Source organism: Aplidium turbinatum, chromosome 3 (genome assembly GCF_918807975.1).
Source record: "Aplidium turbinatum chromosome 3, kaAplTurb1.1, whole genome shotgun sequence".
Taxonomy (NCBI): Eukaryota; Metazoa; Chordata; class Ascidiacea; order Aplousobranchia; family Polyclinidae; genus Aplidium; species Aplidium turbinatum.
Genome location: NC_137474.1, coordinates 47,094,711 through 47,211,890, shown reverse-complemented (window position 1 = coordinate 47,211,890; position 117,180 = coordinate 47,094,711). Strand labels below are relative to the sequence as shown.

The 117,180-nt window shown below is 40.1% G+C and overlaps 7 protein-coding genes, 1 long non-coding RNA gene and 1 other non-coding gene across 10 annotated transcripts; 4 read left to right on the top strand and 5 right to left on the bottom strand.

Moving 5' to 3' along the window:
* Window positions 1-7,650: 7,650 nt before the first annotated feature.
* Window positions 7,651-22,601, bottom strand: LOC145767189 (alpha-(1,3)-fucosyltransferase 7-like). 2 transcript variants are annotated; one of them, XM_082578966.1, is made up of 8 exons: window positions 22,492-22,601; window positions 21,487-21,642; window positions 20,992-21,063; window positions 20,797-20,868; window positions 20,534-20,716; window positions 19,550-19,781; window positions 16,036-16,326; window positions 7,651-7,781 (listed from the first exon to the last, which is right to left on the bottom strand). In XM_082578966.1, the coding sequence occupies exons 2-8, from the start codon at window positions 21,630-21,632 to the stop codon at window positions 7,668-7,670; spliced, it is 1,110 nt and encodes a 369-aa protein (XP_082435092.1). In that variant the 5' UTR covers window positions 21,633-21,642; window positions 22,492-22,601; the 3' UTR covers window positions 7,651-7,667. The 2 variants fall into 2 exon arrangements, with proteins under 2 accessions (XP_082435092.1, XP_082435091.1); XM_082578965.1 differs by lacking the exon at window positions 7,651-7,781 and having other exon boundaries at window positions 13,643-16,326.
* A 3,995-nt stretch (window positions 22,602-26,596) lies between these two features.
* LOC145767741 (U6 spliceosomal RNA) lies at window positions 26,597-26,702 on the bottom strand. The gene has a single exon (XR_014288890.1). It is a non-coding gene; the product is annotated as a U6 spliceosomal RNA (small nuclear RNA).
* Window positions 26,703-32,930: 6,228 nt separating this feature from the next.
* Window positions 32,931-36,364, top strand: LOC145766881 (uncharacterized). Its single transcript, XM_082578581.1, has 6 exons — window positions 32,931-33,093; window positions 33,178-33,358; window positions 33,891-34,007; window positions 34,592-34,718; window positions 34,997-35,188; window positions 35,284-36,364. Exons 1-6 carry the CDS (start codon window positions 32,931-32,933, stop codon window positions 36,223-36,225), a joined length of 1,722 nt encoding a protein of 573 aa, XP_082434707.1. The 3' UTR covers window positions 36,226-36,364.
* Window positions 36,365-36,471: 107 nt separating this feature from the next.
* LOC145766880 (follistatin-related protein 5-like) lies at window positions 36,472-47,214 on the bottom strand. Its single transcript, XM_082578580.1, has 17 exons — window positions 47,140-47,214; window positions 46,564-46,770; window positions 46,078-46,192; window positions 45,483-46,003; window positions 45,094-45,217; window positions 41,721-41,875; window positions 41,187-41,318; window positions 40,421-40,562; window positions 40,040-40,192; window positions 39,849-39,973; window positions 38,917-39,123; window positions 38,344-38,559; window positions 37,372-37,567; window positions 37,179-37,300; window positions 37,015-37,111; window positions 36,797-36,920; window positions 36,472-36,725 (listed from the first exon to the last, which is right to left on the bottom strand). Exons 1-17 carry the CDS (start codon window positions 47,212-47,214, stop codon window positions 36,593-36,595), a joined length of 2,844 nt encoding a protein of 947 aa, XP_082434706.1. The 3' UTR covers window positions 36,472-36,592.
* A 7,391-nt stretch (window positions 47,215-54,605) lies between these two features.
* LOC145767018 (enoyl-CoA delta isomerase 1, mitochondrial-like) lies at window positions 54,606-56,326 on the top strand. Its single transcript, XM_082578747.1, has 5 exons — window positions 54,606-54,751; window positions 54,880-55,063; window positions 55,215-55,358; window positions 55,424-55,587; window positions 55,861-56,326. The coding sequence occupies exons 1-5, from the start codon at window positions 54,646-54,648 to the stop codon at window positions 56,106-56,108; spliced, it is 846 nt and encodes a 281-aa protein (XP_082434873.1). The 5' UTR covers window positions 54,606-54,645; the 3' UTR covers window positions 56,109-56,326.
* Window positions 56,327-58,188: 1,862 nt separating this feature from the next.
* LOC145766199 (peroxiredoxin-2-like) lies at window positions 58,189-62,094 on the bottom strand. The gene is made up of 6 exons (XM_082577861.1): window positions 61,949-62,094; window positions 60,953-61,070; window positions 60,091-60,207; window positions 59,782-59,904; window positions 59,534-59,699; window positions 58,189-58,326 (listed from the first exon to the last, which is right to left on the bottom strand). The coding sequence occupies exons 1-6, from the start codon at window positions 62,073-62,075 to the stop codon at window positions 58,258-58,260; spliced, it is 720 nt and encodes a 239-aa protein (XP_082433987.1). The 5' UTR covers window positions 62,076-62,094; the 3' UTR covers window positions 58,189-58,257.
* Window positions 62,095-73,085: 10,991 nt separating this feature from the next.
* LOC145767501 (uncharacterized) lies at window positions 73,086-81,932 on the top strand. The gene is made up of 6 exons (XR_014288795.1): window positions 73,086-73,146; window positions 76,317-76,367; window positions 76,558-76,610; window positions 77,050-77,127; window positions 77,389-77,495; window positions 77,728-81,932. It is a non-coding gene; the product is annotated as an uncharacterized LOC145767501 (long non-coding RNA).
* Window positions 81,933-93,555: 11,623 nt separating this feature from the next.
* On the top strand, window positions 93,556-95,896 carry LOC145766302 (cytochrome c oxidase copper chaperone-like). The gene is made up of 2 exons (XM_082577982.1): window positions 93,556-93,727; window positions 95,597-95,896. Exons 1-2 carry the CDS (start codon window positions 93,594-93,596, stop codon window positions 95,679-95,681), a joined length of 219 nt encoding a protein of 72 aa, XP_082434108.1. The 5' UTR covers window positions 93,556-93,593; the 3' UTR covers window positions 95,682-95,896.
* Window positions 95,886-115,199, bottom strand: LOC145766301 (E3 UFM1-protein ligase 1-like). Its single transcript, XM_082577980.1, has 18 exons — window positions 115,040-115,199; window positions 104,024-104,169; window positions 103,554-103,680; window positions 103,283-103,397; window positions 102,794-102,889; window positions 102,614-102,707; window positions 101,936-102,082; window positions 101,673-101,857; window positions 101,373-101,549; window positions 101,176-101,278; window positions 100,988-101,110; window positions 100,738-100,894; window positions 100,480-100,643; window positions 97,212-97,342; window positions 96,564-96,736; window positions 96,361-96,460; window positions 96,210-96,290; window positions 95,886-96,141 (listed from the first exon to the last, which is right to left on the bottom strand). The coding sequence occupies exons 1-18, from the start codon at window positions 115,108-115,110 to the stop codon at window positions 95,986-95,988; spliced, it is 2,346 nt and encodes a 781-aa protein (XP_082434106.1). The 5' UTR covers window positions 115,111-115,199; the 3' UTR covers window positions 95,886-95,985.
* Window positions 115,200-117,180: the final 1,981 nt, after the last annotated feature.

Below are 117,180 nucleotides of genomic sequence, written 5' to 3'. Positions count from 1 at the left end.
AGAAGAGAAATGATTTGGTGGAAAGCAAACAATACTATGTTTCCTGAGCTGAGCAAAATTGCAAATAAATTGCTTTCGTCACCACCATCGTCGATCGAAAGCAAACGAATTTTTAGCACAGGTGGCAATATTTTTACGCCTCAACGGAACAGACTTACTACAGCAACTGGAGAAAAGTTGATGTTATTGCATTTCAATTTACGTGCCTTTAATTTTGAATATTAAAAAGCGGAAATGTTCTTTGAAATTATTGTTTAATCGTTGTAAAATTCGTAGTCACTGAAAGTTGCTTAATGTTAATTTACTAAGCAGAGAGAAGTAACTTCCAAGTATAGGCCTATTACGCTTAATGCGTTCAACAAACAATCGTGTGATTGCGCAAACGTAATCAAACCAGCTACGCGGTAATCTTCACGTGTTTGCTAAGCAACAAGATTGGCTGCAACTCTGCATTCGAAAACAATACTAATTTCTTCACAAGATGTTTTTCTTTTTTCGCCTATTAATGCACTTTGAATGCAAGGCTGGTGTGTTACTTTTTTAAAGGTTTTTGTATATTCAATACCGCTGCGTTCATTTTCTTTTACACTCTAGTCTTTTTCTCTTCTTGTTTCTGGCACCTTCTTGATTATTGAATTCTGCGAGAAAAATACTGCAAACCGCACAAGATAATATTTTGCACACTGCATTAAGCTACGTTTATTTTGCACTCTGTGAGCAATGGCAATTTTTCACTTTTCACTGATTTCCGCAACAAATAAAACGCGTGTCTATCACCACTTTGTAGCGCGCAAGAAGTGAAGAACTACCATAAAAAATCACGCTGTCTAGAGCAGGCGACAAAGTGAACGCTTTTAGACATTTTAAAGGCAGCAACTTGTAACAAAATTGCAACCACTTGTAGAGCGCCAACTAAAAGCAGCTTTAATCATTTAACCAAAGAATCGGCATCGGCAAAAATTCTGTAATCGGCACATCCCTACTAGATAGTGCAGTGGACAAACAGCTTAGACTACAAGTCGGCACAAAACAATTCTTGGTCCCGAAACACTGGTTTCAATCTTGTTACATACAATGGTTTGAAACTTTCTCTAGGTTTGTTTTCAGGTTGCACCTTGGTTTGAAACCAATGCAACTTATTTCGTACCCTGAACGTTTCGTCCCCTGAAATTGGGGTACGAAGTGTTCTGGGGACTTGGCTTAAACATTTCTAACCCTGACGTCATTGCATAGCACGAACAATTGACGGGAAAATATAATTTCCAGCGTATTCTAGCACGCATCTAGAAAATGTTAATACTATATCATACTGTGAAGAAAGGGGCGTTCTTCCCGGCTATCAGCACAAGGCTGAACACTCACTAGTACAGCGAGCAGTTGCGATTCGCTAACCATAACGGTGTAGCTTCCACGCTAGCCATTCAGACCATCCAATCAACAATATGTTTCTCGGCAGCCGATTTGTAGCAAGAATTGACAGCGATAGACACCGTGTTTCGCCCATGAGGCTGGGCTCGTCAGTATCGCACCACTATCTGCCCTGGCGCCTGCTGGTTTTGTTGGCTCTTTTCTTTCCACAAAGATAAGAGTTAAACTGACTGGTAAAGCGGTGGTCGAATACCTTTGTGGCAGAATTAGTAAGAATTAGATTGCAATTACCCATAAGTACCCATAAGCACCCATAAGCCCCATAAGTCGCGTCGAATTACCCATAAGTACCCATAAGTCGCGTCGAATTACCCATAAGCCCCATAAGTCACGTCGAATTACCCATAAGCCCCATAAGTCGCGTCGAATTACCCATAAGCCCCATAACTCGCGTCGAATTACCCATAGGCACCATAAGTAGCATTGAATTACCTAGAAGTAACGTCGAATTACCCATAAGCCTGTGTAGAGTGTAGTCTATAGCCGTCTAGAAGCCTAGTAGTCGGCTGCATAGCCGAGTGGTGAGGAGCACTGGCTGGGCGTTCCAAAATATAGTTCAACACCGCTCAAGAGCAGGACACTTGAAGGCATGCCTAAAGGTGGAAACAAAGATTGGCTTCGTTGCCTTCCCGTCCGCTTATGTGTAATCTGCAGTTTGCTGCAGCAGATGGAGTGTTTTGTCCGATAAAACACCTTAACATTGGACAATTTTCTCTATGAACCATGTGACTGCAGCATAGCAATCGTTCTCGCACTCAGCTAGAGACTTAATTCTTGCTTTAAACTTGATAGGTAGAAGCGACAAAACACGGACGTTATAACGTGCACGATACCAAAGCAGGACAATCAGTTTAACATGACACGGTCGCAAGTTGCAACAGCAACCTGCAGATTACATATACGCTGACATGAGGCGTAAGTAATTCCACGTTGCTTATAAGTAATTCGACGCGACTTATGGGGCATTTGGGTAATTCGACGCGACTTATGGAGCTTATGGGTAATTCGACACGACTTATGGGGCTTTTGGGTAATTCGACTCGCGTCGAATTACCCATAAGTCGCGTCGAATTACCCATAAGCAACGTGGAATTACTTACGCCTTCATGTCAGCGTATATGTAATCTGCAAGTCGCTGTTGCGACTTGCGATCGTGTCACTTAAACTGATTGTCCTGCTTTGGTATCATGCACGTTATAAAGTCCGCGTTTTGTCGCTCCTACCTTTTATAGACCTCTGCTAAGTTTGTCGTATATTGTTTTTTCGTTGTGATAGTCAGAAATAAAAACAAACTAAACTGATAATTTAAGTTATTACTGATAATAACTGATAATATTGTGAGTGTTCTCGAAACATTACCCATATAAACCAAATTAAGCTTAAATTTTACGAGCGCTTGCGTGGCGGAGTGGTTTAGCCAAAGGGCTATTGAATTTGGTGACATGGGTTTGATTCCCACCCTTGCCATTATTCTTTTTTTCTTTAATTATCAAGTTCAAAGCAAGAATTAAGTCTCTAGCTGAGTGCGAGAACGATTGCTATGCTGCAGTCACCTGGTTCATAGGGAAAATTGCCCAATGTTAAGGTGTTTTATCGGACAAAACACTCCATCTGCTGCAGCAAACTGCAGATTACATATAAGCGGACGGGAAGGCAACAAAGCCAATCTTCGTGTCCACCTTTAGGCATGCCTTCAAGTGTCCTGCTCTTGAGCGGTGTCGAACTATATTTTGGAACGCCCAGCCAGTGCTCCTCACCACTCGGCTATGCAGCCGACTACTAGGCTTCTAGACAGCTATAGACTACACTCTACACTATATATACAGGCTTATGGGTAACTCGACGTTACTTCTAGGTAATGTAATGCTACTTATGGTGCCTATGGGAAATTCGACGTGAGTTATGGGGCTTATGGGTAATTCGACGCGACTTACGGGGCTTGTGGGTAATTCGACGCGACTTATGGGGCTTATGGGTAATTCGACGCGACTTATGGGGCTTATGGGTAATTCGATGCGACTTATGGGTACTTATGGGGCTTATGGGTAATTTGTGGGACCCCAGTTTTTGTTTTTCCGCAATTTCCGCAAACATTTTAAAATTTCCAGTAATGATCCTAAGAGTTTGCCTTAATCACTGATCGCAGTTTCCGCAAACAAACAAAAACTCTTAGGATCATTACCAGAAATTTAAAAATGTTTCCGGAAACTCCGATCAACCCTAACCCTTTTAAAATATTTGCGGAAACTGCAATCAACCCAAACCCTTTTAAAATGTTTGCGGAAACTGTGATCAGCGACTTCGGCAAACTCTTAGGATCATTACCGGAAATTTTAAAATGTTTGCAGAAATTGCGGAAACTGCGATCAGCGACTTCGGCTTTGGTCAAGTTTTTTCTCTCGATCTTTTCAGTTTGTTTGTTTGCGGAAACTCCGATCAGCGACTTTGGCTTTTTTTAATTTTTTCTCTCAATCTTTTCAAGGTACAAACTGACAGTACAAATTGTTCAATGTTCATGGTACGAATTAGGTTGCACCCAAGAAAAGGCCCAGGGAAAACTGTATAAGTGAGAATGAATATGATGAACCTACTTGCTCTTCATCACTTTCGCTCACATGACACGATAAACAAACCAAAGAAAAAAAGCCCAGTGAAACGTTTGACTCTTCAAGCACAGGTCGTTGGTCTGATGAAAGCCTTTTAAACTGACCTTGAGCACTGAAATTTTAAAAAGTCTTATAAACCGTATCTATAGTTCAAAATAAAGTAATTATGCATGACGATGGACGTCAAAACTAGTGTGTCCTAGAGATGCAGCAAACCCCACATTTTTATCCGCACACCGCACCGTAACTGAATCATCTATCTGCACCGCACGCCACAACGCATATTACAAAATTTTCAAAAAATATTTTAAGGCGTTATTTTTTAGAAAGTCAATTGTGGCAAAAAGCACCCATGGCATATAACTGGTAACCTACGTACCAGTACAGTTGTGCGGGTGCAACCTAGTTCGTACAAGTAGTGCAACCTAGTTCGTACAATTAGTGCACAACTGGGATGCTACCTACCTAGTTCGTACCATGAACAGTTCGAACCGTCAGTTGACTAGGCTAACCAGATCATATTCTCTTATCAGCAATGCATCTAAGTTTTAAGACATCATGCTTCTTCAAACAGAATGTTCCTGGATCCAGTATCAGGACTTTTGAACACTTTTTGTAAGCAATAATGCAATTTTAATGTCAGCGGCTGTAGGTATGAACTACATACACACACAGTCACACAAGAGTAAAACTTATAGTCTAAACTCACTGGGCTAACTGTTATAGTACGGTAACTAATGCGGTAGTTGCGCTAGGCCTATAGCCTGGTAACTGAGCTAATCAGCTAGGCTATTAACCAAAAACACTCGTACAGCTTTCCTCACAAGCCAGCCTCAAAACCCTGTCAACTGCGGTAACAACCAGGGTTGCCAGATTCAAAATAGCTTTGCCTGCCAAATGTTTCATAAAAAACTGCCAAATTTTTCAGGGTTTCAAAAAAAAACTGCCAAAAAAACCTGCCAAACTGTTAGTGTTAGTACTTACTTGTCCTGTTAATCAGAAAGGTCATACACCATACTATTTAGTGCTACATATAGCTCTGTCTGATGGTATATTGTCTTAATTTAACTTGATAGACCACTTAGTATGAATTATGAAACACAAACTGCATGTATCAAGCTAAATTAAAACAAACTTTCAAACGTTGTACGCAGCCACATAGTTGGAGCTATCAAGCATCAACCAAGCGCAATCAGAAGAAGGTGATAAAGACCAATTGGCCTTGTAGTGCATGTTTTTACAAGTGGATGTGGAGCTATTCTGACATCCGATGGATTTTCACATGCATTCATAATATCAAGCAGCTGTCTGAAACTTTTTCATCGCAAATATTCTGTTTGAATAAGCTTAACTGAAGATGATCTACAGTGGCGTAGCTAGGGGGGGGGGGCGGACCGCCCCGGGCGGCACGTCTGTGGGCGGCACTTGCAGACTACAATTTTAGATTTTGATTATTATCTGATAAAAAAACGCATTTCATTTTCACATGCCATATATAATAGACTGTATGTACGGTACTGGTGAGGAACTTCCGGTACCAATTTAGCAGCTCAAGTCAACGAAATTTCTGGTAGGCTGCACACTGCACAGTGACCGTGTGCTCTTCGAGACAGTAGCTTCCCGTATAGGTTTATAGCCTACCTGTATGTCAACATGTTCAGCCAAGCCAGCCATTCATACACAGCTATGCTTTCAACTCAAACGGTGCGACTGCGCATCATTAACCATACCCTGTTAACACTTTATTGGCAAGAAAATAAATGTCAAAACCGCATCCCTCCAGCTGCCCAGTCCAACTCCAACTTTGGTTGGTGACTGGCCAGTGGCCTCTGGTCTGGAGCTTCCATTTCAATAAATTAGGAATTCGGAGTTTCCAGTCCATAAATTAAAGTTTTTTGATGGACTTTCATTAATAAATTTTTTTGAAAAGCTGTAATGGTGAGTTGTACCGGTACCGTAATAATTACAAAAAAATGCCAGACACAAAATTAAAAAATGCCAAAAAAATGCCAAACTGCCAAACGTAATTTTCTCTTGCTAAACGCTTTCAAAAAACGCAAATTTGTGGAATTTGGCAGGAAAAACGCTAATATGGCAACTCTGGTAACAACTAGAACATCACACAACTAAGGCGAAAGAGCCATGTCCATTGAGTCCTGTCTTTGTCATAAGTTACCAACATACGTGGGCAAAGTTACTTTCAAAAGTAACTGAGTTACAGTTACTTGGCAAAAATAGTAACTGAGTTACCGTTACAGTTACCAATTTTAAAAAGTAACTAGTTACCGTTACTAGCTACCGTTACTAGTTACAGTTACTAGTTACTTTCAGTTACTCACAAATCTGAACATAAAATTCTGCACCTGGCCAGCTCCGCATGCAAGTCCAGTTTAACCGCAATGTTTGATATATAGTGTTAGAGCCATCCATGCTAACATAGCAGCACAAGTACAAAACCAACAAGGTTTTATTTAAAAAAAATACTCAGTGGCTTATATGTTTATTTCCTTTGATAAATACGAACATTTCAAAGTGCTCGTTACTCAGGCCTGCCCTTTTGGGCTTTAAAATGTCTTTGCCCAATCGTCGTCGTCGTGTGAGCCTCTGGGGCCGAGAGTCTATCCTTTTACCGCCCCAAATTCACGATGTTCCTGGACTACACTGGAAGGCTACTAGAGAGCAACCAGTCTTTGGTTTCATCATTCATGACACGCAAACCTTCCACTCGTTAGGTGGCTTGATGATGTTACAGTCATTGATGATGTTCGTCCCAATAGTTCAATTGGTTAGCGCGTCACTTCTGGAACGAAGAAGCTTCAAGATCAAGCGGCACTGGTTCGACTCTCAGGGCATGCGCTTGAGCAACGCACGTTAAGGACTGCTCTCCATTTAGCGGCATCTAATAGATGGAATAATTTCCCGGCAACAAGACTTCAACAATCGGAAACTTCACTCTGTCAATCTCGGTGACTGGGCCTGCGTCAGTGATTTAAAGCCTTTAGTCTACAAGTATGCGAAACTGCCAGGATTTAGTTCTGCAAGAAGCTTTCCCAGTCCGAGGATAAAGATTTAATCAATCAATGATGTGGTCTGCGGTCTGTTCCTCGGCACCACGTTCACAGGAGGAGGAAGAGGCCATTTTCCATTGGTGCATGGTTAAGCGGAAAAGCCCGACGTCCTCACGGAGACGGTTGAGGCGCACCCATGCCTGTCTTGGTGGTGTCAGGTTGATGGAGCGTGTGTCGGCGTCGGGGATGAACGAATAAAGTCTGGTGATGAACAAGTGCTGCAATAAAAACAATATTTCTATTGCAGCACTTGACGGAATGGGAGTGTTATGTTTTTAAAACAGTTTTTTTATCGGTCCAATTGTGAATCTGGATCCGCTTAACTTGTCCTCAGGGTCCGCTTCCAAATACTCCTGTAACAGATTCAACGCGCATTGCTTTCTTTTCTTCGTTTTTGAGTAAAGTGGTGCAAAAAGTCCTCCGTGGCTCTACCTACCACGGTACCGTACCACTAGTGTCGCTGCTACTCCCCTCTTCAGCAGAGCAGTTTGCTTCTTCAATTGCTTGAAGCATGTTCTGTTTTATTTTGGTCTTCAATTCAGCAGTGTCGCTTAATTGTCAGGCATTAAACACAGATAAGTCTAAATTGTGGGTGGAATGCAGTCGCAAGCTGAAAGTCGCTGTCCTCGAACCAATGACCAAATCTGGTTTGTATTGCTTCCACAAGAACGTCCACCAACTGCAAGCAAACAGCAATGCTGTTGTTGGTTTTAATGTCAGACAATCTTTTTAGAGGCATTGCAAGCGTTACACTAAATGCAATAAATTTCAACTTCTTGAAGGTAACTAACTAACTGACTATATAAGCATCAAGAAATTGCTTTTAATCGCTGCATGTTTCTTGATGCTTGTAGTCAGTTAGATAGTTACCTTCAAGAAGTTGAAATTTACTGCATTTTTATAAATATTTTCAGGTTCCTGATGAGGGCTTAAGTTAAACCGAAAACGTTTGACTGTTAAATTCATTTGTAAATATGTAAAATATATCATTATAATGCTCAACCCTGTTGTATTGTTGTGTCTTGCCTGTCTTTGGTACATATTGATTAACCGCCAAAAACAATCAATTTAGCCAAATCAGTTATCAAAAATCGCCAAAAAAGAGCCAAATCATAAATATGAAGCTAAACGTCTTAAAAAATTGCCAGATTTCTGGACTTTGGCGATAAATTGGCCAATATGGCAACCCTTCTCCACCAGACCACAAAACAAAAGTAGAACCGCGCATCCGCAGTGCTGCGCCGATACATCTGCGAGAAAAATGCATTAGGCTATTGCGTAAAACGCAGCAAACAGGCACGAAGCAAGACACAAACACGTGCAGAGAAATAAACGGCAATTAAAAACTGAAATTTCAGTACAAAAGTAACTTGTAACTGTTGAAAAAGTGCTAAAATAGGAACTAGTTACCGCGTTTCGTTACTTTTGGAAAATAGTAACGAAGTTACCGTTACAGTTCCTCAAAAAGTAACTACAGTAGTTACTTTTGTAACTAGTTACTGCCCACCTCTTGTTACCAAGGGGGGTGGGGGGACTTATAAGTTATACCAGTCCCAGGTGTACAAGTCCCTCCCCACCCTCCTTGGTAACTCATGACAAAGACAGGACTCAAGCTGCGTGGCTCTTTCGCCTTAGTTGTGTGATGTTATAGTCGTTACCGTCAACTGCAAGCCATTTGCATAGCTTTCCAGTTTAAGAAAAAAAATTGATCCGTGTTTCCAATTTAAATTTGAAGTTTCATAACTGATTTTCTTGAAAAGTTGAAAGTTTAATTTCTTGAAAGTTTACGTGGCAAGCGGCGCGACTTTGTCTTTTTCGCCACGCGGCGCGGCGCGCGGCGAAAAATTCAAAAGCGGCCGCGTACGCGGCTTGCATCACTAGTGACTAGTGTGTCCGCCGTGAGACTTAATTTAGCCGTCGAGATAGCTGCTCAGACCGGACACGTTTGTCCGCCGTCACAAAATCGAATTTCGAAGCCTGCAACTTATTTCAACCCATGAAAAGATCGAGAGAAATTTTGAAGTAGTGTGCAGTGGCGTAACAACCTATTGGATCTAGTGGATAAATCCAGGGAAGGCAGGTTGCTGGAGGGCGGAAAAATGTGACAGCGTTTTAAACGAACAAAGACAGTCACACTAATTTTGTTCTCAGAGAGACTCAGACTTAAACGACCTAAGTTAACACGGATCTAAGAGAAGCCAAAAAATACACAAGTTATGCCTCTAAACCAGGGGTTTCCAACCTTTTTTACTGTTCGTACCCCTTTGTCAGGTCCGAGCATTCTTCACACCAAAAAAATCTGATTGAATTTTTCAGGCATATGTTGCTAAATTGAATTGCATTTTTAGCTCAACTAATCGTTAAACCGATATTTCACACAAAAATTACTAAAATAAATGTCAGTTATTTTGTTTGGCACTTCTCAATGAGATATTTGTTGCTGCTTTATTGATAAAATTCGCTCAAACAATGGTTCGATTTTACTCAAGGCAACACGTAGCCTAAATCATCTTCCAGTTGCAGACGATTTCTGTAATTATTCTTGATACGAATTACAATTTTGGTAGAGAGGTGACTTTCTTTAACCATAGACAGATAAATCCAAGCAACAACACGGCATTTAACATCATACATTAAACTGAACATAAACTATAAACTACGAAAGTTTTCAGCTATACTCAAGTTAGGCCTAAAAAGTAACGAAAATAACTGATTTTACAATAACGTCTAGGCCTACATTGAAAAACGAAATGCACATGAATGAAACTGCAAAGCAGAAAGGCACATCACAAGGCGGTTAATTGTTTTTTGTTTGTCGTATCCAGGCTTACACCAAGTGTTTGAAGATTTAGATTAAGTGGACGGGAAGGAAGCCAATTTTCGTGTCCACCTAAGAGGGGGGGGTGGGCGGTGTTTTGTGGAAAAATCCAAAGGCGGTATGTTGCGTTGCTACGCCACTGGCAGTGCTCAGCAATTGTTCTAAAAGATCCTTGGTATGACCGGATGTGGAATGACATCGACCGACATAGGCCTACAAACCTATTGTGCAGGCCATTGTGGGTTTAGAATCTTTATCCTTGGACTGACAAAGCCTTGATTGGTTATTCCTGGTAGTTTTGTATACGGTAGCCTACTTGTAGAGGCTTTTGACGCAAGGCCGGTTATCGAAATTGGCAAAGTTTTCCGATTGTTGCCGGGGAATTATTCCATTTACTAGGTGCCGCTGACTGGAGAGCAGTCCTAAAAGTGTGTTGCTCAAGCGCACACCCCGAGAGTCGAACCAGCGCCGCGTGATCTTGAGCAGGGCACTTAACTACTGAGCTAAAGGGGCGGACGTGGACTAAAAGATTGTTGAAATGTTGTTGCCGAAAAATTATTCCATCCATTAGGGGCCGCTGAATGGAGAGCAGTTCTAGGAATGCGTTATTTAAGCGTGCACCCCGAAAGTCGAACCAGCTTGATTTTGAAGCTTCTTCGTTCACGAAATCACGGGCTAACCAACTGCGTTGTCAGGTAGCCTATGTTATTTTAGCGTTAAATAAAATTTCTGGTAGGCACGTTTCTTAAACTGTAGTAGCCGACTAACTGAGAGCAGTAGCAAGTGAAGTAAATCAGAGTTGAATTCAGATCAATTTAACCATCTAAACCAGGGGTCGAGAACCTATGGCTCGCGAGCCATATGTAGCTCGTTTGAAGACGGCATCTGGCTCGCAAATATGTAGCTCGTTTGAAGACGGCATCTGGCTCGCAAATATGTAGCTCGTTTGAAGACGGCATCTGGCTCGCAAAAAAAAACAATCCTCTAAACTCTAAAGTACAAACCGCAAAAGTTTTATCTTAACTTTTCATTACAATTTAGAGCTGAAAATGCGCTCAGAATGCACCAAATTAATTGTAATTTTTCTTTTTTTTGGTGTGGGAGACCCCCCGCTGTTCTTCTCCTCTTGCTAAGACACGTTCTCACTTTCAAAACTTCACCAGTGCCACCAAGTGTTAATTGTATTAAGTGTTAAGGCTTTGCAGTATAATCTACGGCTCTCACGGAAATGTATTTCCAAAAATGTAGCTTTAATGGCTCTCTTACTCAAAAAGCTTCCCAACCACGTGACTGATCCAGACCATCAGCTTAGTTGCACGATTTCATTGCATAAACTGGACGACAAGTAGCTCCTCGTGCCCCATCCTGTGAGTAACATCTGCACCCAAGCAGATGCCAAATGAAACTTGTCAACCAAAAGCCTCCACCCGGACGGCACAGCTGCAAGGGGCAATTGACAAGTTCAGACGCCCCACCATTCTGCAGCTCAACATAAAAGGCTACACAACAAGCAAGATCAAAGTTGTGGAGCAGCTTGCCCATACCAACCGGGCACTCGTCATCCTCCTCCAAGAAACCCAATGCACCTCTGCAGATAAGCTAGCTATTCCCAACTACACGCTAGCCGGGTCTACCTTAAGCAGGAGGCACGGCATTGCCACGTTTGTGCATGAGAGCCTGAAGTGGACCTTTGTCGACCAATCTCCAACTGATGCTGAGATCGAGTTGGTGTGCATTTGCATCTCAGACTACAACATCGTCAACATCTACCAGCCCCCACCCTCGCGAATGTTGCCACTATCCCTTCCAACGTTCCCCTCCCCCAGTCTCTACGCTGGCGATTTCAACTGCCAGCACATCCACTGGGGCTACAGCAACACAAGCAGCGATGGAGAATTGCTGGCTGACTGGGCCTCTACAAACCATCTTGCCCTACTATTCAATTCAAAGGAACCAGCCAGTTTCCACTCCGGCCGCTGGGGAACAGGGACAAACCCTGACTTGGCCTTCGCGAGCATCGACAGCTCTCTTCCAGACAGACGTGTGCTTGAGAAGTTCCCGCGGTCCCAACACCGGCCGTCCCTCATCATCGCCCCAAAACTTGTGGCTCCTGTCCCGAGTTCACCGGTGAATGGAACTTCAAAAAAGCCGATTGGAATCAATACAGCCTCCTGACCAATGAGTCTGCTGCAAAGTTACCACCGACTGAAACATGCAACGCAGACGAGGCATACCAGGACTTCTGCAATGCCATAATAACTGCGGCAAAGGCCACGATACCACGTGGCCATCGAACCAGCTATACACCATGCTGGGACTCTGAGAGTGAAGCTCTCTATCGCTCATACCTAGCCGCCACAAGTGGTGCTGCTTCAAACACCGCCGCCACCAGACTACTTGAGCGGCTGGACACAAAGAAGCTTGAGCGATGGAACGAAGCTGTCCAAACCATCGACTTCTCACACTCAAGCCGCAAAGCATGGAGCATCATCAACAACCTCAGTGGGCGCTCAGCAAACTCCCCTCGTCAGTGCCCCGTTTCTGTCAATGCCATCGCTTCCCAGCTAGTGCAGAACGGGGTGTACAAGACAAATGACCGCAAGGCATCCCGCCTTGTTGCCAAAGAAGTATCTGCCCTGTGGCGAGTGAAAACACCACCAGAAGAAACAATCTCTGGAGACTTCACTCCAGAGGAATTCGCCACCGCCCTCCGCCTAGTGAAACCACACAAGTCTCCAGGGCCCGATAAGATCTGCCCTGAGCTTGTGCTCCATGCTGGCCATGCCCTAAAGTCCTGGTTACGTAGATTCCTCTCTTCCTGCTTGCACCACCTCACAATCCCAAAAATCTGGAGAAGAGCTTTAGTAGTTGCGATCCCTAAGCCTCACAAGCCACCAGAGGACCCAAGGAGTTATCGTCCGATATCCCTCCTCTGTGTTCCTTTTAAGATCTTCGAAAGACTGATCTATGCCCGCGTCAACCCAATCATCGACCCGCTCCTTCCAAAAGAGCAAGCTGGGTTTCGGCGCGGAAAATCCACCGTAGATCAGGTCACACTCTTAACCCAAGACATCGAGGATTTCTTTGAGGCAAAAAAGAAGGCCGGCGCTGTCATTCTAGATCTCACAGCTGCCTATGACACCGTATGGCATCACGGCCTTACTTGCAAGCTGCTTCGCCTGCTTCCTGACCGACATATGGTTCACATGATCATGGAACTTGTCAGGAATCGAAGCTTTACCCTCACCACCGGTAGCTCACGGCGAAGCAGACTGAGACGCCTGAAAAACGGCGTCCCACAGAGATCGGTCTTGGCTCCACTTCTTTTCAACATCTACACCCACGACCTGCCAACTACGGTCTCCGCAAAAATACGCTTATGCGGACGACCTGGCAATTCTCGACTCCACAAAGTCGTGGGAAAATCTAGAAGATACCTTGAGCCAGGACATGAAAACTCTCTCAGCGTATCTCCAGAACTGGCGACTGAAGTTCAGTGAAACCAAAGTGGTGGCAGCAGCTTTCCACCTCCACAATCGGGAAGCTGATCGTGAGCTACACGTCCAGAACAACGGAAAATCTCTGTCCTTCTGCCCGGAGCCAAGGTATCTTGGGGTGACACTAGACAGATCGCTCACATACCGCCACCATTTGGTGTCACTGCGCAAGAAACTCACATCCCGCGCTGCGCTACTCAAGCGCCTGGCAGGTTCTAGCTGGGGGGCGAGGGCTGACACTTTGCGTATAGCAGCCTTAGCCCTTGTCTACTCTTCAGCAGAGTACTGTGCACCTGTTTAGTGTCGCAGTGCTCACTGCCACAACATCGACACTGCCATAAACAGCGCCCTGCGCACAGTGACAGGATGCCTGCGTCCCACACCATTGGACAATCTCCCCATTCTCGCTGGCATCCAACCCGCTGAGCGTGGTGCCGAGGAACAGACCGCAGACCATATCATCAATGACTGTACCGTCTTCAAGCCACCTAACGGAGTGGAAGGTCTGCGTGTCATGGATAATGAAACCAAAGACTGGCTGCTCTCTAGTAGCCTTCCAGTGTAGTCCGGGAACAACGTGAATCTGGGGTGGTAAAAGGATAGAACCTCGGCCCCAGAGGCTCACACGACGACAACGACGATTGCATAAACTCTTGTCCCTTAATACATTGTTATTCCACAGAGAAGGAAAACAAAAGCTGCAAACTAACTATTTTTAGTTTGTGTGGATGAAATTTTTGCGAAACAAAAAACTGCGTAAGCCGTAGGCCAGTGCTTCTCAACACCTGGGTCGCGACCCAAAACTGGGTCGTCGCTTCATTTGGCTGGGTCGCTGTAAGATGTGGTGATAAAAGATAATGTCTTTTGAGCAAAGTTTAAACTGCCTACCACTATTTTGGTTTTCGTAATTTCCACTATTCAAACTACGCCGCAAGTTTCACCCGACGATTTTACCACACACATTTTGCGGTGAAGTGTACACACTAGACTAGGGAATTGTAACAATTAATTGCTTCAAAAACCACACCAAAACTTGATCTTTGCAAAAGAAGATCATAAAATCTTCGCAAAAATTATGCGAAGATTTTAATGCAGAATACAGACACCTGTTGTACTTTTCTAATGTGAGATGGTTATCTCGTGGCAAAGTATTGGAGAGATTTGTAACTCTGCACAAGGAGGTGAAGGAATTTTTGATAAACAAGAAGCATAGCTTGGCAGAAAAGTTTGCTGATCAAAAGTGGCTTTTGTTTGTGGCGTATCTTTCTGATATATTTTTGCAACTGAACATCTTGAATAAATTTTTGCAAGGACCAAACATACTGTAATGTTGGTCAATGTACCAGAAGAACTGATTGCTTTTACGGAAAAGCTGAAGTTGTGGAAGAGGAAGATCGCGTCCCAGAAACAGCATCATTTACTGTTTTGAAGTTACTGGAAGATACGGAGTTAGGCTTTGACGATGTCCAGCTTGTGGGTATTTGGGTTCATTGATACGAGAATTTGACTTGATTATCCCTAAAAATGCAATGGGTGCGCAATCCCTAAAATAGGTGCGCAATCCATTTGCTATTGATATTAATACCTTGCCTGAAAACTACTTTAGCATTTTTGGGTTTCAAGAGGAGTTTATTGACATTCAGTGCGACAGTGTATTGATGAACTGTTTTAAGAAAGAAACTCTTGTTTAATTTTGGACAAAAGTCATGAATGAAAAGACTGTTGTTGGCACGCACGCAGTAAAAGCTCTCCTGCCATCTTTACTACCTGCGTGTGTGAGAACGGGTTTTCTGCGCTCACATCAAAACAAAGGAGAGAAAGTGTCTTCAGCTTGAAGATGACATGAGATTGGCACTGAGCAAGAGAGCTCCAAATTTTGACAAAGTTGTTGAAACATTACAAAGTCAAGGATCGTATTAATTAAATTCGACATTTTGTTGTTATGTTTAATCGTGTTATATGTGAGTGTGGCTCATTTTTCATGCTTACAAAGCATTGTGCAAAATGTAGTTTTGGAAATAGGGTCGCCAAATCTTCGCTATTAAATTAACCTTAATATTTGGGTCGCCACAAATAAAGGTTGAGAAGCACTGCCGCAGGCTATCGCTGTTTTAAAGGTTAAAAAGCACTGGACTAACCCATCATCAGAAGGATCCACTAAGATTTCATCAAAGTGGCCTATTTATCAAAATCTATCTTCAGTCAAAACATCAACAACCAAACAAAAGCGATTATGAAGCTGCCACTTTGCCTCAAACGACAAACTCATGTGACGTCACGATCCTCCCAAACATCGACCAACCAAACTGCTCTCATCACCAACGATGACGTCAGTTACGTAAGCATTCCTCATTTTCTTTCCCGTAGATGAACTCGGTTATGTTTCCCGCGTTCCTGGGTGAGATGGGGTCTCGCGATGTTACCATATCACAGAGGAGGCTCATGCGATTGTTCCCGTACAATTTCAGCACTGCGGATGTGTGGGGATCCGGATGTTCCACCCAGGAGAAGTACTCGTGGTAGGCAGTAGCGTTACGGTCCAAATACAAGAGGTACTTGGTCAGTTCTTCTGGTGAATGGAAGTCATCCGCGTGAATGAAGGAGTTAAGAGGAGTTACCTTGGCAACGTTGTCCTTGGCCGCGCCGAACACGACCGGGACGCGCCACTGGAGGATTCCGTTTGTCCAAAACTTCTCTGTGACGTAATCCTTGCAATAGCGAGCGTTTTCGAAAGCGAGGTAGAACTTGAATGAAAAAAGCGTATCTACGTCAAGGCGCGCGAACTGGGCGCGATTGTTGAAGCAATTACCAAACCGAGTGACTGGAAGACCAGCAGCGATGAGTCGATTCACAAACTTCATTCGCAGTTGGCTCCCGAAGTTGGAGTTGCAGTTGCTGACAACCCAGAGCTGCGAGTGGAAGAAACAACCGAAATTAAACGAAATATCCGATACAAAGCGAATCATCACCGGAAGCATCTGATCATCATCGGAAGCATCCGATCATCACCGGAAGCATCCGATCATCACCGGAAGTATCCTATTATCACCAGAAGTATCCTATTATCACCAGATACATCCGATCATCACCAGAAGCATCCTATTATCACCAGAAGTATCCTATTATTACCGGAAACGAAACATCCGATCATCACCAGAAGCATCCGATCATCACCAGAAGCATCCGATCATCACCGGAAGCATCCGATTATCACCAAAAGCATCCGATTATCACCAGAAGCATCCGATCATCAACGGAAGCATCCGATCATAACCGGAAACATCCGATCATCAACAGAAGCATCCGATCATCACCGGAAGCATCCGATCATCACCAGAAGCATGCGATCATCACCGGAAGCATCTCATTATCAACGGAAGCATCCGATCGTCACCGGAAGCATCCGATCATCACCGGAAGCATCCTATTATCACCAGAAGTATCCTATTATCACCAGAAGTATCTTATTATCATCGGAAACGAAACATCCGATCAACACCAGAAGCATCCGATCATCATCGGAAGCATCCGATTATCACCGGAAGCATCCGATCATCACCAGAAGCATCCGGTCATCACCGGAAGCATCCTATTATCACCAGAAGCATCCAATCATCACCGGAATCATCCTATCATCACCGGAAGGATCCGATCATCACCGAAGCATCCGATCATCACCGAAGTACCTCATTATCAACGGAAGCATCCGATCATCAACGGAAGCATCCGATCATCAACGGAAACATCCGATCATCACCGGAAGCATCCGATCATCACCGGAAACATCCGATCATCACCATAAGCATCCGATCATCACCAGAAACATCCGATCATCACCAGACACATCCGATCATTACCGGAAGCATTCGATCATCACTGGAAACACCCAATCATCACCAGAAGCATCATGTCAACTTCAAGCCCTCCGAGATTAACAAAAACAAACCAGAACAGTAGACCTCCCACATCGATCATTCCAACCCATAGCCTATATACTATATAGGCCTACATGCTAAGTGTGATCATTTGAATGGGGCTGACCTGCTATGCTTTATCAGCACATTTTGGTGATTTACAGCACATTGGTGATTTACAAACTAGAGATTGCTAAATTAATGTTTAAATATAACCATAATTCTTTACCCTGTACTTTTTCGAATTACTTCAAAAAAACATCGAACATTAATAATCGCTCAACTAGATGTTCAATCAAAAATGATAATTACTTTGTTCCTCTGTATGCTACTACAAAACTTCAACGAAGCATCAAGTATAGTGGAGTAAAAATATGTATCTCAATCCCACTAGATATTAAAAAAAAATCTTTTGACTCATTTAAAAAACTTTACAAAAACTATCTAATCACAGAATATTAAAGTTGATTGCAGTGAAATTTACTAATGTGGACCGATACTCTTTAAGCTTTTAATCGTTGACTATCAACACCTAATATTGGAGCTTGAAATTTTTGACATATCATGGATGCAAGTTTGTTTCTGTCTTGACTCTTTGTTGCTAGTGTAGATATTTTAGTGTAATGTTTACTAAATGTTTATCACCGACTTGGCTGAGGGTGGCTGCTTGACTCGAAGACCGTCATGGTCACTTCGTAGCTTCCCGTTGTGATTTACTTACTTCAACGATGCAGTGTACATTTGTTATTTTTCTTTGTTTCAATTGTGTTCGTTAAGCGTACTGCATCATTTAATGATTTTGCTGTTATAATATTGCACAACAAAATAAACCAATCAATCAATGTAGTAAGTGCTACTATAAAGCTGCTGATAGACTATATCAACTTTAAGTTTTGTTGTCTTGTTTGTTTGTTTATCTTTATCCTGCATTGCGGGAAAGCGGACTTGAGCGCTATGCATCGGTGTACGCCTTCCGACATACACCTGACCCACGCTGCAGCCGACTGCAATGTCTGTTTCCTGTTGTCTACTCCACTTATGACTTAAATTTGGTGCTACCCATTACTCGAAATCGATCACTGGGTATAAAGGCAATTATCGCAAAGTTTCTTGCCCAGAGAAACAACAGCAAGTGCGGTGGCTGGAGTCGAACATGCAGGCTCTCGACTGCGAGCCCAACGCGCTAACCACTCGGCCACTGCTGCCGACTGCTGATTTGGATTGTTTTGTGTTTCTACCGCATCACTAGTAACGTTCAAAAGGGGTCCAGGTACTAATGTCCGGTATTTTGGTTACCCAAAAGAAATGATGCCTATATACAGTGCATTAGTTCGCCGTGGTTTTAAGGGGTCCTGATGTCACTGACACCGGAAGCAATGTAGCCTCTCAACGGGCTGGGCATCTTCTCCAGTTGCCTGAACAAGGCATCGACGACATCAGATGAATAAATAATTAATTAAATCAAGGCCGGTATTCTTATGATACGTTGTATGAATGATTGTTTCTGCCTTGTCGTTAAACTGTTTCAGATGAGTTTGTCTTTGTTTGCCAGATGCCCAGAAATTGTACCACATAAAGAGAGATATTCCAGTTTTTACTTTCTTATGCAAATGTTGAACTAGATTAGGGCATTTTTGCTGGAAGCCGAAGAGAATCTGGTAATCCTCGTAGAAGTGAAAGATTTTGATAAATATAGACTTTTTGTATGTCTTGTGTCATGTCAAGCTGATTTTGTCCTGCTGTTGGCCAGATTAATACAAAATAATTGGCCAGATTGCTGCTGGAAATCAGAAGTTTTCCGTGACGTGAAAAAGTGCGAAAAGAAGATGATACAAAGCAAATAAAGGGATGGATGCTGAGTCAGCTGGTTGGCTTAGGGGTTAGGGTTAGAAAGTAGTCATTTCCATGACATGGAATTTCTTGTTAAAGTGGCTACCATTAACTTACCTTGGACACCAGCAACCTCACTTTGCAATCAGATTTACATCCCAGTGATGGGCGAGGCATAACTTGTGGATAGGTAGCGATGGCGTTTCGGTTAACCAAGTATGCTCGGATATCAAATACTTTACCTCAGATAACCGGTTATTCGATAATCGGATGGTCAGACACTGATCAAAATAAGACACCTTCTGTTTATAAACCTAAAATTTATTACTCTTGAGATATTTTGGGAAAAATAATATTTTATAAAGAGTTGTATTAATCATCTTCTCACCGCTACTCTGCTCTTCAAGCTCATCATCTCTTTAAAGTTCCTCTTCCAATGAGAACGAAACTGCCGGATGCTGTGACCTTCAACATAGGAGAACAAGACATCAGAGTCGTGACGGTAGGACATTGTCCAGTTGATGAAGTTGTTGAACTTCTTGAAATTCTTTCTTTTCTCCATGTTGTACATGAAGGCAGGACTCTCCATGGAGAAGAAGACGAAAACTTGATTAGGATCCCTAAACACAACAACCATTGATGTCTGCCACCGCAACAACTTTCGACTTTTGTTTCATTATAACCCAAACAAAGCATCACGCGACACTGCAGGCCACATGAACCTTTGATTTCAACACATATATAGATACTTTTATGAGAAATATTCTTGTGAAGGAATGGCATGCTTTAAACCTACGTCATCATTAGGGGCACTGAGGACACGGAATGAGTAGGAATGGTGCATGCGGTGATGCTACAGGGAGACGAATGAGGTTGGAAATGCTGCAAGGAGGTGAGCTAGATCTGGAATACAGCAGGGAGGTGAGTTAAGTCGGGAATACAGCAGGGAGGTGAGTTAAGTCGGGAATACAGCAGGGAGGTGAGTTAAGTCGGGAATGCAGTAGGGAGGTGAGTTAGGTCTGGAATACAGCAAGGAGGTGAGCTAGGTCGGAAATACATCAAGATGGATTAGGTCGGGAATGCAGCAGGGAGGAGTATTAGGTCGGGAATACAGCAAGGAGGTGAGTTAGGTCGGGAATACAGCAAGGAGGTGAGTTAGGTCGGAAATACATCAAGATGGATTAGGTCGGGAATGCAGCAGGGAGGAGTATTAGGTCGGGAATACAGCAAGGAGGTGAGTTAGGTCGGGAATACAGCAAGGAGGTGAGTTAGGTTGGGAATACAGCAAGGAGGTGAGTTAGGTCGGGAATACAGCAAGGCGTATTAGGTCGGGAATACAGCAAAGCGTCGAGAATGCATGTTGTAACCCCACCTGTAGTGTTGCCATGGCATCCTCTCTTCGTCCAGCGCGCTGTAGTGGAAGATAACAGCTGCCGCATCTTTTATCAACTCCTTTCGGTGGGTCACCACACAATTCCCAAACATCGCTCCCTCTCTCCAGCCTTCTCGAAGGGCCCCCCAAGGCCTCCTCCAGTTCAATATGTAGGTGTGGTTGCTGGGAATCACAGCGTCAGCTTGCTTGCAACAAAATTTCTCAAAAAATGCCCCAAACAACCAAACTAGTCTTTAACTTACTTCCTATCTTTTGCTCTTCCGTGTCGGTCTCTGGCTGGTGCGGTTGCGTCCAAAGTGCTTTCGATGGTGTTTCTATTAATACAACCGGTTACAAACTCCCACCCAGCAGCGTACGCACGAAAGACATCTGAACATCGCTTCCCTTACAAACTTTTCAACAAACTCCCTTAGAGCAGTTTATGTAACCCTACTGACCTTGTGCTTTTCTGAAGTGACACTTCTGCTTCTGCCGATGACATGTTGGTGCGGCGGGCAGCTGCTGCCGATCTGGAGACAACAACTACAATATGACGTCACCACAATACTAAAATAGTACCACCTACGTATTAGAAACCTACTTATTAGAAAAGAAGAAACTGTGCTTCAACTGTAAAACATATTCTCTAAAAAACAATTCATATAAATATCTCAGTGAAAACACCAACCACAAATGCTAAATTACCCGAAGCCAGGCAAGATGACAATAATACTATTAAGTTAAGGAAAAGTTCAACCAGTGAACTTCCAATGAGATTGACAGCAAAATAAGAATACATAAGAAACGATGGTAGTTTGTTACTTCAAGAAGAAATATGACCATGGCGTGATTGAAGTCGTCCTAACAACATCTGCTTGAAGTATAAAATAACTTTATGTTTACAAAATATTATTTCTGCATTCAAACTCTAAAAGATTAACAACATACTGTACTTGTTTGTCAATGCATTACGAAATGCTGGATAGTCGATTTTCCATAAATGACCATGGAAGTTTGTCAGAACCAGAAATGTTGAGGTGGTCACCAAAAGAAGGAGAAACACTTTGTGGACAAAGGGCACACTGATGTGTGAATTCATAACAATGAAGCTTAAAAACAAAATCGAAATAAGTTGATATGAAATGCAATCGTGAAGCTATCAAGAACAGCATCTATTGACAAACGTGCCAACAAATCGACCAATGTTCAAACTCTTCAAGCGTTGAACTCAGCAACCTCTCTAGCACATGCAGCTCCACGTACAGCGAAATTACATGACTTTACAAACCTTGTTGATTTTAAGATAAAAATTAAGAGTTGCAAAGTTATGTAAGTTTCATTGTGTGTGAAGTCACATGTAGCCTACTTTGAGGTTGCTGACCTTTTTGTTTTCACGAGTTGAATGAATATAAATCAGTTTGCATCCTTCGTGGATCCTTCTCTTGCATCATGAGCTAATCCGACATGAAGACTGCATCCCCTCAATTAGATGTCTTTTTATTCATCCTAGCCTATTTGCATGCTTACATATTTTTCTTATTGCAAACTTCCCTTTCAAAGAGTTGAACACCGTGATAGGAAATCTTTTGTTTCAGTGGCTAAATAATTGCTATTCTCAAAGCCTTCGTATTACGGTTGCATTCTTACATTTTCTCTAACATGTTTATGCTAATTATAGTATGTTTGGACCATGACATGCTGATCTATGTTACATAGTTTAGTGGCAGGGTTTGCACCTGGAAATCTCAAGCTCAAATAACAGTCAAAACAGAAGAAAAGGCATTCATTGGTTAAACTTGGTTCATGCCTAAGCTGGAGACAAATCAGTCGAAGTAATTATCGCCACTGCATCACATGTCGACAGCCAATTCACAGGGATCAACCTATTGAAAAATCAGGCACATCGTAGACTCTGTAATCCCCGACAATCACAGCAAAAACATAAACTAGTAACTTACCGGCTCTCTCATAGATTGGGAGAGATGCAATTTAATTCTGCCGTCATTTTGCTTTTCAACAGCATCTTTAGATTGCAACCGAATAATCTTTTTCTCAACCTCAACATTACTCTAGTCTAGCTGGAGATCAAAACTTCGTTTCCATTTTGTATTCTACAATCACGCAATGTGACAAAACAATGGTCCTTAATTTTGTTGACATCTCACCTGGATGCTACATTGGACTGCAACCGTAGACGTCAGATCGATGTAAAAATAATGGACATTATTGTCACCTCAGGCGCAACAAGCAACAGCTGGGTGTCATCAATGAAGTTTGACCTGCGCTTTTCCGCGTTCGCTGTGGCCAGGAGTTTGCAAAGGCTGGATCATAACAATTTCAGCAATTTGTTTGAATCTATCAAGTGCTGATGGACATTCTGACAGAAGAGATATTCCTTTTTTCAAGAGTTTGTTGTTTTAATGCACTTTAACCGAAAGTTTGTCTGATTTGTTTGTTTTGTTTAGATAAGCCGATTACAATTTTATTACGAAAAGTATCGCATTCATTTTTGTCTGTGGATGATCAAAAGTCAACCCTACAATAATATGTACAGACGAAGTCACACTTGTGTGGCGAAAGCTCTGTGATAAACTTGAATTTGCCAATTTAGTGTGGTACTCTACTAAAGATTTTAGTGAAAAATGTACTGACGGCCAAATTTACTGAAGTCATTATGTTTCAAAATATGAAATACATCGTTTTACAAGCATCGTAAGAAATTGCAACTGAAAAAATGAAGCAGCTACGCAAGAAGCGTGTTTTCATTTCTGACCATCACAACGAATTATCATCACCACTAGTGGGGGAGAAAACTGAATGTGGATGATGATGACATATGCCAAACATAGCAAAAGTTAGCTTATGTCTATTTACTTGCATTGCAATGAAGCTTCATTCGTGAGTGCGAAATCGTTTCCAGAATTACCTAGCGTCCTAGACCAAGATAACAATTGACAAAAGAATTTGTGTATCCTTTTTGTAAATACATCTGACACTATCGGCGTCGATAAACGCTGAAGGATATTCGAACGCAAAATGTCGTAATCATCCGCGAGGCTTGTACTCAGTAGTCTGCAAATATTCTTCCACGTCAGCGGTTGTCGAACTTTCACTGCTTGCGCACACTTGCTACAAAACAAACTTGTTTTAAAAAACAATTGATCCAAATTTTAATGCAAACAATGCAATAAGCTTTATTACATCGGCTAGGCAATACACAAATAGATTGATATAATGTTAATATAATCCGTTATTGAATGGATAATGTGCATTTAAGTCTCAGTTTGTCTGCAAGCCTATTTGTCAAAAGAAAAAACTGTTTTTTAAAACTCCAAAAGGTTCCGTAGCGTAGGCTGCCTGAGAATCTTTCCCGGTACACTAGTGAGCTGCAGGCCGCGATAAAACGTGAACAAACGTCCGCTTTACATCGAAAAGACGTTCACTTCACTACCGCGGGCACAAGATGTCGGTTCGACCCCACTCCAGAGCACGCGGCTGTGTCGGCAAAGACACTTAATGGCAAGCCAAAATAAGGGGAGCAGCTGACTCGAAGACTATGTCACTTCGCTGCTTCCTGTCGTCTGTTGTATTGCATCTGTGATCGCAGTGTACTGTATGGGCGCAAATGTATCACAATGTGGCGCAAATAAAACAATTAATTTGCTTCCATTCCCAATTCAAATCTCTTTGACGAGCTCTAAATATTCCAAAGCCAAATACTTGCAAACAATGCAAACATGGATCTTTAACTATATAAAGATTTCCTTGGTGGAATTGAAATCGAACGACATCGGATTGGAAGTGATCCAAAGTTTAACTTTATTAAAAGTGTAATCCATCTACCCCAGAAGCCTGCGCCTTGGGTCTTTGGTGATGCAACAGTGAGGTAATAACTTTTCATTGTCGTCTACGTCAAGATTCGCTAAACTTGCGACAGAAAGTTGGTCATCCTTAATGAACGCTTCAATAGCAGGGTTGCCAGATTGGCCTTTTTACGGCCAAATGTCAGAAATTTGGCCTTTTTGAAAAGTGTTTGGCTGGACAATTTTTGTTTGGCCGCTTGGCCTTTTTTTGGCCTTTTTTAGTTTCCCGATTGGCATTTGTTTGGCCTTTTTTTCTTTTGGTTTACATAGTTCTTTTGGTTATCTCTAGCAACAGTGAAAAGTTTTGGTGTAGCGTTTTACATCATGCTCATTTCAAAGACCTTGCTAGCTATGCTTTAACATGTCTCTACATCCCTGTCAGTAATGCAGTAGTAGAGAAGATTTTTCATTACTTACTGCAGTGAAAAAAAACACGAAACAAAATGCAGACTGAGCTTTTGGAAACGATTTTGCGAATACAAATGGACATGCTGCTGAATGGAAAATGTTGCACAACTTTGCACAACTTTGATGCCAGTGCCATAATGATAAGGCGTTTCACATCTGATATTGTTTATGGTAAAACTAGCAGTAACGAAATGGCAGAGGCGCTAGCATTCCTAGAATAGTAAGGAGTGTTCATTGTGGAAGGATGTTGGACATAAATGCAATTGATTTCTCTGATTTTGCAATGTTGGGTGTTTAATGTAGCCTACAAGTAATTGTATTGGGTATAAATATTGTATATATATATATACTATTTCATATTGCATTAAGTGATATGCCAATATTAACTCCTTCTCACTAGTCACCAGGGTCTCACTGGTGGACGTTAATGGCTTTTTAGTCAACAGGATGATGCTTAGCCTAATGTTGTATGCATATTTCAGTTGTATTGTAATTGTTTCCATACCTATCTGTTTGTATTTTATGGATTGCATTTTTACAGGAATTTTACTAAGCGATTCTTCTTTAACAGATAACATGTAAAACAATAGAAACTGGGTAAATATTATATAATTTGTTGTTGAAAGTAAGTGCAAAAACACCACTGATTTCAACAAAGAGAATAAAACCTCAAATTTGGCCTTTTTTTTTATAATTTGGCCTTTTTTGGGGATGCATTTGGCCTTTTTTGTTTTATCAATCTGGCAACCCTGTTCAATAGCGAAGTGGTAATTACTTCCTCCAAAGACAATTATCAGCAATTACTTTTGGACATACGATATTCGGTTGAATTGCCTTCAATAGGTTGCCGACGCAAACGCGGTAATGACAAGCCTATAAGTGCGCAAGGAATTATAATGGAAGCGACCATTAATAAAACAGATTCTTTCGCGGGACCGCTTCGGGCGAATCCATAATCGCTTTGATATCATTCTTAGTATCGAGGTCGCAGGCAGAAGGTGGAGGTTCAGAGTTCTTCGACTGTGATGTCATAGACGGAGATTGTTGCTGCATCTTTGACAACAAACATTTTGTGGAATCAATCACCCATCACCGTTTATATTGACAAATTACATAAGTTTTTAACCTGCAATGAAATATTCGCACAGTTTTAGCCCGAGTTCGCTCTGTTGCAGATGACAAACCAGGATAGGCGTCAGAGTTACTGAAGAGGTTTTGGATCATCGTCTATAGCAGGGGTCACCAACTGGCGGCCCGCGGGCCGCATGCGGCCCGCCACGCTGTATCGCTGCGGCCCACGAATGGTATCAGCGTACAAGTATAACCAAAAATATTTTTCTTGAGGAGTTAAAGAGCACGAAGACAAAAAATACTTTCCGGGAAGCATATTTTCGCTTTGCATAGCCTACGATTCCACCGACATCCCAATCAGATTATAGTTCTAGGTGGGGGTTGCTTATAAAGTTATTACAATGCGATGTCCAGCCACACTGTCCCAGTGGTTGATTAAAACGTCTGTTTTCGAATTTCGAAATTGTCTGTGAGCATAGGGAGAGGGTTGCTTATTTTAAGTTTGCAAATGTCATGTAAACACTAGTGTGCGTTTCCCCGTTATTGTGTTTCACGAGCAGTGTTCTCTTTGTGCAAGTTTTTTTTGGCAAAATTGGTCGGTGTGCCAACTCAATTTATAATAAATTGGCAAAATATTACAAACTTAAAGACTTTTTCTGATTGCATTATGAAAATATTTAGCTTAGTACTGCAAACTGTTTTTATTTTTATTTTTTTTAGAAGAAACATGGAACGCTTCACGATTTTGGGTCTCATCCTTGCGCAGGGCCATGCTAATCTTCTCTGTATCGCTCCAATTTTAGTATATGTACTGCCAATGCAAGTACTGCAAAATGTTGTTAATCAACAAATTCTTGCCACACTGATGAGCACCGCAAGTGACAGTTGTCTATAATAAAAGAAAGACGGTTTTATAGACTCTCACAAAAAAGATGACAAACCAACTCATTGCTTTTTTAGAGGGAAGACTGTTCATGAATTACGATAGAATTACGATTTTTCGGTGATTTCCACAAGCGTTTGTTTCATTATAGTTTCATAGTGCCTGGTTTCTTTTCCCTGTTATTGGAGCCTATTTTTCGCTGATATGTTTGCAGGTCACTATTGTTGCCTGTATTGCGATGTGTCAAACATTTCCTTGTTTACTAAAACTGTTAATTGCAATATCTTTTGTGAAACGAAGTGACAACACCACTCTTGCTTGGCGATGAATATTCTGATGAAACCGCTCGCCTCGCTATAAGTGCGCAAAACAAGTGGCCTCGTTTATTAGGCAGTGTTAAAAAAGTCAAAAGTGTTGTAAAAGGAGCTTGGCCTGGCATTAACGTTGATCAGTGACGATCGGTGAGGGAAAGCAAGGAAAGCAGTGCTTACCTGAGCGAAAACTATGCAAAGTATAATGATTGAATTCTAGGTTTAACTTCTTATTATTTTTATCATGTCTATTTTAACTTGAAAATTACTGTATTCGTGACTAGAATTACTCGTAACGCTAGTGAGTAGTCTAAATCCTCACCAAACCGCATGTCTTGCCTATAAATGCCAATTAACGCAAACGCTTCTGTCAGAAACAATCACTGAGGCTCCAAGGTAAGCAACTATCAAACTTGCTTACCCAAATTCAAAAATGTCAAAAAACGCCTTCGTTTTATCCAATCATCACTCGTTTTGCAAAACGTCACCAGCTGCTTAGCCAATCAGATGTGTTATGGTGAGACCAGGTGAGTCTTGCTTTCCCAGTGACGTCAATGCATACATTCGCTAGAGCGGCTAGACTAACTCGTCAGAATGGTGCTCGTCACGGTACACCGCACAAGCATCATAATGCCGAAATAATTGTTGCTGTTTTTTGATGTCTCCTCGCCATGTACTGTACTTTAGCCTACTAGCTTTCATAGTCATGCCTTTGCCCTTTTTACAGCGTTGATGTAACGTTACTTCGCCAATGAACGTTCAGGTGCGGGTGCAATATTTAGTTTGTTAAGCTTCTATATGCAGGAGGCAAACTTATCCAGCTTTTTGTACAAATTGCTTGCGGTTGTAATGTTTAGACCTAAGTGTTAGTTTTTGTAGTGTAGGCCTAACTGAATATCTCAGAATGAATATTCATGACGAATTAAATATTTAGACAACTATTATTCCATGTCTAACACTGGATTTTGGTCCTGCAACGTTAAAATTAAGATTGTTCATGACTTCTAAACATTAAATGGATGTATGATCACGACAAAGGCGAAGCACAATTTGACAGATTTTTATGTTTGATTTGTTTTGAAAATGCTCTCAGAGCGCACCAAATTGGAAGTGTTTTTCAAAAATTTCTGGGGGAGGCCCCCCAGACCCCCCGCTGGAAGTGTTGCCTTCGGCAACACGCCTTCGGGCTTCGCCCGACGGTTACGCCCTTCGTGCCTAGGCCTACTACCTTGCTGCAGCATATTTACAAGTTGCTTTCCCAACGGTTTAAGCCACCGAACGTCACTGGCGTTGATCGACTAATTGTGTTGCTACGGTATTCTAACATAAATATGAACAACATGTAACGCTGGATACTGGGTACGAAATGCGTTCTTTTCTAGCATAAGAGTCACCCTACCTAAAATTTTATTAGTGCGGCCTGTTACAGCTCTCTTTAGTGCCAAAGTGGCCCGCATGCAAAAAAGGTTGGTGACCCCTGGTCTATAGGTTTCCAGTTAGTGCATGTTTATATCTCCAAACATTTAGCTCAAACCTCAAGAGCTAATTATTTTGTTTGTGAATTGCTTCAAGTCCGACGAGGATATCCATCGAGTTGTGGCAAAGGTTGCTTTGAAACCGCAATGCCAAACACTGGCGGCATAGTAGACTCATTTATGAACTCTCCTCTGCCTTGCCGTTTCATTCTTATTCGTTTCTTTATTTCAATTTTTCTGTATATAGATCAGTTCTGTAGTTTCAATTCATGTAGATTAGAACATCAGTCAGTTGGTCACTTGATAAGGACTAATATGAGTATGGCCGAAAATGTTTAAAAAGATTTTCGCGTTATTATATTATGTTCCGCCATTGCTGAGAAATTCCGCCATTGAGAAATTCCGCCATTGCTGCACGAATGTGCTGAAGACAACGCAATAGAAACAAAATATTCCATTGTTCTTCCTGCTTTCGAATTTGCTAACCCGGAGCTTTGCGCGATTCGCATTTGCAAGCTGTAGTTAACAATCGTCATAAACTAAATTATTTAAAGTGATATATTTTATTAAATAAACTGAAAATGCCATTATTATAGCGAAACCGCCACTTCAGCAAATGATGTTAATAGATTAGATTGTTGTGCAAATGCCAGCATTCGATGAGTGCAAATTATTAGTAGCTACCTGTTTAAAGTGAATAGGTTTGTTTAAACCAGGGGTCACCAAACTACGGCCCGCGGGCTGGAACCGGCCCGCGAACTGATTTCATCCGGCCCGCCACGTGCTGCGGAAATTTTAGCTGCACTAAAACTGTTAAGGAAAAAAGTTACCAAACTTTTTGTAAAGGACTGACGTTGCTGTTTATCATTAGGCCACCACAAATGGGGTCAGCCTAGGCCAAATTGGGAAAGATGTAGTGTTTTTTAAGAGCACAATAACTTTTCCAGCAACCTTTCGATTTTCATCACAACTTTGCTATTCCACCGCTGACTTTGTTATTTAGCCTATTGTGCTTAATTCAAGTCAATGGAGATTCTAAATAGTTGTAGCCCAGGGGCGCCGAAACGATTTTTGACTGGGGGGGCAAGATTACGAAAAAAGGGCACTTTTTTTTACTAAAAGGCAAATTTTTTGTCAAGTTTTAAGATAAGATATAGCGATAATGCTAATCTATCAGCTCACTATGTATTGAGTAATGATAGCCTACAAGTGTCCGGTATACAAAGAAGGGCATCATGCTATGTTATAATGATGTAACCTACTGTCAAGCCTTAAAGCAGCCTGCGGCCATGGCCGCTAAGTAGTGCTTGAATGACCGCTAGTGCTACCTCCTCAATCGGCCAAGTTTGGCCGCCGGTCTCTTCTAACCAATTATTTAATTTCGCAATAGAGTGATTGTAGATTAACTGTCAAAAATATGTAGTATCAAAGAGTGGCGCAAAATTAAGTCAGCGAGTCATAATCGCCACTGTTGCATTGTGCGGGGATATTTGTTATTGATGGAATATATCCATCTGCGATCACCAGCGCTGTAAGTCTTGTTTGTAATTCTCGACGTTTATTTCAACAAAGTCTTAATCCGAAGTGCTAATTTACATCGGCTGGCAATATTGTCGTTTTTATGTCAATTTGATGTTGTCGGACATTGAATCGTTGTTAAAAAGGAGAACTAGGTTGGTTGACATCCAAGAGGAAAACATTTTTTGATCATATTTTGCAAAAATTATGCTTCTTTTAGTAATGTCCTTCACATCATTGAAATACTTATTTTATTACCTTGCCGTCATCGTCAACACAATCATGTTGAGCGTTGTTTTTCGTTGCTAAAAAGAATTCTAGGGGAGTGGCGAACTTCTTTAAAATCAGCCACATTGGAGACACTCGTGCGAGTGTCGTTAGATGGTCCCGCAGTACTGGATTACAATCCCGATAAAGCAGTTATTGCGTGGTGCAACGATTCTATTGTAGGACGTTGCCCAGCAGGCCCAGACTTCAACAACCCTAAGTGATCATTTTACCATTGTTGCAAGTTCAATTCTATTTACTTGCGCTATCGTTATTTTTATTTTGTATTTTGGCCTCCAAGCACACAGATTTGGCCGCCGAAAAGGAGCTTCCGAAAAAAAACGAGTTTTAAGGCCTGTACTGTGTTGCAAAATTTTCTGCTGTAAATATTATTTTGAGGCAAAAATAAAAGATTATAATTAGGCTAAAATCGAATAGCAGAAATTGTTATATTGCAAAATGTGCAGTTGCTTACATGACTTTAAAAGGGCACCATTGCCCCCCTTGCCCCTCTATCTGCAGAAAAATTGAGGGCAGGGGGGGCGGATGCCCCCCCTGCCCCCCGCTTCCGGCACCCCTGTTGTAGCCTATAGGCTATCTTTTTGCAATGTGCATCCGGCCCGCAGCAGTTAATCTCGCAGCAATCCGGCCTTCAAAGAAAAAAGTTTGGTGACCCCTGGTTTAAACGATATAATAAGTAACTGTAACTTGCAAGTTTGGTAGTGTTTATGAAAATACTTTTATAATTACGTTGTATTTGTAAGTTACCTGTCCTCTTGTAGGGGTCACGACCTCTTTTAGGGGTCATGATCTCTTGTAAGGGTCACGACCTCTTGAAGGGGTCACGACCTCTTGTAGGGGTCATGATCTTTTGTAGGGATCATGACCTCTTTTAGAGTGGTAATACTTGATGTGACAATTTAATGTTTTGTAGACAATATACGAATATTTCACAAACTCTAACTTGACGTCACACCATCAGTTCAGTTCAGTTGTTTTTATTTCTGACCATCATATCAAAAACAATACACGTCAACATAGCAAAGGTCGAGAAAAAGGTAGAAGCGACAAAACGCGAACGTTGAAACGTGCTTGTTACCGAAGTAAGTTATTGAGTTGAAAAAAAATTGGCACGGTTGCTAAGCGTGGATCGCATGCACTGGATAATTGAAATCCCATTAAAACAAATTATTGCATGGAAGGTTTGAATGCCTTCGGGCGTTTATATAACGTTGCGAGATTATTGACTTTTGTTGGAGTTAAAGCCAAACGCTGCCAAGTGTTTAGTTTCGACGGATTTACACCAAAGTCCTGTGGAATGTCAGATAGATGATGACGTCACCACCAGGGACGTGCAGTCAGGGGAGGCAGGTGAGGCAGTGCCTCACCTGCCAACATTTGGCAAAGCAAAATTTATATCAAAGAAATGGTTATCACAGAATAAATATTATTTGTTAAAAAGTAGTAAATATTGCATGTTTTCAGGTGCTTTAATTTGTGTGAATTGCTGTAGTCGTGCCCCCTTTCCCCCAAATTTTACGTTTCTACACCCAAACTGTGCTTTAATTTGTTTCTGTTTCTGTGGCGATATTCATATCGAGCGTTCACGTGGTCAAAATTGTTGAAATACGCGAGGAGAGGCAACGCCAAGCTGTGCCTCACTTCAGATCAGAAAACTTCCATACACTGCATTATGCGTGCCTTTTTCTTTCGCAAAGTCGCCCAGAAATCATCATGAACAATTTAGCTACGATTTGAGGCTTGCCTCAAATGTGACGTCACAGCTATGAAACCTTTTTCCTCAAGCTGGAATGCCGGCATAGTACGAGGTATGTGCCTTCTTGCAGTGTAAAGGATTGTTTCTTATAAAATTTAACTAAAAAATGGAGGAAGATTAGTATCAAATCTGAGAGATTTTAAAAAAATAAACTTTCAATCCAAAGTTGAAGTCATAAATAAAGAAAGACCGGTTCTAAATTTATAAGGTTTGCATCAGACGACTGAACAAAAAAAATAACTTGCAACTTTCAAGGAGATTGCTACTCAAAAAAGAAGTGGCTGTGTGGCTATGCTTTAAAAATTGCCTTTTCTGCTTTCCCTGTCTCTTGTTTTCAATATCTAGTGATAATGTTAGGACTAAAGAAGGGTCTATATAACAAAGTCACAAATGTTTTAGTCCAAAAGGATAGGCGCATGGATTTTATTTTTAATAAATGTGAAAGCATGCTGCTAATTTTTTTGCTTAGTATGATACCGTTTTTGTTGTTAAAAAATTTTATTGTAAAAGTGACTTGAAAAAATTAGTGCCTCACCATCTAGGAACCTCACCGCACGTCACTGGTCACCACAAACACTCTCGTCAGCGCGCGCATCGCTGCTAAGGAAGAAGCGCAAAGTTTCATGTAACTCGTAAGCGCAGAGTGTTTGTGTTTGCAGAAGACTTCAATAGATTCCTGATTGTTGCCGCCGATGGTCATCACGCTTCGTGTTTGTTTCAGGTCATTGTTTCGTAATAAAGGTGTAGTAAAACTAATCAAAGCTGTATTTCCCGCGGTTATGCTCGCGATTTGCTGAACAAACCTTAAAACAAGGAATTTCCACATGCACATCCTCCACTGGAAGGCGCGCCTACTTCTGACCATCTTCTTGCATTGGAAATATCCAAGGTTGTCATGGGCAACGAGGTTGGCATGCCAACAAGAAATTCGAGCCAGGCCATCGGGCGTTGTGGTCGTTAGTCATCACCAGCTCCCTCCAGCGCCAGGTTTGTTTGCTCACAATTGTTGCCGATTGTTGCTGATCGCTTTGATAAGTGTGACGTGAGCTCATCAATTCCTTTGATTCTCAGGCACTCGTGACGTCATGGCAACGTTACGATCAGAACGCCGTGCTTCACCGCGAGCAGATCTTTGTTGCGGGGATCGCGCCTTCAGTTCGGAGGTTGGGACTTGTTGCCTCGGCAGGACGATCAGCAATAGAAGGAAGGTTTGTTGTCTGGATGGAACAACCGTTCCGGTTGACAGCACATGGTGAGTCATGAGCTGACACAGAGTTGCCCACTAAACTTTTAGCAATGTATTTGTGGACGATTGTAGCTTCCACACAACTTTCATGGCTGCTGTCTTTCATGGCTGCTTTTCATGGCTGCTTAATGTTTCTGGAGCGTTGGAAGTGCTTGAATAATATGAATGTTGCGTAGTTGTTAGTTACATCTTGAAATAACAGCAGATCCAAATTTTCTGGATTTTCGGGGAATGATAAGTGATTTATATCAAGTGATTCATTCATAATATTCGCACCAATATAATTGACCTTTCAGTGCGAAATCATTGAATTGTTCAAAAGAAGCAAATCCAAACAAATCGCTTGCCAGCCTTCTGCCCTTAGGGTTGTTTATGTATTTCCTTCTGAACTAATATGTTTGTTTATGAAAATCCTCGTTGAATAACTTAAATAAGCTTGAGAAAAAAATTAAAAGTGGAAAATATTTAATTGTGCACTGACGAGTTTGTTCGACCTGCAGCGTCTAATTGTGCACTGACGAGTTTGTTCGACCTGCAGTGTCTGCCACCCGCCTTCTGATTGGATAATCACTGAAATGGAAATTATTCTAGAACTGGAAGGACGATACATGGATCTCATAGAAACGGCGTCGCTACAAATAACATCATTGAAACAGTTGAGTGACGTCACTGTGAGGCTACCATGGCATTAAGGTTTTTATATTTTGAGAACGGGAAATCCCGAACTGTAACATTTTAGAAATAATTTAAAAATACTTTTGCAAAGTTATTTTTATCAATTTCGTAAGGCAACAAGCCAAGTGAAAATGGGATAGAAGCAAGTTAAATGAGTTTCTTAGAGATAAAAATCAAGTAGGCTAACTGCACTTCATTCAAAGTAGCAGCAACAGCTTGTCAATAGTTGTTTGTGCAGTTGGTTCCAAGAACAAACCAACTTATTTGCATGCGCTTAAATTGAGTTTTAAGGTGTGAACAACTATGATAGGCATCCAGTTACCGACACGACTTACAGTTTTCACTCATCGTGAGGTCATGGGTCAATAAAATAGTCTACACAACTTTGCCCAAAATTACATCCACATAGCACGTTTTGTCCCCTACTGCCTACGCCATTGGAGTTCAAACTTCCAAAGCTGTCAGATATGATTGATAGCTTCCAAAGCTGTCGGATATGATTGATAGCATCCAAAGCTGTCAAATATGATTGATAGCTTTGGTCAATTCCATTACGATCTACAGGAAAGAGCGTTTCGTCAGCGCTGAGATCGAAAGACTGGACGGTCTCGAGAACCATCTCTATCAATCTTTTCTGGACGAAGTGGGGGTGGGGCATGACCCTAATGAACTAGATTACATCGTCGAACTGGTATGACGTTATACTCACAACTTGCTTTTGATGGCCTTGACATCTGCCTATTAGCGTGCTACACATTAGGTGACGCATTTGGAAAGGTTTGTGCCAGACGAAACTAAATCACATCGCTGACTAATATGCAGATGTTTGGTTACGAGCAAAATACTAGCAACTTATTTATCATCAGATGGTTTGCCTCTTTTGTTGTATCCTTGTGAAGTCGGGAGTCCCTGGCGCGGTGCCATTGTTGGCTAGGTCGAACTGCAGATGACTTTTTTTTATTTTTTTAGATTGCTTTCTTAAATATCAACGAAGCTAACATGGACGGCGCAAACAAAGGACTGCGATTGCTAGATAAAGCCACGCAACGACTCGGCAATGACGTCATCAACAACGAAGAAGCCACGTCATTGAAAAGATTGCGTCGCGAAATCGAGACAATGAACTCAACAATTCTGACTGCAGATTCTTTAGCTCAAGTTGTGAGTTTGATGTAAATATGTAACAATTCTAAATTTCTGCCAAAGAGTAACGTCACAAACAAATCAATTGTTTTGACGCGACGATGTCGTTGCAGGTTCGCTCCGAGTTAGCGATGTCGTTGGAAGAGAATGAACGTAAGACTGTGATCGAAGAAATTCTATTTGAACGTGATCAGATTCTCTTGACCATCAAGGAAAAGGAACGAAGCATGAGGATGTTGCTGAATAGGATGATCATTCTGAAAAGATTAATCTCGATTTTACATTCAGACTATGACCTTTTGGTGAGCACACGAAGATACTTAGACCAAGTCCTAGATCATGTCTTCACCATGGAGAAAAATTTTGAAGAGGAACACGAAGAGATACTCAACGAGAGCCAGAAGCCAGCAAGAGCAGAAAGGAAGCGACGAAGTGCAGGCGAAAGCTTAGATGAAACGAAGATAATAATTCCACAGCGAAGAGGAACGGTTCCACCTCCTTTCCTCCTGCAGCTTTATCAGAATCACAGTCCTCCAGGATCAGTCGTGCATTCTCCAATCACCCCAAACTCTTTTACTAATGCACGTCTGGAAGATCGAATAGAAAAAGGAATGCTCCCTCCTCCTCCCACACTCCCATCTACGATCACCATCGATCCTCCATCGACGACAGTCCATCCTCCTTGCAACTTCACTCTTTGGCATCAGTTCATCGCGACGTTTGCACAAAAAACTGACATCATCATGGATGACCTCGCAAAGATTTCATCTATTACGTCACAAGGTAATCAAGCAGAAGAAGCATTTACACGTCACAAACGCAGCAACGGGAGAAGTGATGATGCAAGCGGTGTCATTGTGAAAAAAACAGGCAACAGTATTGATGGCATTACAACCACCGATGACGTCATTTTAGATGAGCATCAATATTACAGTGAGCTGACGTCATACGCTTGGATGGGGGATTTTCAAGTTTTTCAATTCAGCGATAGTTTTATTTCGAACCTCATCGAACTGATGTCGAACAAAAAGCTTGGAATTTTCAATATTTTGTAATTGTGCCGAAATATGTATATTATTGTGTTTGTTTTCGTTATTGATCTTCCTAGAGGAGTTTGATCTGAGATGATGTCATCTCTTATTGCGTCATTGCTGTTTCGTCAATCTTGCCTAAATAAATCTACGTTTGTTTGATTGTAAACTCAGAACTGATGTTGCCTATCTGAATGCGCATCTAATGAGCGATATTGCTACCAAGTGAGCACACGGCTCTTGACACACTTACTTCATAATAATGCATGTCATAAAATACTACGTCACTCACATTACGTCAGACATTCACACCCACAAGTTTGAAATTGCGTCATTCAAACACAACATCCAGCTATGGTTATTGCACACGGCGAGGAACATGTTCGCATCGTCACAACGGTCCATCGGCCCACACGATCACGCTAGCTTTCGTGATGTCATCTAGACGGCATGTGACGTCATTGGTGTCCACGTCGATGATGACGAACTGATTTTCCCCTGACGTAGCAAGATGGCGATCGTACCTAGACAAAATGCCAAAGGTAAAATTTACGTCACATTGAGATTGCAATATAGAGGTTAAAATGGGACATACCAAGAACTTGCCACCAGAGGGCGGTCCAAAACAGGCCAGACGACTTGTGATTGGTCGACAGGTTGAGGTAATCCACCAATCACCTGCACGATTCCAGAGAAAGGATCCAGGTACATGACATCACCTGCGCATTGTGTTTATTGTCACGTCATCATCAAACCCACGGAAGCGCACACAATCGCGTTAGAATCCACGAACCGAGCAATAGATTACGGTACCTTGTGTCTGTGATGAAATGTACACAGTAGAGGAATCGGCGCTAGAGACTTTTGGTTCAAAGGCGACGTCAGACACCCGGAAGTTTGTGTGAATTTCCTAAATTAATCAAATTAAGTGTCATCGCAACTTCATAAACACAACAATGCAACATAAATCTACTCACAATGCTGTTCACGAGGTCCCCCCATTCTGTGACGTTGTATATTCTGATTCGTTGTTCATCTTGCTGCACGCGAACTACGTGACGAGCATCCAATGAAACAAACTCTTGGTTGAAACCGGCTCCTGATTGTATGAGAGTATATTAAATAACTCAAACCTAACGATTGACATTGACCAATTGTGACATCACAAACCTTCACTAAATACACGGCCCGATGCGCATTCAACCATGACACTTCGTTGAGAATCACCATCTACACTTTCGCAGGCCACATCCAGACGGCCTCCGATTGATTGGTACGCCAACCGCTGTGGGACACAGTTGTGGGCGCGAAGATCGATGACGTCATTTTCAAACAACAGGGTTGCCAAGTTCAACTTGTAGATTAACTGAAATAAAGTAAAAGTTAAAATTTAGTGACACTGCTTGAGTCTCAATGTTGTATAACTCACAATAGCTTTATGCGTCATAAACTATATGTTGAAATCACGTAGATGTACGGCTGTCTCTAGGTGCATTACTCCAAGTTAAGATTGGTGTGTTTTAAAAAATGTAAAATATTGCAACTTTTAAAAATAAAAAAATATTTTGCGATGTTGTTGTGTGTTAATTTTTATATCTTTGTCAAAATGAAAGCTGTTGTCCAATGTTTTCTGATTCTTCATTTTGTTTCATTGAAATTTGTTTTTGCTTCGTTTGTGCTGCATAGAATGTGGTCCTATGGTGCTGCAGGAAATGTGGTCCTATGGTGCTGCAGGAAATGTGATCCTATGATGAATCATGATATAATTTCTTTACAACAAAATTTGATGATTCTAACTTATTTGTTCCAAATCTTTCTTCTTGTTGTCAACACTTTGAAATCAGCTTGCACCCTCCCCCTTTTAAAAGTCAATGATCAACAACAACCCAAAATCCAAGCTAAAACCCCAATAGGCAGTAGGCACATCACACTTTCTAACATTAATGACTCGCCATCCACGTACTTTCCAGAAACACGTTTTGCAACCTTAAGTAGTGCGAGACCTCCTAGTTAAGAATCAATGTTCTAACCAATTAAACCCAAACAAGTCAAATGTTTCGACAAATGTATAATTGTGTGCGTCACCTGATAACGCCACAGACGCTTTTGACAATCACTTCCGAGCTCTCAGCGTCCGCTTACCTGCTGACCGATGTGGGAAACGAACCCGTGTTGCGAACGCGCGTTCATAGCGCCCTCTCGAGGTACAAAGAAAATCTTTACTGGTTGATCGATTGTTGTACCGCCATCCAGCGGTTGTATTTGGAAGGCGGCGTGCACCCCGAGCACCCCCGCCGCGTGGATCACCTGGAGAGTAGATCGCTCTCTGGACGCGTCGACCCAGCAGTGCACGAACACCTGAAACAATTAAGGTTTGTTGCAAAAGAATTAGTGAAGGAATCACACAACAATCCTAAACACATTGGACGCTGTTTCACTTATTATTTGCTTCCTCATTTGTTTAAACTTCCACAGTGTTTGTTCAAGTAACAAGCACAACGATATTTTGTTTTCAAAGATTCGAAAAAGTTGTTGTTGCAAACCTTGCATGATGCTATATTTTCATGACGATTGTACTTTCAACATTTAGACAACAAACGAAATAAGGAGTTTCTTTCTTTTTGCCAACATGGCAGTAGGAAATTGAGGGAGAGCATTGTTATGTCACTGTGGCTTACGCAGGTTGTTATAACAAATTCTATAAATGGTCCGAACCTGATCCGTGGATGGGACGTAATGGAGCGATACAGGGAGCGCATCTGTGGCGATAACTTCTAGGATTCTCTGGAGGAGCAAATCCACAACCACAATGCGATTCTCCTCAGGCTGGGCAGCGTAAACAAATCTCACACCGACAGCGACAGCTTGCGACCACTTGCATTTACGCTTTCCATCACTTGATGACGCTCTACACAACTTGTTCTGAAAGATGGGTTGGGAGTCACGTGACAAAATTACTTGTTGCTTCTATTCACTCCGATCTTATTTCGGAGCCATGTTTGTGGTCGGAATTTCGAGATCCCGACCAAGCTCCTCCACCTGGAGGAAACACTGACATTTGGAGGATGTCTCGACAAAGGAAGCCACATTATTGTCAACTAAAACTGAGATAGCACATGCACATGACCAGGGAACTGTGTTCCGAATGCTAGTGCAATTCGCTGTTACCACAGCGAACTCGCAGCATCAGGCTAAATCAGGTCGTTAATATCTATATTGTGAAGTAAGTAACGATCATGCTGCTAAAAGCGAAACTCAATCAATTGTAAAACTGGGATGTCTTGGATTCAGAAGCGCCATCGACTGGCCAACACCAGAAGAAACATTTGTATAAGGTCAACGTTGAGATCATAAACATAGAACCGCTGATAGTTGTTGGGTAGGACACCCAGTAATTGATGAAGACACCCGCTGATTGAGGAAGACACTCGGTGATTGAGGAAGATACTCGGTGATTGATGCGGATACCCAGTGTTTGAGGATACCTAGTGGTTAATGAGGACTCAGGAAATGATTTTAAGGGATTCTCGGAAGGAGCAATTTGAAAGTATCTTTGCTTGCATTTCAAATTAAAGAGAATAACCACCAGTGACCATCTAACTCGATGCTGTCGATAGTCAATGGTTCGAATACCAGGATGGGCTCACCTGCTTGAGCAATCCAGGTACCGGCTCAGATGCGCCGATCGAGCGGACGACCATGCAAGCTCTCGCGTCGGTGATTGTGACGCCGCCTTCGTGAAAGACAAAGTACGACGATTTTCGTTCCATCCCTGAAATGAACCAAGTGATGAGCGTCGTGATAGGATCACTTCATCAGTGCATCTATGGATAGTTACCATGGGAAGATGCTGCTTCCTGATTTGTGACGTCACTATGTACAATGACAGTGGCTATTCCTTCACTCTCCCCCGCAGGATTGGTACCAAGGCAAGTGTACGCGGCGCTGTCCCTCACTTTCGCGTTATTGATGTGAAGCTCCGTGTTGTTTCCTGTGGAGCAAATTAAAAATTATGTTTCGGAAAAAGTTCTTTGTTGCCACACAACGTGAGGCAATTCTTCCAAATGCTCTTGAAAGGATTCTCCGATCTACGGCTGCCGGTGGATGATTTCGATGGTTCCGCAGGGAAGTGTTTCCAATGTGGGAATAAATAAGAAACATGGAACCATTGTTGGAAATACCTCATCAAGGGAGTTAGGGATGCTCCAGATGGACTCACCCATGAACAAAAACCTCCCGCCCTCCTCTTCCAATGTCTCTCCATCCAGTAGCCACGTGATTCGTGGGGTGGGCAGACCAGTGACGTGACATGCAATTGTGACACTGCTTCCTTCGACCCGATGCTGCATCGTCGGATAAACCTGCAAGGATGAGGGAAGGTGTTACAATGTAGCCAGGATGTCACAGAGGCTGTGGGAAATTGTTACAAAGGTGGTGGGAAGATGTTAGAGATGAGAAAATGTAAGCATGTTAAAGATGAAAAGATGGGAGGATGTTAAAGATGAAAAGATGGAAGGATATTAGAGAAGAGAAGTTGGGAGGATCTTAAAATTGAAAAGATGGGAGGATGTTAGAGAAGAGAAGATGTAAGGATGTTAGAGAAGAGAAGGTGTAAGGATGTTAAAGATGAAAAGATGGGAGGATGTTAGAGAAGAGAAGGTGGGAGGATGTTAAAATTGAAAAGATGGGAGGATGTTAGAGAAGAGAAGATGTAAGGATGTTAAAGATGAAAAGATGGGAGGATATTAGAGAAGAAAAGATGTAAGGATGTTAAAGATGAAAAGATGGAAGAATGTTAAAGATGAAAAGATGGGAGGATGTTAGAGATGGGTCAACATGCCTATCCTCGTTCAACCAATCAGACGTTCAGCTCCATCTGCACGATTCGGCACTGTTAATGCATGCAACCCTAAGTTTGCCTGTCTGACGTTACTTTAGGTTGAATTTAAGCAAGCCAATAAACAAAAATCCCTTGAAGCACTCACCTGTACTGTGGGTCGGGAAATAACCGAAACTATATGGGTTTGGTAAACGTATGTGTGCGTTCGCGCGTGACAGGTGTAGTTTCCCGCGTGACGTGGATGGATTTCGTTGAAGCGAAGTCGTGAGCCCGACACCTATAAAATACCTTGAAAAGTTTATCATTACAATTCGCTGATTTGGCCACGTTGGCACACAACGTTGGCACACACGCTGGCACACAAGAGAGGCGCTTTTTTGCAAAGGATTTCTTTAGAGTCCGTCTCTTTTATGACATATTGACATCTCATTATGACCTCTACAAGACACTTTGTGTAAAAGTTATGAAAAGTTGCGTCTTGATTGGTCAAGCTTTTGAAATTGCATGCAATCTGTACAGCATCGGGAGAAGAAAGTTTTACTCAACTCGACGAATCAATTGTTGAAGTTTACCAAAAATAGATTTAAATTATTTCTAAATAACGGTGCTGGCCTTCATCCTCCAAGCAACATTGTATTAAGCCGTTTAGAAGATAAAAGAATCCACCAAACTATCTTGCCTGAATGCTGTTGCCTGTAGCAACGTCATATCCATGGTGACGCCATACCGGCATTGTCTCTCCTTGGATACCGCACTCAAGCGTGAAACTTTCACCGTATACTGCCCTCTCGTGTACGATTTTGTCCTCGATTGGCAAACGCAGAATAGAGATGTCTAAAAAGATAAATATATTGCATTGATCTGATGCAAATTCAACGTTTTGTCAAATTTAACTTTTTATGTTGCTCTCCAATGTTCGGGAATGTTTGATAAGATTCTTGAAGACAATCTCTTTGTTTAAAGTTTCCAAGCGTCCAATCGGTTCCACCCGTATAAAATATGCACAAGGTCGGTGACATCACAATGAAGTTATCGATCGGGCTGCGATGTAGCGAGTTAATGGAAGCGACGATCGATCCACATCTGACGTGTGGTGGAAACTTTCAACTTTAAAACTTATATACCCAACAAAAACTTTCCTTTGTCTCACGGCAAAGTTAACTATTTGGAAACTTTTCGTCTAAAGAACATGGCTAATGAGAAGTTAAACTGACAAATTCTTAAGTTTAAACTTTCAACCAAAAACATCAATTTTGATTTCAGTCGATTTTAATATTTTTAAGTTGACCAAAGCATTCTTTTTGTTGTTTACTGAGTTCATAAGTTGTTCTTCACTCAAATAATGATATTCCCAGTAATGATCTACCAGTAATCGTGACTTAGGTTCGTTTTTGTTTTGTCACTAATTTTGTTTAGTAAATTATTAACCCTCTGTCTACCGTGGGTTCCAATGGACCCCAAAACAAATTTCGCTCTGCGATTTCTCAGGACATATAGCAGATGCGATATTGATATACCTTGACTTTTCACAGCTTTGCTTGATCTTTACGACGATATAATAATTATTGATCTCAAACAAAATTTGGTAGCATAGAAAAAAATAATAGCATCTTGTACCGTGGGGTCCAACGGACCCCAAGCCTGCTGCATTCAAAGTAATCTTGTATCACATCAGCACTAAAAGAGTAGTCGACACTATTGACAGAATTTTTAGGAAATACAGTTCCAAAAGAATGACGAGAAGATCGCCGAAACTCTGCTACAGAACATGCCTGCTACAAATGATGTTGAGAGCGTCTTGGGCATGGTCACTGATGTTGAGGAAAGGGTTTCTGCTCCAAGTAGTGAGAACGAGTTGGACAAAGCAATTAAAGTCACTCATGCTTACTGTTCTAAAGTTCGAGATATGGCCAAGAAGTCATTGTCTACCAAAAAGCTGGACACAACCACAAAATCATTTTTAAGAAATGTTAAGTGGTAAACTAATACAAAAAATGAAAAAAAAACTGTCTTGAATTATTTAATGGGTAATTACAGTGGTCAGTGGTTGAGAGTTAAGTGGTAAGCCAAAGTGCAAAAACAATAAAGCTTGTCTGTAATTAAACAAAAGTTGCTTGTATTTTAAATTTTGTGTTATTTGTGAATTAGTGTTGTATATTACACTAAAAGTTGAACATTACACATTTATGGGGGCCACATTTGGTCAAAAATGTGTTTTTTGCATTTTTTTCAAAAATTAAATGGCTTAGACCCCAAAACTCTCTGGAAGTTAGATAGGAAACCATGCATTTTGCTTCTTCAAAGCCAAGTTTGAGCATTCTAGGCCTACCGGTTGCTGAGATACAGCCAGATTGGCCGATTTTGACCCGGCGGGGGGTACCGGCCCACTGCTAGGGCGTCAAATGTGGACCAATCTCAACAAAACTTGGCAAGGTGTCATTTTGGATCATAATGCAGAGGTCTAAACAAGAAAAAATTTAAAAATCAAAATTTAGTTTTTTTTGGGTCACCCTAAGGCCCAATATGCGTTTTTTAGCCAAATCCAAATGCCAAATCTCTCAGTAGTTCATCTATTGCTCAAAAATAAACCAATTCCGTATCAGTTTGGTTTGTGCATGGGCTACTGCATGACTTATTTGTCAAATTTCCAATATTTTTGGTTTTTCTACAGTGTTTATAAGTAATGACTTTTGTAGTCTGCTACGTCCTTTTCTATTGAGCTTTAATTTCATCATCGGAGCTGATTTTTTTTGTCCAAAACAAGTATTTGGAAATTTGGGGTCCAATGGACCCCAACGGTGAAACTTGTATATATATTTTTTGCGGTAGACAGAGGGTTAAAAAAGAAGTACAGTATCAGCTTCCATCACTGAACAATGAACACATCGTTTGAACGCTAGGAGCAAACTAGGTAATGACATCACCCATCGTGTAATGACGTTTTGTTCATGTGACATTATTATCGGCACAAAGGTATCATTGCCACCACAAGCGGAAACCAAAAACATTTTATCTTTTTTGATTGGCAACCCTGTATAGTGAGAAGTGACAGCCACTTTAACAAGTCGAAATTCTGCCACTGACTACAATGCAACCGCCATCCAATCAGAACATGTTATAAGGCTACCGTCCAATTGTGACCCTTATAGCACTCATCCAGAGAGTTAATGCTTGTTTTAAACTTTATTTGATAATTACAGAAGAAAAAGAGCAATAGCAGCGGTGGGAATCGAACCCGCGTCAATGAAATGACTACTTTCTAGCCCTAACCCCTAAGCCAACCAGCTGACAAAAAATCCATCGCTTAATTTGCTTTCTATCATCTTCTTTTCGCCATTTTTTACGTCACTTAAACCGCAGCTTATGATTGGTTGGCGGTTTCATTCTAGTCATTTTCAGTGGCAGAATTTCGACTTGTTAAAGTAGCTACCGTGACAAGTTAGGACTCCGCGCTGGATGAAGTTATTTTATTGTTTCAGCCACGTCATCATTTCTAAGAAAAGTCTGGTATCTTTGTGCAATTCCAATTTTTAAAACAAATTTAGAAAAATTGATCACGCTGTTTTTGCGCAAAAAGTTCTCCTTGCGTTATCAATATTATGTCATAATCAAAGTGTACAAGCACCGTCTATTGCGCGCACGCGCAGTACTAAACTTTCAATCGATCAAAAAACAATTTAAATAATTGATAACATCACGTGACAAAGACTCGTTGCTTAGGAGAGGTAGCCGACGTGTTCTTTAGTTTATGACGTATCAAACCATGGGCGCCTCTACACGACGACGGCAGAAACATGGTCAAGTACAAACCACCACTGAGATATATCACCATTCACTGAAAATGATTACCGAATGAAACCAAGTTATCAAAGCAAGTGGTTGGTCAGATGTCACTGGGACACCGGTCACTCCCACCGCCCGGCCAACTGGAGGATGAAGATGGAGGACCCCAGTGAGGCAAGGAGAAACTTTCATTGCAGGAAGAACGTAATGGAAGTTGGACACAGGATAAATGCATTACAAATGTAGGAGGGATGAGGAAGAGGACTTACTGTAAAGCTTGAAAAGTTCATAGATTCCAAGAACACCATCTTTGTTGTAATCCCCAAAATGAAGAAGATGGTACAACGAGCATGGAGGTGGAAGAATAGAATCCAAATCTTCCATCAGAGAGACCTATCAATGAACGATTACTTCATATATCAAATTCAATGACTTATACAAAAATTGGTACTTAGAAAGTACGTCACATCAAAACGTAGGAAGATTCCAAGCGATTGACTTGGCACACTGGAATGTGGGATTTGCATCATTAAATATGATGGAAAGCTACACATAAGGGCTGCAATGATGGCCATCTTCAAAACATCATGATGCTGTGGTGAAATCTATGGTTTATCTTAAATCTCAAAATGAAACTTTGTTGCTTTGAATTCGTTACCTCGTAAATCTCTTCGCTTCCCACTCTGTCGTCTGCATCTAAGTCGATAAACCTAAACAACTGTTTCACCGTCTCGCCTCTCACGTCACTACTGATGATGTCATTGGTTGACAATGTTGTGTCCATGTCAACTGGCAAATGGAAAGTTCGGTCTCCAATCGCGTCATCGCTGACACTTGCTATGTGAGCTCGTGGCACATGCGCGTCTGAAGTCGTAGTTATGAATGACGTCGTCAATGTTTCGCTTTCGACGTCCGTGGTCACGTCAATACTTGTTCCAGAAGGACGTGCAAGCTTACTGATGTCATGATCGACGTTTGTTTTCGTCATAAGTACCCGATCGTTGTTTGATTGTTTCTTGTGATGATGAGATCGAAGATTCGCATCACGCTTAGCACGTGATGACGTTTCTGTTTCTGGTCTGATCACGTCATTGTGACGTGACATGGTGGTGGAAGATTGGTGATATTGCAAAAGAAAATCTTCGAAAAGAATCAATTCATTGACGTCACAAGTCGATCCTGGCAAAGGAAAAGTATTTGTTTACGTCACAATCCCGACTAATTGTAGTAACAATGCAATCGTGACATCATACTTTTGTAAAAACAATCTTTGTGTCTTGCGTCATACACTCGGTCACCAGCGAGGCAAGCTGCCTTGTGCATTTCACATCGATTGATGTAGTATTTCCCGTTCGTTCCACAAAGGGGCTAAAACGCAAAATATTAAACGCATTGACAGCAGCTTCAAACGTTATTACCAAGAAAAATGTCTCAGCAGTATCGAGTCAAGGTTTTAGTTTTTAAGATTTTTCTAGTGAGATTTTGGACTGAGCACTGCTTAAAGTCACCCAAATTATGTGTTTTAAATTCAGTCGTCTAAGATAAAGTTTGAAGAGAATGGGCAGGGGATCATGATCTAATGCCCCCCGACCTCTGCGTCACCAATAGGCGCACCTGTCTCACCCACCAAATTTGTCACTTTTTATTGAGCTCTATGACGACAATCAACCTTTTACTTTGGTTAGACTTTGATTGATGACGCCTGTTGATGTCACTGAGGTGAGAAGGAAACTTGTTACCTTGTCCACGGCTCTGCAATGCTTCCTGCACACGCACGTGGCCTTCCCGGTCAGTCCGTCCACCACGCATCTCTCTCCAGCGTAGCAACGCTTGAACACACATCGATCCTCCTGACGCAAGCGTGACGCCATAGACGGGAAAGAATGGGCGCCAGAAGAGGTGAGAGCGGTTGGCTTGCGATGATGGTCAATGACATCAAGATGATCCTGCAAGGCAAATGGATTGCTTCAAGGTAGATTCATGATGGTTGGGTTGTACAAGTATATCAAAGATAGCTCATCATTGCCATTGTCAGATCATGATGTTAATTACAAGCATGGCCAATGACCATATAAGGTATTAAACAACATTCAACTTCCTTCCCAACAGTGAACTTGGCTTTCTAAGACGGCCGTGAAACCGGCAGCTCTGTCTTCTGAAATATTTAACGGCAATTCCACCACACAATAGCCACCTGCAAGGCGTCTATACACTGTGACGTCATCACGAAGTCAATGAATTATTAAGTACCAGATAGCCTCATCAATAATAAATTACGTCACCAACATAAACCAAAACAGTGTTCTGGCACTAACGTTTGTTGCTTGGATCGGAAAACTCTTCTTCACGTTTGCTTGGAAAGCTCCGTTGAAGATCGCGGTAAAAAGCATGATGTAAATAAACAACTTCATATTGTGATGCACAATCGGGTGTCTGCAAAAAAATCCGATGACGTCACAATAGAAGTGGTGATGCCAATCAAGTCACTGCTACACTTCCTATTGAGCAGGTAACCACTACGTCATTGCATCTCGCGCTAACTGATCCTCCTCTTAATGTAAGAAGGAAACGCAAGAACCACGCTGGAAAGATTAAAATCTAAAAGATTTCAAAACGAGATTTCTCATTGCCTCATTTTTAACCTTCATTGTGTTTCGTCTGAAAGAGTTTGCTTTGAATCTTTATCCTCGGACTGACAGAGCCTTCAATGGGGGATTCCTGGCAGTTTACAATACTTGTAGAGCAGCGGTTCTTAACCTCTTGTTGACACGCCTCCTTTTAACAATGATCACATGTTCTGCGCCCTCCATCTGATTTTGAACAACTGAAACTAAAAGTAATTTTGCTTTTGTTGATCATTGTAGGCTACATGTTAATAGGCTAAAGTACTTGAAATCGATTCTAAGCTGGCCGGTTATTAAGATTGGCAGAGTGAAGTTTTCCGATTGTTGAAGTGTTGTTGATGGAAGCTAGTCTAATCACTAGGTACCGCTGAATGGAGAACAATTGTGAAAATGCTTTGCTCAAGCGCACACCCCGAGAGTCAAACTAACTTCGCTTGATTTAAAGTCACGTGTTTAACTATTGAGCTAACGGGGCGGACTAAACTGCAGTTGTCCGATTTGATGAAGCAGAATACGTTCTACCATCTTTATCAACAATTGCCAACCAAATTTTAGGCTAAAACATTGAAAATTTGGTTAATTTTCTTTGAAAGTTTGTTTAGCTCACCCACTATTCAATTAAAACCATTGAAAATTCGGAAATATTATTTTGAGTTAGTTTCAGTTGGCCTACCTTTCATGTGTCTATGATATTGCGTAAATCTACACGTAGAAAGCTGTAGGCCTAGACTGCCACAAGGGAACTATCGAAAACCGGCCATACCAGCTCACAAAGCAAAACATCTTACGATCATATCTATCCATCACTGACCAAACGTTCCAAAGTCAAAGCTTTCAGTAAAGGGGCTGAAAAAAACGAATTTTGAAAAATGCAATGAAACAAATTTTTCAACTTTGTTGCCAAATTGTTAACGTTTCAACCGTGGTGAATATTACGATTGGTATATTCTGTTTGGACTGTATGCGACTCTTCTAATTCTATTCAATTGTCAGGGAATAAAGTGCCCTGCAGATGGAGCGACTACCTCACAAAGTCTCATCTTTATTTCAGGCAACTTCGCGACGACCTTGTTTCAACCGATTTATCGATCCAGGCATCGATCCAATTTGCTCTGCAATCTCTACATAAAGCTTTGCACTATGACGTCATCTATGCGAAATATGTCCGGTCATGCTTGATTGACCGCAAAGCCCTTGCATTGCAATTACAGTCTGATTAGAAGCTCACAAGGAAGTAGCCTACAGGTTCTCTATCACGTGCCCTTGAAGGTGGTGATGAGAGGTTTATGATCAGTTGGTCACAGCGATAAACCATAATATCTTCGTGAGAAAGTTGTAACATAAAATTCCCGGATCTTTTCGTCTGTATGCAATGACACCGATAAAAAAATAGTCTTCTGAAAACGTCTATCAAGAATTGAATTTCAGCAAAAAAATAGCCAACAGGCAGTCGAAAATGGAGTCAACACGATACACCATTAAAACTTGTCACCACAATACAAATTACTTGGATAAAAGACGGAAATTTTGTCTAGTTGGTAATGCAAAACAGACCAACCTTTCCAACAACGATTCTAAAATGACGAAACTGACTTGAGATATTTCAAATGTACGTAACCAGCTTCTGTGACGTAACAGTGATAAACATTGTGAACCAATTCGCACAGCTGTTGAAAAGGATTGTGCAATGTTTTAGAGGTCTTACGAAGTATGTTGCAATCTCGGTTCATTTTTTAGCAATTTCCATGACGTAAGTTATGTGACGTTTGATTTGGAGAACGATTGTCCGTAACAATCACATGAAAACCATAATTCAACAAATAGGCTAGCCTACTTCTTTTAGATCTAGAAAAATATTGCACAAATTACCTCGCCTTGAGTATCATGCGGCGCGTAGGAACAAACTGCTGACCATGTCGTTCTCGAATGTCCGATCTATAAGGCACCAAATGGAACGCATGGTATAGCAACGCTGGACGAAGCTACACTCACCTGGCTCTCCATCACCTGCCCTGAAATTTGATTTGATCTGGTCTCAAACGAAAAAAGAAGATCATTTAATATTGGGAAGAAAACGTCATGCATCATGAATTATAATGGTTTTAAAACGTTGTAGGCTAATGGTGATTTTTTGGATGGGGCAATATAGGGGAGAGTGGGGTTAGTTGGAAGGTGGGGTTAGTTGAAAAATCATCATTTTTTTAACTCTCGATAACTTTTTCAAATGTTTACTGCCAACATGTGAAGTAGTTTATAAATGCACATAATCCATGTTAGTTTCGATTTGTTGTGTCAAGGTATGCCTGTTTGGCTGACAATTTTGTATTTTCTTACTTTCGAAGTAAAATTTTTAGCGTATTAAAAAACATCTTATCCGTCGATATCGTTAAAGATAGGCAGAAGTTTTTTGGTGTGTGTCAGCTGTAGGTGTTCTACAACACTAAGAAATAAACAAATTTTAGTCCAATGCACCATGCTTGAATATTTTAGGAAAATAGTTTGTCATATGCTAATGGGGCTAGTTGGAAAATAGTGGGTGGGGTTAGTTGGAAAATGTTTTGATAACGGTATGACTATGTAGTATGATACGGGTATATCGTCGTGGTATGACAATAAGTGGTATAAGCTCCAATGTACTTGTTTTAAGCAGGCATACATTGTAAAACTTTAATTTGAATAACTTGGAAAGTGCTATAGGCGGCATCACAAGTTTTAACAATGCGTTTATTAAAATATGTTGTTACGATGATTTAGTGTGAAATTCATTGCATTTTGATTTTAAAGCAAGTAAACATATTTGCTTACAACCCCATGTAAATGTTTGTTGGTTGAAAAAATAGTATCCAGTTCATTGGTGGGCATTAAACTGACGTTTTTCAACTAACCTCAGGCATGGGGTTAGTTGAAAAATCAATTGTATGTTTGTTTATTTTAAATTTCCATTAAAAGCTGGATTGACTCAATACTTATTTTTGGTTGTATGATAGAGAACACCATAGGTGATAATTTAAGCCGCTTCAAGTTGTCAGGTTATGCACAAATTTTTTTAAATTTCACTTTAAAAAAAAACTAGCCCCACTCTCCCCTAACATTTGTTGGGAGGCGATTGCCCCCCCCCCCCGTGGTTACGTCTCTGTGATATAGTGACGTAATATAAAAACAATCAAGAAAATGAAATATCTTTTGACACGTTTAAATGCGTTGCCCAAATGCACAATCCGATAATTGAACAGGAGCCGTTTGATCTTGCGGTTTCTCTTGTAGAAAGTTGTAGGTTTAACTAACTGAACTATCGGAGCGCCAACCTTCACGTTGCAAATGCATGATTTCTTATTGGCAATTTTTAAAAATTTCAACTCTTTGTTTAAGGTTTTGGTGCTTTTCTAGTTTATCTGAAATTGATGAAAATATGTAGTTTGACAACTTCCGGACCATCAGATCTGTTTCCTGTTGTCAACCGCGCGGTGTCCGCGACAATGCCGCCATGTTGCACACACATTTATGCTGAAACTTGATTTTTTTAAGAACATTATTTCTGACTCCCAATCCAGTCCAACTCTTGCACATCTCTGGTGTAGGCTACAGCCACGGGGGGACATCTGCGGTGCAATGCGGGCAGCTTTCCGCCCAGGACAACACAAAGTAAAATTGCCCCTAATCAATCCAGCGTTGCCAGATAATAATTTTTAAGGATGTTGTGAAAATAAGAAAATTGAGCAATTCTTGCAGAATGCAGATTGCAGAGTTGCAGCCTGCAGGGCCAGTGTGAAGAAGTAAAAACACTTTTGTTGTAATTGGGCTAGGAATATAAAAAATATTTTTAGAAAATTTGACAGTGCAGTGAGTAAAGTTAGGCACTGCAGTAGTACAGGATGTCCATAACTGTGGTTTTTCTGCAAAATTGGGCTAGTTTTGTTTTGGAGTCAGGGAAAAATTTTAGCAATTGCAGATTTTGTGCTGGTTAATTTGGTTTCATTTCAAACAAAATTTTGAAAAGTATGTAGGATACTATTTCTCGCAATTTTGGTTATTTTTGACTTTAGTTTGTGCAAAATTTTAAATATTGCGCTTGATTCAACTTGCAAATGATAATTGGTCTACTTTTTAATGGCAATTGAGATCAAATTAAAAAAATGTCTGATAATTTTGGTGTTGATCTTTGTTCCTGTAGTTTGCTTTTTGGACAGTAGAGACCAAGCGTTTCTGTTGTTCAGAAGTCAGAGAACAGAGCAGAGGTTTCTTCTACTTTTGTCTAAACAGGATTGTTCAGATTTCAAGGCAGGTATATAATTGTAGCTTTGTCCAGTGCTACTATTCTATGCATTGCATTTGGCATCTTGTAAATGGGACATTCAAGAACCACATAATTGGCAGTTTGTACCTCTGAGTTCTGTATTTAGCCGGAGTTTGATTTTTTTGCCGTTAATTTTTTTTTTGTATAAGCCCTTTTCAAGTAACAAAAAATAACTGATTTTACATCCACATTGAAATAAATAACTGATCTACACACTAAATTGAAAACGAAATGCATTACACTTTGAAATAGAAAACTTAATCAATAATGTTATCATAACTTGTGTAAGTTTTATGTTTTTACGCTAACTACAGTATGTGACTTGTTTTTTGATCTTCTAATTGAAGCGTTTAGAACGAAAAGTGATTAAGTCACATTTTCACACGAATTGAGTTAAGTACAAAAACGTATTGCTTTCATTGTCCTTTGTCACCAGACACAAAAATATTTTGGTATAAAGGTTGCTAAGCCATCATTTTCAAATACAGGTTTTGAGCGGAAAGGTAATTTTTTTTTCTAAAAGTAGCTAAGTCCGTTCTAACCAATAGCGTCGAGTCATTTAACCACGTGACATGATTTTTATTTTGCTTTTTGATAGGGTTCCATTTTAGAGGATATAAAGTCATTAGCTGGTTACCGGTTATTTAGACTGGGACACTGCCTCTGGTTTAGGTAGGGTAGGTGAAGGATTAGGATCATTGGTAGTGTTAAAAACGGCAGTGTTTTTATCAGCTTTTAATTGTAGATATTTTGCAAGTAAGGATCAAATACCAGTAGTATTTATAGGCCTACTGCTTTCGAATCAAATTCAGCAGTCCACAGGTCCAGTTTGCAAGAAGTTTAGCAGTGCAGACTTCAATATTCATTGGACATGATTAGGCTATTCGATGGAGTGTTGGTGCCAGCAGATAACGAAATGAAGTAGCCTACACTTAACCTAAGATTAAGTAGCCTATTAGATTGGACTATTATTTTTATAACTTATTCTGTAAAGGTCCTAGCCTATCTACCAGTCTTCTTTACTTCTATACTACACTACTAATAAAGAGAAGAAGGTTTTGAGAGTGTACCCAATTATTATTATGTAGTCTAGTAGGCCTAACCCAATTATTATTCTACTGTACATTGCCAATGAAGGTGGGGAAGTCTCTGTACTTTACCTGTTTTTCACCCCATTAATTACCAGTAACAGTTATTATGTGCTACCAGCCTAATTTTTTCAAGATATTTCTAACCCAAAATAATTCTTTGCAGATTATTCCAATGTCATATTAGTACGAGGTTTGAAGAAATATACTTAAATAGCTTACTTTACAGTAGTATCTGGAGTAAGAGATGGCAAATTCTGTTAGGCCTATAGAACACTTAAAAGTGCTTAAGTCCATCATTTGTGTCTAAAAGTGCCTAAGTCCACCAATTTTGAAGAAAAGTGCATAAGTCCAAAAAAGAATATTATCAATATATTTTGATAAGTTCAACTAAAAAATCAATTAATAGTGCAATTAGAACTAGGTTGGGGTTGTAGACACTGACATATGGTAAAAACAAAAAAATCTTTTAAATCTTGATTTTACAATGCAATTGAAAACTGTACATGTCAATATCTCCTTACTAGTATTTTGTGACTTAGTCACTTTTCGTTCTAAACGCTTCAATTACTTTATTAGAATTTTATGAATATAGCCTCTAAGGCTATATGCACACGTTCAATTGAGCATTTTGTGTGACCTCAATATGCGCTCAAGCGACAAATCACACTCGTGCATGCATAGTAATAAATATATGAATGTGGTAGTAACAAAACAAAACACATTGCAAAACTTTCAAATCATACATTTGGTGTTGCGAATGTGGCCATATTTAAACCTAATTGCTTGTTTTGGTATCAAGCATATTATTAAGTCTGCGTTTTGTCGCTTAACTATCTTTTTCTAGACCTTTGCTGTGTTTGGCATATAGGCTGTTGTTTTTCATTGTTATGGTCAGAATTTGGGTAGAGAGATAACTTTTTCAAACCATGAAGAGATGTAACCCAGCAACAACACTACATTTAACATAATAAAAACAATTTTGGTAGAGAGGTAATTTTCTTTAGGCAGTGGCTATTTGACCGGCTCCGGTCTTTTAATCTGAAACTCTATTTGACCGGTCATGACGTCACTATAAAATAGGCACTTTTTTCTTTTTCTCCTTCAAAGCAAAAGATGAGAAGAGAAGAAAAAGGTGCCTATATAAGTTCTAAATTCAACAATTTTATTCAACTGGATCAGTGGCGCATACGATATGTCTCCGGCTGGAGTTCCAGAGAGAATGAGGTCGATACTATCCGGAAGCGTTCTTTTTTTAAAACTAAATTTTGACCCGAAGTGACTCAATCGTTAGACTGCTGCATTTTTGAGGTCCATTAAACGATAATGAAAATAAAATGTTCTGGGGCATCAAAAAATGGAGTGACTAGTAGAACTGACAGATAGTCAAAGTCCATATAGGTGACCTCGAGTGTGGGTAAAAACTGGCAACAAAAAACTGACATTATAATAGGAAAAAATGAAAAAATGGTTGTATGCCATGGCAACTGGCTTCATATGCAGTGGATGTAGAAATGAAACATACAATTACAAATGGTTGAGTGGTTAATCAAAACGCTCATCTAAAAGTGCAATCAATTACGCCTTCTGGACAAGTTTCACTTCAAAGTCGAACATGTTGAAAAGAGGCTACACTACATTGCATAGGACTATAACAGTTTCAAAACCAGTTTCTGGTGCTTTGTCATTGACTTTGCTCATATCACCATGTCTGTGTTTGCTTGGATTTTACATGTTGAATGAGGATGGCTTAATAACAATCTATTTTTAGATTTCAACATTAAAATTGAATGTGACTGACTGGTTTGTCATAGAATGAGTTTGTCAAGAGTTTTCTCATCTTCATTGTTGAAGCGAGCATGTGGACATTGCTCGAGATGCTTTTCAAATGACAATAAAGTTCATGTGGCAAGAGATGAAGGTTCGTTGTATGTGATGGCATTTTATAAAATGAATTCATGGCCGGCACCAATCATTTGGTATTGACAACCTGCATGTGATGATATTTAGGATTCTCCTCAAAATATTCTAATTGGTCTGTACATCCAGGTTTAGCAACAGTGACTTTGGCCGATCCGCCAGTGAACAGCCTAAGTGTTGATCTTCTTGCTTGTATCTCCGATGAAATGAAAAAGTTAAATATAGACAACTCCGTCAAGGGAATTCTTATCACATCCAAGTTCAACGGCCAAGTGTTCTCAGCCGGGCTCAATATTTACGACATGTTTGACAAGTAAGCCATTGTGAAATAATAAGTGTCACAACAATGTGACACATTAACGTGATGTTTGATCAAAGTTAATATCTCCGTACAAAGAGTTTATTGCTTGCCTCGTTTCAAATTCTCTTCAAAGATCAACAGAAGAGTTTTAATTTCCCTTCAGATCAGAGTCGTATCTAGCTGGGTTCTGGAAGAATGTCCAAGAGTGGTACCTGGACATCTATGGATGCGGGAAGCCAGTGGTGGCGGCCATCAATGGTCACGCTCCGGCTGGAGGATGCGGAATGGCACTAATGGCAGATTACCGGTGAGTCTGGTCGACAACTCGCTTCATTGTCTCTGCATCCTCCTCCAACGCCTCCTCCATTGCAGCGTGATGATGGAGGGGAAGAGGATCGGACTCAACGAGACTCAGCTTGGCATCGCTGCCCCTTTCTTCCTGGCCGATCTAATGACATCAGCAGTGGGGAGCAGACGGAGTGAACTGACGGTCCTCCATGGAGCCATGCCCACCGCGGAGGATGCTCTGAAGATGGGTGAGTTCTCATGAGGCATAAACATTCTCCACACTTTGATCTCGATGTTTTCAAACGCTCTGTAGAACAATGGCAATATTCTCGAGCGTTTGAAGCTTCCGAACCACAGACCTTAGTTCGGCCACCAAGGTTGAAGTAACTTTCCTCAATGCAATGTAAGTTTGCGAATGGAATGTTATCCGAGCACGTTGCTGGCGGTAAGACCGTGTTGAGAATGATGGTTTGATGAAGCGGTTGCCTTTAATAAGTTATTTGATTACAATTTATTTCAAGGAATGGTGGACGAAGTTAGTGACGTGGACAAAGTAAGCGTGTTGGCGCGTCAACAGTTATCGATCCTCTCCAAGATCCCCCAGCCCGCTTACCTCCTCACTAAAAGGCTCTACAGGAAGGAAAAGTTGGATCTTCTCATAAACAACAGAGAGGCCGATGTCGCTAACTTTGTGGGATTTGTCAGCCAGCCCGGCATCCAGGAAGCCATCGGGAGGTATCTGGACAACCTCAAGCGGAGGAAGAAGTGACGTGACCTTCTACAAACCTGTATGACGTCATTGTTAATCAGTGCCCGCAGCCGACAAATCCTATGCAAGTTGTGACAATAATCATTTGTTGCGTGGCCGAATATTAGCAACCCCACCTTGCGGTTGTCACTTAATTATTTTCTTCCGCATGGAAGAAAGGTGCTGTGATCAAAAGTAAAGAATGAGACGAGAATAAAATGGTTGGTTTTGAATCTTTATCCTCGGACTGACAAAGTTTCGTTTCGCATACTTGTAACTTAGAGGCTTTTAACGCAAGGCCGGTTACCGAGATTGACAGAGTGAAGTTTTCGATTGTTGAAGTGTTGTTGCCGGGGGATTATTCCATCCATGAGGTGCCGCTGAATGGAGAGCAGTCCTTAGAATGCGTTGCTCAAGCGCACACCTCGAGACTCGAACCGCTTGATCTTGAAGCTTCTTTCACGAATTCACGCGCTAACCAATTCAGTTATCGGGGCGGACATTAAAACTAACAGAAGAGGTGAAAGTTCCAAGCGGAACCAACTCTGTAGGTTGTTTGAAAAATATGAAGTAAAAACTAGACGCTAACTGATAGAGCCAATTGGCAGTGTTGTACGTTGACAGCGTCAACTTTTTGTTAACGCTGAGGCTAGCGCCGTCAACTATTTTGCCGATTTTAAGCGTCAAGCGCTATGCGTCATTTTTTGTTTGTTTGTTTTTCATATCTTTACCCTGCATTGTTGGAAAGGGGACTTGAGCGCTATGCATCGGTGTACGCCTTTCGACGTACACCTGACCCACGCTGCAGCCGACGGCAGTGACTGTTTCCGGTTGTCTGCTCTACTTATGACTTAAATTTGGTAGCCTAATAATTGCCTCTACCCATTACTCGAAATCGATCACTGGGTAGAGGCAATTATCGTAAAGTTTCTTGCCCAGAGAAAGAACAGCAAGTACGGGTGGCTGGAGTCGAACATGCAGGCTCTCGACTGCGAGCCCAACGCGCTAACCACTCGGCCACTGTTGGTCCTCCTGGAAAATCTCGTTTCACAATGTATTCTGGCCAGCGCGACTCATCCGAATTGCCGGCTTTCGTGTTGGTTGGAATGGCTCTCTGGAATACAAGCGGAAGAAGTTTGCCAAATGGTGATCACTCATATCGTGAGCAGTATCGAGAACGAGGGATCAGAGAGAGAAAATCAATGAATGTCATCGCGGAGGTTGAAGATACTTTATTTCAAGAGCTCTATGCCCCTGAAAAGAGCGATGTTGGTGCAGTGGACCTCGTTAAAGATTTATATATGCTAAGCCATCACAGCACGCTTGGAACAGTGATAGGCTACCTTTCCGAGTAAACGCTTTCAAGACTTGTTTTTAAAATAGGCCTACAACACTGTGAACACACCAATACCATTCAGCGCTGCTGTGGAACGCATGTTTTCGCTTGGAAAGGACATTATGCGTTCCAAACGCAGCAGATTGTCAGAAAAACGTTTTGAAATGCTTAATTGTGTTTCTACAAAGAAATAACTAATATGCTAAAGCAGCTAATTACAGTACAGTCTCAAAACATAAAACCTGCTCTTTATTAATAGCTATTGTTAACCTAAACTTGGTTGAAATACTTCCGTTTTGCGAGACCCTGGCTAAAATAGCGCTGACGCCGTCATTTCATTGACGCGTACAACACTGCCAATTGGTGACAGACACTGAGCCGTTCTATTGCATAACAAGGTTTATGAAACCAACTTATAACCCAGTCGCGGTTGACAAGGAAGAGAACACCTTCGTACCCGGAATGATTTTAAGAGCCCTGGGCTGTATTATGCGCACTGCCTGGTTTTCTTTTCATTTTTTACATCTTGACAGAGACAAAATAAAGTTTTGTCGTTTGTAATTTCCTGCTTTCATTCTGTTTTACTCAAACGGTTCCTTTTTCTCGCTGAACAGTGTCGCAAAAGCACGCACTTACAAAATGTGAGATCATTTGGAGGCAAGCGCCAGACTTTGTTCCTCGCGCGAGCTGTGATGATTGAAGCGAAACGTCACATAAGTATGTAGGCCATCCGCGTAATGTCGCTAATGATCAACCACAACGAGCTCGCTGCTTCATCTTCGACGTTTATTCCGCAAACTCAGACACATCACAGCACCCCCTCAACTGATGACATCACAACTCCCCCTTGGCTTCCGAAGTCTTGTGGAAATATTTCAGTTTATTCTTTGGGTCGGGAATGATCTGAAAAGTTCATTTGAAAATAATCCAGGGCTGTGGAGGGGGCGAAAGTTATGGCTGTGATGTCTATATAATGTATGTAATTTAAATGGTGGTAGCCACTTTAAAGGGCGGGGAAACCCAAATTAACTTTTTGCGAGTTTTTTGTTTCAGCGTGATGTCATTGTGTACAACATGCGTTTTAGCAAAAAAAAAATCCAAATTTTGTTGCACTCGTCTCGCTAAGGCCGCTTTTGTTTGATACCCGTTTGCGAGGTCTCGCGCGCATCAAGCTGTGATGCTGTGAAGCATCAAACAAAATACTGCATCATATATTGTTTCAGTTGCATCATCTTATATCTGATGCAGTATTTTGAAGTAATGCAAAAATCGTCATAAATCAAGTCTGGTCTTAAACTTTTGGCCACAACTATATGTACCTTGTGACGTCACAGCGAACAGCATCACAGCTTGATGCGCTACGAGACCTCGCAAACGGGTATCAAACAAAAGCGGCCTTAGCGAGACGAGGACAACAAAATTTGGATTTTTTTATTGCTAAAACGCATGTTGTACACAATGACATCACGCTGAAACAAAAAACTCGCAAAGTTAATTTGGGTTTCCCCGCCCTTTAACATAACAACTTTTGTAAGGCATGAACCAATCCAAGCATGGTTTAAGTAGCTACCTTCCAATAGTGACTCTTCTAGCACTAAGCCAGAGAGTTGATCAGTGCTTTTGACGTTGTTTGGAAATTACAGAAGAAAAGAGAGTTATGACAAATGTGGGAATCGAACCCACGCCATCCAACTGTATTTCACAGGACACGTGACGCTGGCTATGTTAAGGTGGCTACCGAAAATTATAACTTACGACTCCACTCTTTAGTGTTGCCAGATTTTAGTTTTTGTATTTTTATGATTTTTAAAAACGAAATTGAAACTTTCACAAACGCTTTTATTTACTAGTGAAGTTTAAGAGTGTTACACAGAGAACAAAAAAAATATTTTGAAAAGATTACAAAGTACAAACAAAAATGTTAAGTCGGAATCGGTCTTTTTTGAACCACTCCGGACATGCCAAAATCCTTCTTACTCCACAGAGAGATGAAACTACGAAGTGGAAAAGATGTTTGACTTCGTAGCTGCAATTCTTGTTTAACCAATCCCACATAAGTTTTCAGCGAGAACAAACAATCAAACTACCATGTAAACCTTGATGAACTGACCGTATCCTTGCCGGGCTGCCAGCCAGCCGGACAAACCTCCCCATGGTCATCCGTGTATTGGAAAGCCTGGACCAACCTCAGCGTTTCATCCACCGACCGGCCCACTGGAAGGTCGTTCATCGTGATCTGGCGGAGAATTCCTTTCGTATCGATGATGAATAAACCACTGAAAATGAACACCCAATAATTTAGTTTTTCTTTGCTAACTTGACCAGGCCTCAGACAACGAAGATCAGGAAATAACCCACCGCAAGGTGTGTCCAAGATCTTCCAGGAGGACTCCGTAGTCCCGGGAGATTTTATGTGTGAGATCAGAGAGTAGGGGAATGTTCATCTTTCCCAAACCGCCCTCCGAGCGAGGGGTGTTGATCCTGTGAACCCCAAAACTTTAATTTAAACAAGAATAAAGTGACTGGTTTTAGAAACACAACTTGTGGTCGGGGAGTAGGAATCCATAGATTGGGCAAGTGCTTAAAGGCCATGAACTGAACATGACACACAAATCCAATTCCTGGTAAGCTTTTGATAAAAACATAATGATGTCAATGTCAACTCACCACGCTAAATGAGTGAAGTGTGAGTCCACGGACGCGGCTACCACCTCCGTGTTAATCTTTCGGAATTCCTCAATTCGATCGGAAAATGCGATGATCTCAGTCGGACAGACAAATGTGCTGCAATTACAGAAATGCGAATGAATGACTTGAGCTTTTCAACTAAATTAAGGGTGTCATGCTCCTCATGTTGGAATATGGATACATGCTCCTCATGGAGCCATGGAATATGCAAACATGGGAAGTTACATGCTCCTTATGGAGCCATGTTGGAATATGCAAACATGGGAGGTTATATGCTCCTCATGGAGCCATGTTGGAATATGCAAACATGGGAGGTTACATGCTCCTCATGGAGACATGTTGGAACATGCAAACATGGGAAGTTACATGCTCCTCATGGAGCCATGTTGGAATATGCAAATATGGGAGGTTGCATGCTCCTCATGGAGTCATGTTGGAATATGCAAACATGGGAGGTTGCATGCTCCTCATGGAGCCATGTTGGAATTTGCAAACATGGGCGGTTGCATGCTCCTCATGGAGCCATGTTGGAATATGCAAACATGGGAGGTTACATGCTCCTCATGGAGCCATGTTGGAATATGCAAACATGGGAAGTTACATGCTCCTCATGGAGCCATGTTGGAATATGCAAACATGGGAGGTTACATGCTCCTCATGGAGCCATGTTGGAATATGCAAACATGGGAGGTGACATGCTCCACATGGAGCCATGGTTCAACATCAAGTTGCTGTAATAAACTTCAACAGAAATCAAACCTTGAGCCGACGTGTGCAATGTGATATTTAGAAAGGCAAGTATAATGTGGTTGTGTAACTTACACAGCACTAACGCACTTACAAATCAAGTGGATAAAAGAAAAATACAAGATATTTTCCTTCATAATCCTTCAGCTTAATCTCCTTAGAATCTCCATTAACAATCGCCGTTCCCTCCCAATCTGGGGCAGGTTTAGATACTAAACAGACAAATAATGTTTTTTTAGAAAAATTACCAAAACAAAAACAAGTTAAATAAATGAAACAGCACAACAACAGTTCGAATGTTAGCTTGTGCTTTCTTCATTACAAACTCAATCACTTCCCAAATGCATGAGTTAATGTGCTTCAACCTTTTTTTCTTCACCCGGCCAAGGGGCTTACCATCCTTGAGCAATGGCAGTGACTCTGCAGTCAATGAGTTGGCAGCATTGACCCTGGGAGATTCAGGATCACGAAAATCCTCAAAGAACTTTTATGCAAACAACTAGGATTACTTGTGTTCCAACAGATGAGCAAACATAATCTCAATGCAACTACAGTATCTGATATTTAAATTGCTGTTTTTTTTTGCAGTGTCAGTTCACTGCGTACATTTAAATACCGGTAGAAGAAAATTATTTCATTCTAAAATTAAAGTATCATCAGTTTCAAATGTTACATTAACGTAATTACATTCATCAGTCAAGTAGCAGCAGAACAATCAGCACCATGTACTGGAGGTTGATTGAGTGATTTGAATTTTCAAAAAGAGACATGGCAACTTTCAGATGTCTTATGTTGGGCAAAACTTAAAGGCTACAAGCACCAATGCATGGCACCACATGGTTAATTGCTTGTTACCTTATGTCTCGGTGATCCATCTAATAAGATAACATAGTGTAGGGTGGCTAAACAATCTCAAACTCTTGCACACTCATCAAGTTTCTTCCTGTCAATGAGGGCTGGAGGCAATGAATCAATGATCAACCCTTTTGAGATTGCACTTATAAACCAACATAGTTACCTGCTAGCATGATCAAACAAACTACACCTGCTGAAATCGACAGCAATTCTCAAACTCAAGAAAATTACTCACTTTGTGCTTTTGTTGATTGTAAAAGATGACTTGAATAAGGGGGCCAAAACAAGCCACCAAATTGATTCTGATCTACGGCAAATATTGGACTAAAGCACGCAAACAAAAGCAATCCTTGCAATGTCATGTCAACAAAATAAAGTAGATTACCTAGTCAAAAGTACAAAAGACATTTTAAATATTAACAGAACACATATGATAGCTTACTTCCACAAAATTTTTGGCAGTGGCTATTTGACCGGCGCCGGTCTTTGAATCTGAAACACTATTTGACCGGTCATGACGTCCCTATACAGGCACCTTTTTCTCTTTCAAAGCAAAAGAGAAGCGCGTATATAAGTTCTAAATTCGACAATTTTATTCAACTCGATCCGTGGCACGTGCGATACTTCGCCGGCTTCTATTCTAGATGGAATGAGTTTGATACTACCCAGAAGCGTTCTTTTTTTTTAAAAAACTAAATTTTGACCCGAAGTGCATTTTTGTAGTCAATTTTTAATTTGAGTTGCCTACAGCCCAATTTTTTATGTCTTTTCAAATGTGAGTAATAGAGTTTTTTTAATTCGCTGGAATTTGAGAATTTCTCTGGGTAATTTTCCGTTTGTGGCCGTGCTAACTACTGATATATAGCCTACTACATAATTTTTCATTCAGGCACGTTTTAAACCTTTCAAGGTTTTGCCAAGTTTTCCCGTTCATTAATGTGCTGGTAGGTCTATATCGATTTTTGTAGTTAGTATCTTTTTCGTCCCGGACGCGTTAATGACGAAAAATAAAACGATTGATTGATGTGAGTTGTGACCGTGTTTGCCAAACAAAGCATTACATTTTTGCTCTCAACAAGTTAGTTACCGGTATATACAATGCTTCTTTTAAAAAAATGGTAATGGTATGTAAACGTAATGCAACTCAAATTAAAAATTGACTACAAAAATGCACTTCGGGTCAAAATTTAGTTAAAAAAAAAAGAACGCTTCCGGGTAGTATCGAACTCATTCCCTCTAGAATAGGAGCCGAACTTATATACGCGCTTCTCGTCTTTTGCATTGAAAGAGAAAAGGGGACTGTATAGTAACGTCATGACCGGTCATATAGTGTTTCAGATTCAAAGACCGGAGCCGGTCAAATAGCCACTGCCAAAATTTTTTGTCCCATAACTTCAAAAAGTAGAGGTCAAGGTAAGGCTTGGAGAAAAGTCAATTTGTTTAATAATTATTTTCAACTTTTTTGAGGTTGCAGTTGTGTGCCTCTATTTTTATGTTCTTTGAACAATTTCTTTTTGACTCATTTAAAAATAGTAAGCATCCACTACTGCTGTACCATAGTAATACAGGTAACAAAAGTGTGAAAGCCATTCCTGTAATGTGAACAGACCTCTGATGTACAGTAGGCTACTATTGTATTGTTATTCACAACTCTTCATAGGATAGTGCAGCCAGCTGAGCCAGGGCAATATACAACTCCGTCGCAATAGAATGTGTCGATCTGTGGTGTATCAACCAAGTTTAGAAGATTACGATAAACATTTAAAATAAAAGCCCTACTGAACCTTGCAATGGGTTATTGCAAATATTTAAATAAAAAATCTCAATGCTTAAACTCCTGCAAGTTACACTTTTTAATTTGTTGAAACGAAGGTAGTTTTTACCTTGAGCATTTTATGAAAAAAGCTTTCTTGTCATTTTATGAAAAACTTATCAAGTCTTCTTTAACCATTTGAATACCGATTTATGATCTTTTTGCAAAACAATATTCCTATTCGCTTGCCAAAAATCTATTTGTAATCCGGTTTCTTATATATAATTTGTACACAAAGACTTCGATATGGTACAACTTTAAATCACCACATATAATTTTACTGCTGTATAGCGAGTGAAGAAATACCAAAAAAGTTTCACTACGGTCTGCAACCATCCATAAAAATCCAAACAAAAAATCAAATTATCAACGTGACTGGTGTATTGTTTGTACACGTATTTGTTCCGCATGAAAAACTTTTTACCAAGGTTGCCAGAGCCAGACCTTCAGTTACTTTTCATTCCAAAACAACCTTATAAATAACTTAAAGTCGGCTACGTAGCCGTCAGCCGAGTGGTGAGAACGTCTGCGCGACGTTCGAAAGGGCGGGGTTCGACACCGCTTCAGAGCACGCGGCTGTGTCTCGGCAAAGACACTTAATGGCAAGCCAAAATAAGGGGGGCAGTTGACTCGAAGACTATAGGCTATGTCACTTCGCTGCTTCCTGTCGTCTGTTGTATTGCATCTGTCTTCTTCTTCTTTCGTTTGAGACTAGATCAAATCAAATTTCAGGGCAGGTGGTGGAGAGCCAGGTGAGTGTAGCTTCGTCCAGCGTTGCTATACCATGCGTTCCATTTGGTGCTTTGTAGATGGGGCATTTGAGAACAGCAGTTTGTTCCTCCGCGCCGCATTTGCAGGCCGATGAGGGAGCCAGACCCCACTTGTGCATGTTGGAATGATTTGGTTTGGTTTTTTGAATCTTTATCCTCGGACTTGCAAAGCCTTGATTGGTTTTCCTGGTGGTTTCGCATAACTTACTTGTACAGCATTGGTGCCCAACCTTTTTGTTGTCACGGACCCCTTTGGACAAATTATAAATTCTGCGGACCCCTACCTAAATTTTTCCTGAACTCAATTAACATACTATTGACTATTGTAATAATTAAATGAGAGAAATGAAATTAAAATGATCGCTTTACGTTTTTTCCCCAAAATTCATCAAGGTAATCAGGGACCCCCAAATGCTTTTTCACGGACCTCCAAGGGGTCCGCAGACCCCAGGTTAGGAACCACTGTTGTAAAGGCTAGAGATTGTAGATCATATATATTGTCCTCTTCAGGAATAACATAACGGTAGGCCTACATACAATTTAAAGTGCCCCTGACAGGTTGGACTCAAGTATAGTAACTTTTCTAAGCATTTTCTAGCGCAGAATTATGCTTAGCGAACTTTTTAATCTTAACCTCGAAGCTCGACTGATTAGGGCGTAATTTATACAAAACGACAGTTCTGCAGCGCCACCACAGGCGAAACTCCATATTTCACTGCTCTGGGACGACTTTGGTGGTGTTACGTCATCCTGGGTGGGCGTCGTTAGCGACGGATAAAACAAATGCTTTCTAGATGTAATTGGTGGATCACAGTTTGGTTGGAGTTGGTACAAGTGGTTGCTTTTTTCGAAGATTTATTGTTTTTTGCAGTTTAATAAAACTGTACTGGATACGTTCCTACAAAACCTAAAATACACTTGAAATGAAAAATTAAGAAATCGTACGGTTCATCTTTATTCATCACTATTCATAAATAAATAAAAGTTCTCTCTCTCTCATAATGTGCCTTCAGTTGGCCATTGAAATCCGGTGTAACGGCCATCTGGACTTGAAAATTGTTTCGGATTCGCCAAACAATGCATGACGGCAGCACAATCCGATTGTTGCTCCCGAGAGCACCACCTTGTAGTATCCACTTCAATACATGCCTGTAACCTAAGCGACTAATTACCGATACTGCCTGCAAGGAAATAACATCACTTCGTTTAGTGTGCATTCTTTAGCGTTTAGGGTATTTTTAGCCTAATGTAGCATCCTTACTCTTTTGATAGGTCTCCGTTTTCTCCTTTCTGTTTATTGCTTTTTCTCCAGTTGTTTTCTGCTCCTCATAAAAAAAAGTCCTCAGAACTGCAGGATGTAGGCTAAGTGTGCCTCAAAATCGGTCAAATTGGTAACACAGCTAGATGCGTCTTTTTTCAAAAGTTCTTTTGTCTGTGACACTTCATGGCAACATACACATTCATTGGGCTGGGACATAGACTCGCACTTGTAGCAAACGCAGCACCTACAGTTCCCAGCACGCCACTCATTGCTTAGAAGATCCAAATCGGCTTGGTGGTGTTAACAAAATCATCTCCATTGAAGTGAAGAGAACATATACGACTAGTTTTGTATGGTCCATCCCACTTTCGAACACTTGAAGAAAACTTTGTCTGTTTACTTCTCAGCACCTTGTTTTGTTTGAAAGCATGAAAAGATAGCACACGTTTTTGTCACTGACTCTGTCACATATACAGCAATTTCCAGGCATTACCTCAACCATAAATTAAGGATACTGTCTGTGAGATGCTGCTGTTACACTGCAAATGGCTATAGCCAGATTAGGAAAAATAAAAAGTTATCCAAATTGTAGCCCTACAAGAGTATAGAAAATCTGCAATTTCAATTGAATTGAGATGCTGTTTGATAAAAATAAACTCAATCTATTTGATCTAAACCTGATAGTAATAATAAGTTGACTTTTTCATTTCGGTAATTCTCATTTTGCACATGCTTAAGACCAATAGAGCCCCACACATTGACGTTTTGGAGCAGTCGTACCATACCTTACCAACTCACCCATGGGCTCTATCCAAGGGGGGGTGAGGGGGGTGATCACCCCCCCACTAATTGGAGTGGGGGGGTGATCAATGCAAAATCACCCCCCCACTCATTTGGCTTTGAAAAGGTTTTGTGCTATTTTATTAATCAAATTTTGAAAAATATATTTTCGCTGTTGGCACATTTTGAATTTTTTATCAATATGAATATATATTTCATTTCAATATGATTTTTTGGTTTGGCAACCCTGAACTACAAGCCAGGCGTTTACATTGTGTTTTAACTTAGCTTGCTTGGTAGCCACTTTAACAAGAAAAAATTCTGCCACTGCAAATGACTAGAATGACACCGCCAACCAATCAGAACATGTTATAAGAGGCTATACCGTCCAATTGTGACTTCCTCGCACTTAGCCAGAGAGTTAATCTTTGCTTTGAAATTTATTTGGTAATTACAGAAGAAAAAAGAGCAATAGCAGTCGAACCCACGTCAATGAAATGACTACTTTCTAACCCTAACCCCTAAAAAGCCAACCAGTTGCCAACTTAGTCGGCAGCAGTGGCCGAGTGGTTAGCGCGTTGGGCTCGCAGTCGAGAGCCTGCATGTTCGACTCCACCCCCCCCCCCCCCGCACTTGCTGTTGTTTCTCTGGGGAAGAAACTTCACTATGAGTATAATTGCCTCTACTCAGTGATCGATTTCGAGTAATGTAGTACCAAATTTAAGTCATAAGTAGAGTAGACAACCGGAAACAGACATTGCCGTCGGCTGCAGCGTGGGTCAGGTATACGTCAGAAGGCCTACACCGATGCATAGCGCTCAAGTCCGCTTTCTCGCAATGCAGGGTAAAAATATGAAAAACAAATAAACAAACAAACAAACAGCTGATAGAAAATCCAGCACTTGATTTGCTTTGTATCATCTTCTTTTCGCCCTTTTTCACGTCACGAAAAACGTAGTTTATGATTGGTTCGAGTTTTCATTTGCAGTGCGAGAAATATTTCTTGTTAAGTGACTACCAGTTTGCTTACCCAAAAATGCCCTTTCCGAAACATACTTTGTGAAACGATTTGGAAACCCTATGCTTCGATCAGAAAGAAGCTGATGCTGCAATGGGGGGTCTGGGGGGCGTAGCCCCCCAGAAGTTGAAATGACTAGCCTATGACGATTTTAGCCCACTGTCCAAAAATCACCCCCCCCGAATTCTAAAAGTGGATAGAGCCCCTGAACTCACCACAGAGAAAGAATGTATCCTTCCCACCCATGGTGACGTCACAGCGAGGTTGGCGTTTTTATTTTCGCAATTGAATGAGTGCCAGATTTGCCAAAAGTGAACGAAAGTTTGCAAGCGTGTAACTTAGTAGCCTGTTGATATTTTTTAATTTTTGCTGGTCAGGGAAGTTTGTTAGTGTCATCTCTTTGGTATCTTAGGTAAATTTAGCAAATTTATTTTCCTGTCAGAGGCACTTTAACTACATCTGAATAAAATACAATGGTTTACTAAATCTTTAAACAGGAAAAAACAAAAAATTGCACAGTATACTTCTAACTAGCTAAAACTCAACGATATGGGCTCTATGAGAATCAAAGGTAATTCAATCAAAAAGTGTTCTTCTTCTCTCGTGATGTCGCTATATGTCAGGGCATCCGTTGGTTAGCCACTGCCTGGTGTCGTCATCGATAGAAACTAGGCCTTCCATACCATGAGGTGGTCTGTATAGCCGCCAATCCTTGATAATGTGGGCTGCCGTCTGCATTTCACCACACTCACAAGCAGCACTCTCTGCCAAGTCCCAACGCAACATGTCTGCACCATAGCGTCCAACACCAGTGAGCAAACGGTTACGCCTTGATGAGGCAAGTCTAGAGAGGCCATGGCCCAGCTGGTTTTCGGCGGGAATCTAAATACTTGGCGAAGTGGGGATGTGCTGCTTGACCATTGTTCACAGTCACACCATGCCGCGTGGCATCACTGTTTACTAGGGCTTCCACCAGAGGCTGCCAGAAGGTCTTGTGCAGCGCGTACAAATGGCTTTCTTGATTTTAACCGCTGCTTTGGTGGATATCTCAGCGTGGTTGCGTGTAGCAGATGGCCGGGGTTTAAAGCTTTACGGCTCAGAGAAAGAACAGCACGTTGGCTCAATGTTTGCGAGGACAGGTAAGCAGTCAGTTGGAGTTGGACGGAGGCAACCTGTGACAGTTCGCAGGCAGTTGTTGATATCAAAAAGTGTTGAACAGATCACACGATGTGGTAGAAAATCAAATGTCTGTTCAAAGGTAGATTGTTACGTTGTACAAGGCTTCTAAGATCTTGGTTTGATACTCAGACCTGCCTCTGGACATGATCTCAAATTGCTTGATAGAAATGTAGCGGACGTTGTATAGATTTGACTATCCGCCCATACCTAGCTGTGAATAAGTATCCCTCAGCGAGATTCCGAGCGCGGTAGTGCGGCGGGAATGAACAGAGAACAATGTCTATGCTTCTTGATTATACGTATAAATTTATTGTAGAAATGAATGCATCACACCATCACATAAACTTAAAGGCATACTAAATGAAATTTTCAAACGGGAATTAAGCATTAAAATGCGTAAACTGAATATCCAAAAATATATTTCCAAAGAAATTACCGAAAAAAAATGTTTTCAATGGCGCTGGCAAGGCCCAAAGTCCAATATTTCATTTATTTTCATTTTTTTTCAAAATGACCAAAAAGTGCAAACACAGCTCGAGAATACGTCACAAAAGACAGCAATAACAAAAGCCACGTTACAACATCTGATGTTTTAACATCAGATCTGAGGTTTTGAGCAAACTGTGTGATGTTTTGACGTTGAAATCTGATGTTTTGATGTACATACATACATAGCCTACATAGCCTACAGTTAACCGTATCTGTCACCGCTTCCTTTTGGCGGCAAGAGTTACTGGCCGAGACCATCAGGTCTACGTCTCTCTTATTGCTAATTACTCTGTCGGCTTATATCAAATAACAACGGGAAAAAGTATGCCGTTGGTCAAAAGCCTTATCTATCACTTCAATCAATTTATTTCCCAAAACATATTCGTGATTGTGTATTTTAGGTAGAAAAAGTGATAAAGACTCGGTTTTTAACCTATTTTCGCCATTTCTTGGTCAAATTTCTCAGTTCACATTTTATTTTGAAAGTCCTCTTGCATTGAATACAGAATTTCATCAATTTTGTTTTTTCGTTTCCGTGCAAACAGTATTCCATGCACTTTTTGCACTACAAAGCAATTTGCGCGAATAACAAATTACCTTCCTAATTATTGTCTACCAGCAAAGAATGACTCATTCGAAGCACGGTCTCTCCTTATGCAGCGTGAACGTCTGAACTGTCGTAAAATGCCCCTTTATGTTTTTAAAATTTATTATTTTATTATTTAAAATGCCAACCCATTAGTTACTTTCAAAATGCCATATGTGAAAGTAACTAATGGGTTGGTGTCCATATTGACGTCGATTCCACGTCAAGTAATGTCGAATAATTGTACATAACCCTGTAGCAATTATTTTCGACTTGGATAGGCGATAGCGAAATTCTTTAGTCAAAAATCTCATCTTAGGTAAATTTGACATTAGTAGATGTTAAATCAACGTAACCTCTTCATTGTCTTGCATGGCTGAAAGCGTTTTCCGCACGCTAAGGAAATAAACTCAATCATTATGAATGACAAACACAAAATGAAACCGCACGCTAATAGTAAACTGTCAATCCAGCTATTGAATATCAGTAAATTTCTTGCATTTCATAACTGGCTGTGACAAAAGGTTTATTGTGAACTTCACAATTATCCGATACCAACATAATCGGGATAAAAAGTTGGGGCAAGAAAAAAAGTAAAAGTCAAGAAATCTCAGGTTTCTAGCGTCAATGCTTCTATGTGAAATTGCTGAATTAGCAGAGGGCGAGACCATAAGGTCTACGCCAGTAACAGATACGGTTAAATCGCCGGCAGTAACAACTGTTGCGTGATCAGCTGATTGCTCGTCTTTTGTTACGTAGACTGTACAGTCGCACGCTTTGCTGCTCAGGCCCATTCTGGTTTTGAAAGCTCTGACAAAGTACGTGCGGAGTGCTGATCAGACCGCAATGTGGCAAAATTTTATTGAAAATTGTTTTATGGTAGTAGGTTAAACACAAAGAACGTGGAAAATCGCCAACTCAAGTTTTTCCTTTAGTATCCCTCAGGGATCCCTTTAAAGGGTTGCAACCATCTTTCCAGGAATAGAACGCAATTCAAATCATAAATTAAACTCGTCACCACAACTGATCGTTCTGTTTCTCTCCATCTGTGTATTTCTCCTTCTGTGCATTTCTCCTTCTGTGTATGTTTGTGTGTATGGGCTCGACGCTAGACGCGTCTGTTTAAAGGTTTTCAAAGTTGCTAGAAATGGCCAGAGCCGCGCTCGCAATCGATATACAAAAATCGCTGTGGCATTCAACATGTGAGGTACGACGTTAAAGAGACGTAAAACTACGTATAATTGCCTAAAAAATTGCCTAAAAAAACACACAAATGCCTAACCGGCGGGGAAACCCAAATTAACTTTTGCGAGTTTTCTATTTCAACGTGATGTCATTGTGTACAGTTCTCACAATCATGGTCGAATCACGTGGCTATTCATAACAAGTTTCATTTGACCAGAAGCTTCCAGAGACTAAGGTAGGCCTGTTACGGGCAATCGTTTCCCAAATCAAACGTCATATAAAACCGCTAAGGTCTACTTAACCTGGTGTCTTACGTCATGAAATATTGCTAAAAAATGAGCAGAGATTGCATCATACTTACACCATGTAAGGTATTTCATCTTAAATCTTGAATTACGAAATGTTGCAGAAGCCAAATTTACCTCGTGCTGGAATGACACGACAATACATATCACTGTTACGTCACAGTATACAAGTTACGGTATGTGGTTTGAAATATCTCAAGTCAGTTTCGTCATTTTAGAATTGTCGTTGGAAAGGTTGGTCGAATATTAAAACTGTTTTGATTATGCTTACCAACTAGACGAAATTTTCGTCTTTTATCCTCAGTGATCTGTATTGTGGTGACAAGTTTTAGTGCGTATCGCGTTGCGCTCCTTTTCGACAGCCTGTGGCTATTTTTTCTTGAAATACAATTCGTGAAAAGACGTTCTCAGAAAAGTATTTTTTTGGTGTCATCGCATACAGACGAAAGGATTCGGGAATTTTATGTTACAACTTTCCCACAAAGATATTATGGATTTCCGCTGTGACCAAGGCCTAATGTTACAAATCGTTTGTCAGAGGCTTTGCAGTCCGAAAATATAGGTCCAAATCTACTAACTAGTCGGTAGCAGTGGCCGAGTAGTTAGCACGTTGGGCTCGCAGTCGAGAGCCTGCATGTTCGACTCCAGCCACCCGCACTTGCTGTTGTTTCTCTGGGCAAGAAATCTTAGATCGATTTCGAGTAATGGGTAGTACCAAATTTAAGTCATAAGTAGAGTAGACAACCGGAAATAGACATTGCAGTCGGCTGCAGCGTGGGTCAGGTGTACGTCGAAAGGCGTAGACCGATGCATAGCGCTCAAGTCCGCTTTCCCGCAATGCAGGATAAAGATAATAAAACAAACAAACAAAAACAACTAATTGTTTTCATCGAGAGGCTACACACCTTCAATCTTCTTTGTACGTACGTCTTAAAATGATTATGGTTTCGCCACATTTTTCTTTTGTTATTTTTTTTAATTTTTTTATTTTTGGATTTTATGTTCATAACATGTTTTTTTTTTCAAAATAAAATGACAAAAACTATAATGGTGAAAACCGAATTCATTAGTTTTTCGTTGTCTTTAGAGTCTAGATGTATCCTCATTTTTGTCTTTGTCAACATTTCTTTTTCGTATTGGCTGAGCTTGGACAACGGTTATTAAAGAAGCAAAGTAGGCTACTCTCCATCTCTTTAACTTTTTTGAATTTTTATAAGCTCGTTTTTTGGTACCATAACTCTAAACCTGTTTACTTTTTGAATTTTTATATTTTTGTTCAGTTCAGACATATTTTATCAACAGTTAATACGGTATTCATTATTTTGAATTTACCGTGAGCAGCTGACACAGTGATTGTGTTAATCCTTCCCTATTTTCTGTATGTTTGTGGAACTGAATTTTGATGGTGCTATGTTTGCTTCACACCCAATATACGTGGGTTGCAAGTATCGGTTCCAAATCGCTATTCGATAGGGCTATTCTCTACTTTTTCAATATTGATTACGTCCCGATAGCTCAATTGGTTAGCGCGTCACTTCTGGAACGAAGAAGCTTCAAGATGAAGCGGCGCTGGTTTGACTCTCGGGGTGTGCGCTTAAGCAACGCACGTTAAGGACTGCTCTCCATTCAGCGGCATCTAATGGATGGAATAGTTCCCCGGCAACAAGACTTCAACAATCGGAAACTTCACTCTGTCAATCTCAGTGACCGGGCCCGCGTCAGTGATTCAAAGCCCCTACAAGTATGCGAAACTGCCAGGATTAAGCTCTGCAAGAAGCTTTCCCAGTCCGAGGATAAAGATTCAATCAATCAATCAACCCTGTATAGCCTACGTCCATTATTCTTGCAACTAAATAAAACAAAAACCATTTTCTTCTGCAGAAAATCTAAAAAGGTAAAAATGTTTCAAAGCTCTTCAGATTTCTATGATAATCCGCATGGGTTCACAGCCACGCTTTTTTCTTTTCGAAGTGTGACAGTTTCGGACTTTCGGTCTTTCCTGCTGCACGCTTGCTGGAAGGAGGATGGTTCTATTACCGCCTTGATGGTGAGTTGTATTACTTTGAACTTTTTAGATCTCTGTACATATAGCGTGTTTCGAAAGTCTTTCTATAATTATGTAGTGGATTTAGAAAACACCTTTTGTGAAAATCACAGGCTTTTGTAATAGAATAAGTGAACGAAATCAGGTTGGTGGACTTGTATATTTAATAGCTTTCCATCGTAAAGACGGCTTGAATATCTTACTCAAATACAACTATATCTGTGTTGTACATGCATGGTGCCTTTACGCATCTTTTTTCTAGTTATCTTTAATTATTTAAAATTAAAAAGAAATGTAAAATGTCATTGGCTTTGGTCTGGCTTTTGAATCTATGCTTGGACTGACAAAGCCTTGATTGGTTATTCCTGGTAGTTTCACATACTTGTAGATGCTCTTGACACATGGCCGGTAACCGACATATGCAGAGTGAAGTTTTTATATTGTTAAAGTGTTGTTGCCAAGGAATTATTCCATCCATTAGGTGCTGCTGAATGGAGAGCAGTCCTGAATTGTACGCTTGAACATGCGTTGCTCAAGTGAACACCCCTAGAGTCGAACCAGCGACATGTGATCTTGATCATTTTGCATAATCTTATTAACGACTTTAAAGTGTTGATGTTTTCACTGTAAAGTTGAAATTACAGGTTAAAAAACTTGTTAGAGCTTTGTGCCAGCTCAACCAATGTGCATAGGTGAACCTTTTTAAGATTCGTACTTTAAACAAAGTACCGGCAGTTCAGCCTTAGCATGGCATGTGTATGTAGGTTTTTATGGTTTGTTTTCTGTCTAAAACAAGTTATTCTCAGTTTTATTTTCTCCAATAACCTATAAATTCCAAGCCTCTAAGCTTCATTTTTCCGGCAGCAAAGCATGGCTTACCAGAGCTTCTTCCCAGTGACACTTCCGTTCCCAGAACTTTGTGTTTGTAAAACTGTTAATTACTGTTGGTATGTTTTTGCATTTACTTGGGTTCGAACAAAGCCCTACAGTACAACATATTTGCAATTGTGTTTAAATGCACTGCTTCCAAGTAAGTGTAGAGCTAGTATTTGCTGTTTTACAGATTGATGTACATAGGTACCGGTACTTTTTGCAAATGTTTGTCAGCAATTTATTTCTTGACGTCTTAGAGACTTTGACTTGTTTATGAAAAAGACTGCAAGTAAAGATAAAAAGTTTCATCTAAATGCGAGTGGAGAAATAAATTTAAATACGATCTGCAGATGTTCATTCAATGTAAAATGGACAAATTTGTTGTCTGGAAATAAGGTAAAAATGTTGGCTTGTGGAAGCCGGCAACTGAAACTAGCTTACCGGCATAGTGTAGGTTAAGAATCTTGGAATATGAATCAGTTTAAAGCAGTTTTCGTTAGGGTCTTTAAAAAAAGTTTTTGTTCAAACTGGAATCTTCTGCATTATTATTTTTTGGCAGTGGCTATTTGACCGGCTCCGGTCTTTGAATCTGAAACACTATTTGACCGGTCATGACGTCACTACATAAGCACTTTTTCTCTTTCAAAGTAAAAAACGATAAGCGCGTTAAGTTTTAAATTCAACACGTTTTCTTCAACTGAGTCCGTGGCGCATACGTAACGTCTCGGGCTGCCATTTTAGAGGGAATGAGTTCGATACTATCCGGAAGCGTTCTTTTTTTTTTTTTTTTTTTGAACTACAAAAGGATACAAACTGATATGAATGAATCAACAAGTGAATAAAAAAGTTTCAAAACGAATTAAAAAAGTTTTTTCTAGTCTTTATTTTTAACAAATTCCTTTCATTTCTTAGCACAATTTCTCTGAAAAAATCACACCTTCTAATAGGCTGTAAGATTACGTTTCGCTGAAGTCCGTAGTTAAAAATTAAATCCAGTCTCATTGTCGCACAACAATCAGTCAAGTTTCAAATCATCATCTCAACCAACCCTTCAAGACAACTTTCCACTTTCAAAAATTTAGTTAAAAAAAAAAAAAAAGAACGCTTCTGGATAGAACCGAACTCATTCCCTCTAGAATGGCAGCCCGAGACGTTACGTATGCGCCACGGATTCAGTTGAAAAAATCGTGTTGAATTTAAAACTTAACGCGCTTATCGTCTTTTGCTTTGAAAGAGAAAAAGAAAAAAGTGCTTATGTAGTGACGTCATGACCGGTCAAATAGTGTTTCAGATTCAAAGACCGGAGCCGGTCAAATAGCCACTGCCTTATTTTTTTGGAAGTGGCTGTTTTTCCACAATCAGGTGTTGCCAGAGTTAGGATTAAAGTTAGGAAGGGTTAAAGTAAGGGTTAGAGTTTGGAATAAGATTAGGGTTTTGATCTTCCCAAGACTAAAAAAAATTTCCAAAATACAAGTTTTTGTTTTCAACAGCTTTAAACTTTTCTCAAACTACAGCAGAATTCCTTATCTGGCAACCTTATTAAGGCTATTACACTATATAGGCTAGTGTAAATATAGCCACAGCCTATTTTTTTTCACACTGATGTGAATGTAATTGACTCCGGATATACAATTTTAAACCTGTGCGTGTTTAGAAATAATACAGCACAGACATTTTCATTGATAAACCTGTAAATCACTGTGTTCAATTTAGATTGAGATTAGGTAGGAAATTTTTTAGATCTGGTATGAAAAAGAAGGGAGTTTCTCTACAAAAAATTGGGAAAACCCTGCCTTTTTCTCTGCTCTGGTTTGCTTGTGTTTGAATGAAAAACTTTCTGTTCAGGCACATTCACAACATTTTTTCACAAACAAGGCAAAGTAAGAGCATCAACCTGTAAAATCTAAAGACTAGCTCTACACCCACTTGGGAAGCAGTGCATTTAAACACAACTGCAAATATGTTTCAGGGCCTTGTTTGCCTAGTTATCCAAGTAAACGCAAATACACAATTTTTTCCATCTTGGCTGCAGAGTGTAGAATTTGGTCGCTAGAAAGGGGCTCAGGTTTGCAATGCTTTGTTGCGGAAAAAATTAAGGAGCTTGTAATAAAAGGCCTGTCTTGTAAATTACCCATGGTTTGTAATGAGACATGTACATCAGGCAGTGTTTGTACATGGTACACTATGCTGACAGTTGCTCTTGTGGTTGTTCAATTCACAATCTACAACTAAAGGTGATTTTGCAACTTCCTTGTGTAGTAGTCAAAATCAAAGTTCTTAAATTGTAATTACAATTTTAGGTTTCCCAAGATTTTGTGCAGCGCACATGAAGACAATAAAGTGACAAACATGTAAGTTTGATTTCACAATAGCATCACCTTATCATTGGTCCACTATGATGATTGTGAGGCTAATTCTGCCAATAGGATGCATCGGTAGTAGGATGGCAAATGTTAAGAGCAACCGTTTTCTGAAGTGGGTCTTTTTGCAAAAGGATTGTACCACATTCATTTTCTTTGGTTAAATTAACTTGTTTGTCAGGTCAACTCACCAAGCCAAAATGTGAATGCTGACCTGAAGAAGTGCAAAATGATGTAAGTTTTTCTTGCCATAATTAATATTTTATAAGGCACAAATTGCTTAATCTCTGGTTTAATCTGATCTGCTATATCTGAGGTTTAATCTGAACTGTCAAGCCACAAGGGATGATCACTAAACTTTACCAGATTAAGATGCAGTTTTCATGCATATGTTTGTTTGCAACTATCTGATGTGGCTTGTTTTAGGTGTCCGACAAATTGTTCGTAAGTAATTGTTCGTAAAATTAATTCTTTGTAAAACAATTCTAAAGCATTTTTTCGTGCATGCAGTTAAAATTTGATGTATACGAAGAAATGCTTTACGAAGAATTGTTTTACGGATTTCATTTTACGAAAAACAGTTTATGAACAATTGCTTATGAACAATTTGCCTATAACCGTTGCAACAATGCTGAAGTTGCTTTTTGAGTATGAATCATAATTTAACTTTAAGGTTTCTGTTGGGAATGGAGACACCTGATCAAGGTTGAAGAATGGTCGGGTAGTCACTGCAAATGCTGTTGCAACAAAGGTAAGAAGATTGTGAAACCATACTCTTATACATTCAAGGATTCATAATTATTGCAAGATCATTTATATCAAGCGACGTATGATGCTTATTGAACGAGGCATTTGTCTGATGCTACACTGCACCAAGTGTTGATGCTGTCTTAGCGTCACGCTTGTTCACGTGCAGCTATGACGCAAAACGTTCATTCTGACGTCACTATTGTTGGTCGACAAATTAAATTCGTTCTGCATGCAGCACTTTCACAGTTGGGTTGTTTTAAAGGTTCTCCACCGATTATCTGTTCCTCAGTGTCGCAAGAAAAGTAGATGCCACTTATGCTGCAGGTGGGAGCCCCAGACCTCGCAAGGAGACATAAGAAACCAACCAAGGTAGAGTTTATATGCTTCTACAGATTTGTACTGAACGCATGTCAGTGACAAGAGGTCACTTTGTGATATGGATATATTTGATTTTGAGTCGATGATGACAGCGATGATTTTATTGTTGATTTGCCGATGATAACACCTCATCCACCAAGATCGCTGAGACCCCCCCTCCAGATCTGCAATTATTTGTTTCATCGTAATATTTCTCCTGACTTACGTGCTTCCTTTTGTGTAGGAAGAGCTGTGGAATTGTGCTTTGCGAATATGGAATCCATGGTCAATGAGTTCGCCAAAACAACTGAGATGGCAGTTCGGTTCAAAGTTCATCTTTGCGTTGATATGATACAACTATACAGTGTCAGCTACTTGTAATTTCAATAATGATGCCACAGATCAAACATCGGCCTTTGCGACACAGGAAATCAGAAATTAATATCTTTTCGGAATTAAAATTATATGTTTTGTGACATAAGTTGGATTGGTATAAATCCATTGGGCTAGCACATTGTTTCTACGCAATGCAACAGGAGATATAATTTGTGTTGATATTTGATTGGTCAATGGGATGCGAGTCTATTCGAGCGTGTCATTGTCTAGGCGACGAAATAACCAGGTGTACGCTTGCCAAAATTCGGTCGGGTGTTAACGGAGCTCCAGTGCGTAGTAATCATCTGTTTTCATAACTAACCGGAATATTTTGCCCTGTATAGGTATCAGGCCCGTAGCTAGGGGGGGCCTCGCCCTCCTGAAAACAATTTCGCCCCCCCTGGCAAAATCCCAACATTCTTGAGCAACAGCTGCAATTATAATGATTTTGCCCATTTTCCCGTTGCAGAGCTCCAATTGGCCCAATTAACTACAATTGTTTTGTTTAGTTAACAGCTATGATGATTAAACAACTTCGCCCCCCCCCTACCCCCCTCCTTTGACAACCTCAACATGTTCAATTCAACCAAGGCCAACACGTGTTAGGTTGGTAAAAAAATTGTCAGAAACTGTGTAAAATAAAAATGTTTTGGGAAAGAATGATAACCTAACAGAGAGGGAATGGATTTCCAGCAGGCCTACAAACCGGTACAAATTAGGCTATACTTAATTCTTACCATTCTTAAATACTTACCATACTTAATTCATACCCATTAAGGCGATGTGAAAATCAAAAAATTTAAAAAAATCAAAAATCGAATTATCACACAGGGTGACTATTGCTATGTAGAGTATTTCAGTAAAATTTCACGCAAAAATATTCAGTAACCTTAAACATGTAGTCGATTTTGTTGCCAGCACAGAGTTGCCAGGTACAAATTTTTTGAAGAAAAAACTTTGTTTATCTTTTTTAAATTGTAAAAATTTCCAACTTTAACAACCACAACAACAATTACATATGATGCGACTGCTAGTTGCCCTTTTAGGTAAAGGCTGGCGGTGTACGGTAAGATGTTAAACAATTACCTGGCAACCCTATTTTTGCTTGGTCAGCAAAAACTGATGATATTAAAGCCTTTTTCACTTCTATGGCAAGAGTAGGAATGCACTGTGCATAAGATGACACTTTGGTTTTGTTGTAATAATATGTATTACATAATCACACAACGCACTGCATTAATATTCGATTGTTTTCGCCGATTTACATTTGTTTTTTGACAGATATAGTAACTGCAACTCTCCAATGGTAGCTTACACATCAACCAACCAACTTTATATGTGCTTGTAAAACGTGCACAAACGAATGAAGAATAAAGACAATGAACAAGAAACAATGGTGAATATCAAAACATTGTACTGCAGCCAATGAAAGAAAGTCAGATTTCGTGTCTGCTTTCGGCAAGACCCTACGCGAAGCAATTCTCGCCCGAATGAAACCATCCCGTTGTTGATGGCCAGCAACACTTCCACAGTCGGTAGTGACTTCCCAAATGATACGCTGCACAGCCTGAGTATGGGCAGGAAAATGAGGGCATTCAAACTTTGTGTTTATCAAACCCTTTAGTTCATCTATGGTCGAGTCAAGTGTGAAGTAAGGATAGACTCAGTAAGCGTGACATGGTCCCAATCAAAGAAAACAGTGAGTTGGCATCCAAATTTAATTTTGGTTGGGTAAAAGTGCGGACAGAAACATCACAACAAGAGTTACTGCCTTTGCGAATATTTTCTAACATGTTCACAGAAAAAGATCGCAGAGCAGGATCATCACTGGATACCGGGGCATTGTCACATTCAGATGTACCAGGTGCAGCTGGTTCGAAAGGAGAGTCAATTTCTTCATCAATTGCTGCAGAAAACTGCTGTTTTTTTCCAGTTCTCTTCCTCTATCACTTGTGACTTCTTTGCTGCAGAGAAATCATCTCCTCGCTGTTGTTTGAGGCTCTTGAAAAACAACTTTTTGTGTGAATGATAAATGTAAAGAACACAAAATAATCCATGTAAATCAGTTCAGTTTGTTTTTATTTCTGACTATCACAACGAAAAACAATATATGCCAAACATAACAAATAATACTCTTTCGGACAAATGGCAGCAAAAATCAGTGATAGTCAAGAAAATTCTTCTCGCCATAGCACGACTAACTTTAGTGAAAGCACAAGCTGCATGCCTTTACAGACATAGAAATCAGAACATCTGAATCACTTTCCCACAAGGAAATGCTTTAGGAAAGCAAAAAATCCTTAAACCACCTACTATCTAGAGTTGGTTGCACTACATCTGCAATGGTGAAGTGGGGTTGTAGGATTGGCAGTAACTCATTCTCCTTCTCATATGGCTCCATTCAACAAATGTTGTTAGAAGAGCCATGTCAATGACAACAACTGACCAACCCCAGTACACAACATATTATATGGGACATGTCTATGCATGACCCATTGACCCTGTTATCAAAGAATATACTTATAAAAGCCTTACATTTCATAGAAAATTACTAGACAAAAAAGTTTGAAAAGATACCGTATATATGTAAGAACTTACCTTTTGTTAACTGTCTTTTGAAGCGTTTTTGTTGTCCTTTTGTCCAGAGGCCCAATTTGGTATAACGGTGCTTCTACTCCACGATAACGTTGGGAGAGGAGAAACCTCAATTGTTTTAGGAATGCGATCTTCATTTGAAGAGAGAATAGTTAGCTTTTTTTCCAGCTTCCTGAAAAATTAATTCCTTATGAGTGCTCTGTCTCTGCAAACGTGCAATTAATTATTTCAACACATTAAGGTTTTGAAAAGTGTCTGCTAGTTGGTTATTGTAGCCTACGTGTACTGTTCATTCATGCAAGCTATATGTTAGTATTTTTAACAACTACCCTTCATCCATACGAATATATACGAGTTGGTCTATGTTTTATGTCACTACCAAGCTTAATTAAAACCGGTCAGAGAAAAAGTTGCAGTAATAAAGTACTTGAGTATCACCTTTAACAAAGTACAGAATGCAAGAACATATCGTAGTGTTGGTAAATCAGCAGTGGGACGCTCCTTGGAGGGTCCAATGACAGAAGAGCTTTCCATGCTTCTTATTCGCTTTTTAGAACTTTTAGGCATGATTTAACAGTTAACAATGCTACCCACAACAAGGTCAGCTTTATGAACTAAAGATAATATGTGAAGAGATTAATGTATTTTTTGAAAAATAAACATAGCCCACTTACAGTACACAGAACTAAGAATTTAAGTGCTGAAAACTTAGTTGTCTGAGCCTTCCGTAATACTATGAACTTTATTAGTGTCATTCTCAAAGCTACATATAAAAAATGCAGAACCACAAACAGCAACTTCACCTGAATAAGCAGTTCTTATTTCAGAAGACCTGATAATTACAGACACTGCCTCTTAGGCCTACTTTACACAATTTGGAAAACCTAGCCTAAACTAACTTTGAACCGAAGCCTGAATGATTATTTAACAACCAAGCATAAAATCATAGCAAACATTTCGGCTGAACACAACTTCTTATCTGAATTTTGCAGCCTTATCTTCAATAATAATCAGCAATTCAGCATCTCAAGGCTCAAGCTATAAATCTCTCAGCAGCAGACAGCAATCGCTCGCGCGCGCGTGTGTGCGACACACAACGCGTTTTCCCTAACTAGCCATTCAGAGCACGCTATCTGGATCACGTGGATTGATGCGTTGTGATAGCATTTTTTGTGGAATCACCTTGCAAGAATTAGAAAATACTAACCTTAAAACGCTTACATGTTTACGGATACTGGATTTTATTGCATAAAACTTCACAAAAATACTCTACACAACAGTAGTCACCCTGTGTGATAATTCGATTTTGTCCATTCAAATTTCACATCGCCTTAATACCCATTACTTACCATACTTAATTCTAAGGGTCAGTGATAACCAATTTGTGCAGTGATAAACCAAATTTGTGCAGTTAAGCAGTGTTAATTTTTTTTTCTTCAATCCAATCAGTGTAAATAAATTTTGTTTCTAGTTTTCTGATCTGTGAAGTGTTCAACCTTGCAGCAGATATTGCTACATTTGAATCTAGCACTGCCGTTTGTGAGTGTGGATTCTCAGTGTTAACAAGGGCTGACGCTCCCACTAGACGGAGCATGTTACAACCAAGACAGGCAAACTTAGTGCTTATGGCCTTTGAACATTCTGTATCGAAATCTATCGATTTAGACTTGTTTGTGAGACGGCTTGCATCCAAACATCCGCGACTGCAATTGCAATAGACTAGCTCACGGTTGTATAGGCGGAATGTAATCATATATCAAAATCCTCTGCACTAGCTTCTTCGAGCCAGTTAAAGTTTTTGCTCGTAACAAGTACCGCTATTTATACAACAAGTCAACAATTGCTTTGTTATGTTGGTCATTGTAATATGGTTGCCGTGATAAGAGACCAGTGTTGGTCTTGACCAGTGGCGTAGCCAAGGGGGGGGGGTTACAACCCCCCCTTTGGCACGCGTGTGACGTCACGATATTGAGAATGATGCTTTCAGTCTAAAAGAATTTGCCTAATTTTAAACAAAACTGCATTAAAAGAGCGAGTTGTGCCAATACCAAACATTCAAACATCTCAGCCAGGAATTAGCAACAAGAAAACATAAAGACAGCATTATTTCCGAAAAATGCTGAAGAAAACATGATCTTATCCTTTTGCTATGCCACCTGACAGCACCATTTTACAGGAATATTCATACCCACATTTGTATTGAAAATGCTCTCAGAATGCACCAAATTCAAAGTAATTTTTCAAAATTTTCTGGGGGAGGACCCCCGTCGCTGGGTGTCGTCTTAGGCGAACACGCCGTCGGGCTTCGCCTGCCGGTCGTCAAAACCTCTCCTTTCAAAATTCCTGGCTACGCTAATGGTCGTAACACTAAACTGACATACCGTATTGCAATTTTTGTGGATACCGGTGTTTAAGAGGTTAAAATGCCAAAATCATTCAAATTTTTTCGGCCCCCCCTAACGAAAAGTTGGCTCTCCCCTTGCTCTGCGGTCTGGCTACGGCCCTGATAGGTATAAATAAGTTGTGGTGGTAAAGGAGGTTTAGATTCAGCGGAACAGGAGATTCCACATTCCCAACACCATGATTGAAAATAAATGGTTTATGGACCTAATTGATAACACGTGTTGTACGGTATTTTATATTTGAAATTAAGGCCACCTCGCCGAAAAGTAACACTGCAACAAAGCATATGCTTGCATGAGGACTCAGTAAGCAGGCGACTAACTCCAACATTCATCAAGAACAAGAGTTGAAATGTGACATTCCGTGGAACAGCTTACTCTTCATAATCACGAGACAAATGAGTTGTTTGCGCGATCCACGGTAGCGGTAGGGTAAATTGACATTTTTCCCTCCAACATTTGGACTGGACGTGTCAATTAACAAAACCTGTTTCATACTAAGGGAACGTTCCAGTATATGTAACGCTTTTTTTCCGAATTTTTGACCCCCCTCCCCCATGTCACGCCAACGTAACGTTTTTTTTCAACCCTCCCCTCCCTCATGTAACGCTTTTTCACTACAAATTCAGCACAAAAAAACTACCATTAGGTACTTGAAAGCGTTATCTACCGTTTTGCTTGAACCCTCTCCCCCCAATGTGACGCTAACGTAACGCTTTGCATAACCCCTCCCCTCGAAGGAGTTACGTAATACAGTATTTGAACGACGACTGTTTTCTTGCTTAAGCTAGCAAAACTTGTTTGTTTGTTTAAGATAATCGCACTTTGTGTCACTTTTGAGAAAATGAGCGAGTCGGCGAGAAAAAATACGCTTCTGAGCGTCTAAGCCAGTGGTTCTCAACCTTTTTGTTTTGGCGGACCCCTTTTGGTACCTTCGAAGCGGTCGCGGAACCCCAAAAAAATGTTATCTGAAATTTTGGTATATCGCTTTTCCTGTAATTATAATGGAATCAAATGTTTTATGAGTTTCGAAACGACACACTTAAAAGAATTTGGTGAACTCGCGACACACTTATGACTATTGATCAGTGGCGGCTCGTGGTATTTATAGCAGGGGGTGCTGCAACCGGAAGTAGCCTATACGTGAAAGAGCGAGCGCCAAAGGCGCGATGCCAAGGGGTCTAGGGACATGACCCCCATAAAATTTTACCTTATTTTAGTGGTATTTCATGAATTCTGAGGCTATTTGAGCACTTAATTTCCTGATGTTCATCAAGTTTAAATAGGCTGTTTTAGCATGTGACCTTTGGCCTTAACTTATTATCGTAAGTTAACAATGAACCTAGGTTACATTTAGTTTATAAAAAATCCACCAGGTTTGGTAACTACAAAAATTTATTGGTACCGTAGAGCTTTTCTTAAATTTAATTTAACAACACTAATGAAAACCTAGTCTAAGCTTTATCTTTTTGTACAGAAAGCAAAGCACATTAGTCTAACCATGTAACAGCATCAGTCGCAGCCACCTAATCCTAATATCGTGCTTGAAAACAACAGTATTTGCAACAGTAGCTAGCCTGACCACGTGACCAGCAACTGCAAAATTTGCAGTTCGAAATTGTGGGATTTGAAGCAACCTCAGCCAAAATATGACGTCACAATTTCTCTTTGTTCTTCTTTTATAAGATCGCAACTGCAGGGCTTGCAGTTCAGAGCTGCCAAATACAAAACTTAAAAAATCATCATATTTTTTAAAACCCAGAAATTATGAAACTTCCAGTCGGTAGGATCTATAGAGAACACGAAAAAAAACGTTAAATTAATAAAAAAAATAAAATACTGAAATGTGCAGGGGGTGCTGCAGTTTTGCAGTTTCTATGGACGAGCCGCCACTGCTATTGATGACATTAGAGAAATTATGTTATGAGCTTTATGTTGGCACATCAAAAATCAGTAGGCTATATAATCTATAATTATGTTGATTTGATGTTTTTCTATAAATTTTATCAAAAACCAATAGAATTTTGCGACCGTTACAAACAATTTCTTCCTTTTTTCGTTTCTAATCAATATTAATTCGTTGTCATCGCAAACTGTGAGTGGTGATAGACTGCTGACCAACGTTTGTATTTCTAAGTTAAGCATTGACCAATAGACTACTGTCTCAAAAAAATTAAGTTGAACATAGCCTAATTAAAAAATTAATTCATTTATATGATAATTTTTTAGTTAGAAACCAAACCTTTGAACTTTCAAAGGACATCGCACCGGTTCGTTGGGAAGTACAGTTTGAAAATCACGGTAGCCTAATACACAAATAAAGCACAACCAACCAATTTTTACATTTCGTAATTTATCAATCATGCTGCAAACTCGCAAGCTTTCACGGACCCCCAGTTGAGAACCACTGGTCTAAGCGAGTTCTCTTGCTTAGAAATGTTTTCGCGGCGAAACCTCAGGTCTGCACTCAGTAGTCTGGCTGCTAGTCAAGCAACTAGGAAGTTTGTAGTTGTTGTTTTGTATTTGATGCACCCAGTGTTCTCTGGCCACACCTGTTTCTAACTTTTTAACTTCACTAAGGTGTCAGAACATTTCTTTCTCAAGTAAATTGCGCGTTTGCAACCTTATCGTTTTGCAGCATTTTTTACACAATTTCAGTTGCTTTCATTTGTGACCATTACAACAAAAATAATACACGTTAACATTTGAAAGCCATCATTGAATGACTGCAACAACTCAAAGTGCCAGCTCACTCCGACTAGTTGTTAAAGAATAGTTGGTTTGCTTCTTGTTTTGGTGCAAACTTTTTGAAACGTGACGTCATTACGGTTGAAATACTCTCGTGACCGCGGTTCAAGCAAGCAAAATCTTTTTTCGAGATTGTGAGTGTAGACGAAACGAGCTTAAAAACTAGCTTAAGCAAGAACACTTTCTCGTGTAGACGCACCTTTAGACTTTAAAAAATTATCTTCACGGCTTGGTAGGGAAGTTTGAACTACGGTACCGTACCCGTAAAAAAAAATATGTTGGGTGCTAGAATGTCCACTTAAAATTTTTATCTTTTCAAATCATATTTAAACCTTAAATAGATACTTGCTATGAAGATCGGCCATAGTGCGCTAAGGGAACGTTCAAATATTACGCAACTACTTCGAGGAGGAGGGGGGGTTTTATGCAAAGCGTTACGTTAGCGTCACATCGGGGGGGAGGGGGTTCAAGCAAAACGTTAAGTAACGCTTTCGAGTACGGAATGGTAGTTTTTTGGTGCTGAATTCGTAGTGAAAAACCGTTGGAGGAGGGGGGGTTGAAAAACGTTACGTTGGCGTTACATAATATTTGAACGTTCCCTAACAAGTTTGCTGATGGAAACATTACCATTTGCTGATTCTTGATGCGCTTAGCTCAGAGCAAGGCAGGCAAAGAAAACCCCAAAAATAAATCCAACCACGGGCGAAGCCATTTCGAACCGCAACGCACCAGGCCCTGCACGATTTACAAAATTGAAGGGAAGTTATTTCAGATACCAAGCGTACTTTGATATAAAGTTACGTGGATAGAACGATGATTTTTAGACTTTGTAGGCTAGTGGCATGTCACAGTAATATGAGAAATTGAGGTCATACTGTATTTTACGACTAAAACAGAAAAAGTAGCTAAACCAATTCCGCACATTATGTTGAAAAAAGGTAGAGCTTCGGTAGAGAGTTTGTCTTGTTGAACCATAGGCATACGAAGCCGAGTAACGTGATCAAGTTTAACATCTTCAAGTTTATTACATAATATTATAGAAACACAAAACTACGCAACAAATTAAGTATCGAACGTTTTCGACATCACAAGATGTCCTCTTCAGGAATAATATACATACAAATTAACTACATCTGAATAAAATACAATGGTTAAACTAAATCTATAAACAGGAAAAAACAAAAACTGCACAAAAAAAGGTTGTAAACAAATAGGCTAATGGAGTGATGATCCAGTCTAAGATATTGAAAAAAAAAACAACTGGTTGGAACATATGGCCACCGCTGTGGCCACCGCTGTGTAGGCCTAATTAGCACTCGTGGATAGTTGTTCTGATATGGTTGGTTGGTTATTGAATCTTTATCCTCGGACTGACAAAGCCTTGATAGGCTATTTCTGGTAGTTTCGCACACTTGTAAAGGCTCTTGACGCAGGGCCGGTTACCGAGATTGGCTGAGTGAAGTTTCCGATTGCTGACGTGTTGTTGCCTGAAATTATTCCATCCATAAAGTACCGCTAAATGGAGAGCAGTCCTGAAATGCGTTGCTCAAGCGCACATCCCGAGAGTCGAACCAGCGCCGTGTAATCTTGAGCCGGGCTCGTAACCACTGAGCTAACGGGGCGGAATATCCCATCAATCATGATCGAGTAGGCGAGCTGGTTCTTAACTTAGTTATATTCTTGTTTTTCAGAATGCCTCGTTATCACCAAAGGACATCCTGTGGGCGTATGAAGCCTGTACTGTGCTGGTTGCAATGAAGAGGATGACAACTTTATCTGTGAACTCCGTTTTTTTAAAAAAATTTCAAAGTTTGATTCGTAATGGACTTATGAACTGCAGTTGTGAAGTTTCATAATGTCTTCGCTAATGATGCTAGTTGTAAATAATTTGATTGCGTGGAAAAAAATTACGGAATTTGCTCAAAACTTACAACGGTCCAGTTTACCCCACATATGTGGGGTAAAGTGGATTATTGGAGGTAATTTTAAAATTAAAAAAATTTATATAAAAAAGCTGGCAGTCATCAAAAGTGCACTTTAAAAATTGTCGAAATATGTTAGAGTTAACGCTCAAATAAAAAAAGTTAATTTTTTTGGCAAAATCAGTGAACTGTACTGAATTAACCCTTAGGTATTCCACTTTACCCCACCTTCCCCCTACAATTGAGATACAAACATAATACCCCCATTTCTTGGATCAACTCCCACTAATCTAATGCCTTTGCAGTGTTCGTACTTTTATAGTTCGAGTACGTTTGCGACTGACGGTGAAGTGAGGATGGTGTTTCGAGACGTAGCCTACTTCAGTGCAGTCGATGATGATCATGGTGCTTGAGTTTGAGTAGTCCTTCTTGAAGTCTGGCTTCATGGCTGCTATGACAACATCACGATGACGGAATATGTTTAAACTATTCAACCTTAAATACATGAGATGCATTCATGAATGAAAAATACGGTGTACGGTACAGATGCAGAGCTAATACCAAACCTTGAAGTTCTGCATCAACATTTTGATTTGCACGCTTAGCTTTTGAAGCTGTATAACTATAATATTTTGCAACAAATTGAGCCTTTCTTAATTACAGCGGATAATCAATTTGGCTTTAAAGCAAAGCACAGTACTGATATGTGTGTATTTTTGTTGAAACAAACCATTTCCCATTATGTTAAACACGGTACTCCTGTTTTCACTGTGTTTTTGGATTCATCAAAAGCATTTGACCGAGTGAATCATTCGGTTCTATTCTTAAAACTTATTGAACGATCTGTGCCAATGATATTTGTACGATTGTTATGTTATTGGTATGCAAATCAATCTATGGCGGTGAAGTGGGGATGTCACTACTCCCAGTATTTTCGTGTTTCAAATGGGGTGAGACAAGGAGGGGTATTAAGCCCTCACTTTTTTACATTGTACATGAATGATTTATCCTCCGAATTAAACGATCTTTCTGTTGGCTGCTGCATTGGCAATTCCTGTCTTAATCATTTAATGTATGCTGATGACTTGTGTTGGTTTGCACCAAGTGTCAAGGGTCTACAGAAACTCATCAATGTAGGCTATGTCAAAAATATGCCATTTCTCACGGCATTATATTTAATTGCAACAAAACTGTTGGTGTTTTATTTAAATCCAAGATGTTGAAACTTGACTTTAACCCGATTGTATATTTAAATGAAAAACGTATCTGCTTTGAGAACTCTGTGAAATATTTAGGAGTAATAATTAACGACTTACTATCCGATGATGAAGACATGAAACGACAATTACGGTCGTTGTATTGTGCTGGAAGCATGTTAAAAGCAAGGTTTTCCAAATGTTCGATTGCTGTTAAAAATGTGTTGTTTCGTTCCTATTGTATGCCTTTATATGCCTGTCAACTATGGTGCAACTATCTTTCATCTAGTAGTAATCGCTTACGTGTTGGATACAATAACTGTTACAGAATGTTGTATAATCTGCAGAGACGATGCAGCATCACCTCTGCATTCGTTGATAACAATACCACAACCTTTCAAGCTCTCATTCGCAAAGGATTATGTCAGTTTATAACCCGATGTAACTTGTCTTCCAATCAATGGATTTATGAACTCATGCGAACAGACTGTTACTATCAATTTTTGTATTTGGTAGATTACGACTCAGCTCTTCAGAGTTGAGTATCTGCTTTGTTTCTACTTTCTAGGCTATGCGTGATTGTGTAATATTGACCATCTTGAGTCTGATGCAAATAAATAAATAAAATACAGGAAATTCTTCCTATCTTTGCCGGCAAGATCGCTTCCAATACAATAAAGAACTGGTCGAAGCAGTAGTGCAGCCAGGAATTTTGAAAGAGGGGGGGGGGGGTTGACAACCCAGCGTTGGGGGGTCTGGGGGGCCTCTCCCAGAAAATTTTGAAAATTTACTTTGAATTTGGTGCATTCTGAGAGCATTTTCAACAAAAATGTGGTTACGAATATTCCTGTAAAATGGTGGTGTCTGGTAGCATAGCAAAAGGATAAGATCATGTTTTCTTCGGCATTTTTCGGAAATAAAGCTAAGTTTCTATGTTTTCTTGTTGCTAATTTCTGGCTGAGATGTTTGGTATTGGCAAAACTTGCTCTTTTAATGCAATTTTGTTTAAAATTAAGCAATTTTTTTAGACTGAAAGCATCATTCTCAATATCGTGACGTCACACGCGTGCCAAAGGGGGGTTGTAACCCCCAACCCCCCCCCCCCCCCCCCTTGGCTACGCCACTGGGTCGAAGGTTAACACTTCTGTAGCCTAAGTTTACAACTTAAAAGAGTTTTATTTTCTTGACAATTATGCTGAAACACTGATACACGCCTGTAAAGACCACAAAACAACAGCTCAAGCAAACGTTAAACAATTTATTCGCCTGCAAACAACGCCACAAACCCTATCGCACAGCATTGCAAACAGCGGCTAGTCGTTCACGACTCCAACGTCACGCTCTGGTGGTTTGTTATGCAAAAGGTCTATTGCTCTAGTGCAACCCTTCATGTAAGACACAATATGGAAATCGCACCTTCCCAGTTGTTGCTGGAATTGTTTGCCTATTTGTGTAAAAGAAGCTGAAAATTTAAACGAATTCAAAGCTCGCTTGAAAACGTTCTATTTCAATGAGCATTATGACTGAAAGTACCGTATTAATTATCACCATTGTCATGTACAGCGGCCAGGAGCATAGTTTGACTGTGGATGTGGCGCTATATAAATATTGTTATTATCATTATTATTATTATTCATGATCATCACTTTAATGTCATGTTTAAATAATAATTAGTGTATATTCCTGAACCCATCAGTTATCGATTTCTATTTTAAAACTATACCACTATCGTTGCTGCAAACACTTTATTTTATTTAAAAACAAAATACTGTACATATTTTTTTTCGTATAATAAGCTCACCGTACGTTTATTCTTAAATGCTCGTGTTTTTGATTTTTCTTTTTATGTATTGGTTGTAAGGTTCAGTCGTCCCTGCATGGCTTCATCAACTATCATACCTCCAGTTGCTTTAGGTATGTGGAGCCAACTGATTCTTTCTATTAATTCATCTATTTTAAACTGTTAGGTTTTGGTGCTTAAATTTACTTTCATCGACGTAGGCCTACCGGTATCCTTTAAATTTACCTCGCATGCACGTTTTAAACTTCTGTGGTTTTGCCGCCGTTTACTTTTGTTGGTTTTGTTCCCGTAAACTATTGGTAACTTTATCATTGCTGTTATTTTCTGACAGAGAAAAATAAATTGAATTGAAAGTTGCAATCTCTGTGGTTTTCATGTGGTTAATGATTGTTGAGTTCCATTACAGCTTTTATGCTTTCTCTAAATAAATACAATGTCAAATAATAAATAAAAACTTCTGGATATCATCTTATTTCCTAGTAGTTTGGTTCTAGTTCCTAATGTCAGCTTCAGCAGTTCGCATTAGAGGGTAATTTTCGATATATTATTTTTCCACTTCGAGCCCTACGATTGTATGCAGCTAAAATAAGTTTCGCATCCCGGAGTCTAGATATCTCTGGAACGGAATTTGCCATATCAAGATGACTCGATGACTGATACTCTCCTTTGCTGTTTGTGGAATTTATTTTTCATCGTGCTTGTTTTTTCGTGTTGTTTAATCCTGTGCACAACTTTTCGCTTACCAAAGGAATAATTTTTTTTCGCTATTGTGAGAGATTCTAGCAACAGAGTTGTTTTTGTGAATCTGGCAACATTGGTACAAGGTTCTTAACCTTGGTGACAATGTGAATTGCACGCACTTTGCGTCATCGTGAATGAATCTACTAGCACAGTAGCACTACATTACCACAGACGCAAACGTGGTGGTTGAGCTACTGGCGTGTCCTAGTTTAATGTTTCTGCGTTCAGTGAAAGAATTAATACTTATAAAGAGTTTCATGTACTAGGTCAGTGGAGGATTATTGTCAATTTGATTTTAAGAAAAAGTAAGTTACAAAAACATGCTAAGCAGTGAAGTTATTGTAATCTATCGAACCACTGGTGGCAAATAGCTTCTACTGTGACTGTCCAGTCTATTGCTCTTCTGATGTTGTGTTTTCATCTATTACTTTCTGAGTGTTCCTTAAAGAATAGAAGAGTAAATGAGTCATGATCCATAGTTTCTACCATGCTGAGAATCATGCCTCAAAAGTGTTGGAATTGATTGAGTTTAAACTCAGCCGAAAACCTTGTTTTTTGCACAAGTGTTGAGTATTTCTGTTACCACCAAACTAGGAATATTTTGTACTTGCTGTGAAACTCAAGCAACAAGGTTTTCAAACTTATGATTGTTGTGTGTGAGGCAGAAGGGTGGATGATTCTTAACATAAGTTGTGTGTGAGGCAGAAGGGTGGATGATTCTCAACATAAGTTGTGTGTGAAGCAGAAGGGTGGATGATTCTTAGCATAAGTTGTGTGTGAAGCAGAAGGGTGGATGATTAGCATAAATTGTGTGTGAAGCAGAAGGGTGGATGATTCTCAACATAAGTTGTGTGTGAAGCAGAAGGGTGGATGATTCTCAACATAAGTTGTGTGTGCTGCAGAAGGGTGGATGATTCTTAGCATAAGTTGTGTGTGAGGCAGAAGGGTGGATGATTCTTAGCATAAGTTGTGTGTGAGGCAGAAGGGTGGATGATTCTTAACATAAGTTGTGTGTGCGGTAGAAGGGTGGATGATTCTTAACATAAGTTGTGTGTGCGGTAGAAGGGTGGATGATTCTTAACATAAGTTGTGTGTGCGGTAGAAGGGTGGATGATTCTTAACATAAGTTGTGTGTGCGGTAGAAGGGTGGATGATTCTTAGCATAAGTTGTGTGTGAGGCAGAAGGGTGGATGATTCTTAACATAAGTTGTGTGTGCGGTAGAAGGGTGGATGATTCTTAGCATAAGTTGTTTGTGAGGCAGAAGGGTGGATGATTCTTAGCATAAGTTGTGTGTGAGGCAGAAGGGTGGATGATTAGCATAAATTGTGTGTGAAGCAGAAGCGTGGATGATTCTCAACATAAGTTGTGTGTGAGGCAGAAGCGTGGATGATTCTCAACATAAGTTGTGTGTGCTGCAGAAGGGTGGATGATTTTTACCATAAGTTGTTTGTGAGGCAGAAGGGTGGATGATTCTTAGCATAAGTTGTGTGTGAGGCAGAAGGGTGGATGATTCTCAACATAAGTTGTGTGTGAGGCAGAAGGGTGGATGATTCTTAGCATAAGTTGTGTGTGAGGCAGAAGGGTGGATGATTCTCAACATAAGTTGTGTGTGAAGCAGAAGGGTGGATGATTCTCAACATAAGTTGTGTGTGAAGCAGAAGGGTGGATGATTCTTAGCATAAGTTGTGTGTGAAGCAGAAGGGTGGATGATTAGCATAAATTGTGTGTGAAGCAGAAGGGTGGATGATTCTCAACATAAGTTGTGTGTGAGGCAGAAGGGTGGATGATTCTCAACATAAGTTGTGTGTGAGGCAGAAGGGTGGATGATTCTTAGCATAAGTTGTGTGTGAGGCAGAAGGGTGGATGATTCTCAACATAAGTTGTGTGTGAAGCAGAAGGGTGGATGATTCTCAACATAAGTTGTGTGTGAAGCAGAAGGGTGGATGATTAGCATAAATTGTGTGTGAAGCAGAAGGGTGGATGATTCTCAACATAAGTTGTGTGTGAAGCAGAAGGGTGGATGATTCTCAACATAAGTTGTGTGTGCTGCAGAAGGGTGGATGATTCTTAGCATAAGTTGTGTGTGAAGCAGAAGGGTGGATGATTCTCAACATAAGTTGTGTGGGAAGCAGAAGGATGGATGATTCTCAACATAAGTTGTGTGTGAGGCAGAAGGGTGGATGATTCTTAGCATAAGTTGTGTGTGCAGCAGAAGGGTGGATGATTCTTAACACAAGTTGTGTGTGAAGCAGAAGGGTGAATGATTCTTAACATTGTTACTTGGCAGCACATAATTTGCAAATTTAATTGTGATTGAAATTAATTTGGAATGGCGGAATCAAAAGGGGATTGCTCTGCAAGAATTGGCAATGATGCTACGTCCACTCGACCGGTTGGTAAAGATGGAAAGCCACTGAAGCCCTGCTGTGTTTGTTTGGAAACTAAAGGAGTTCGCGATGAATGGTAGGATGAATGGCAATATGTGAACAAAAGCATGTTTGTATTCATGCAGTAGTTTGATATCTACAGGGCTCACTATACTATCAAAACTTTCATAAGGATTTGTATACATGCTGCAAATTCTTTAAAAAAATGATTTGTTTCTATTGAAGACACTTTTTTAAAATAGTTTTGATAACAATCGGATTAATGTAAGAAATTACTAAAATATTGGTAGGCTTACCATTTGCAAGCGTGTAAGGTTTTAGTTTAAGGGTGTCCTTGTCATAGTGGGGCTTCAGGTCAGTTTGTTTTTATTTCTGACCATCACAACAAAAAACAATCTATGCTAAACATAGGAGAGGTCTATAAAAATGTAGACACGACAAAACGCGGATGTTGTATTGTGCATGATACTAAAACTGGACTATCAGTTTGAAATATGGCACAGTCACAACAACTTTTGTAGTTAATTTAATTGCAAAATTGTCCGACACAAAAGAACTTATAGTTTTAATTTTGCACCATCAGCATTTTATGCGGAGAATGCCACATTTTCCATTCAATACCTTGGCGCATTTGTAGTGATGGAAATATGAAGCATAGAAGAAAATCTGTGTACCACTATAAAATTTTGATTATGGCTGAGAACGTGATGAGCCACAGGTCACTACCTTGGTGGTCAGGAACTCTTTAGTTCAGAAAACATGGGTTAGGCCAGATGTGGGCAAACTATGACCTGAGGACCGCATACGGCTCAACAATTTTCTGTGCGGCTTGCAAAAGCCTGAAGCAATTATATAAAAGAAATAAAAATAAAATTGCTTGAAAATTTTAATTAATACAATGACTTACCGTAATACGTTTTCTTCATATATTTCATTTTGATAAAAATATGTTATCTTCTTTTTATCGCATTGTAGTGGTTTGTTTCCCTAGGCGCATTGTGTTCTTTAATGATGTGCAGTTTGAACAATATGTATCGTGTTGGTGTCATTTGTGTACTCAGCCATCTTGCACGGCTATTAGTGTTGAAACAGTGAATTATGTCACAATGGAAATTTCTGACTTCGCCCTAACGCATCGAGCCTTTCGTTTTAATCTTGGGCCAAGACGCTTGGTAGAGAGCCAGAGAGGAGCGACGATTGCGACAGTTTTGCTGGTTATGTTAATTTGCTGAAAGTGCATCTGGCATGTGAACTTGATATGGGTTGTATTCAAATAAATAATTGAGACAAACGTTTTGTATTTATTTCATGTATTGCAATATATAAAATCTCCAACTCTTTGGTCACTTTAAAATTAAATAAAAACTCGTGTTTTGACTATTTTATATTTAGATTTATGATCTTAATTATACTAGTGCGGCCCTCGAGATAAAAAGTTTGCCCATCCCTGGGTTAGGCAATGTAACGTATTAGAGAACAATTGCACGTCCAACATTTTCACCTTATCTATGGAGGTATTTTCACAGTGCACCTCACGCTTAGTGCTTGTTGTGCATTGGTTTCTCGTAAGCTAAGGTTTGATTCAACACTTGTGGTTGAAATGTTTGCCAGTTTAGAGACGCTTTTGTCCTTGTTAGCAATCAGCAGGACATTTTTTGTACCACAATTTCATCACCATCCTGTAAATTGTCGTGACCTCTCATTGTTTTAGGTTGTAGATGCCAGCGATGAAGTTGACATCTGACCTCCCTTGATGAGCCATTTTTTGAATGTTCACTTTTTTGTACCAATTTGTTCTTATCCGAAAAACTATAATGCAAACCAAGCATCTGTTTGCAGCTAATAAAAAGTAAACACCCAAAATATAGCCACCGTTCGTCGCTGAAGAGCCCTCAGTGCTGAACATTGTCATCTCATAGACTGATCAGAGTTTTTTTCATTGCAGCATAATCAACAAGGGTGAGGAGAACTGTGGAGATTTCATCGAAGCTCACAAACAATGCATGCGCGATCTCGGCTTCAAAGTCTGACAGCTGCCAACACGTCATCCTTGCGTCATTTGTGTAATTCAGATGCAATACTGTGATGTCATTCATATGTTTATTTCAGTGGTGACAATTCAATATTTAATTTTGTCTTCTACTATTGCAACCGTCTGAAAGTTGATCGCACAAGCTGAATGTTAATTTTCTAATGAAATCGCGTGTTGCGAATGAGTTGACAAACACGACCGATCACTTTTGTATCTCTTGTATTTCCGCACAAACGCCGAGCCCTTCCAAACAACGAATATACTCTGGAACACCATGCACACCCAAGTGATGACGTCACCGGTCAAGAATGAATCTTCTTGATGGTTGACGCCAACTCTTTGATCCTCTCCAACTTAGAGGACAATTCCTCATCGATCCTTGCCGCTTCCTCCTCATCTTGGAGTCGCGACGATCTGACGACGAGCTCTTGATAACCGACCAACTCCAAGAAAGTTGCCTGCAACAAGACCACGCGTCACCGATCATGTCACCAGTGATGTCAGCTATCTATAACGTCATACTGACCCTGTCCACGTATTCCTGAAGCTTGTTGATGACGACGGGGACGTGTCGGCCCGTGACGTCAAGCATCATTCCTGTCACCGTCTGCAACGCAATAATGACGTCATGAGCCGTGTTATCTCAGTCGGCGACTTGACATCGAGAAGCTACCAACCTGAAAAATTACGAGGGAGCAAAGGTGCAGGGTCATCGCGGGGTGACTCGATTCCTTCAGCTGCTGCAAGAGCGACATCTTGTGTCCGTGCATAGTTTGTCTGAAACGTCAACAAATGAATGCAACGCGTTCGTGAGAGCAGTCGCTTCCTTCGCCAATCTGACGAGTATGTTGTCGAAAGGTTCACCGAACTAGAAACCTACCTGTCTTTCTTCTTGTCGGCGTGCTTCAGAAACACGTCACAAGCGGATGATGACGCCGCTTCTGTCAAGGCAGATTCAAAATCGGAAAAACTTTTCCCGCGCAATGAACTGTTCAGCGTTGTCAAGGGAGCCTTGACGTTGCTAGGGAACTGGGACAGAAACTTGATTCTGACCTGAGGAAGTGTCGCGCGTTAGATTATGTTTCGTCGAAGGTTTGTTCGAGAGAACATAGTTATAAGGCCTAGTGGCCTACGGAGCACACAGAGATGGGCCAAGTTTTATAGATCGTGTTAGGGCTGCCTGACCAAATTTATCTTGAGTCACAGGTGGTAGGGTTGCCAGACTGCCGGCAAAGTGCTGGCAGTCTGAAACTTTCCAGTAAAGCCTTTTAGCAATAATATAAGGAAAGCAGCAAGGTGGGCTTGACAAGAGAGGACTCGTTAGACAGATCGATGTGTGTGAAAAGCGATTGCAGGGTGTGAAAGCGATTGCGACACTGGGAGTTATATCCGGCCTCCCTGGGTAACGGGACATCACCGGATTAAAACTGGAGAGTAAGTGCAGATGAGTAAATTTTAGTCAGGCTGTCAGCAATATTCTGCGAAACGGCATTTTCAAGATACAAATATATGCGGTTATCGAACGCACCTCTTCTGTGACGTCATTAACGACGCAAGCGGACTGCGAGAACTCGTTGGCGGCGATGGTGAAGAGGAGGTTGGTGATGCGGGTGCATGTCGTCTGGAGGAGATGTTTGGTGATTGAAGCAACAGCGTCACCTAGCCGACATGAAGACAGGGTTATTTCCTTGAAGGAGACACGTTAGTTGGCGGTAAAGATGAAACTAAACAAGTAACTCCCATTTCTGGACCACACCCATAGGCGCCGACTTTTCAAAAAACCTTGGGGGGCGAGAAAGGTGATGACGTCATAACCATAACGCTATTTTGCTCAATTAAAATAGTCTTTGATTAAGCTTACTGTCTTGTTTATATTGACACCTGGGTCGCAAGCCGAATTTATTAGAACTGCTGCTTGAAACGATTAGTTTTACGCATGCAGTACGTCTAGTAAAAATTTTGATTATGTTAGCTCATAATTGGAACAGTTGGAAAACAAGCCGATTTATTTCCTTTTCGTGGGAATGAATAACAACGATCAAGACAGTGAAGTTATATATTACGAAATAAAACGCAAAAAAATCATGACCTCAAGCAGAGTGGAAACCCGCTATGAGTTTTATTAGCTTCGTTTTGCTAATTACTTACCTTCAAAGCGTTAACAACGAAGAAGTGTTTTCTCTTATGTTTTTTATCTAAAGTCTTTATAGTCTTTTATCGAATCCCGTATATACTCGAGTATAGGTCGAGATGTTCACAAGTGATTTTCATCTCAAAAAGACAGGTTCAACTTATACACGGGACAAGCTCGGCAGTTTTCAAAATGAACACATTTTTGCTGTGGCAAAATCATTGCCAACGTAGATTACGGAGTGTGCAATGGCATCGGTGGAATTAAAAGTTTTGAATACGATTATTTGCAGTGACTCAAACTTAATTTTCAAATGTAATGATTTCTATCAATTTTAAACTTTATGCACTTGTTGAGCAATATGCAAAGCTCAAAAAACAAAACAGAAAGAGCTGCTTCAAGAAATCAAATTTTTCTTTTTGCGTGTAGAATATAATCGTTCTAATTACGTAACATTGCATGATCGTGGAAGTCGATGTTAAACCTTAGCGGCTGCATAAAACAATGATGTCAGGTTAGTTAGGTGATAATAGCGGTAAGAGACATTGTTAATGCAAGCAATATCTGCGACCAAGTTAAACACCTTTTCTTTTATCGGTTTTCGATTTAATTCTCACACATCGTGAAAAAAACAATGCGTTCTGTTGAATCATAATTGATCTCACAGCGGGAAGACCTCATTGAAAATTGCGCGTCTAATTTAGCTGGTTTACTTAATATTGCAGTGAATAGTTACGTGACTATTCCAGCAGCGTAAGTTACTCTACCTTCTACTTTGAAATTTCCATAGCGCAGTGCTTTTCAACCTTTTTGAGAACCATCCGCACATTTTTTTTGCAAAAATTTCATCCGCACAAACCAATCGAGAATTATTGCACAAAAAGAAAATGAAGAGACTCAACACTTTTTTATTCAAGTGTCTAACAAGTAGGCTACCGGTTATTCAATGACTCGGTTGCTGCTGAATATTTATGGCAATTTCAGACCAGTTAAGTACAACTTCTTGCTCCAACGCTCCCTCATTAGGCCATCAAGTGTCTTATCAAAAAGACAACTCCTTTTTCTCGTTTTGATGTCAACTAGTGCACTATTTTCGGCCCTTTTCGGCCAAATAAGTTGTGGGGTTTTGTACAAGAACTTTTAGTGCTTGGATGGCCAGGTCTTTATAAGAACTATCCAGAACTCCTATCCAAAATGCAGCGTGTTTTCCGCGATTGAAAAATGCTTGCTGGAAAAAATTGGTTTTGAAAGTATGACCCAAAGGTCCCGGAGGCTTCTTTTCACAGAAGGGGTTCAAAACCCACAGCTTTGTTTTTAATGCTTATGCCTGATGGCTATGAAAATAAGATTCAAAACTATCAAGCAGAGTGGGCACATGAGAGCTCGTCACGTTCATGATCCGCTGCTCCAACTTGTGTTCTTTTTTTTTCTTTTTTTTCATTTACATGTAGACATGAAGGTCTGTAGCGTCTTCAAACTTTTAAGACTGTTACTGTAGATTTCTTCATTCAAAATTTGAATTTTTTGCTTAAATGAAGTGATTTTTGAGTTCGCTTCGAATATTCAATTCCCTTTCCTTGTAGAGTGGCGTTGAACTCAGAAGCATACCGAATATGTCAACAAGATAAGCTAACCTGGCAAGCCAGAATAAGTCTTGAATCAAATGAGCTTTATGATCATCTCGCTCATTAAACCACACAACAAGTTCCCCTTGTAATTTCCAAACCTTCTCCATTACTTTTCCGCGAGAAAGCCACCTCACTTCGGAGTGATAAACAAGACGCTCACCATCTCCCATTTCTTTGACAAGTTCATGAAACGAACGATTTGACTTTGAGCTTTTCAGTATTTTAGTTACAATTTTAATGACGTCACAAACCACGTCAGCGAGTGGACAGTAAGTTGATTTCTTCATTGACATGTTTTTTGGCAATCAATGCTTCGCGGTGCAAAATGCAGTGAATACTTATAACCTCCGGTGAGGCTTGTTTTATGAGGGCAATAACCCCGTTACGAACTCCGACCATAGCTCTGGCACCGTCAGTGGACACAGTCTTACATTTCGACCACATCAATCCATGTTCTGAAAAGTTATTGTCCACTTTCGTAAATAGACTATGCTCAATGCAGTGGTGTCTATGCCAATGGGAAGACAAAAAGATAGTGAATTAGTGATTTGAATAGTGATTTCATGTTCAGATAATTATTTGAATTATTCCACGTCAGAAAAAGTAAAAATATGCACAATTTTCATCCGCACCACGTTTGTCATCCGCACTGCAATTTTTTTCATCCGCACAAGTGCGTACCATCCCACAGGTTGAAAAGCACTGCCATAGCGTATGAGAAAGCCATGCGATCAGCTGCTGTTTTGCGGGCAAGAGCAATGTGGGCTATTTTTCGCTTTCGGCATTCTTTAAGTCTGTTTAAATGATCTAAATCTCTTTCGCAAAGTGTTTTATCTTTGAAACACCACTTGTAATAACCATTTTTGTTGCCCCTCAACCATAAATTTACGGGGGGCGCCGCCCCCCGGCCCCCCTGGAAGTCGGCGCGTATGACCACACCGTAGGATTCCAATAGCTGGACAAGTTGAAACAACATCGCGCTTGGTGGATACAAGGTGAGGTGTGTTCGAAAGTGTAGCCATAGTGACGTCACCCACCCGAGAAGAGCTGCAGCGATCCGGAGAAGAGACGAGCGTTCGCCCACAGGACGTTGACTTCCTCCTCCAGTTGCTTTCGGGTGCGTCCACCTCCAGCTCCTTGCGCGGAGGAGTGGAGTTGGAAGACCGACTTGACAGCGGATTGGTATTTGGCGTCCAAAGGCCTGAAAATGATGAGATGACGATGAGCTGCTTAGATGACGAAACATCCGCATGGCTTCTTGCAACATCCCAGGTATGCAGCAAGATCAAACTAACCTCAATAAGTGTTCAGCGATCCCCCGAACAAGTTCCTCCGGACACTCCGGCATCCTCTCGCTCAAAACTTCCTCCACCTCATCAATCTCCAAGAACGCTGCGTCGTTGTCATGACGACGGCTCGTAGACGCGACTTTTGAGTCCATTTCTTCCTTTTCTGTCAACAATTTGAATCACGTGACCTGTGCTTGCTCACTTTTGAGAAATCGATGCCGACTTTGAATTGACTGTGACGTCATGTCCTACTTACTCCACTTGAGTCGCTTTTTGTCTTTTCCTCGCGTTTTCGCTTCTCTAGCTCCCACTCCACTCCCAGCTTCCCCGGACTTCTTCTGACCACTTTGACCTTCCACGGCCTTCCGTCGTCGTTCCTCTGCAAAACAAGCAGATTAAACAATGTTCCGTTATTGCGTCTATTCAACGTAACAATGCAGGTACCTTTCCTGTCTATCTTCTTGTTGGACTCGAAGGATGCGAGGTGGGAGAGGTGGGCCTTCTTCTCATCCTCTGTGAGGACTAGCACAGATTTCTTATTCGCCTCCTGAAAGAACAAGATTGGTCTTCGTTGTTGGTCACAATTAGCTGTGTTGTTGTGCAACAATGACCAAATTGTTGTCACCCCCTACGTTGCTCACCTTTTCAGCCCTCTCTTTGATCAGCTGATTGAAATGCCGCGAGCACGAATCGACGAAGCGCTGGCTGGTTGCTATGGTATCGCCGAACACGACACCTTGTGATTTGCTTTGGTCACGCATGACTTGTCTCAGCAGTTCGCTGCAATCATTCCTTGTAAATGAACTCGGTAGAATGCTCTGAAAAATGACGTCACAGCATGAGTATGCGGCTAGTGCTGTCTTACCACACATAGGTATAAAGATCACTCGAGCATTATGTTTATGTCACCACAGGCGAGATGAACTTGGATAATCACTCACGGTGACGTCACACCAGTCTTCATCTGACGTGATAGTTTCCTCGACAACGGCAGTCACGTGATCGATAATACCGCGCCCGACACAAACGCTTTTCAAGATCATCGGCGCAGAGTCGCTGCCTCCAAATCGTTGCTTCAAATAGGACTTGGCATCACTGATGCCCAACCGCGTCACAGTGTCGTACTCTGAAAGACAAATCACGTGCGGACAATGTCAAGATAAGTACTATGACGTCATAAAGGCATTACATCATTGTCACTCACCAAGATAATCATTTTGTTTATAGAAGTTGTCGATCCATTGTCTCTGCGTCTGCGTGTAGATGTTCGGGAGGAAGGTGGACTTGTCGCTTCTTCCGCCTACCACTTGGCCGTTGATCCTCCTCTCCCGGATCAACTCCTCGATGATCACTGGATGCAAAGTACACAGTTATCTTCCTGCTCATAATAGTTCTTCCTATTTATTAGTTTTATTGGGCTCTGGGGTTCAAACCCGGGTGATTCACAGAGAATGAAATCTTGGAAATCATTCCAAAAACTTGAAGATTTTGAAACTAAATAATTCCAAAGAAATAATTCAAAAAGAAAAGTTTTCGTTTCCGGACTGATGCGCTTGTATTCCGGACTGATGCGCTTGTATTTTCCCTCAATGCTTCAATTTCAACTTCACGCCGTTGTTTGAATTCTGAGGTTTCTGTCTGTTTTAGTTGCGTTCCGAATGCAAAACCAAACAAACTCTTTCAGAAACTTTTTTAGAAAAACAAACAGTTAGGTCGGAAAGGAATAAACTATTTGTGATTCGAATAGGTTTAACTGGGAAAACAAAACATACATTAGTAACATCCCAGAAACACACAGAATTTAACATTGAAAACTCAACGTGTTGAAAGGGTGGAACATAACGTCAACACCTCTTTGGGGCATTGAGAAGCTATCGCTCACCGAACACGAGATGAAGAGGAAGATCACTCGTCACATGGAGGAGGCTGATGGGCAGAGGTCGGGTCACTGCAGTGAGGACTCCTCGGATGCGAGACTGAAAACAACAAACAAAAGATGACCATCGCATTGCGTCATCACCATGTAATGACGTCATCACCACCACGTGATGATCTTCATTACCTTGTGCCTGTCCAGGAAGGCATCCGTGTATATTGTCTCCTTGCTCTGCTGGTCCACCTTGCCTTGGATGATCGTTCCCAAACGTCTCATCAGTTCCTGGACAAACAGCAGTGAGATGAGAGGCGGCCCATGGCAACTCAAAGCCATGAGACACCGTTGTTTGTCACAAGCAACTCACATACGTTATCAAAGTTGTGACATAAGTATCGACGGTGTCTCATTGCTTTGCCACTAAGTGTCTTGTCGAGAATGTGCTCTAGAGCGGTGTCAAACCGACGTCCTTTCGAGCTTTGTATTGACGTCATCACTACTCGGCCGGCGCTCAAATAAAACGTGGATGAACAAATTCCAAAACGTAATGACAGTTTTGATAAAGAAACTTGGCTTCAATAAAAAGCAGCGTGATCAAAAATAAAGTTATTAAAACTACAAAGAAAATATACAACAAACATCACGTCGTTTCAACAAAACCAAAGCATAAAGCCTGACTTGCAGAAGGAACTCTCCGGGGATGTCGTAGCTCTTGCTCACGTCTGACAACTTGACCTGGCCGCATGCTTGCAGGTTATCGTTGATTTCCTCCGCAATGGAGTCCAAGTAGGAGCTGCGTCACAATGACATGGACTATGACGTGACGAAACAACAATATGACATCGCGAAATGACAAATCACAATTGTTGCCGAACCGAAGTTACAGAAGAAAACGTTTCATCCATTTACAAAAGGTGTGCTTGAATGTCAGCAGATGTTTTATACTCACTTGTGAATAAGTCTTCCGTAAACGAGTTGGTAATCCTTGTCAGAAGCTACCAATTCCTGACACTTCGCTTCAACATGAGAAAAATCGATGTTCAGCGATTGTTGGAGATCAACCAGGTTAACACGACCTGAGGTGTGTTGCAAGGATGTTAAGTGGAACAATCATCAACGAATTTGATCACAAATATTCCTGGACTGTCAAGCGATGTCACCAGACACGCAGATAATCTTGAAAGAATCTTGCGGCAAACTTTTGTGAAGTCTTAGTAACATAATATGTTCTATTGTTACTATTCAATTGTCAATCACCATAAATCAATCTGAAAAATGTTTCTCTCATGACAAATATAAAATACATCACCATTAAATGACAAGATGAAATTTAATGTAGTGTAGAAGGTGAACCCGATTTCGAGTGAACCGTTGGGATTGTTGCCGATACTGTGAACAAACAAAATAAGGTCAACTAACCTCCACGAACATAAACCTCATCCTGGATCTCCCGGGTCAGTTGGGAAGGGGTCAAGTACTCCTTGCCATCACTGCTGTGGAGAACATTTATCATCTGCATCTCCTGGAGCTTCATCAAGATTTCGATACAGTTTCTTTCAGACAAACTGAAACAAAGGATGGAAGCGAACCATGAGACATTAACAGGCTTTTCCAAAAATAACTCAATTTTGACTCAACAATTTTAAATACACGGGACTCAAGGTATGGGACCTATTTACCTCAAAATATAAAAATACACATCACAAAAGCCTATAGACAGTTCAGTAAAACCTGTAAAAAATACTTCTTCAATAATCAAGAGCTATAAAAGCGACAACCTAATATCTTCAATGCCATTATTATATCTTTTTTGTATTTGTTGCATCTGCGGGGTTTAAGTATGAAAGTTTATCATAATTGCTATCTGACACCAGAAGGGCTCCCGACTTATATTTTTCAACCTATTTTATGGAAACATGACAAATGACAGAATAAGTTTAATGAATTAATTACGAATACAATTACAGAATTAATTAATTACGAATATAGTAACAGAATACAATTTAACTTAACTTTAACTCTGCCCAATTAATACATAACAATTCAAACTTTGTCTTTTCTTCTTCTTTTTCTTCACTTCAAATTTTGGTAATTGTTCAGCTTCATTTGCTTTGTTTTTTTTCCCATAAGAATTCCAGACAACACATTACACAGGTTAACAAAATTTGAAAAAAAATTTTAATCGAGAATGGGAGTAACTTTTCTTAGACCACAATTTGCTGCTGATTTCAAATCTGGCGCTAGTTTTGCTCTAGCACATCAGGTTTTAAAGTTATTGGTCTGAAAATTTTTGACCAGAATTGTCAATATTGCGTTCAAATACCGATTTTGTCGCTACAATTTTCAAATTTAGATTAGCTTCAGAGAGCAGAGTGTTTCAGATTTGTGCATTGCTTTCACACGGAATGGCCCGTTTCGGCTAGTCCGATTCGGCTGATCCGATTCGGCTAGTCCGATTCGGCTATTACCCTTTTCGGCTACAGCCCGATTCGGCTAGTCCGATTTGGCTGATCCGATTCGGCTAGTTCCCTATTGGGCTACAGTCTTTAGCGGTTAGTTCCCTATTCGGCAATTTTTTGAAAATCCAACGATAATCCTTCTGTAATCCAACAAAATCCAACATCGTTTCTTTTGCATTCCGACAAATTTAGCGAAAAATGTTTGAATAATTAAATTTCTTTTACAGTTGAAATTATCGAAGCTTTAGATGAGTGGGGTTTTGACCTAACCATTGAGATCTTAAAACTAAAAAGCGAATTAAATTTATTTTTGAACTATTACTGTTTGCTCAGATGAAATTGACATGTATCATGCGTCGCCGTCTGCATGCAAACTTAGAATATATTAGAATCCTCAACTATTACAAAATTCTAAATCCAACGACGCTTTCTGTTTATTTACTGTAGAGAATTTTGTATTTTGATCTCGAAGCTTTAGATGAGTGGAGTTTAGACCTAACCACTGAGATCATAAATCATATTTATGACACCGGTTACATCCCTAGTGATATGGTACGTTCCATATTCATAACTTTACCAAACCAAATCGGAGCAACAGAATGCTCACTCCACAGAACAATTAGCCTTGTGAATTACGTAACAAACAGCTTACTCCAAATCATGTTGATGCGATTGAGACCAAAACTACAATCGGAAATTTCAACAGCACAATTTTTATTTGTTCCAGACAAAGGGACCACAAAAGGAATTTTTACATTATTTATTTTATTTGGATTTTGTTTCAGACACAAGTAGAATTGGTCCATAGGATACAAACACACAAAGAAAACGAAATACAACACCACACAGAAATCGAGTAGGCCTAGCAGCTATCGGTACTACACAAATATTAAGCACAAGTTTCAGGCTGGAGAGCACGATCACGATGCTGGAAGAAAGCAGATTGATGATAACACTCGGAATTCATCAAATGCTGAATCCACGTATTCGATGTGTTAAAGCAGCGATCAGTAAATTTATATATACTTTTACGAAGGAGAGCATGAAACGTCGTAATTTTGTTAGTTACCATCACAGAGCTTATACTTATATATATTAAAAATGATAACAGAGAGATGTGTCCGATCTCCAGATCTTATCAACGCTTACAGTGAGATGATTTTGAGAGACATCGAACATATGAATGGAGTAAAGGTTGGGGTACAAAATGTAACAAGCTTGAGATACGCTGATGAATGATGATACAGTCCTGATAGCAGAATCTGCAAACGATCTACAGGACTTATTAAATTGTGCTGTCAATAACAGTACACGAATGGGTAAGAGTTAAATTCAAACACAGAATGTATGACCGTATCAAAAATGAAAACTTATCCAAATTGCAACCATACATTCAATGGTGTGTTGCACTCAATGGTGTGAAACAAGTTGATAAATTGAAATATCTTGGGTACACTATAACTTGCGATGGCAAAGTGACACTGAAATTAAAAAGAGAATCGCTATAGCAAAGGATACTTTCAGTAAAATGAGCGTAGTCTTCAGGAATCGCAACATGACAACAAAGACCAAAATTAAACTTTTGAAAGCATATGTAATATCAATTCTAACCTACGGATGTGAATGCTAGACAATAAGTAACGATATGATAATAAGAACAGTTAGAAGGCGCCAGATGCAATTTGTAGGTCATATTTACAGACAGGGAGATTTGGGATGGGAAAAAGTAGCAGTGGCCGTCAAAGATTAACTTATTTAAACAGATTGAATCAATGGGCCACAAACACAACAGTTAAAACGAACGATTTTATACGAATGGCAAATGACAGAAAAGATTGGAAGACCATGATCGCCAACGTCTGTATCAGATGAGACACATAATCATCATCAATCGTTTCTTTTGCATTCCGACAAAGAAAAATAAATTGAATTGAAATTTAGCGAAACATAAAAAGCGAATTGAATTTATTTTTGGACTATTAAATTAAAATGTTGCTCACATAAACTTGACATGTATCCTGCGTCACCGTCTGTATGCAAACTTAGAATATATTCGAATCCTCAACTATTACAAAATTCCAATCCCTAGTTTAACAAGTCAATACAATCAATACGGTACATAACAAGTAGGGTGGGTCGAAACGGACTTTTTCTCCGATTTCATTGCTACAAACTTTCTTTCTTGCGAATAATCATAAAACGACATTCCTGAAAGTTTGAGCTTGATCGAACATCGTCTTCATTTCTAAAAATGCTAATTCTTGCCAGTGTTCACTACCTGTGAAATAAGTAGGGCCAGTAAAAGTCATTAAAGTCATATTTTTTTGGTAATGCAGAAAGTTGTCAAACCGATAACAGTGAAACAACGACGTTTCTACGGTGTCTATTTAAGAAGTTATAAAGTCATAAAAAGTTATATTTTCTGTTTTAGATCATAAAATATGACTTCATTTTTACTTCAAAATACAAAGATTGAGCCGGAGTAACTTTGTAAATGCAGTTCAAACAGCTCCTGTAGACATTGAACTTTGATAATAATTTGTGGAAGGGAGGCAATGAGAGTTCTCACGCTGAGTCTCACTTAGCATTGGAAGCAACATTTTTATTACTTTCTGTAGCCTAGTAATAGCGCTTGCTGTTTGATGTTAATTTGCATTGTGACATCATCTTGACACATTATTTTGCAACACACAATCCAGTCTCTGAACATTATAAACACTTGCAGTAGGCCACTACGTCGCTAATAAGCTGAACCGTCGTAACTCCAAAAATGCAGTTTTGAGAAGTCAAGGGTACTTTTCGAGTACAGAGCTTTGACTCGTACTACTAAGTAGCTGGTTTGGTAGGTAGGCCTACACATAGGCGCCGACTTTTATTTTTGCACGGGGTGGCAGATAGCACAATATGGCAACCTATAAACTTTCAAACTGCATGTTTTTGTTTGATTTTTACTAAGCATTCGAAAATTGCATTTTTTTAATTTGAAAATAGATATTCATTTAGGGGGTGGAGCTAATTTTATTTCCGAGTATTTTATAGCTGTCATAATTTATAGCGATATTAAGCAGTTTAAAATTTTTCAAAAAAGATTTTTGGGAGAGGCAATGGAAAGATCGTATTTTATTGATTAATAAATCCCATTGTAAACCTAACAAATGTAACAATGACTTATGAAAAGTAACAAATAAAACGATCCCAACAACAAGGAAACAAATCGTAGCCACGTGTTGCGTAATCTTCACGTAGCTTGCTTGATGTTACGCAAGTATCATGCTTGTGACAAAAACAATCATTTTCTTTGCAATACTGTATTGGTTCACCTCTTGCTTTACGTTGACTTGAAGCGAAAACCAATAATCAAAAAAAGATTTAAACGTCCGTTCAAATTACATTTATTTGCAGTAAGTAATGTAACCTAAACGGGGTGGCTGCCATCATGCCATAGAGGTTATGGGGTGGCGTGGCTGGCCACCCCGCAAGTCGGCGCCAGTGGATGCATTAGACATTTGAATTTTTGTAGTGATTTTCAAGTGAAATAGAAGTGTTTTGTTAGTTGTTCGAGTGTGTTATTGTTCAAAATACATGTAAAAACTTACATACGAGTTATTAATTAGAGATTAGCATAAATTTGATGCTTAAAACAAAGTCATATATTATCATATATTTCAAAAAATAAAGTCATATTTTTCAATTTTTTAGGTAAAAAAATGGCCCTAGTAATAAGTAATAGCACAACGTCACTATCAAAGCAGTTGTTATTATTAGGGTAGGGCAGTCCGTGGTGCATTCCCAGGTCCAACGTCAATGCAGGTGAACAACGGTTGCAATTATTACAATTCAAGTACTTGACATTTCTTGGCACATTTTCTCAAATGATCAAAATATAGTCATCATAACACACATTATTACCTGATTTGTTGCCACACAAGTGTTGATGCGAGCCTTGCATTTCTCATCACGTCGGGAACAACGCCAGTATTTCTTAAGCCCGTCTGGACTATACTGAGCTAGTTGAAACATGTAGCCATCATGTAGAAAAACCTCACCTTTGCGCTGCGTACTAATCGATTCCTCTGCCATGATCAAGTAACATCAACTGAGAGTCTAACGAAGGAACTAACCAAAGGAATTTCAGGTCATGTAACGCCGAAACCCAGGTTTACTCTAAACTGCCACTTAGGTTTTAACTTCATCTTTTATTGCAAACGCTATTTGGCAACTGTCTTTTTTTCGTTGACACGTTTTCGCTGAGACTTTATCTCATTAACCCCTATTGGTAATCATGAAAACTGTTGTTTTCATGTAAAACACATATTTTGAACGAACCCAGACATCAAAACTCGTCATTTTTACATTGATTCAACGTCTGCAGACGTTGAATGAATGTAAAAATGACAGATTTTGCCGTCTGGGAAGGCACTCAAAGGTAAACACTGGATAAAATGCAAGAATGCAAAAGATACCATATTGTCGAATTAAAATACAAAATTCTCTAAATAAACAGAAGAACCGGACATACATTTCTCTGTTATCATTTTTAATGTAAAAAATTCCTTTTGTGGTCCCTTTGTCTGGAACAAATAAAAACTGTGCTGTTGAAATTTCCGATTGTAGTTTTGGTCTCAATCTCATCAACATGATTCGGAGTAAGCTGTTTGTTACGTAATTCACAAGGCTAATTGTTCTGTGGAGTGACCATTCTGTTGCTCCGGTTTTCTTTGGTAAAGTTATGAATATGGAACGTACCATATCACTAGGGATGTAACCGGTGTCATAAATATGATTTATGATCTCAGTGGTTAGGTCTAAACTCCACTCATCTAAAGCTTCGAGATCAAAATACAAAATTCTCTACAGTAAATAAACAGAAAGTGTCGTTGGATTTAGAATTTTGTAATAGTTGAGGATTCTAATATATTCTAAGTTTGCATGCAGACGGCGACGCATGATACATGTCAATTTTATCTGAGCAAACATTGATAGTTCAAAAATAAATTTAATTCGCTTTTTAGTTTTAAGGTCTCAATGGTTAGGTCTAAACCCCACTCATCTAAAGCTTCGATGATTTCAACTATAAAAGAAGCGATATTACAACATTCTCTAAATAAACAGAAGACGTTGTCTATTTTATGTGAGCAAACAGTTCAATTTAATAGTTCAAACATTTTTCGCTAAATTTCATTTCAATTTGTTTTTCTTTGTCGGAATGCAAAAGAAACGATGTTGGATTACAGAAGGATTATCGTTGGATTTTCAAAAAATTGCCGAATAGGGAACTAACAGATAAAGACTGTAGCCCAATAGGGAACTAGCCGAATCGGATCAGCCAAATCGGACTAGCCGAATCGGGCTGTAGCCGAAAAGGGTAATAGCCGAATCGGACTAGCCGAATCGGATCAGCCGAATCGGACTAGCCGAATAGTAGCAGACCCGCTTTCACAGATTCAACACTATTTAGTTGCATATATGTATGCATAGACACTAGAGTGCAAAAAATGCCTCTTAAACCTTGTCTGAGGTACTAAATACTTGAGCTAGCACAATACTGAAGTGTCAGGTTTTTAAGCTCCCTGGATTATACTTTAAACGGTCATGGTTGACGCTGAATGTGCGCTTCAAACAAGCTACACAAGATCAGCTGCAACACCTTGCATACATCAAATAACCAATGAACAAAAACACAAGAAAAACGCTAAGCATGATACCAAAGATAGTGTTTAGAATGTTGCAATGACACTTAGACATTGCTGCATTAAAATCGCTGGGCATATGATTTTCGTTTAGGTGTACATGTTGGATCATCGCGATGCAGCATCCAGCAGTAATCACCCATCATCCTTTCGTTCCAGAACCCTTGATAGCGTGCTTACATGCTTTGGATATCTTGGTGAAACCTTTCACCTTGTTCATCACTCACTGCTCCAAGGTTCTCAGGGAAAAAGTCCAGGTGGGATTGAAGAAAATGAATCTTGAGGGACATGGGGCAGCCCATGTCATTGTAAGTTGAGAGCAACCTTTCAACACCTTTTCTGAAGGAAGCAGCCTTGAAATTTCCCAAAAAGTTAGAGCATAACCATCTAAAGGATTGCCATGCTCGACATTCTGATGAAGTGAGTGATTTTTCAAAGTCAGTATCTTTTAAAACTTCTCGAATCTGTGGACCAACAAATATTCCTTCTTTAAGCTTTGCAACTTAACTTTGGAAATTTCTTACAGAGGTACAGAAAACCGTTTGAATTTGATTTGCCCATTGCTTTTACAAAATTCTTCATCAAGCCGAGTTTGATATGTAACGGCGGCAAAAGAATTTTGTCAGGATTAACTAGCGGGACATTTTGGACACTTTCTCTTCCAGGATTGTAGGAGCTTCTTGTTGGCCAATCCTTTTTCTGGTAGTGCTCAGTAGTAGCGCGACTATCCCACAGACACAAGAAACAACAGTACTTTGTAAATCCCTCTTGCACCCCCATTCAGATTCCAATCATTTTCAGATTTCCACAAATACTCCACTAATAATCCCTGTAATTAATAGCATTGAGAAGAATTTCGATGTTTTCATAAGATTCCTTTAGGTGCACCGAGTGTGCTATGGGAATGGATAAAATTGTACGGCTCCAGCTCATCAATTGTACGGCTTATCATTGTTTTATTATGATGTCACACTTAATTTGCGAATAAAAAAACTGCTTTACTTGCCTGTAAATGTGGCATGTCTTCAAAATTTTAAAATTGGAATATCTAAAAAACATGATGTGCTAGGAAAAAAATAAAGACATTTTTGAAATCAGCGCACAAAATGCTTCTAGAATCAATCAATCACGAGCTCAATTAAAATTTGCTGTTGACCAGTGTTATTATTCACTCTACAAGTCTACGTATGAGCAGTGAGCACCAGTACAACCAGAAAGAAAAACAAGAGAAAACGAGGCAGGGACAAATCAGTCATTTTGTTTTTTACAGTGTTGCCAGAAAATATGTATTCCTACTTTTTTTTATTGTGCAGCGGGGATCACCACACATCTGTATTCGTTTTTTTTTCTTTTATTTTTCCTCTCTTCTTCATTGTGTCATTTAAAAACGCAATACATTCTTTGATATATATATCTGTTTGAATTGTTGAATTTTTTGTTTGAATGTTTGAATTTGAGAGTGTACACTTGATGACTTCCAACGCCTTCTTAGGGCTACGGTCTTTCGCACTCTGTCATTGGATGCACACTTTACACTTTTGTTTTGCATCCAAACAAAAATAAACAACCATCAATCCACCACATCACTCGAGAATGAATTAGCACATTGTGATGCATTTTTAACAGAATTTATTGTGTACTGGTATGGCCAAGTGGTATAGGTAAAAAAATTCACATACAGATTCAAGTTTTGACAGAAGCTTTTACTTTCATCAGTTTAGTTTCGATCACCACTTAGATGAATCTCTATATTCTTAAGTGCAGCTATGAGCTGTGAAGTACTTGCCACAATAACATGTTAAAATGTCATGTTTCCATAAATATGATCTAACATTTACAATATCCTAAATAGGATTTTTCAATATTGGAAAAAAAAATGTTACCACCATAACTACAGTCTGCACCGAACAAGTTACGAACTGAACTTTATTGTACAGCCAGACTCTTCAAACAATATCAGAGGCCATATATTATTATAGACTAGGGCTACCATATGTCCTCTTTTAAGAGGATTTGTCCTCTTTTTTGAAGAAAAACAAATTGTCCTCCGAGGACACCCAAAAATGCTCAAATGTCCTCTTTTTTACACTTTCAGTTTTCTTGCTCATATTTTCAAAAGGATTTCATTGTTATGTAACTTTTTTGCAATTTCCAACCATTTTTGTACCAATGCAACATGTTGATTTATAGATTTTCAAAACAACATTGGCGTAGACCATGGCCACCTGGAGATGCGGCCTGATTTGTCACATTTTGCAGATTTTGATTACAGCTACTGCTAGTGCTTGACTGACATTTTTTGAGATGTTTTTACTTTTTGCGGTTTCCTAATGACAAAAAACTTTTTTGTTGCCTTGGGGAAGCAGTAGCAAATGAGAAAAAGTAAGTTGAAAAACGCAAAATCAGACTGTTATTGAAAATTAACAGTCTGACTAAAATTTAAAAAATCAAATTTTCTTTGTTTTTTAACATGTGAGGATGTTAAAACCTATTGTGTCATCTAGGGAAAAGAATAAAGAAAGCGTAAAAATATAATTTTTAGAAAAATTTATTTAAACGTTCGCCCAAAGTTAGAAAAACCTGGAAATTTCTGCAAAATGTGACAAATCAGGCCGTATCTTTAGGGTCTGCTACTATTCGGTGAGTCCGATTCGGTGAGTCTGATTCGGTGAGTTCCTAACCTCTAACCCTAACCTCTAACCCCTAACCCTAAAACGGCAATGATAATTAGGCTATGGTACCCAATAATTAAAAAAAAAATTGAAAAAATCCCCCGTTAAGGGATCGGACTCACCGAATCGGACTCACCGAAACGGGCCATTCCGGTATCTTTAGGTGGCCATGCGTAGACCTACTAAGTTATTTGATCTGCTGTTCTAAACAATCCTAGACACGTTCATTGAAACACTACATTGCTTTGCAATTGTCGTAGGTAGCCAAATGTCGGTCAGCGATGAGTGTGAGCGGAGCTGCAAATCTACTTGTGAGGGAATTTCCTCATTTGAGATCTGATCAACAATTTATAAAAAAGAAAAATTGGAACAAACTAAAAAAAATTGAGAAAAAAAGAGTAAATCACAATTAAAACACTAAAAAACGCAAAAACTTGCAAATAAGTTTGACATGTTTACATTTTAAGGTCCTCCCACTTTTACAATAAATTATTGCTTTACACAGATCTATTTCATATTGATTCAGCGCTTGTAGACGTTGCTGATTACCAACTTAATAGTTTGGCTAATTTGTCAAGTGAAGCAAGTCAAAAACAATATCCAACTACAGATAGCCTATTGCAAAATAAATCCTGGCATGGATACTTGATTGATTGAATCTTTCTCCTGGGACTGGGAAAGCTTCTTGCAGAGCTTAATTCTGGCAGTTTCGCATACTTGTAGAGGCTTTGAATCACTGACGCAGGCCCGGTCACCGAGATTGACAGAGTGAAGTTTCCGATTGTTGAAGTCTTGTTGCCGGGGAATTATTCCATCCATTAGATGCCGCTGAATGGAGAGCAGTCCTTAACGTGCGTTGCTCAAGCGCACAACCCGAGAGTCGAATCAGCGCCGCTTGATCTTGAAGCTTCTTCGTTCCAGAAGTGACGCGCTAACCAACTGAGCTATCGGGGAGGACTTACAACTTATGTAGGTGCAAATGTAGAATGAATTTAATCTATGATGCAGCTACAATAGTACAAGGAAGGAAACAGCCTTTTAGTTGAGTCTGTCTTTAACATCTCATTAACAGCTGTATACAACTTCAATTATATTTCATGCAAGTAATTTTATGATTTCGTTAAAGCTGATCCTTGTTTTTCTGAAAAAAAGTTAAAGAATGGCTACCTGCAGATACTGCTTGATTTGTCACATTTTTATTACATTATCACATCACATTTTTATTTTGTCTCACGAATTTAACACATCAGCTTACAAAAAACAAATTTGTCTGTTTTTTTGTGTCTGTTTTTTTTGCTGTAACCTTTGCTGCATAGGTTTATAATTATCTAAAAGGATGTAAAAAATTCTTCATACGTAATCTTCTACTTGTATTTTACTCGCTGGCGAAACGTGTCTTCTTTTTAGGTGATGAAAATATGGTAGGCCTATTATAGACGGCTTTACAAAACTTCATGCTTCAAAACTTCATCTGTAATAATAGCTTTTGATGCAAAGGTTATTTTTTTCTGGATAAATATAGTCTTGTCTTTATCAAAATAACGTACCGTATGGTTTTTACGGTGATGGTCAGGATAAAAAGTAAAAACTCAACTCATATGAACGTGCAATTACCGTTGTGTTGTAGTGGACAGTTGAGTCCTCTGAAAGTCTGCTTGAAGACGTTCAATTTCTTTCCAATCCATGATCTTATATGGTACTTGAATATATTTTTATCAGTACAATAAGATAATGTGACTTGACTCGATGATGGCCTAAGCTTATACGGTAGATGGTATCTGCAATTGAACAAAATTAAGGCTTTGTTCTAGCATGCATTAATGCAGACTAGGCTCCTGCTTGTGTTGATGCAACTTCTTCATTGCTGGTACAATAAAACAAATTGATTATATAGGTCTATGCTTGGAAAAGGTGGAAACCCCTTTAGCCTTAACAGCTAATTGTAGTAAAGCTTCCCTTTACAACAGCTAGGGGAACGTTCAAATATTACGTAACGCTTTTTTTCCGAATTTTTGACCCCCCCTCCCGCATGTAACGCCAACGTAACGCTTTTTTCAATTCCCCCCTCCCCCATGTAACGCTTTTTCACTACGAATTCAGCACAAAAAACTTCCATTCCGTACTCGAAAGAGTTACGTAACGTTTTGCTTGAACCCCTTCCCCCCCGATGTGACGCTAACGTAACGCTTTGCATAAACCCCCCTCCCCCTCGAAGGCGTTACGTAATATTTGAACGTTCCCTAAGTAAAACATTTATCTTCCAACTCTGGTTTGACACACAGCTTAGTTGTGTGTCTAAAAGAAGGTTTCACTATAAGCAAGTGGTGGCCACTCAGGATGATGAGCAACAGCACATTTCACACTTAGGGAACGTTCAAATGTTACGTAACGTTTTTTTTCCGAATTTTTGACCCCCCCCTCCCCCATGTAACGCCAACGCAACGTTTTTTTCAACCCCCCCCCTCCCTCATGTAACGCTTTTTCACTACGAATTCAGCACAAAAAACTACCATTCCGTACTCGAAAGCGTTACGTAACGTTTTGCTTGAACCCCTCCCCCCCGATGTGACGCTAACGTAACGCTTTGCATAAACCCCCCCCTCCCCCTCGAAGGCGTTACATAATATTTGAACGTTCCCTGAATGGATACTAAGACGACTTCTCTCATTTTTAAATCTTTATTTTTTATCAATGAATATTATAGTATAATTGGGGATCATGTTGAGAGCCTTCACGTGGCGATCCCCGTTAATCCTTTACAGGAGACTAATCTCAACACTACACTCCAGTTACATGTGATGACAACGACCTCAAAAACATCACAAACAATGCTCTTATCTGGCTCCGACACTGGCGTGACAAGCTATGAATGAATTGCCATTATACCTTCACCTAATCCTTGTCTGTTATAATGATGATCTTCCAAACCAATCTGTGATCATCACTATCTTACTTGGGATCAGATTAGGGAATTACAAGAAGCTGAAAATATGCAACTCTCATTAAGAGTAATGGATGGATAACTTTTTATCGGAAATGTTTGGATGATAATAAAACATGATCAATTGATCATCTTCAAATGTCAAGTATAAGTGACAGCTAAGTTTCCATTCGAAACAAGGGTTGCAAGTTAGCATGCCATAACTTCCATCTGTCAAGGGCGGTGTTAACCAAAGCTGATTTCATTAGTAATCCTATCACTAACGTAACTAATTGATAGTGTTTTGGTCAACCAGTGTTCACACGAAGAAAACAGGGAGGCAGACTTCTACCCATTAAATTATTTGTCATTCTGGCACTGGCAGCATAATTCTGCGTGATCCACCTAATAAATTGATCCGTAAAAAACGCGCGGAAAGCAATGCGACAACAGTCGGACAATGATAAAAACTTCTCGTTATCACATTCAAGCAAGTATTATACTCTTTCTATGGAAAAATAACCGGTTAACACAGAAATTCAAACAAAAAACTCAACTTGTCATAAAGCTACAAAAAGTAAGACACAAAATCGTTATCATGACTGTGTCTGTTATATGAGATTTGGCAATAAAAGTTGGTTGGTTTTCAATCAATCAATCAATGTTTTATTTGTCAGTATGGTAACAGGAACATAGGTACATGTTTGAAATATGCAATTAATATACACAATGCAAAGTTACACAAGTTTCCATACCGACAGGGAGACAACAAGACGACCATACGGTCTTCTAGTCAATTGCCACCCTACGGAAATGACGATTTTGCCATTTAAAA

Excerpts from the sequence above, each read along its gene's own strand:
- LOC145767189 (XM_082578965.1), bottom strand. The coding sequence starts at position 21,632 with ATGAATTCACACATCAGTGTGCCCTTTGTCCACAAAGTGTTTCTCCTT. Across the intron at positions 21,064-21,486 it reads CGTAATGCATTGACAAACAA|ATCGGCAGCAGCTGCCCGCC; the intron begins GTACAGTATGTT and ends TGTTGTCTCCAG. Across the intron at positions 20,717-20,796 it reads GGAAGAGCAAAAGATAGGAA|CAACCACACCTACATATTGA; the intron begins GTAAGTTAAAGA and ends TGTGATTCCCAG.
- LOC145766881 (XM_082578581.1), top strand. The coding sequence starts at position 32,931 with ATGCACATCCTCCACTGGAAGGCGCGCCTACTTCTGACCATCTTCTTG. Across the intron at positions 33,359-33,890 it reads GTTCCGGTTGACAGCACATG|TGTCTGCCACCCGCCTTCTG; the intron begins GTGAGTCATGAG and ends TTCGACCTGCAG. Across the intron at positions 34,008-34,591 it reads CAAATAACATCATTGAAACA|GAAAGAGCGTTTCGTCAGCG; the intron begins GTTGAGTGACGT and ends TACGATCTACAG.
- LOC145766880 (XM_082578580.1), bottom strand. The coding sequence starts at position 47,214 with ATGCTTTTTACCGCGATCTTCAACGGAGCTTTCCAAGCAAACGTGAAG. Across the intron at positions 46,771-47,139 it reads TTCCGATCCAAGCAACAAAC|GATCATCTTGATGTCATTGA; the intron begins GTTAGTGCCAGA and ends TTTGCCTTGCAG. Across the intron at positions 39,974-40,039 it reads GGAAGCAGCATCTTCCCATG|GGATGGAACGAAAATCGTCG; the intron begins GTAACTATCCAT and ends GGTTCATTTCAG.
- LOC145767018 (XM_082578747.1), top strand. The coding sequence starts at position 54,646 with ATGAGTTTGTCAAGAGTTTTCTCATCTTCATTGTTGAAGCGAGCATGT. Across the intron at positions 55,359-55,423 it reads GCACTAATGGCAGATTACCG|CGTGATGATGGAGGGGAAGA; the intron begins GTGAGTCTGGTC and ends CCTCCATTGCAG. Across the intron at positions 55,588-55,860 it reads GGAGGATGCTCTGAAGATGG|GAATGGTGGACGAAGTTAGT; the intron begins GTGAGTTCTCAT and ends ATTTATTTCAAG.
- LOC145766199 (XM_082577861.1), bottom strand. The coding sequence starts at position 62,075 with ATGACATTGCAAGGATTGCTTTTGTTTGCGTGCTTTAGTCCAATATTT. Across the intron at positions 61,071-61,948 it reads ACAATCAACAAAAGCACAAA|TATCTAAACCTGCCCCAGAT; the intron begins GTGAGTAATTTT and ends TTGTCTGTTTAG. Across the intron at positions 60,208-60,952 it reads TTCTTTTATCCACTTGATTT|CACATTTGTCTGTCCGACTG; the intron begins GTAAGTGCGTTA and ends CTGTAATTGCAG.
- LOC145766302 (XM_082577982.1), top strand. The coding sequence starts at position 93,594 with ATGGCGGAATCAAAAGGGGATTGCTCTGCAAGAATTGGCAATGATGCT. Across the intron at positions 93,728-95,596 it reads AAAGGAGTTCGCGATGAATG|CATAATCAACAAGGGTGAGG; the intron begins GTAGGATGAATG and ends TTTTCATTGCAG.
- LOC145766301 (XM_082577980.1), bottom strand. The coding sequence starts at position 115,110 with ATGGATTGGAAAGAAATTGAACGTCTTCAAGCAGACTTTCAGAGGACT. Across the intron at positions 104,170-115,039 it reads CTGTCCACTACAACACAACG|TTTGTCTGAAAGAAACTGTA; the intron begins GTAATTGCACGT and ends CCTTTGTTTCAG. Across the intron at positions 100,895-100,987 it reads CAAAAAGCGACTCAAGTGGA|AAAAGGAAGAAATGGACTCA; the intron begins GTAAGTAGGACA and ends AATTGTTGACAG.